General features: G+C 37.1%; 7 protein-coding genes, 2 long non-coding RNA genes and 1 other non-coding gene across 12 annotated transcripts; 5 read left to right on the forward strand and 5 right to left on the reverse strand.

Moving 5' to 3' along the window:
• The first annotated feature begins 6,388 nt into the window (after positions 1-6,388).
• On the forward strand, positions 6,389-9,687 carry LOC148916474 (uncharacterized). Its single transcript, XM_089055141.1, has one exon. The coding sequence runs from the start codon at positions 8,356-8,358 to the stop codon at positions 9,685-9,687; it is 1,332 nt and encodes a 443-aa protein (XP_088911267.1). The 5' UTR covers positions 6,389-8,355.
• Positions 8,917-9,023, reverse strand: LOC148916475 (small nucleolar RNA R71). Its single transcript, XR_016128363.1, has one exon. It is a non-coding gene; the product is annotated as a small nucleolar RNA R71 (small nucleolar RNA).
• An 11,130-nt stretch (positions 9,688-20,817) lies between the features above and the next one.
• On the forward strand, positions 20,818-30,260 carry LOC103335929 (CD2-binding protein-like protein). Of its 2 annotated transcripts, none has more exons than XM_008238963.2 (10): positions 20,818-20,985; positions 21,102-21,336; positions 22,032-22,157; positions 22,972-23,124; positions 24,250-24,379; positions 24,555-24,596; positions 26,632-26,970; positions 27,079-27,121; positions 28,991-29,068; positions 29,902-30,260. In XM_008238963.2, exons 1-10 carry the CDS (start codon positions 20,912-20,914, stop codon positions 29,966-29,968), a joined length of 1,287 nt encoding a protein of 428 aa, XP_008237185.2. In that variant the 5' UTR covers positions 20,818-20,911; the 3' UTR covers positions 29,969-30,260. The 2 variants fall into 2 exon arrangements, with proteins under 2 accessions (XP_008237185.2, XP_088910680.1); XM_089054554.1 differs by having other exon boundaries at positions 20,837-20,985; positions 21,938-22,157.
• Positions 30,261-31,606: 1,346 nt separating this feature from the next.
• On the reverse strand, positions 31,607-32,574 carry LOC148916476 (uncharacterized). The gene is made up of 2 exons (XM_089055142.1): positions 32,223-32,574; positions 31,607-31,930 (listed from the first exon to the last, which is right to left on the reverse strand). The coding sequence occupies exons 1-2, from the start codon at positions 32,427-32,429 to the stop codon at positions 31,754-31,756; spliced, it is 384 nt and encodes a 127-aa protein (XP_088911268.1). The 5' UTR covers positions 32,430-32,574; the 3' UTR covers positions 31,607-31,753.
• Positions 32,575-34,608: 2,034 nt separating this feature from the next.
• On the reverse strand, positions 34,609-36,432 carry LOC103335950 (uncharacterized). The gene is made up of 2 exons (XR_016127707.1): positions 35,817-36,432; positions 34,609-35,665 (listed from the first exon to the last, which is right to left on the reverse strand). It is a non-coding gene; the product is annotated as an uncharacterized LOC103335950 (long non-coding RNA).
• Positions 36,433-41,970: 5,538 nt separating this feature from the next.
• On the forward strand, positions 41,971-51,871 carry KUP7 (K+ uptake permease 7). Of its 2 annotated transcripts, none has more exons than XM_008239154.2 (10): positions 41,971-42,521; positions 45,303-45,531; positions 45,701-45,949; positions 46,146-46,196; positions 47,026-47,286; positions 48,544-48,596; positions 48,736-48,850; positions 49,051-49,305; positions 50,215-50,737; positions 50,890-51,871. In XM_008239154.2, exons 1-10 carry the CDS (start codon positions 42,300-42,302, stop codon positions 51,428-51,430), a joined length of 2,499 nt encoding a protein of 832 aa, XP_008237376.2. In that variant the 5' UTR covers positions 41,971-42,299; the 3' UTR covers positions 51,431-51,871. The 2 variants fall into 2 exon arrangements, 1 of the variants encoding a protein (XP_008237376.2); XR_016127810.1 differs by having other exon boundaries at positions 41,979-42,521; positions 50,286-50,737.
• Positions 51,872-54,524: 2,653 nt separating this feature from the next.
• PAA1 (P-type ATP-ase 1) lies at positions 54,525-71,648 on the reverse strand. The gene is made up of 17 exons (XM_008239155.3): positions 71,035-71,648; positions 70,909-70,962; positions 70,188-70,341; positions 67,412-67,486; positions 66,973-67,250; positions 66,054-66,287; positions 65,763-65,861; positions 65,480-65,629; positions 64,376-64,522; positions 64,057-64,107; positions 62,765-62,937; positions 61,655-61,787; positions 59,932-60,029; positions 58,877-59,117; positions 57,581-57,784; positions 56,088-56,168; positions 54,525-55,408 (listed from the first exon to the last, which is right to left on the reverse strand). Exons 1-17 carry the CDS (start codon positions 71,464-71,466, stop codon positions 55,151-55,153), a joined length of 2,862 nt encoding a protein of 953 aa, XP_008237377.2. The 5' UTR covers positions 71,467-71,648; the 3' UTR covers positions 54,525-55,150.
• A 1,918-nt stretch (positions 71,649-73,566) lies between these two features.
• Positions 73,567-74,910, forward strand: LOC148916477 (protein FAR1-RELATED SEQUENCE 5-like). The gene is made up of 3 exons (XM_089055143.1): positions 73,567-73,671; positions 73,765-74,320; positions 74,558-74,910. Exons 1-3 carry the CDS (start codon positions 73,567-73,569, stop codon positions 74,908-74,910), a joined length of 1,014 nt encoding a protein of 337 aa, XP_088911269.1.
• Positions 74,911-74,965: 55 nt separating this feature from the next.
• LOC148916478 (uncharacterized) lies at positions 74,966-75,735 on the forward strand. The gene is made up of 3 exons (XR_016128207.1): positions 74,966-75,183; positions 75,267-75,410; positions 75,699-75,735. It is a non-coding gene; the product is annotated as an uncharacterized LOC148916478 (long non-coding RNA).
• Positions 75,736-85,811: 10,076 nt separating this feature from the next.
• On the reverse strand, positions 85,812-87,246 carry LOC103343679 (uncharacterized). Its single transcript, XM_089054849.1, has 3 exons — positions 87,204-87,246; positions 86,313-86,719; positions 85,812-86,217 (listed from the first exon to the last, which is right to left on the reverse strand). Exons 1-3 carry the CDS (start codon positions 87,204-87,206, stop codon positions 86,073-86,075), a joined length of 555 nt encoding a protein of 184 aa, XP_088910975.1. The 5' UTR covers positions 87,207-87,246; the 3' UTR covers positions 85,812-86,072.
• Between the last annotated feature and the right edge of the window lie 31,464 nt (positions 87,247-118,710).

Raw genomic sequence — 118,710 nt, forward strand, 5'->3', positions numbered from 1 at the left:
TCAGTCTCGCAAGTGACTTGGAACCAAAAGAGGCAAATTCTCTTATTGTCCCTTATGTGCTGTAACTTTCCCAAGGTCAATAACCGAAGACAAAGAGAAAAAGAAATCCTCTTGCCTTTCACGTGGTATCCCACCCCATGAACTCCTTTTTCCTTTGTTTTTTTCTTTTGTCTGTTTCCATGCTTCTGACCTCTTGTCTTCTCTTTTGTATGTAGAGACTGTGCTGCCAGCTTGAAGGGTTTGGAGATTTCTTTATTTGGTGGAGAAAACCATCTGTCCTTTTGCTTCAAATATCAAAACTCAACCAAATTTGACGAAACCAATTTGTTTTTGTTCCTTGCCATGTCTAATTTAAAACTCAACAATTGACTTTCTCAAACACTCAAAGTATTGGGAGAAAACGAGAGCCAAAGTATTGAAAATTTCCCAAAATGGATTTGGATTCTAAGGTGGCATTTGGCGAGAGCCTTTAATAAAAATTTGGCATGAGTTGGGTGTTTGGTAAACCCAAAAAAACATGCTTATTTTAAAAACACCCATCATAAAAGCAAAAACTCTCAGGTATATGGTGCTTTGAAAAGCTACTTAAAAAAAGAGCCGGTTTTCTCATTAATGAAAGTTTCATTATCCCTATAATACCCCTAAGTATTTCACAAAATGACAACATTTGACCCTCTCACAAAATAGATCTCGCGACCTTCACACTCTCTGACCTTCACTCTCACAGACTGCTCTTCTCACTGTTCTTTTTCCTCCTCCCCCTGCATCTCAAAACTCCATCTCAATCAAGGAGTTAATTTCCGACAACAATCAGCTACTTATCAGTGAGTTCATATTCCCATTACATTTATGATTTTTGGGTTTATATATGTCATGAAATTAGGTTTTTTGTTTGGTTTCTATGAAATTGGGGGCTTTGTGTTCTTGGGGCTTTAGGGGGAAGACACAGGAGAGACATAGAGACAGAGAGACAGAGAGAGAGTTTTGCTCCTAGTTTTGTACTGGGTTTGTCTCTCCTTGCTTTTTGGCAAGGAGAGATTTCTCCCTAGCTTGGTTCAATTGGCCTTTGGGTGAGATACTTCTCTCTCTGCTTTCTCTGAAACATGTCTGTCCTAGATGCTTTTTTTCTCTAGATTACACAACCATCATTGTTCATAGATTTACTCATTGTATAGTTTGGTACAGTTCCAAAATCTCAAGAACAAAACCCGCTAGGCCAATCTGGTTCTTTATATACATAAATCTATATGTATATATATATATATATATATATATATATATATGATTGCAACCCAAGTACCCAAGTCAGGTCCGTGTTGATTTTTCCATTGTCCTAATCTTGTTGTCTTCAAGCTCAAACATAATTCCTTTGGACTTTAGTTTTAGTTCTATTTTAGTTAGAAGACAAGAAAAGAGTGAAGAAGCCATTAGCTCCAAATTTTGGGGCTTCTCTTTTCTCAAGAATGAAAAAAAAAAATTATAAAAAAAATCCTATTATGTGAAACTGTTGTTCCATCTAAGTTGTCGTCCATTATTGTGTTATAAGATTTTTGATAAACAAAGCTTTTATTTTTTAGTGGTCATAGTTTCAAGTTCTTCCTTATTATTATTTTTTAGTGTCGGTGGACTTTATTATTGTGTTAGAAGATTTTGGATTGGGTAATGGTTTGAAGTTCTTCCTTTTATTTATATTTTTTGTGTTGGTGGGCTTTATCAAAAGTGATTGTAGCATTCTGGTCATTGTGGTGGGGAACTCATAAACTGACATGTGGTTGAACTATAAAAAATTTGTAAATTGGTATGAAATTGCATTCTCAGTAAATTATGAGAATGCAATATCATCTTGCCTTAAAAGCTGGAAATATTGGCTAAGACTTTATGTTATCTTTGTCTCCTCTTGGAAGAATAGGCTTGCTAGTTCCTCAAAACGTTATGGCCGTATGTAACTTTGACATGCAATTTATATTTGCATGTGCCGGGTGGGAGGGCACTGCACATGATACAAGAGTGTTTCTTTCGGTTCTACGCAATGAAAATTTAAATTTCCCTAAGCCTTCAAGTGGTAAAAATTATGGTCAATTAACCTTTATCTTTTTCATTACTTACTTAGTCCAATTATATATACATATTAAGAAAAATTAATGTTGTATTTCACAGGGAAATATTATTTAGTAGATGCAGGGTACCCACAGATGAAAGGTTATTTGGGACCATATAAAGGCGAAAGGTATCATCTCCCGGATTTTCGTAGGGGAAGCCAACCAATAGGTTATAAAGAGGTATTCAATCATGTTCATTCTTCTCTTAGGAGCGTTATTGAAAGAACCTTTGGAGTATGGAAGAAAAGATGATTTTTTTAAGAGATATGCCTAATTATCCATTCAACAAGCAAGTGAAGATAGTCATTGCTACAATGACACTTCATAATTATATAAGGAGGCATATGCCCAACGTGATAGACATTTTTATGCTTCAAATGATATCTTAAGTGAAGAGATAAATGAGGATGTTGATGTACAACAAGAACTTCATAGTCTTAATGACAATGGAACATAAGAGATGGAAGCATTGAGAAATAGCATCGCTACAAGTTTAATGAATGCATCTAATCAGCTTCTTTTATATTGTAGTGATCTATTTGGGCATGTTAAAATTGAACAATTTTTGTATATTTTTTATGCCTCTGAAGCCCTCAAAACACATTGTTATTATTAATATAACAATATTTAGTACTACTTTTGTTACAATATTAATTTATAATTTATGGTAATATATGTGTGCTAATTGTAGATTACAAATTTTGATTTAAAAAAAAGTGTAAATTAAAAAAAGAAAAAAAAATTATGTAGTGAAGTTTGTTTTCTTTTTTGAAACTAGAAAAAGAATGAAGAAAAAAACAAACAGTTTCATCATCATGCCCTTTTCGGTGATTATATATACTAAAAGCACTTCTGATAAAAATTTACCAAACACTTTGACTACTCACAACAGTTTTTCATATATAGTTTACCAAACGCCAAGATACTTTTTTTCACAGCTAATTATTTTCACAGCACAGCAGAAGCAGTTTTTTTAAAAGCACAGCAATGTCAAACTAGCCCTAACACCCCCAAGTTGTTCCTAAGGCTTATAAAACTGTTCTAAACTTCATACCTATCAATCGAACTCATCAAAAACTCAAAATGGAACCAAAATCAACAACACCCATACTTGAAAAATTGCTTTATCCACCCAACCCGAAAATAGAAGTTCAAACTCTTCCAATTCAATTTCCGTAACACTCATGTGACTCAAATTACTCTTTAAGGGACTAAAATCACACAACCACAAAGTTAAAATCAAAATTTTCGAAATTGACTCACCTTAGAGATTTTTTTTTTTCCTTCTCTTCCTTCTCTTCCTCCATTTCTCCTTTCTCTTCCTCACCCAAATTCAGTCTCCTTCATCCCACAATCTTATCTTAGTTTATGAAATTAATACCCTTAGCCTAGACTAGGTGATTCATCTCTAATAGGTTTACAACTCAACCCAATTTGAGATCAACATCAGATTCTTGAAGAGAATGTATAAGGGAAGGGGGGAAGAATGAAGGGAAGAATAAGGTTTGGCTTACACGTTGCCTTTTAAAAAAAAAAAAAAAATTTAATAACTCATATTTAAAGTTAAATAAATATATTTTATAATTATCTTCTTTTTTTTTCCTTAGATGTTACACTCTGGAAATCACAATGTCTCACAAGATGTCAAGCCTAGTATTCAGAAAACTAAAACCTCCAGATGTTTTTATGCATGTGACAAGAATCATATAAGGAAAGCAATCAAGGAGATTGACGTCAATTCAGAATATTCTTAAGGAGGAGAGAATCAAGTGATCAGATTTGCAATCCGACGATCTCTATCAAATAAATTTCGCGGATTTAAGTTCTGGCCATTTAATAACCAGCCCATGTGTGGATGATCACCTTATAAATACCTCCAGATGAAGAACTAAAACTTTCAAATATCAGTTTTTATAAAAACTTTTAAATATAGCCAAAAACTCACTTGAATTATCTCAAATACGCTCAACACCAAAAACAAAATAAACAAAGGATTCCAATCAACGGCAGTTAGAAACCCTAGAGAGCGAGAGGAAAAAAAAGAGAACTTAGCCGTCACCCTTGGGCTTCGTGGCTTCCTGCTTCATCCCCTTATCCCCTTCCCTTCTCCTCTACCTCCTCCATCCATTTTCCTCTTCTTGTTGGTAATGCTTTAATGTCAGCGCTTGGTTGTTTAGTTATTTTTTTTTTAATTTTTAATTTTTTTTGGCATAGTTGAGATTCCTATTGTAGATCTACTTTAGATATGTGGTTCGTTTCTATTTGTGATTTGAAGACATATGAAGTGACCAAGCGGCTTGTGTTTGCAGTTATTTAAGTCGCAATAATTCCATCAACTCTTTGTGAGTTGGGTGTTTTTGTGTTTTAGTCTCTAATTGTATTTTACTTGTGAGAGTTAGTTGTAGTTGTATTTGTAATTTTGAGCACTGTATTTCATATATGATTTCCTTAAGCGTGTGACTATTACGTTGAAATTATTTGGTCTTCAAAGACTATTAGTGGAAATACTAGTTATTCTATATCGCCAGTGTATCCTTTGTTGAAGTTGGCTCGCCATTGATGCAAGATTGGAGTCGTGAGGCAGGTGCCAAGAAGAAGATCATGAGGAGCTATTGGAAACAACCGGCCACTTGGAAGCCAAGAGGAAGTCTGAAGTTTTTGCATAAAGAGATCAGTCGTCACGTGTTTTGGAGCTCGACGTGTTTCAGTTTTCCTACTAGTTTTAGGCATGTTTTGGGCTAGTTTGACTAGGGTTAAGTCTCCTACTCCTAATACAAGTGTACTAAATCCTATGGTCTATAAATAGGACTTTTAGGGGATTGATTAATAGTAAGAGAGGATAATTCAAGAGTGAATTTTCAAGGGAGAAACACAAGACATAATTCAAGGGTGAATTCTTGAGTGTTTACAAGGGCATCAAAGGGTTTTAGCAAAGGGTGAGGGAAAAAAGAGTTAGGGTTCTTGTGAGAGCTAAGGGGGTTTAAGTTGTAACCAAAGTTGTTCTTTTATACTAGTGAATTTCTCGGGTGAATCACCATGAGGACGTTGACATGAAGCCGAACCTCTATAAATCTTTGTGTTCTTTGTGTGTTTACTTCCTTTCTTTGGTGTGCATGTGTTTTATTCTCCAAAGGGTTTGTGTGTGTGTCATTGCATAGTCCATCAACGACAAGATCTTGAAGTGTTTTCGTATAACAAGTGGTATCAGAGCCAGGTTCATGGTGGGCTTTATAGTTTTAAGAGTGTTTACAATGGCGGGCGACAAGAATGAGGTTGGAGAAAGCTCCCATATGAAAACACCATAGACGAATATCATGAAACTCGAGGAGAAAACATTCACAAGGAATGAGAACTTCACGCTATGACAAAGGAGGATGAAACATGACCTAACCTAGCAAGGTCTAATCGTTATCTTGGCAGGTGAGGAGACAAGGCCAAAAATTATGACAACGAAAGATAGGGATGTGCTCTGGGTCCATCAAGGTAATGGAAGACACCACAAAGAAAACATGGGAAAAAGGATGTCCTTATCAAACAAACGCTTCATGAAGGAAAAGCTCCTAAATCTTCAGATGAATGAGAGTGGAAATTTCACGAAGTATCTTAACACATTTAATAGGTTTATTGTGGGCTTGCATAAGATAGACATGGTTTATAGCACGAAGGATGAGGCGTTGGTGTTGTTGGCATCGTTGCCTCCGTCCTATGAACGCTTTCGGAAGACATTCATGATTGACAATAGTACTCTCAATTTTGAGGTGGTGGTGCAAAACTTGGCACATCATGAGTTAGCTCATAATTCTAGAGATAGCTCTCAAGGTCGCGTCTATTAACAAGGATCGGAGAGCTGGGTCATTCAAGCAAGCCCAATGGTAAGAAAGGCAATTGGAGGAATCCTAAATTCAAGGACAATGAATGGTCCTTCAAGTGTGGGTCTACGAACAATTGGAAGCTGGATTGTCCGATATGGAAGGAGAAGCGGAACAAGATGAAGAATGCTGAAAGTTTAACCGTAGCCAATGATGAACTTTTGACAATTACAAATGAGGAGTATAACGGGGACGTCATGGCAATTTCTTTGGGTAAGGTTCCTACTTCAATTTGGATTTGAGATTCTGAATGCTCTAATCATGTGTATTCAAATATGAGTGTATTTTATACATATGAGAAAATGAATGGTAGCAAGATTCTATTGGGAGACAAAATAAGTTGTGATGTTTTAGGCATGGGAATAGTGAAGATCAAGATGCAAGATGGTGTTGTTAAGAGACTTAGTGAGGTAATGATAAGGTCATAATTTCACACATTTGCATGCCTTCTTTGCTTAGTAATTTTGTTTAGCTTCTCTTTATTTTGAGTCTCTTACCTATGTTTGTGTGTTTTGTAGGTTAAGACAGCAAGAGATCACATTTGATGCAATCCATGCTTGTTAAGGGCTGATTGGGATAAGAGGAATATGGGCTTAAAGACAAACCCAATTTGGGCCACACTCCTTGTCAGTCCAGTTTCGTAGGTCATCTTGCAGGCCTCATTTCAGCAACTTACACAGGTCGGATGAGGAGACATCCTTGATATAAGTTGTTCCAATGGGTGTCTATTATAACATATCCAAATTTCAGCCCAATTGGATAAATCTGGAGCCCTTAGCACGTCAAAGACTGAACCAAGGTCACAGAAATGTCATGATTGGCTGCCATCACATCTACATCCCTAGAGCCATGTGCTCAGCATGGGCAGCCATACATGGGAGTCAAATCAGCTCAGGAACTCAGAAAGATGAACAAAAGTCAAGCTTTCCATAAAGACACCATACCAAAGCATGGGCAGCTGGAGCAAGTGGCAAGCATGGGCAGAAGGGAGCAGTTGGGAGCAGCTAAGAGAGGTGTGCTTCACCAGCCAAAGGGGAGGACGAAATTTCTCTCTATAAATAGAGAGCTGCTCACTCATTCAAGGGATATAGGCAGACACACACATTCACTTCATCCATTACTCTCAAACACACATTCAGATTCACCACAAAGAGAGAAGAGAGCTGGAGCTGTCCTGGGAATTCCTTGCTGCCATCATCTAGTTCTTCTCCTCTCTTTATCCTATCTATGTATTTCTTATTTTCTGTACTCATAGTTATGTCTAACTAACCCATTTAGTTAGGGCTTAGGATGAAGCCCTAGTCATGAATATTCAATGTTATGGATGATTTTATAGTTAATTGATTTCCTTGCTTTCATTACCAAGTTGTTAATCTCTAGTTTATTATGTGCTTGATGTATGTTTTCTTGGAGTAGCTAACTAAGATTTTATGCATCTAGCACAGGTTGGGAAGGGGTTTAGATTCACCAATTCTACTCTCCTTTCACAAGCAACAAATGAATGGCCTAAGAATCATTCAAGGGGTTAATAACCATAGGTTGACTAGGACAGATACCATGTTCTAGGACTTGTGTGATTATCATATTCTCAAGGAGCTTAATGACTCTTGTATGCTTTATTCTAAGTAGATACCATGCTTAGGTTGCATATTAGAGATCACGTGTTGTGTAGATACCATGCATAATCACATGCCTTAGGAGAATCATGCATCCTGCACCTAGATACCATAGGCTTGTATGCGATAATCTATTGTTGATGAAGCTTGAGTCAATTTCTATGCATTCATAACTTGGATAGGAAGACTAGTGGTAGATTCCAAGGCTCTAACACCTCTCAATCTTTGTTTCACAACTTTTTGATTGCTGCCAGTGTTTACTTTCGAGCACTTTCATTTCACGTTCTTCTTTTCATTTCAACAACAAAACCCCCCATTTCGAGTGCGTGTGTGGTGCTAGGATTCTGTCCTAGACCTTGAGTAATTAGCAAGAGGCATTGTTGAATTTGACCTTGCCTTTAGCTAGTTAGTCAGTTTCTTTGTTCTATGTTTTTCTAGCATTCTAAGTAATTTAGCTTGGAACCAAGTTACCATTCTCTGTGGGATCGACCTCGTATTTACATAAGCTATACTATAAACGGTTCGTGCACTTGCGAGAATTAAAGTTGCTGTTTTTAATAACTCATTTTAGTTGTTAGGAATTGAATCAACAAGTTTTTGGCGCCGTTGCCGGGGAACCGGTAACGTTGGTGCTATAGTTAGATTACTTTGATTGTTTTGTTTTTGTTTGTTTCATTTGTTTCTTTTCGTTGGTTTTTCTTTTAGTATTCAGTTTTTGTATTTAGTTGTTATCTCCATTGAAAGCACTGAATTGAGTTCCTTGGTGTGTGCATGTCCGAATCTGACCAAGAGCAAAGTTCACCTGAGCCACTTTCACCAAGAACCGCTGCTGTACGTGCTGGTTTGAGGAGGAATTATAGTTCTTCAAGTGCTGATTCTAAAAGTTCCGAATCTGAAGGTTCAAGCACGATGGCAGAGATTCCAAACACCAACAATAATGTTGAAGGAGGTGGTGCGCTTGTTGTCCAACCTCGGAAACCCCTGCGTGAGTTTTCCATTCCCAAAGTCACCGATCAACCTTCGTGCATCGTCTATCCTCAACTCACAGTTGACAGGTTTGAGCTTAAAAGTGGTATGATTCATCTTCTTCCAACTTATTATGGTAATACCACTGAGGATCCTTACATGCATATTAAGCAATTCTTTGAAATATGTGCTACAATCAAAATTCATGGCCTTGATGATGAGCAGATTAAGATGAGGCTATTCCCATTCAGTTTAAAAGATAAGGCTAAGTCTTGGTTATACTCTTTGCCTAATGCTTCAATTCATACTTGGGAAGAGCTTTCTAATAAGTTTTTGCAGAAATTCTTTCCGGCTCAAAAGACTAACAAGATTAGAAAGGAAATCCTTGGTTTCACACAAAAGGAAGGAGAAGCTTTTCATGAATGTTGGGAGAGGTACAAGGAGATGATAAGTTCTTGCCCACACCACAACATAGAGAGTTGGATGCAAATGCAATCTTTCTATGAAGGTTTGCTTGATTCCGAAAGGATGATGGTAGATGCAACAAGTGGAGAAGGACTGATGAACAAAACAGCAGAGGAGGCTTTTACTCTCTTTGAATCCTTGAGTGCTAACTCTCAACAATGGAGCCACAATAAAGGAAGAGGAGCTCCTATGAAAGCTGTGGTCTCTGAGGTAAGTACTAATAATGAGATTGCTGCAAAACTTGATGTTATGTGTTCTTTGCTTCAACAGGCAGTGACTGGCCCTCTAGGAAACAAAGTGGAAGTTCAAGACCAATCTTTTGCAGAGCACATGCTAGAACAAGCAAATGCCCTTCAAGCAAGGAATCCTAATAATGATCCTTACTCAAACACGTACAATCCGGGGTGGAGAAATCATCCTAATTTCAAGTGGAGCAATAACTCAAATGTGCAACAATCTCAAGGACCTGCCCCAGGATTTCAAATACAACAAAGGCAATTCCAGCAAGCTCCCCAACAAGTGCAAGAGCAAAGGGGTGATCAAATGGGAGAATTGCAAGACATGTTCAAGAAATTAAATGGGGCAACAGATGCAAACCAATCAGAATCTTCAAAATGCAGTGAACAAACTAGAAGTGCAAGTTGGGCAGATTGCATCCTCCATGAGCAATAGGGCATCCGGAACATTTCCAAGCCAAACAGAGGTGAATCCAAGGCATCAAGAGCATGCTAAAGCAGTGCACATCTTGAGAAGTGGTAAACAAGTTGATAACAAGGTTGGAGATGTCAACGAAGAGCAAGAAGATGGAGAAAACGTGGAGATTATTCAGCCACCACATAAGCACCCACACTTGACAAACAGTCCCTCAATCCTTCTGGAAAGAGTACAAACCCTAAGGTATCGTCTAATGCTAATCAAGTTCCAATTTCAACTAATGCTTTTAGGCCTATTGCACCCTTTCCCAGCAGGTTATCAAAGTCAAAGAAAGATCAAGGCTTGGATGAGATAATGGAAACATTCAAGAAGGTGCAAATCAACATCCCATTGCTCAGATTCCAAAGTATGCAAAATTTTTGAAGGATCTATGCACTAACAAGAGGAGATTCAAAGAGCATGAACAAGTTGCATTGAGTGAAGAGGTAAGTGCAGTGTTACAAAGAAAGCTACCTCCAAAGCTAAAGGATCCAGGTTCATTTTCTATACCTTGTATAGTTGGTGATTTTAAGTTTCAAAAAGCTTTGCTTGATCTTGGTGCTTCTATAAACCTTATGCCATATCATGTTTATGAAAAACTTAACCTTGGTGAGTTGCAAGCCACATCTGTGAGCATTCAATTGGCAGATAGAACTATTAGGTACCCTAAGGGCATTCTAGAAGATGTTTTGGTGAAAGTGGAAGAGCTAATTTTGCCAGCAGATTTCTTGGTGTTGGAAATGGAAGAAGCACCAATTCATGACAATCAGTTACCACTCATTCTAGGTCGGCCATTCATGGCAACTGCCGGTGCTATTATTGATGTGAAGAAGGGTACATTGACTATGAACGTGTTTGATGAGACAATAGCATTCAAAGTGTTTGAAGCCTCCAAGTTTCCAAGTGATGAGCATGAACTTTTCCAGCTTGATGCAATTGATACTATGGTGAAAGAAGCACTGCCAATGAGTTATTTGGAGCCCATTGAAGCATGCATCACACAAAGCATAAGGAAAGAAGAAGCGGACAGCTTAGAGGCTGTGATCTCTCCTTTAGTTTTTGAGCTTGTTTGCAGCATGGATAGCTACATAGAAGTTGGAAAGAGGTATGCAAACCAATTTGAATCATTACCCCCACCTACTAATAAGGTTTTACCTTCTATTGTGCAGGCACCAGAGTTGGAATTAAAGCAATTGCCAAAACACCTTAAATATGCTTATTTAGGTGAAAATGAGACTCTACCTGTTATCATTGCCTCACACCTCGAACCAAATGATGAGAAGAAGCTTTTGAGAGTTCTAAAAGAGCACAAAACTGCAATTGGGTGGAGCATTGCAGATATCAAAGGCATAAGTCCAACACTATGCATGCACAAGATATTATTGGAAGACAACGCAATGCCTAAGAGGGATGCCCAAAGACGTCTCAATCCAAACATGAAGGAGGTGGTAAGGAAAGAGGTAATGAAGCTTTTAGATGTTGGTATTATTTACCCTATATCTGATAGTAAATGGGTGAGCCCAGTGCAAGTTGTCCCCAAAAAGTCAGGTATCACAGTGGTGAAGAATGAAGCAAATGAGCTTGTACCTACACGGGTGACCACGGGCTGGAGAGTTTGCATTGATTATAGGAAGCTCAACACAGCAACAAGCAAAGATCACTTCCTTCTTCCATTCATTGATCAGATGCTTGAGAGATTGGCTGGCCATAGCCACTATTACTTCCTTGATGGATATTCAGGCTACAACCAAATCGCCATAGCCCCAGAGGATCAAGAGAAGACGACCTTCACATGTCCCTTTGGCACTTTCGCTTATAGGAGGATGCCTTTTGGTCTCTGTAACGCCCCAGCCACTTTTCAAAGGTGCATGATGAGCATTTTTTCCGACATGGTAGAAAGGTTCATTGAGGTATTCATGGATGACTTCTCTGTCTTTGGTGATTCTTTTGATCAATGCTTGCATAACTTATCTAAGGTGTTGGCTAGATGTGAACAGACTAACCTTGTGCTTAATTGGGAAAAATGTCATTTTATGGTTAACCAAGGCATAGTTCTTGGTCATGTCATCTCTAGTAAAGGAATCGAGGTAGATAAAGTTAAGATTGATTTGATTGCCTCCATGCCTTCACCTACTTCTGTCAAAGAAGTACGTTCTTTCCTTGGCCATGCAGGTTTCTATAGGCGTTTCATTAAGGAATTTTCTAAGATTGCGAGGCCTTTGTGCAATCTCCTTGCCAAGGACATGGGTTTTGTCTTTGATCAAAACTGTGAGAATGCTTTCAATGCTTTGAAGAAGATGCTCACAACTGCCCCAATCATTATACCACCAGATTGGAGCTTGCCTTTTGAATTGATGTGTGACGCCTCTGACTATGCCGTTGGAGCTGTTTTGGGACAGCGAGTTGATAAGAAGCCACATGCCATCTACTATGCTAGTAGAACCCTCAACGATGCCCAACTCAACTATTCCACCACAGAGAAGGAGTTATTAGCTGTCATATTTGCTTTAGAGAAGTTCAGATCATATTTGATTACTAACAAGGTTATTGTTTACACTGATCATGCAGCATTAAAATACTTGTTAGCCAAGAAGGATGCCAAGCCACGACTCATTAGATGGATTCTCTTGTTGCAAGAGTTTGACTTGGAGATAAAAGATAAGAATGGAAGTGAGAATGTCGTGGCTGATCACTTGAGTAGATTGGTACATGTATCTAACGAAGAGGAGGATTCATTGCCATTGCGTGAAAGCTTCCCTGATGAGCAACTCTTCTCCATTTGTGCTTTGAATTCCCTCAATCCATTGCCTTGGTTTGCTGATATTGTTAACTATTTGTGCACTAATGAACTCCCTACGTTATCTACGTTCCAACGTGACAAGCTTAGGAAGCAAGCAAGATACTACTTTTGGGATGATCCATATCTATTCAAGCATTGCCCAGACCAAGTAATTCGAAGGTGTGTGCCTGAAGGTGATTTTAAGAGCATTCTAGAGTTTTGTCACTCCCATGCATGCGGAGGCCATTTTGGAGCAAAGAAGACTGCCAGCAAAGTGCTACAATCAGGTTTCTTTTGGCCTACCCTTTTTAAGGATGCTTATGCTTTTTGTGCTTCATGTGATAGATGCCAACGGATGGGTAATTTAAATGCTAGAAATCAGATGCCTCTCACTAATATCTTAATCATTGATATATTTGATGTTTGGGGAATTGATTTCATGGGCCCTTTTCCTACCTCTTAATGGATTTGAATATATATTAGTTGCTGTCGATTATGTTTCCAAATGGGTGGAAGCCATTGCCACTAGAACTAATGATGCTAAGGTTGTGATCAGTTTTCTCAAAGGAAATATTTTTACAAGGTTTGGCACACCTAGAGCAATCATTAGTGATGGTGGCTCCCACTTTGTTAACCAAGCTTTTGCAGCACTCTTGAAGAAATATGGAATCACGCATAAGGTGGCAACACCCTATCATCCTCAAACTAGTGGGCAGGTTGAGATAAGCAATAGGGAGATTAAGCACATACTTGAAAAGACAGTGAACACCACAAGGAAGGATTGGTCCATGCGTTTGGATGATGCACTGTGGGCTTATAGGACTGCTTATAAGACTCCTATAGGTATGTCTCCGTATAGGCTTGTTTTCGGTAAACCTTGTCACTTACCAGTGGAGCTTGAGCACAGAGCTTATTGGGCAATCAAGGCCTTCAATTTTGATATGAAAGCTGCTGGTGAGAAGAGGAGGCTTCAACTCAATGAGTTGGAGGAGTTGCGACATGAAGCTTATGAGAACGCTAAGCTTTACAAGGAGAAAACAAAGCAATATCATGACAAGAAAATGCTTAGGAAGACGTTTGAGAAAGGGCAGAAGGTTCTCCTATTCAATTCACGCCTTAAGCTCTTCCCAGGTAAGCTTCGTTCTCGGTGGATTGGCCCTTTTGTTATTACTAATGTGTTTGATCATGGCGCAGTGGAGATTCAAAATATTAAGGATGGCAGCACCTTCAAGGTGAACGGACATCGGTTGAAACCTTACTTTGATGCCAACTTTGATGCCAATATTGAGTCTCAAGCATTCAAGGAGCCTCCACCACTCTCTTGAAGCTCACCAGTGTTTGGACGTCTGGCTGAAGACATAAAACTTAGCGCTTCTTGGGAGGCAACCCAAGGTGAGGAGGAGAAGATAGAATATGCGAGGAAGCTTGCTTGAGTCCTAATTGCCTCAAAGGGGAGTTTTTCTGAACTCTAACCTTTGGTTATGTCTTTCCCTTATCTTCTTTCCTTTCATTTATGAGGCATTGCTTTTTCTTACACTCTAGACATTGAGGACAATGTTTCATTTAAGTTTGGGGGGAAGGATTTAGTTATGTTGTTTCAAATTGTCAAATTTTAAAAATTTTAAAATTTTGAGTGTGTCTAATGTCTAAAAACGCAGGATTTTGTGTCTTGTGTCTTGTCTTGTTATCCTTCCAAACACCTATGATAAGACTTGGATCTAATACTAATATGGTTTCTCAGAGATTGATAGTCATTGTTTAAGGACTTTGTGTGGTTCTGAGTTAACTCTGTCTTGCATGCCATCCTTGCATTTATTGAGCACTTTGCTGAGTTAGTCCAATTTCTTGTTACTTGGAGATGTTATGCAATTCTACTTATCTCATGATCTTGGTTTCGTACTCTAGAACTTATTTGAATATCTCTTGAGACATTTTGTTGCCATACAATGCTTAGGAAGTGATTTAGGCCATGTTTGAACCGTTTGAGCTTTTCTAACCATCCCTCTACACATATTCATCCCTACTCAACCCATTTGAGCCTGCGTTAAGCCTTTCTTTGTGTAAACCATTCCTACCATAATGAACCTCTGTTTTCTTATTCTTACTTATTCTATGAGCAATTAAAGTTATCTTCAAAAAAGAGTTATAAAGAATGCAAGGTTTTTGGAGCAAAAGTGAATCATTAGTGCCATAACCCAAGTATTGAAAAGAAATAAGTTTGGGGGTATTGGTAACTAATCAAAAGAGGTAATGAAGTGTGACCAATGTAGTCACGGCCCTAGGGTGTTATAAAAGAGAAGATCATGGTGATCTAGGGTAAAGAGCCACAAAATTAGGCCAAATAAACAGATATGAAGGTGTTGAAATTATGTTGAAAATCTGCTCATGTATGTGTTCCTTACTTGTTACAAAGTTCAGTAATCTCTTATGCTCTTACCTATGCTTTAATTATGCTCAAAATATTGTATATCTCATATCCCTTCTTTCGTTCAACCACTACCCTAAACCTCATTACTACCCTTGTAAAGTCCTTTTGATCCTTGGTGTTGCATGGTATTATGTGGAGAGAAGATTGGATAATGAGCTTATGGGGTTCGGAATTTTTGATTTTGCTCTAAGTGTGTGCGCATGTACTTATTTGAGTTGCAGGTGTTGTTCTGATTTGGCATTCACACACTACACTTAAGGATGTCATTGTGAGCCTTGGTTACCCTTGAATCATGTGTGGAACTTAGATTGTGATTGTTGTGTTTCTTTGGAACCATATATTTCGGTGATTCTTTGAGGATATTGTTTGGAAGGCTAGCAGCTTATTTCCTGTTTTCTAAATGGTATTTTTCCTTTGTTTTGCTTGAGGACTAGCAAAATCTAAGTTTGGGGGTATTTGATAAGGTCATAATTTCACACATTTGCATGCCTTCTTTGCTTAGTAATTTTGTTTAGCTTCTCTTTATTTTGAGTCTCTTACCTATGTTTGTGTGTTTTGTAGGTTAAGACAGCAAGAGATCACATTTGATGCAATCCATGCTTGTTAAGGGCTGATTGGGATAAGAGGAATATGGGCTTAAAGACAAACCCAATTTGGGCCACACTCCTTGTCAGTCCAGTTTCGTAGGTCATCTTGCAGGCCTCATTTCAGCAACTTACACAGGTCGGATGAGGAGACATCCTTGATAGAAGTTGTTCCAATGGGTGTCTATTATAACATATCCAAATTTCAGCCCAATTGGATAAATCTGGAGCCCTTAGCACGTCAAAGACTGAACCAAGGTCACAGAAATGTCATGATTGGCTGCCATCACATCTACATCCCTAGAGCCATGTGCTCAGCATGGGCAGCCATACATGGGAGTCAAATCAGCTCAGGAACTCAGAAAGATGAACAAAAGTCAAGCTTTCCATAAAGACACCATACCAAAGCATGGGCAGCTGGAGCAAGTGGCAAGCATGGGCAGAAGGGAGCAGTTGGGAGCAGCTAAGAGAGGTGTGCTTCACCAGCCAAAGGGGAGGACGAAATTTCTCTCTATAAATAGAGAGCTGCTCACTCATTCAAGGGATATAGGCAGACACACACATTCACTTCATCCATTACTCTCAAACACACATTCAGATTCACCACAAAGAGAGAAGAGAGTTGGAGCTGTCCTGGGAATTCCTTGCTGCCATCATCTAGTTCTTCTCCTCTCTTTATCCTATCTATGTATTTCTTATTTTCTGTACTCATAGTTATGTCTAACTAACCCATTTAGTTAGGGCTTAGGATGAAGCCCTAGTCATGAATATTCAATGTTATGGATGATTTTATAGTTAATTGATTTCCTTGCTTTCATTACCAAGTTGTTAATCTCTAGTTTATTATGTGCTTGATGTATGTTTTCTTGGAGTAGCTAACTAAGATTTTATGCATCTAGCACAGGTTGGGAAGGGGTTTAGATTCACCAATTCTACTCTCCTTTCACAAGCAACAAATGAATGGCCTAAGAATCATTCAAGGGGTTAATAACCATAGGTTGACTAGGACAGATACCATGTTCTAGGACTTGTGTGATTATCATATTCTCAAGGAGCTTAATGACTCTTGTATGCTTTATTCTAAGTAGATACCATGCTTAGGTTGCATATTAGAGATCACGTGTTGTGTAGATACCATGCATAATCACATGCCTTAGGAGAATCATGCATCCTGCACCTAGATACCATAGGCTTGTATGCGATAATCTATTGTTGATGAAGCTTGAGTCAATTTCTATGCATTCATAACTTGGATAGGAAGACTAGTGGTAGATTCCAAGGCTCTAACACCTCTCAATCTTTGTTTCACAACTTTTTGATTGCTGCCAGTGTTTACTTTCGAGCACTTTCATTTCACGTTCTTCTTTTCATTTCAACAACAAAACCCCCCATTTCGAGTGCGTGTGTGGTGCTAGGATTCTGTCCTAGACCTTGAGTAATTAGCAAGAGGCATTGTTGAATTTGACCTTGCCTTTAGCTAGTTAGTCAGTTTCTTTGTTCTATGTTTTTCTAGCATTCTAAGTAATTTAGCTTGGAACCAAGTTACCATTCTCTGTGGGATCGACCTCGTATTTACATAAGCTATACTATAAACGGTTCGTGCACTTGCGAGAATTAAAGTTGCTGTTTTTAATAACTCATTTTAGTTGTTAGGAATTGAATCAACAGGTAAGGCATGTATTGGCACTAAGAAGGAATCTTATTTCCCTTAGCGCTCTAGATAAAGAAGGGTATTTATATAAGGCTGAAAAAAGGAAGCTTTTAGTCACATAAGGTTCAGTGGTGATTATGAGGGGGGAGATTCAACCTAACAACGTTTATGAGCTTTTGCGGGGTACAATAGCATGTGGAGCATAAAATTTAACCACAGAGGCTTTTTGTATTAAGGAAAAGCGGGCAGGGGATCTTACTATCAATGAGTCGGTGCAACGAAATGAAGCTTTGTTTTCATGGTTTACTTCTTCCTAGTGAACTGACTAAAGGTACTTAATGGCTAGCAGGATTCTTCATTCAAAACACTCCCCCTTGTCCTTCGACTCTGCCACTTCTACACCTTTGAAATCAAGCACTTATTATAAAACACGAAATGTTTAGACTCTTATATGTAAGAGCAAAGGGTGAGAGAAAAAGGTTTGAGCACTTATCATTCAAAAGGTGTGAGCAAAGGGTGAGAGAAAAGAGAGCTAGGGTTCTTGTGAGAGTTAATGTAGTTTAAGTTGTAACCAAAGTTGTTCTTACATACTAATACTAGTGAATTTCTCGGGTGGATCACAAAGAAGACGTAGGCACGATGCCGAACCTCTATAAATCTTTGTGTTCTTATGTGTTTGCGTTCTTTCTTCTGCGTGCGTGTGTTTTATTCTTAAATGAGATTGTGTGTATGCCTTCGTATAGTCTATCAACAACAATGTCTTGGAGTGTTTCCACACAACATCCTCCTATATTGGATTTAACCCTTTGTTGTTGCTGTGGATCCATCTTTGTATTAACCCTACATGAGTATTTGGTCTTTTTGCCCAATTATTGAATACTATTATCACTAATTTTCAGAAAAAAGAAAAGAAAAAGAAAAAGGAATTCTAAACAGCACTAAGGAAGAATCATCCAAAATTTCGGACTTGCTTAATGCTACAATAATGAGAAAGAAGCGGTGTTGCCTTTTTATTAACTGAAGCTTGTTTTCTTAGTTGTTTTAGTAGTTTTAGTAGTTTCTTAGTTGTTTTAGTAGTCTCGCTGTTTTGGAGGCTGCGTTCTTGGCTTTGTAGTGCAGTGGGTTGTGCTACTCTCCCTCCTATTCTCTTTTTTTTTTTTTTTTTGGGGTATGGAATCCTATTCTCTTCCATAATAAAAGTGATTTCAACAAAAAAAAGCTTGATGCGATTGAACCCATCCCACACCGCATATATAGCCACAATACAATCCACCCCAAAATCTTGTTAGATAAAGTCGGAGAATTAGCAAAACCATATTAAGCCCTTGTTTGGGATTGCTGTCACTTTTTTAAAAAGTTGCTTCTACTACACTTTGAAAATAATTAGCTATAAAGTAAAGTATGTCCATGTTTGGTAAATAATATTTTTAAAGTGCTGTTAATACAAAAAGTAGTGTCAAAACTGTTTGGCAAATTTTAATATAAAACTGTTGTAACTGTGAATAATGACTAAAATAGACATGATGTTATGTGCTAATCATGTGGTAGTGGTGGAGTGAAGGTGATGGTGAAAGATATGGAGGTGAAGGTGGTGGTGGTGGCGTTGTCAGCATAGTGGTGGTAGTGGTATTGGTATTGGTTGTGGAGGTGGTGGTGGTGGTGACGATGGTTGTGGAGGTGATGAATGTGGTTGTGGAGGTGGTGGAGTTGGATGTGAAAGTGGAGGTGGTGTCATTTTTTAAAATGAATTATGGTATTTTGGGAATTAAAAAAATTCATTGAAGGCTCATCTTTGCTTCTTTTGAAAGCAGCTTTGAAGAGTAAGAAAGCTGCTTTTAAAGTTATTGTCTATCAAATGGCCACTGCTTTTAAAATAATCGGGATATTTAATTTTTGCCAAACACCTTAAACTGCTTAACTTTAAAGTAAAGTAGATTTTTGGCCAAAAAAAAAAAAACAATCCCAAACTTGGGCAAAACTACATACATCAAAAGCAATACACCAAGTCGTACAAGATGACAAGGATTCAAACACACTCCCATATATTTTCCCCTTATTTTTTGGGTCTGCAGTTTTGATATTTATTCACAAAAGATTAATGGAAGTCAAAGAAATAAAAGTTTGCAGCAAAACTAGTTTATCATAAAGGGAATTAAAAGAAAAATGGAGCTTGTGATGATATCAAGTTAACTGCACCAAAAAGGATCACAACCACAATGAGGAGATATGCATTGTGAACTACACTTAGAATAAAACCACCAGCTATGAACCCCATCACGATTAGCTCTCAAGAAAATAAAAATAGCAGATCATATGGATCTTCAATGGTGTCCACACGAAAACTTCCTGGCATGGACACCTTCATGCTTGAAGAAACCATGGACAGCCAATAGAAAAAATCTGGACGTATATAAAACCATGGATGTATAAAAAACCAATAGAAAATAGAAAAAAAAAAAAAACAAGAGCAGCACGTATATAAAAAGTTTGAGAGATTGAAGAGATTGAAGAATATACCTTGTGAAAGAGATTGAGAGAGATTGAGCGAATGGTTGTCTCCAAACTTCGGAGGCTACGTGAAGATGGACTTTGGTGTCTGCAGATTTGAGACAAATATGTGAGGATAGATTTCTAACCTAATAAGGGTATTTGTGGAATTGCAAAAATTTCATTAAAGGGAGCCTTTGCTTGATTGAAAGCAACTTTAAAAGCAACTCAAGGTTGCTTTTAAAAAAGCTTGTCAAAAAACCATTGCTTTAAAATAAGTAGGATATTTTATTTTTACCAAACACCTTAAATTACTTAACTTTAAAGTTAAGCAGGCTTTTGACGAAAAAAAGGCAATCCCAAATGGGGCCTAAATCAACCCCAATACAATCGGCATGTTTCTTTAATTTTGTTGCATAAAATTTGGGAATTTAATAATATTTCTTTTTCTTTTTTTTAAAAAAAAAACTTCTCAATTATTTATTAATTTAAGAATATTGACGATCAAAGTGAAGATATCACCAAGCAGTTCTCTTCACTTATGTCAAATACTTCAAGCTAAACTAAAATCTCAGATCGGTGAGCAACTCACAGATAGCTAACGAGCATCAGTTGCGAGGTCGATAAGAGCGCACTGGGGAGAAGAGTCTTGCTCTTGAGGACTTTCATCGGCGGTTTGAAGTCAAATTTCTCCCCTCTAATGGCGGATCCCGAGTTGCAGGGTCACTTGACCACCCTTGTTCCTCTATGGATCATCCCGAGAGCAATGTATATCTTATATTTTTTCTTGCAGGTGGCAGAGGGAAAAAAAAACAAAGAGAGAAGAGATGGAGAGCAAAGGGTGGAGAGCAAGGGCAGAGGGGAGAGAGACGGAGTAAGGAAGGGAATGAAAGGTTGCAGAAAAAAATGGAATTTTCATTAAAAATGTATTTAATTATTTTTTAATCCATATCACATGATGTGATTGGATATGTGGGAACCTTCCACATCACACTTAACGGAATTTATAATGGCGTAGATAATTTGTGATAAAAATTCAAACATTAAGGATTATTAGTGTCACAAAAAGGTTAAGAACAATTCGTGATAATTTCGTAAATGTTAATTACCATTTGTAATAAAAAGCCTTGTGAAAATGTGGGGTAAGTTAGGATTAAAATCTCGGGTTCAAACCCGAAGTCAGAAAACTTGTACCCAGTGATTCAAAGTGAATACTCATAAAATCGTTAAGAAGAAACCAAAAGCTGCTCTTCCATTTCGTCGATTGAATATCAATGGAATCCAATCCTTCACGCTCCAATCTGAAACGCCCTTTCTTTGAAGACGACGGCTCCGACAAACCCCCAGCGTAACAATTCTCAAAACCCTAATTGACAACCTATTATTTATTTCTTTATTTAGTTGTGGCTTCTGTTTGTTTCTCAGGAAACCATTTTACTGGAAATTTTTTGGGTTCATGTGCAGGCAAAAAAGGGTTAGGTTCCCCAAGGGGAAGAAGGCGAGGCCTGGAGATGAAGCCGTAAACAGAGGCAGACCTGAGGAGGCGGTTGGGGTTGGGATTGGCCCGACTCCGTTGACGGACCCTCGTTCTGCCGCCAAAGAACGGGCCAAGCGCCGAAGTCAAATCACAACTGAGCTCTTCAGTGAAGAGACTGCGGGCATTCTCAACGATGTCTCTGCTGCTGAAGTTACTTACAAGGTGTGTGTGATATTCTGTATTCGATTGATTCCTTTGCAATTTTCGACATTGCAATCAAAGTAATGCTTTCGTTGTTCCGTGCTTTTTCTGCTATCACTATCATTTTCCGTTGTTTGACTTCTGCTCTCTTATTGATGCCATGCTATGTTGCTTCAGCTGTGTGTGCATATGTAACATGTGCACATTTAACTTTTCATTCCTGACGTTTTGTTTCGGGGAATAAGCCTTTCGAACCTTTGAAGTTTGTAGCTGATATGAACTGCATTTGGTTGGTGTCCTAAGGAGTTTAGAATTTTACTTCTTTTTGGTGTTATATTTGTCATTTTGTAACAATGCGCTTCTTAGTTACAACTTACATGGTGTTGTTGAGGCTGTGTGCTTGTTGTTAATGCTTTCGATGAAAACTTCCCTGATACAGCATCTAGTCTGTGTCGTTGCTTTAAGATACAAATCATGTGATTTGACCATTATTATTATCTTCTTGTGGTGGAAACATTTGTTTTTACATGTCAGTAGTTCCACAATCATTAATAATGCCATGCATGTTTTTTGTTAAAGGAGTACATCTGTAATTTGGAATGGTTCTTTCCTGAATTGGCAGCATTTTTGTGAGTCGAGATGATTGCCAGATTCTTCTGTTAATTGGATTTGGATCAGTGGAAAGGATAGCCAATGATTGGGGTATCTTTTGGCAGGATTACGAGGACTTTGTTGAGGATGGGATTCAAATAGAACCTTTCAACTTGAACAAGGAGAGGGAAGAAGGTTATTTTGATGCAGATGGAAATTTTGTTGAATATGCCAATAAAAATGAAGTCGAGGTAAACATGTGTAGCATTTTTTAAGGATAAATAGTTATTCGTTTTGCTTCTAAAAGCCAATTTTTAGTTTTCTTTTGGGTGATTAAGTGTATCTAGTACAATTAGGTCCTGGAATTTACTGCTTTACTATGCTCGTAAAGCATTAATATATGTATACTGAGTTTTTTTTGTCTCTTTTTAATTAATACAATGACTTGATTCAGTTAAAAGAAAAACAAAGTCAAAGCAAAAATTCTCTGTACAAGTTTACTAAAATTGGAATTTATCTTTTTTGCCGTAGAATAGTTCAAGAACACGTGAAAATGCATAATGTTCTTGAAGTACACTGAGAATACCAACTAATTGGATTTGTTACACAAATATTTTCGAGACTGAGACATTTTATGTCAAGCACAAGAACAGTGAGGTGCAAACCTTTCAAGAATTCAATTCTATGATTAAAAAATGGAGATTAATATAATTGAAATAAAGTACTTATTGTCATCCAAGATAATAATCAACCCCCAAACTGCTTATTATCTATATTTCGTTCCTTTCTTCTGCCACTTTTCGCTTCATAATGTCATCATGGATATCACATCATCTTTGTCATTCTAATGCTTGTGCACGCATTTCACATAGATTAAAAAAAAAAAAAATTAATAAGCTGGGAGGTACGGAGCTACTTACATATAGTTAAAGCTAAATAACACAGCATAGCTGAGAGCTTATTACAAGCTGGAAAGTGCTCTTGAAGGCACACTTACGACTCGCCTTTTAAAACAATGGTTACAATTATGTGTTCAGTTTCTCAATTTAATGTGGAATTTTGTAGGATGCATGGCTTGATAGTGTTGAAGTTGATACAAAATATGCTGGAAAAGGGTTTGCAGTAACAAAAGATGATGATGATGTCCAAGATTTGTCTTCTGATGATGTTGGGAAGATTAAAAGACGTATTGCAGATGTGCTTGAGCCAGGGGAAACGGTATACTAGCATTGATCTTACTCAGTCTTCTTCTTTGAATTAATTGTTTTCATTTGAAATTTCAACTATGTGAAGTGCTAAATCTAACATTGTCTGTGTTGTATGAGAAGAAACCATTAAACACTATAAAATACTGCAAAAATGATATAACCTATGACATAGGCTAGAGTGTGCATTGATGACCTAGGATTGCAAAGGTATAAGAAAAGTGAAGCAGTGCCTACGAGTTTGTCCTCTATGTCTCAAATAGTGATCCTCTTCTTACTCTCGAGATGGCAATTCAACTAGAGTGGGAAAATGGCGGTGAAGCTCTTTGGTTGTTTGGGTTTGTTTGAAAATTGAATGCCCCTCTGGTACATTTGAGAAGGTTTGGCTTCTCCAATGGATCTTTCTTCCTCCTTGGTGGTGTCAATTTTGATCTAGCCAAACCAAATGAGGGCCTAGTTTTTATAATGGACAGTTTTCACTAGCTTTAGCAAAATAATTGGGCTAAGATAAAACGTACTAGTGGACCCCTCTTATCCTGAAGCAAAACCGTCCTAACAAATGAGTCTTTGTGGAGAAAATGCAAGTGGTCCATCAGAAGTACACTTAGGTAGTGAATCCTACAATTGGGTCTACTTACTGTATAAGGTTGGACCTTACAGATGTAAGTGTGTACCTCTCTAAGGTGGGCCACAGGACTAGACAGCCTCCTTGGACTTGAACCTTCAACTTTTGTTGCACTTGGGCCTGTCACGTAACACTCGGCAAATTTTAGATTTTCCTGGCATAATATTTAGCAAAGCAAGAACAGTAGAATATGGTCATATCGTGAAGATAAGAACAATAGAAAATGATCGTATGCAAGATTGGCATGCAACACAAGGAGCAGTATACAATGTGAAATTGATCCTGAAAATTAAGGGCCTTACGCTCCATCATATGTGGTTGTAGGAATTTTGGCACTTTGACTGCATGAATGCAGAAGGGCGCTTGTTTGGAACACAAAGGATTGTTGTAAATAATTCAAATGCAATATTGTTTTTGGCTACTTAAATTGCACTAAAGTAGCTGTTATGTTTTGGTTGATTGCCTACCACTTCCAACATCAATTGTATGAAGTAAAAATTTCTACTGTGGCAGGTTTTACAAGCTTTGAGGAGATTGAAGGGAACTTCAAATAACAAGAAGGAGAAGATGTCGGCTGAAACAAAGCGTGTATTTGACCAATTAACTGAAGATGCCACGAACCTGATGGATAATGGTGAATCCAGTTAAGTGTGTTATTGTTCTAGGAAAACCGCATTAGTTTTGTATAATCTGGCATAGTTGTTTTAGTCAGATCTAGTACAGGCACTTAGAAAATATGTTTTATTTCCGTAAACCTTTGGTAAGGAATTAGTTTCTGTTTTGGCAGAGTGCTTATTGGTTGAAGTTTTGTTTTGCAGATGTCTATCATGAAAAGAAAGAAATGTTTGAGCGTGAGGCAGGTCAGTGATATGGTTTATCTTTCACTTTTCTGAATTTTGGTATTTAATTTTCTTCTTTTACCAATCTTTTAATCCCTCTAGCTTAAGAGGAGAAGCTATAATCATGGTCTGTCTCTGTGAACTATTTTTTGTGTATGCATGGATAAACATAGTTATGATGCCTTGTCAGCTTCTTTGTGTTGTTTAGTTTTAGTAAGATTTACACTTTTAACTTAAAGAAAATTATGCCTTCCATTGGAGATCTGACTCTGGCAGGGCCCAGGCTATAGCATCCGTAGCCTGGTTTTTCCAGTTTATGGTGCGCACGGCCATGTCGGCTTTTTTTAATCTTTTTTTTTTTAAGGGCACTGCACCATGGTGGTGGTCATGGCCGACACCATCTGTACGTGGTAAAGAAAAGAAATTAGGGTAAGGGCAGTGGAAAAGCAAGGGTAGGGGTAGTTTGAGGATTTTTTGGTCGGTGGCATAGTAAAGTTTGAGTTATTATTTATTTTCTAAATTTTTTGAAAACTTCTGTGGAGATTGGAATAGTAGCTGGATGGGCTGAACATATTGGAGGTGTCAATAGCACCACTCTTTGCCATGTCTGTTTATTTTTTATGTGAGGTGTTTGGTGCCAAATGGTGTAGGAAAGCTTTGCTATTCAGAAATCATAAATCAAGGATGCTGTGATCAGTATAGGTTGCAAGGGCTTGAATTGCAAGGCCTGTGTTTGGGAGAAGTTGAAGGTTATGGATGCCAAAAGTGTGAATGCTCAACCTCCCAAAGAATTTGTTGGTTAAATTTGAAGAGAGAAGTTGATATCTGGAACAGAAGCAACAATACGGTTTTTGAGGAAACTAGGGTTATGATTTAATGAAACAAGAATTGGAAAAGTAAGTTGAGATGGACTGAGTTTGGCTTTGGAATTGAAATAGACAAGGGAGTTTGGAAATCTGAGTTATTTTTGCTGTTTTCAACAACCCGAGAATAATATTTTGGATCAATTATGATTTTGAGATAGTAATTGATGGTGGGTTGTGTTAGGACTTAGAAAACCATTGATTTTAGAATGTCTTTTAGGAAGAAGACTATTAAAAGAAATCAATCTTTGCTAGTACAGTTCATTAATTGAGGTTGTATGTTTTTCTCTTATGAATGTTTAGCTTATATAGAAGATAAATCCCAATGGAATGGGGAACTACCATTTGAAAGATGTCTCAAATAACATGAAAATAAACTATAATCACACATAATCATCCCAAAACCAGGTGCTCTCAAGTTTGAAATTTATGGGAAAACTGGTTACAAGAATATTACAAAAATAGCCATCTAATGTGTTTTAGTCAATCCAAGATTTAAGTAGTTTATTTGCTCTATATTCGTGCTAATTCACTTTTAGGGGATAATCTCCAATTCTCCAGGTATAGAGGTTTTCTTCTATAATTCGCTTTTCAATAAGTAATAGCTATCATTTAGAAAAGGCAAGAGTGAACAATCCAATTACATAAGAACGAGAGTTTTCAAAAATCAAATGAACAAAAATCATCAATGTGAAACCTGTCAAAAAACAATTAACACTTTCAGCAAGTTCACCTTAGTCTCAAAAGAAGATGCTCTTCTGTTTGAAAAGAAAAAAAAAAGAAAAAAAGAAAAAAAAGTTCCTCGACATCAGACTTAAAGGAATTGTTATCTGAATTGCACAAAAGGGCTCTGGAATAATAATCATTTTGGGGAAATCATTCTTTTCGTAATGAATATTCACATCTTTAAAAGAAAAGATAAATAGAGAGAAGAAAAGAAAAGGATTGGTGGGTGTTAATCATAAGTTTGCTCCTTATTTTATTTTATCATTATAAGAAACAAGCTTTCATTAATAAAAAGAAACATTTCAAAACATGGGCAAGTTGTCCACTGGACAAACTGGACTACACAACGACAACAGCAACACAGATCAAACAACCAAACATTACATGGGTGAAATCTAAAATACAGCATGACACCAATTAGAGCTAGCTATGCTCATATATAATTGTTTTTATCCTTTCTTTTTCAGAAGGATATGAGAGCTTAGCTCGGGCAAGAAGGGAAGGCACATCCACTGGTGCATACCAGGGGAAATCTGTTCTCAGTATGGAGTGGGGCACTTCCTCTGATGTAACCGGTCCTGGAGTACCCTCTTCAATACTGCCTGAAACTGCTGTTGGTACTTCCAATTCTAATGCACCCGCTGCAGAATCCACAAGTAATGGTGCTGATGCGTTTGATATATTTGCGGAAGATGATGAACATGTAATTGCTAAACCATCTTCTGAAGGAAGTGATGTGATCTGCGGCCCTAATTCTGATGGAATCAGCTCACTGCCTTTAAACAACTTAAACGCTTATTCTGAGAGTAAGCTTTTTTCTGTTGATTTTGATTAGAAAATTTAACATTTTGGGTGGGTTATTAGCAGTTGCTTGCTAACTTTTTTTTTTTTTTTTTTTTGGTGGTTTCTTTCAGATGGAGTTTTGCAAAATGATTATGTGTTTGATGAGTCTTCTGGGTACTCTCTCTATCTCTCTCTCCACCCAAATAAATAAATAAAATCCTTGATTGCTTGTACTTGTATAGCGTACTCATTGATTTTGTTTTGTTTTATTTATTTGGTACGATTGATTTTGACTTTTTACATAATAGTATTTAGTTGCTTCTTGTCTAGTCAGTAAATGCTAAACATCTATTCTTTAGACCTGGTGGAGAAATGCTCTTTGTGGGGAATGGAGTGGGACTAATTGAATTCATTTGCTTGCTGGCATTTGTTCTTTAGCCACTTTTAGATGGTTTGCTGTTATTGCTATTAAATGTTTGTGTGTATGTGTTTACAGCTTTTCTATTATAGGGTTAACCAATTTTTGCACTGCCGGGGAACCAGATTTAAATCCGATGTCCGAACCAGATTTTTGCACTGCCGGTCGACCGGCATGCACTGGCCAGGCGATCGGCAAGTCATCGTATTATAGAATATATATATATATATATATATATTTTCTGGATTTAAATCTCCAGATTTTGTAGGCTGCAAGGAGCAAGTTGCTTCGATTGGTGGGTCAATATATTTCATCTCCCTTTCTTTATATATTTTTTTATCCCATTCTTGACAGGGTTGACTACCTGAGGTGTTGAATCACCCTATGAGCTTAGAGTTTAGCTTTTAACTCTTGGGACCAAAACTCGACAGTTAAAAACTAAAATGTAAGCATGGAACCTGTGCCAGTTGACCGTTAGGAGGAAAAATTACAGTGCTGGTCATTTGGCGTCCTCATTGGATGAAACCTGAACATTTAAGTCCCAATATGGCTCTGACGTAACTGTTAGCTTTCATCCGTATGTGTACGTCTGTCAATTGGCACCATAGGTCATTTGACTTGGAGATTTTCAATCTTTTACTAGTACCAGGTGAGCCGCACAGGTTCTTCCCTTAGATTTTAAGCTTTATTTCTCGAAAACTCAAGATGTAATACTAAAATCTAATCTCATAGGGTGATTTTACACCCTCGAGTAATCAACTAAATCAGAAATGAGATTGAAAAAGAAGAAGGAAACATGATAAAAGATTGATGCCAATCAAAGCAACTTGCTCCGGCCTAAACCTTAAACTACATAGGGAAATGTTATCCTCTCTGAGAGTTTGGCAACATAACTATTTTACTTTTCCAGATTGTATGGAGAGAAGCAATGCCCTGTGTGTGTGTGTGTGTGTGTGTGTGTGTAAGGGGAGGGCTGCAACTGTGGAAGTTTTGTACTATTTTATGAAGGTCGAAATCTCATCCAAATGTATTGATTGAGTTTTATAGAAATCCATTCAAGAGCAGATGGTTCCCCATTAGAGTGATGCCTTGTCGTTTGAGCAGACTCTGTATCTTCCTTTTTTTAAGTGTTGTTTCCATCCCAATAGGGTTTATTAGTTTACAAGGACCCCATTTGTATATTTGAGTATTTTTATTCTAATAATTAATTTCAATATCTACTTTTAACACTAGCATTCGAATTGCTAGGGGTACTGTTCGTTGGTGCAGGGCATCCCCATTGTCTATGGATGCTACGGAAATGTTCTAATATATACATATACATGAATTAAATTTGTCAAAATACTACAAACATTGTATGCATAAATCAGTGCTTTAGAAAATCCTCTGGTTATGGAAATCGTATTCGTTATTCTTCATTTGTATATTTTGAGTAATTTTATTCCAATAATTAATTTCGAAATTTACCTTTAATATTTAATTACTTTCGAAATCCATTGGTCTGACTGGTGATCCTTGGTCCAGTTGCTTTTCCTTGATGCTAAATAGTGATCTGAACTTTCACTTATATTTGAGCAAATTTTTATGTGGCTATTTTGGACTAATATAACCTTTAATCCTTCTAGGTACTATTATAGCAGCAGTTTGGGATATTATTATGATCCGTCTACCGGATTCTATTGTTCTGCTGCGTCGGGGCTGTGGTAAAGAAAGCTTGTCCTTGTTTTTAGATTCCATTGCTTTTTGTTTTTTATGCAATGCTCTTTTTTGGGTGGATAAGTCTTTGTTTGCATGTTTTGAATTTTCATACTGGTTGGTTACTTGTTAGTTGGACAGGTCCTGGTTTATTCTCAGTTCTTTATATAGTCTAAGGGGCAGAAGTTTCTAGGCTTACGTCCTTTAAGTTCTTAAATTGCACATTAGTAGATCTAGCTGCACTTCACACTAAATTTCAAATACAGTTCTGTTATTAGCCCATTTGCTATCTGGGATTCTGGGCCTTTCATACCTTGTTTTCTTCATTGTAACTATGTGGTTAGTTTACTGCATAACCATGCATTGTTGAGCAATACTAGCACATAAATTACAACTAATTTCAATTACTTATTCTCCCATCCAGAAAAAAGGAAAACAAGAGTGGTTTAGATGGCAAATAAAGTCTGTTAGGGGTACTTGCAGTACTTACGGCTGTTGTGTTCGACTTCGAGTGTATTAGATTTGAAGTAGTTTCCATCTGAAGTTGTCATTATGTGTGGTCAGGAACATGGCTTACCAATTACAAGTCATGACAACACAAGGCATGGCAACTGAAAACTTTCTGGATATAATGATAATGTTGGGGACGATAATAGAAAGATGACACAGATTTAAATGAAAGTTTGGCTTGACCACCATAATCTACTGAGTTATTGGAATAGATTTGAAAGGAAGATTTACATTACTTTGTATTGTTAATGGGTTGGTCAGTTGGTTCATGTAATTGCCAAAGATGTGTCTTGCAACCTTATACATGTTTTTTCTTTCTTTCCAAATATAGGTACTCGTTCAATGAGGAGACGGGCGCATATGATGAAATTCACCAGGCTTCAACCAGTGTGAATTGAGTAGGAAAGAGTTTTGCTGCTTCACTGAGTTTGTACAGACCATAAAGCCAAAAGTTTAGGGTGAATTGTTGATGGGTCAGATTAGATATTTGATGCCCCCACAGTTTAATAGTACAACTTAGTATGGATTGTTACTCTCTCTCTCTCACACACACACCAATTTAGGCATAGTATGAAGTGAAAATCTCAGCGTTTAGCTGATCAGAATTATCTTGTTGGGGTAACACATCTTTGCAATCAACCAGATGGGGTTTTTTTAAAAAAAAAAATAATAAATTTCTTGTTTGTTGTCTTTTCGGTTTTGTAGGTTCAGAGCTGCTTTTTCCTTTTAGTATTATGCAATGATTACCGAGAAATTCGCTCCTGTCTGAGATTTGCAGCATCTCTCCCTACCTCTCTTATTTGGTCCAAATTACCAACTTGTGGACAACCTGCTCTATTAGGTTTAATTTTAAGGAAATACTTGCTTGGGTTTAATTTTTAAGCAAATCTACTTGGAATAAATTTTAGGTCTGTTTCTTTTCTTGAGATGAAAACAAAGTCACTTACAACAAAAAGCCCCTAATACAAGGGAGGCCAAAGAGATCAAAATAGAAATAATTAACAACAATAAGGGGGGTAGGCCATTCTCCCATAAACAAGGAGAAGAAAGTCTATGCCCAAAATTAGCTAGGGCATCTGCCAAAAAATTGGTTTCTCTATGAGTATGGCGAAAGTGCACTTCACAGGAGCTCAAATGGTAAATATCCTGCATGAGCAGCCAAGAAGTCCATGGAGCTTGGGCTTGGCGGAGAATGTAATCAATGACTAATTTAGAATCTCCTTCCACTCGGATTTTCTTACATCCTCTGTTAATGGCAAAAGGCAAAGACCATCCCGTACGTACAGCTTGACACTCAGTCACAACAATGTTAGCCAAACCAATCTTCTTAGCACCAGCAAGAAGAACATTACCACACTCTTTCGAAGAACAAAACCAATAGTTGCATCAAATTTTTGCACTGAGCCATCAAATTTAACTTAAAACGAGGAGGAAAGAACTTATGAAGAAGGCAGAATCAGGGCTAAGGTCCGGAAAGAACTTATGAAGACGGTTTCTTAGTTGGAGTCTGTTTCTAAGTAGGAACCACCTCTGGCTGAGGTGAACAATCCTGCATCTGAAGCTCATAAGCATTTTTTATAGTGAATTGAACCATTGGAACAGAGACCCAAAACAGCCTGGTCAGAAACCTGCAATAGCTTGCTTATGAGGTGAAGATCAAACCAGTGCTCTCCAGAATTACTAACCTAAAACCAAGCTAGCGCAACGTCTGTTGGAAGAAGATTCTAAATTAAGATGATCCAACTTGTACGGCTCTGAAGCCACCACTATCGACATCCAAAAGCACAACCATATTTTTAGATTTAAGATCCCTGAGAAAGATGCCATGTTCCGAGCACCTACAGAACCAGGCCCAACACCAAGGAAATGAGGAGGAGTCTCCCATCCCATGGTTTCATGCAACAAGGATCAAGGACGATTTTTACAGCGTACTTTTTTTCCCACGTAAAGTTTTTGTAACTTTTCATCACCCATATCTCAATTTGGTCATGGTCACTTTTTTGAGGTGGTGAAATTGCAGAAACATCAACAATGGAGAGACGTCCTCTAATATTAATCAGGTGAAGATCAATACGTTCGTCGAAGTCTGGCAAGTTGGTATGAGGAGTCCATTCGAACTCTTCCCTTTTGAAGTCAAAATAAAGTATTCTCAATTCAAGATCAGAAGAGAGAACATAAACTAGCTAGTGCATGTTTCCATATGCAGACACACTGGCTTTGCTGCTTAGACAACAAGGTAGCGGAGGAACCGAGGATATTTGTCTCCATGACGGTGAGGAGCTTGTGCCCAGGACATAAATTTGGGCCACCATGTGGTCCGGTCGCCGTGGGGTCCAAAAAGACGAACAATCTTGTGGGTGCTAGTCATGACATCGTATCCCATAGCATACAATTCATAGCCGCAGTGTGGCAGCGGTGGTGGGAGCTTTAGAACTTCTCCCCTGAGAGGATTGACTAGGAGGAGTTCATGATTTGCCTCTTTCTCCTTAAACAAAAGCAAGCCGTACGAAACAAACTCGAACTCTAGATTGAATCCGTTTCCAATGGAGTTGGAAATGTCAAAGGCAAATTCGTTAATGGGGGACAATGGATTTAGAGCTTGCAAGGTGATTAATTGGGAGTTGGTAAGAACCATAACATGAGGCGGGTCTAAATCTTCATAATTGGACGTAGCAATAGACTCTGAATGCTTGTGATCTTAGAGACACAAAGCAAAGAAAACAGTGATCTTGTGGGCAGCCTCAAAAGGATGTCCAGGAGGATCTCCAATGGGAGGTCCATCAACTGCGTCTGCGTTGTGCTCTCGTTGCATTGCTTCATCATTATTCTCTTCTTGCTCCTCCTCTGCATCTCCTCCATAGTCCTAGCCTAGCTAGCCTCCTCCACCCTTGCTTATTTACCTGCTATTAACCAAACAAATCAAAGATTCAATGAGGAAACTAAGCATCCACAATCAGAAACAAAACTTATTTCGATTAACAAAACAAGAGAAAGAGAGACAATGTGTCGTCTGATGGGTCATATATGTTGTGGAATTGAAGATTTGGATTTGTATATATAGAGGTTTGACGATCTCTTTTTCTCCAAGGAATCGGAGGAGGCTTCTATTCTATCCTTATTCAATATTGGTTGCGTTTAGTCGGTCTTCGCCTTTTTTTTGACCTTCTTTTATTTTTTTATTATTATTTTTTTCATAAAACTAATTGAGATGGCATTTGGTATCTTATTTAAGTATGGAATTCAAAAACTTTTTATTTTTCTTAAACACAATGAGTTCTAAAATTCATTTTTTCGATTTAAAAACTTGTTTTGTATTCTATTCAAGTAGGGAACTCAAAAAACTTAAAACAACAAGGACTTCTAAAATCTATGTTTTTAATATTCAAAAACTTGTGCATACATGGACTAAGTCAAGTTGATTAGAGCGGATGTGCTTCCTCACTCTACACCCGAGTTTGAATCCCCCTCCCGTAGTTTAGATTAGTTTAAAAGTATAATATCGCTTGTATATTTAAAATAAAATAAAAAAAGATTCAAAAACTTGTTTGGTATGCAACTTCAAAACAGTTTCTAGAAATTTAAAAAAAAAAGAAAAAAGGAAGTTTTTTTTTAGTTTTAGACTCAAATCCTATTTTCAAGTTTAAAAAGTTGAATTCAAATAGAATACCAAACATGCACTGAATCTTTATTAGGTGTTTTTGAAACTTATTATCAGGGAGTAATATAGACACATAATACAAATCTGCTTAATCAAAGTTGATGAAAAGAAACACATAATCAGGACGGATGCACAGAGGGACAAGAGGGGTCATGCAACCCTGTGGCGGCCAAAAAATTTGGCTATGGAGGTCCTCAGACGACCTCGTTGGTTGGATGGTGTGTGACCCCAAGGTCACCAAGAAACTCCCTAGCCCCCGTGGACCAGAAGAACGGGATTGGTGTATATATATCCTGCACACAGTATTATACCTAATTGTACAAGGGATACCTTCATCACTTCATCAAAACAGCTCCAGAAAATTGACCGGATCATCTGTTCCTCCTGCAGCACGCATGCCGCGGATTATCATTGACCTCTGGGAAATTGTTGAATAGAACATAGAGTATGTGATATGCAAGAGAAACATTTAAACAAATAACCAGAAAAGAGATTTCTTGAGCGAAAATTGACCAATGAATTTTAAGGATATGTCTTTTAGGACAATAACTTAATTTGGGGAGATTTTGAGCGGAATGCACTGTTTTGATTCAGATGAACATCTTGATGATATAAACAGAAAAATAAGTAGGCCTCTGTTACAGCATATGTAGAGGATTGATGATAAAATACCCACAGATTATACAGGGAAATCTCGGAAGAACATGAAAACTAGGGAAACTACTAATACTTTGATTGAAATAAAAAATAAAAAAAAAGCAAATAGCATTTCCTGCTGATTTGTCCTCTGGACTGGACCTATTCTGATTCTGAATTATCTGTTCGCTACGCTATTCCCTAAAAAAACCAAAAAGGTAATGCTTTACATATCCAAGGATATACATCTCATGAATTACATTTTCAAAATTGTAGACAAATGTTTTACATAAACAACATCCAATTTTCATTCGAGTAGACATTGGCCACTGAATTTGGGGTGTCAAATGAGAAACAATACAGCAGAGGATGTGAGTTAAGAACTTGTGTAGCATGAATGACACTTTGTTGAGCTTGGGTCTGTTTATTTAAGAGTTACACCAAAATGAATAGTATTAGGAGGATTTGAGTGCTGATCCTCTTCTTCTGAAAAACCAAGTGGGATTGTATATGTGGTTTGAAGTTAGCCCAAAATTGACATGGGGCCAATGTTTCATTGAAGCACCAATATGTATATGCTGATCCAGAGAAGAATTCGTCAAGTTATTTGAATGGAAGCTAACGAAAAACACACACATATGTACTTATGTAGTTATTTGAATGGGGCTTAACCACACCGTGGAGACAAACCACAGATGACTAGTGCTGCTCTAAAACAAGAAACTATCTTCAAACAACCAAAAATAAAAGGAAAGATTATTTTCGTAGTCAATTAGAAAAAAGAAAGACTGTGACAACAAGGAAATTTATAGAGTTAAAAGAAAGGGAAAAAAAAGAAGGTAATAGTGATCAATCTATACATTAGCTTAATTGGTAGCTAAGACGTTTGTGGTCTTCTATACTTTGACCAAAGCATTGCAGTTGTTTCCTGCAATCTCTACCCATGATCCATGAATACCGTATTTGTCGGCTATTTCTTGCACAATTTTCATTTTTTCGTCACATTGAGGATTTGTATCTGCAAGCTTCTTCATCATCATGATATCCACACCACAATTGGGTCGTATGTTCGTAGCCGCAGAGACAAAAGTCTTTCCATATTTCTTCTTGAAAATATTCTTAAGTGTCACCAGTTCTGGAATCTCATGAGAGCACTTTTTGGCTGCAAAGACTAGACTACTTATCCCTTCTTTCAAGTTCTCTGGACATTCCCTCACCTCTTTGATGGTCGACAGTCTGCCCCCAACCATATCGCAGAAGGCCTCGATGAATTCGTACGCAACGGAAACATTCTGCTCTCTTATAGCCCGTTTGATCAGGACATGAGCAGGGCTGGCAATCGGGTCTTCGCCTGCCCGAAGGCGACTTGCGATGTCACTCTTCATCTTCGCCACCTCATCTTGTTTCTTCTTTTGCAAGAATCGCGCTTTTACCACCACTGTCTCCACCGTCTCTTTGCATTCGGAGGAGTTGAAATCGCAGCAGAAGAGCTTCATGATGAGCTTCATCTTGGTTTGGAGGAGGAAGAGGAGGAGAAGAAAGCTTGGAACAAGCGACTTCAAACCACACCAATGAGAGCTTTGAGTGAAACTAGTCATGAGAGAGTGGAGTTATATAGAGGGAGCTGAATTAAGAAAAGGAAAGCCCAAACCAATTTCCTTTTAGGAATCCCTTTCTCTTTAGGATATTGGACCTTAATTAACAAGACAAATTCTACAGTAACCCATGTGCCCAAATTTCAGCCATTAGATCACTTCGAATCTACGGCTGTTAATAAACACTGAAACTCAATCCCACCAACCTGCACAAGGTGAAGGAAGAAAGAGAAAAAGCAAATCAAAAAAGCTGACACCCAACATGTGCTATATAAAAAAGACAAAAAGCATATGTTCATATATATTTTATTTAACATGGCTACATAAAAAAAGGACAAAAGGCGTGTTTATACATACGTTATTTATTTCTCTTTTGGGTTGATTTAGGTCGGAGTTCCGACCAGTTTACATCGCATCCTCCTGCTACGAAAAGAGAGAAACTCTTCACCGCAAGTAGACAAGTGTCCCCGACAGCTAACATTGGGAGCCGACCGCATACTCCAGGGTGGGCTCTCGTGTGTGGACAAGGATACAAGAAAACGTATCGTCAACCTTATCCTTGGCCAATTCACAGAAACCATTCAGACTTCCGCACAATAATATGTACTTTGCTTTGCTCTCCATATCACTAACGCATTCTATCTCGTACGGAATGCCCGTTGCCATAGGGAAACGCGTAAAATGAATCATACAGCCTTCATAACGGAAACGAAGATCGCCCACGATACTGCCCATCGATTCAATGCCAAAAGAGGGAGGACGCTGCTGCTGCTACTGGGGTTTTATTTTATGAGAGAGAGAGAGAGAGAGAGAGAGAGTACCGAGTACCACAGCCTTCCTCCTTCGCACCGCTCAAAGTTCCACAAAATTGTTTATTCTTTTGCTCTTTATTTCCCCCTGAGACGCCATGACCATGGCTGTTTTCTCATTCAATCCACTGGGTATTGTTTCAATAAATCCCACTTAAAATTTCTTAAACACGCACAACAACAACAAAAATTGTGATTTGTTAATTATTCAATAAATCCCACTTACAAATTGATCACCTATTGTTTGAACCTAAAATACCCATTTAACAACCCACGTTTAGTCCAAAACTCCCAAGCAATTAGAGAAAAAAATGGACTGACATTATTTGAAGCAAACATCCTCAAACTAATAATCCCCTTTTCTTTACTAGCACACAAGTAAAAATTGGGACAAGAATAATTTCAATTAAATTTAAAGAAAATAAAAATAAGAAAATGACAAAAAAAAATGTCCTTCACACAAGACAAAATGTTTAAATGGTTCAGCTTCAAAATTAGACAAATCGGTCCAGATTCTTGTCGGACATTGAGAGAGTTGTTCAATGTCACTTTTAGTGAGTGATTTCATGTCATTGTTGGACAGTGACTGAACCAATTTGTCCAATTTTAGAGGGACTAGACCTTTTTATCTTGGTGCCCTCATATTTGTCCTTATATGCCTAAGCCCCAAGGAAAACATACAAACATATTGTCAATTTTCCTTATCTAAACTTAACAAAGTCACTACAGGAGACCAATTTTTGGGTAAATTCTTCAGCAGCCATGTGAAGGAGAGCAATATGACTACTTCTCATCATAAGCTCAAATGGCAAAAGAATCTTGCAAAAATGGCAGTGGCTGTCGATGATGGTAAAAACAGATAAGGTAGGTATGATAAGTTTATACCAAAATGAACAACCTATAGGGGACGGACACATGGACAAGACTGAGCCAGGTCGTGGTAGCCTTCGACACCTTACCTGCCGATCCGGTAACTAGGGCAATTCCCATCCCTAAGACACGTGGTTTGCTCTCAATTGACGTCTACAGTCTCACATCGAAATTCTAAACAACATGCATGCCTCCCAATGCCTATAAAAGAGGACCACTATCCCAAAATGGAGGTAATTAGAACTTACGGCATATAGCCTATTGATCTGTCAGTCTAAGTTTACTAAATCCATACTTACTTAAGTATCGGAGAGCCTTAGGCCGGTACCACACCGGTGCCTAAGGTCTTACCGAACGTTTGTCATCTTGTAGATCATACGCTTCACAGGGACCCGAGGCATACCGAAGGCTTCACTAAGTTGAGCCCAAATAGTGCCGAGCCACTTTTTCGCATCAACATGACTACTTCTCATCATAAGCTCAAATGGCAAAAGAATCTTGCAAAAATGGAAGTGGTTGTCGATGATGGTAAAAACAGATAAGGTAGGTATGATAAGTTTCTCATATGGTAATGTTAACACTAATTAACGTTAGTTTCTCCTTCCATTGCAATTGTTGTCCATATGTCATCATTTCATTTGTCTGTACCACCACCTATACCAATGCCACGTGGTACTACTATAGTATTGTATAATTTATCCTATTGAAGGAATGCATCTTCCCCAACAAATAAATACGGGCTTTTCACAAGTAGGCCCATTCTAACATAACACAAGTTTCTAATTTGTTCTTAGTGTGCTACAATTTTTTCAAAGAAAGTACAACATTGAGTTTTTTTCAAATATTGGACTTGAATGGTTTTTTATATATTATAAAATGTCATGTTAAAATGGGCATATTTATGAAAAGTTAAATAAATAAAAGGTTTTATAAAAAAAAATGGAAATTTTCAGATAAATTATATGAAGTTCCGTGTAATTACAATCAGAACTTTTTTTGTTAATTAGTTGCTATTTACATAAATCTAAGTTTGACAAATGTAAACTAAGGGGATATGTAAAAGTATCAGATTAATCTTCAAAATGTAAAGTTAAAGAAAAACTCGAATTAAATAAACATTTTGAAAAACATGATCTTGTTATAAAAATAAAATAACAGATTTCATACCACTGAATATTGGGAGTATAATTGTATTTGCTCTTGTGATATTTATACTACGGGATAATTACTATGGGAATCAACAGACTATTCAGGGGATTGTAAGTCTTAATTTTTTAAATGAGTCACAGATTACAATAAAAAACTTTGGTATAAGATGAAAGTACAACAACATTTTCTTGGCTAATGCAGACGTGGATGAAAGCTATGGGTGGGCAAACTCTAAAAGTAACAATCACTGACCATGACAAATTGAAAAAATCAGTTATCTCAGAGGTGTTTCCAAATGCTTATCATTGTTTTTGTTTGTGACATATTTATCTGCTTATAATATAAACTTTGCATGATACCAAGATCAATTAAACCTAGGTGCTTTATGATTTCCATACGTTATTCTTCTTGGCATAAGACTTGGCGTTGGTTCTCATTGTGCTTGCTCTTGTAGTAGAAGAACTTGGGTTTGAGACTTATGCACTGGATTCATACATATTTCTTGCAGATTTTATTCCTCTTGGTACAAAGTGTGCTTGATTTGCTGAGATTTCACTTGTCTTATTTCCTCCATTTGTTTGTAATTGTTGTTTGCTTGGATTTGCTAAAGTTCGCCCTCTTGGATCACCTCCTCCATTCACCTATACCAAATCAAATTTCATTGCCAACTTCTCAACATTTAATATATAAACCAAAATTAAGGTCTTTTTGCTTGCTTCCTCCTTTCATAAGTAGTAGCATTATGACCTTCTTGGCCACACTTGTTGCTATTGATCTTGAGGGAGGTTGAATCTCATCTGGCTCCCTACATTTGAGCATCCTTGGTCTCCTAACTTGCTTGTGATTTTTTTGGGGTGGTCTATAAAGTGACCCCATGGTGAATTTTCATGGTAATTAAATCACAATCACCTACACAAACACACGAATTAACATTTATATAAAATGTAACAATTGCAGCTGACACATCTCCCATACAACAAAGTAATTTACTTGCAAAAGGACAATACATAGTAACCCAAAGCACAAAAACAAAGCAATAGCATATAAAGCAAAAGAAACTAAAGAAAGAAAAAAGGATCGCATGGATCAAATCTGTCATTGTCATATAAAAAACAAAAACTTCAGAGATTCCCATGTAGAAAGCAAAGCTTTACCGTAGTTTGGAGGGTAGTGGCATGGAGTCGCCATCAATGCCAATGTCCCTGGAACTGGACAACTTGCAGAGATCCCTAAAAAATAATTTGAAACCCTAAAGTTTGACTGTTGTTCATGCGCAAAAGTATTGCTCTTGTTTTCTCTGATTTTTTGTTCGAAAAAGGAGCTTCACAAAGGGTTTACATATTAGAATTACTAAAATACCCTTGAAAATTAGATGGCGTTAAAGTCAGATGATAAATCATGGATTTTGGAAAATTAAGGTGACATTTATCTTTATAAAAAAAAAAATTAATGACAAATTGAAACTTGTGTATAAGTTGATGTGACATTTCTACAACAAAAGCCTTTATTTATATATATGTAACATGCCTTCATTCATTGACATTATATATATATATATAGGGGGCGGATCCGTGGCACTATATTTTTGATACAAGTTTTCAACCATTAGATTGAAATGGATTGAATGGCTAAGATTAACTAAACTAATCATATATTTTTAAGAAAAATATATATTAAAAATAATTATTAATTGACTTTCTCTTTCTTATTTCTCTATTGTCAATCAATGTTTTATAAAATCTTCCTATTTCGTATCCTCTAGAATTCTTCAATTAATGACTTTCCCATCCTCCTCCTCTTTCTTCTAAAAGCTTTACAAGTTTCTGATTCTTTTTCTTTTCTATCCCTAACTTTGTTTTTTGCTTTTTTTTACTGCTTAGTTTTTGGGTTGTTACAGTTATACATAGATTACGACTCCCGAAGTAAAGGCTTGGGGAAAGCACCCCATCCACACACACACAATGAACTGCACAGCAAACTGTCTTTTGCCATATATTTTTTTTAATGTTATTATTAATCATAATGAATAAAAGCTTGTAAGCCATTAAGATGTTAGAAAAAAAAACAGAGAGAGAGAGAGATATATATATATATATATATATATAAACACAGAGTTAGATCAACCAAACGGTAGAGAAGAAATATTGCAACAAATTTGGGCTTTTTCTTTTTTGGTTAAATATTAATATCTTATTTTCTCTTCAATATTGGTAGCTTGAGATAGATTTTCTATGTCGTGGAAGAATGCTCGGTTGGTGTAGATGACAATGGCAAGGGGAAGGTAATGGTGAGGTTTTGCAGGTCATTAATTGAGAAGATCATGATAAGAAAACAAAAGGGGGAAAGATAATTAAGTGATTTTTTTCAAATGGGCCAATTGGATAGTGCTCTTAGTGCAAGAGAAAAAGGTGCATTGCCTACTCAAACTGAGGTGAATCTGAGAAATCAAGAACAAGTTAAAGCAATCACACTTAAGAATGGGAGGGAAATGGAATCGGCACCTGAGGCAAAAATTCCCAAAATTGCATAGAATTCCAAAACTGCTCCTAGTTCCGAGACCACTAAAATTTTAAAAGCTCCACCTATAGCTCCATCTAAGCTTTTTCCCAAGCTAGTGAAAGCTTATGTGCCACCTACTTCATTCCCTCAATGTCTCAAAAAGGATAAGAAGGATAATTAATTTTATGAAATTCTTGATTTGTTTAAGAAAGTTCATATTAATATTCCTTTGCTTGATGTAATGAAACAAATTCCAAGCTATGCTAAATTCCTAAAGGAAATATGCACCAACAAGAGACGGTTTTTTGAGCATGAAAAGGTGATGCTTTTTGAGGAATGCAGTGCGATGTTACAAAAGAACTGTCACTTAAGCTAAAAGATCTAGGGAATTTTCACTATTCCTTGCATTGTTGGAAAATTCTATTTTGATAAGTGAAACATTCAAAATACTAGAAAATGTCTTTGGTTAATGCAAACATAAGAATTGAAATTATGAATTAAATGAGAATAATATGGTAAATGCACACTTTTTCATATTAAAAAATTAAAATTAAATAATAGATCCTATTTTTATGAAACACAACTACTTATTATCTTTTTAAATTCTAAATAAAAATAAAAAATAAAAATAAAAAATAAAAAATAAAACCAATTGGCACATGCATGTGAGCATATGCCAAGGGACTAGTATAAAAATTAAACAAAACTATGAAAAAAAATACAGAAAATGTGCCAAGAGGCGTGTTTTATGATTTAAATGCAAAAAAAAAGTGAAAAAATGATCGAATTGATTGACCAGTGAGGTCACAAGCTGGTCTCTCTTGGGAGTCGACCATTTGATTTTGGGAGACTTTGAAAAAACACAAAGAAGAGAGAAATTTTGTAAAAGAAGCCAAAATGGACAAAATGAACAAAATTTATTTTTGGATTTTCTAAGGAATCCTTTACATTCGCATGTCTTTATTTGAAAGTTGAGAGATTTTTTTATCTTTTTTGAAAAAACTTTGACTTTTTTTCAAAAATGAAAGCTTTTTTGCGGTTAAAATCTAAATTTACTTTTGAGTGTCTAGCTCCTCTCTTTGGACGGTCTGACGTGTCGAAACAGAGAGCAAATTGTAACCAGTTCGGACCGGACCGGGCCGGATCGGACACACCAAGAGCAACAAAAGAGAGCTAGAGCGAGCAACACAGCGAGCGTGAGATGTTGAAGCTCAACCCCATATTTTGCCCGAAATAAACAAAATCTCCAACAATTTCCATTTCCATTTCCATTTACCAAATCCTAGAAAACTTTCTCCCTCTTTCTCCCATTTTCTTATGCCAAACCCTAAAATTTTCCTTCACTTTCCTCCCATCCAAACACCCACCCAGCCAAAATCCCACTCTAGTATTCTTAATACCAAAATTTAAAGGGAAGGCCAAAAAAAAAAAAAAAAAAAAAAATTTTACCGTTGTCGTCGATGGCTGAGGAGAAGGTCTCGAGAGGGGCGAGATCAATGGCGGACTAGCATCCATGGACTCCATCGATTCGCGGTGGGTTTTTCAGGACGAGGACGACTCCGAGGTCGACGATGAGGAGGCAGAGGACGATGTGCGGCATCGGACGGTTGTGGATTCGGAGGACGATGAAGACGACGACAATGCCGAGCAGCGCTTGATTCGCACTGGGCCTCGTATCGATTCCTTTGACGTCGAAGCGCTCGAGGTCCCCGGCGCTCTGCGAAACGAATATGAGGTGCTTCAAGCTTTACGATTTGCATTTTGGTTTCTGTGCCAGTAGCATCGCTTTTTTGGCATTGCTTTGCATGAACTAGAAATCAATGCTTGTCTTCTCTTACTTCTCTATAGTGTTTTATTGTATACATCGGTCTTTCTTTGCTTTTTGGTTGATTTATATTTTGGTTTGGACATCTGATGTGAATCTAGCTTGAACAATACCGATCCATGTACTTGTGAAGCTGCCCTTTTTTATTTTTTGGGTTTTAAAAATTATTTTAGTTCTGGTGAATGTTGCTTGAAATGTCTTAGCAATGTTTATGTTGAAGCGAGTATCCAATCCACTTTAAGATTTTGTCACTCTTCAGCTTGGAGTTTAACTCTTACTTGTGTGATTGATTTCCCCTTTTGGCTAGCTGTATTTCCGGAAGGATTTAGTACTAAGAAAATAAAATAAATAAATGAAATGCCTATTGTGTCATATACATTTTGGGGTTGTGAGGTTATTTTTTGCCCTTCTTCTTTTTTAACTAAGAGGTTATGAGGATGGCATGAGTGGCTTCTTTAAGGCAAACATTAGTAATGGATCTTCTAACGGTGGTAATATAGATAAAGTGTTTTTTTTTTTTTAGGGATTGTTAGGTGGGTGGGTGGGGGAAGAATTCATTAACATTGACAAGAACAATAGATTGAACATATATTGCGTCATCATAATTCCCGACTTGTTTACCATCTTTACTTTGGAATTTGTGATGCTTCTGCTAGAACCTTCCACATAAATAAAATAGAATGCTAATAACACATATACTGAAGTTAAAATGATAAACAAGTTCACAATCTATGCTCAATCCATTCTTCTCCTCAAAGTAATGATTTTAGATTAATTTAAAAGGAAGCATTTTTTAAACAATCCCAATTGTTTCGGAAGGTGAAGTTACCTAGTAAGGTACAATTAACTGGGTAGTTGGTCATGGGAGGGTCAATACTATTGATATTATCCAACGTAGGAGACCAAATTGGTTTTCTATTGGTGAGAAAAGAGTAGAAAATGTAGAAAATGTATTTCTACTTTGTCCAGTAGCTCTTGGATTGTGGCACAAGCTCTTAGGAGAGGCAAGACAAGCTCTTTGGAGAGGTAAAGTTGTGGTTGGTGTCCTGGTCTTTTTTATATCGTTTTATTTCCATTGGGGAGGGAGGTTGGGTCCGTTTGGGTGATTCCGAAAGGGTGCGCTGATTTCCTTTGTTCTGATTTTGAGGTGTGGGATTCAGGGAAGCGCGCCTCAACCTTGTGGGGCTGTCTGGTTCACTCTGTTTTCTGGAACATTTGGATGGAGCGTAATAGGAGAATTTTTGAAGACTACAAGGGAGTGGGAGTGAGTGATTTGTGGGATAGAGTTAAGTACTGGGCAGCTTTGTGGGCTTCTGTTACTGAAGATTTTAAAGATTATTGTGTTTCTACTATTTTGAGGGATATGGCAGCAGTGGTTATGTGAGGGTTGGGGGGTGTGTTGTCTCAGTGGTTTTTTGGCTTTGTTCCTCCCTGTTAGTTTGGGAGGGGTTGGTGTTGTTTGTTTCTTTTTGTGTTGGTGTTGTTCTCCAGTTGTGGTTGTCTTATCCACCTCTATGTTCTTTTGCTTTATAAATTTCGTTTCTTCTCCAAAAAAAAAAAAAATCATTTTATTTCCATAACATTATGCTTTCCGGGGAGAACGCTAAAGTTTGGTGGAAGTGCAGGTTTATGCCTGGGTTTTTGGTTGGTTTGTTCTGAAAGAAATTCTCGAATATTTGAGGAAAAGTTAGGGAAGGAGATGTAGGGTTGCTTTTGGTATTCCTTGCTGCCATCGGTAGTGGCTGCATTAGAGATTGTGCTTTCTTCATTATTCATTCAGATTGGCATGCTGCTGTCAGTTGATTTTGGGAGGATTAGCATTATAATATTTTAAGTCATATGTTAACTTGTGCATCTATGAAGGAGGTGGAGTTTTAGGTTTTCAGCAACTTAGCATTATCATGTTTGGAAGTTGGTAATATTTAAACTTAGATTGTAATTATAAACCAACCAGTATGATGAATTTGCATCTTGGACTATATATTCTATGATGGGAATTCTTCTGTACACTAGCTTTTGTTGGTCTGCTGCCATGCATCTTTGTTGCTTAGCTATGTTTTGCAGTCTTTGTTGCTTTGTTTAGCTTGTATCTTCTAGTCAGATGGACGACTTGTTCCATTCCTTTTTAATGAAATTATGTTCCTATGGAAAAAACAAAAGAAATTCACATTGGACAAGTACGTAGGCAACTGATGGTTACTTTCAATTGTGCTTCACAAAAACAGTTAATCCAGTTGCCTTATTTGTGGCCCCTGGAGAAAGTGTGCAGTTTTATCCAATATGGATTAATAGATTAGTATTCCTTATACTTCATCATCTGCCTTATGGTTCATCCTAGTTAAAGTATCCGGTTTCTTTAATATGACTTCATAGATAGATATGGTTCATCTAAATCGGACTTGAATTTTGTACTGAAAGAGGGAACCTTGATACAAGAGTTCTTTTCTTGGAACATGTATCTTCCTTTTTGTTTCTTTACCTGTGTTGCTTTTTTCCTTTTCTTTCTTTCTTTCTTCTTCTTTTCTTTTATGTTTAGAATTTGGTTTTTGCTAACCTTATTTTTCATTCAAGGGAAGGAGTTAATGATACTGAAAGCTAAACTGTTGAATTATGGAGATGTATACTTTCTTTGTGTAGGGCACAAATATTGTGATTGGAATTTCTTATAATAATAAGTATATTTAATTGCAGGATTTCAGTCTTGGGAGGAAAATAATAATTGCTTTTCAGACCCTTGGGGTTGTCTTTGGTGATGTTGGAACAAGTCCATTGTATGCCTTCAGTGTCATGTTTAAAAAGGCACCTATTAATGGAAATGAGGATGTTATTGGAGCAATGTCACTAGTCCTATACACCTTAATCTTGATCCCCCTGCTTAAGTATGTGCTGGTTGTTCTTTGGGCTAATGATGATGGTGAAGGTATGCCAGACGTCGTAAATCAAGCCTTCATTTTCTGTCATCTTCTCTCTCACTCTCTCTCTCTCTCTCTCTCTCTCTCAATACAAACCTACCTATTATGTATGTAGTACAAAAGAAAACGTTTGCCTGAATGTGTATTATCTATTTTATGGCTATTTAACTGTTCCAGGTGGTACATTTGCTTTGTATTCATTGATCTGTCGACATGCTAAGGTCAGTCTTCTTCCAAACCAGCTTCCGTCAGATGCCCGGATATCAAGCTTCAGGCTAAAGGTGCCATCTCCTGAACTCGAGAGATCTTTAAAAATCAAGGAAAGGCTTGAGGCTTCTCTGACTCTGAAAAAGCTTCTTCTGACATTAGTGCTTGCTGGTACTGCTATGGTGATAGCTGATGGGGTTGTTACACCAGCTATGTCAGGTATTTGCACAATCTGTTATTTTATTTGTTGTTGCAACTGATCAACCTACCATTGATGTAATGAAATGAAGAAGTACTGTAGCGGTTCTTCTGGATGTATCGCTCTAAATTGCAAAGAGTGGGTCTGCATAATTTTTTTTTATGTTTTGTATTACATTGTGATTGCTTTTTAATTTTCTTGTTCTTCTTAATGCAGTAGTGTCAGCTGTTAGTGGTCTAAAGATTGGAGTAGATGCAATTAAGCAAGGTATTGTTTACGCTGTTGAGCAAGTCTCACAAATTTGTCTTTGCTTTTGTGTTTACTATTTTTTGGGCGGGGGGTTGATAAATGACCATAGTTGCCAGTTTACATTCATGATTTTATTGGAGGGGCTACAGAGTCTCTCATTAAACCACAGTTGCTTTTAGCTTGATTTGTGGTGAGCACAAGGAAGTACTACCTTTTGTTTTTGTGTCTCAGCATTAAAAGTGTAATTAGTGTGCAACTCTGATGTGAAGCATAAATATGACCTCTTCTCTTTTCCTCATTGAACCGCAGTCACTTGTAGCTTTGTGCAGTTTGACTTGTGGTTAGCAAAAGGAAGTACTATCATTTTGTGTCTCTCAGCAGTAAAAGTGTAAATAGTGTGTCTGTACTACCATTTTAAATTTGTTCTAGGTAAGTCCTGCCTTGGTGTGCTTCTCTAACACGTGCATCAGGACATGCCTGAATGCTCTCAGTCTGATGGTTAAGTAATTACTGACGGTTATAAATTTGAGAATTTTGTTTATTATATCTTATTTATTTTTGGTTCATTTTACCTCTTATATCTGCCTTTAGGGCTTCCTCTGTTGTGTTGTATCGATTTCTCAAAGCTCATCATGCTCGTATATACACATGGTTCTAAGTTTTGACCAAATCATGCATGATTCATATCATGAAAGCAGTTTTTTGAAGTGGTTAACTGGGTAGAAAATCTTTGTTTCCTATTCTCCCCTCTCTCTCTCTCTCTCTCTCTCTCTCTAGCTGCTTATGCTGTTTTAATGTGACCTACTATTTAATATTTACTATCCTTTTTTCTTAAATTTGGGTGCAGATCAAGTGGTGATGATTTCAGTTGCCTTTCTTGTAATTTTATTCAGTGTACAGAAATTCGGGACAAGTAAAGTTGGACTGGCTGTAGGCCCTGCCTTATTCATATGGTTTTGTTCCCTTGGGGGCATTGGGATTTACAACCTTGTTAAATATGACAGCAGTGTGTTGAAGGCATTCAATCCTGTTCACATCTATTACTTCTTCAAGAGGAACTCGACTAAGGCTTGGTATTCTCTTGGGGGTTGTCTTCTGTGCGCTACAGGTAATCAATCTGGAAAACTTGGGCTTTGGGGATGCGTGAGAGTTGCTATATTTGTCCTTTGTAAATGTTTGCAACCTTGATTCCACTTGTAAATTTGGTCTACTGTTTTGTGTAATTTTTTTTTTTTTACCTTTTCTTTTATGAGTTTTATTGTTCTATTTTAGCATATGAGTGGATTACTTTCAACCCGAAATAATTTTCCTTAATAAAAAAATTTCCATTTCTTACAAAATAAAACATACAAATTATCTTAATGTCTGTATTCCCTCACAATGTGGCTCGGTCAGAAAACAAATCCATTAATGTTTTATGGTGAACTGAAAATTCTACCACCTTACCTAGATTGATTTTAGAGTGTTGGTGCCTTCGGTAGCAGAGTTATTGGCGTTCTTATAGAATGCTTTATTGGTCCAATCTAGGGCAGATAGAAAGGGTATGAACGTTGGAGTCTTTGGGAGTATTAAATCTTATGCCAAAAAAAATTATGGGTAACTCTTGTCTTTCTCCCTTTAGTGCAATTTGGAAGGCCAAAATACCTCGTGAGTTATGGGCGTTGGCCTGGATTATGGCTCATGGTAGGGTGAGTACTCATGATATGGTTCAGAGGAGATGGCCTTTATTGGTGTCTCTCTACCCACTGGTGTGTGATGTGTAAAAGTGCTGTTGAGAAGAGTTCAGGTCACCTGTTGCTCCATTGTCCTATTGCTTTGACCTTGTGGAGAAGAGTGTTTAGGGAGGCCCAGCTTTGTGTGTTGCATTATTGTGTGAGAGGTAGAAGTTTTTTAGTGGAAAAAGTTGGGTAGGTGTCGGTATCTTCAGAATTGAAAGGTAGTTCTTTTCGAGCTATATTGGAATTCTTCTGTAAACCAGTTTTTGTTGGTCTGCTGCAATATGTCTTTGTTGGTTAGCTATGCTTTGCAGTCTTTCTTTAATGCTTTAGCTAGCGTCTTCTACCTAGTAGACCAGTGGACAACTTGTCCGCTGAATGGTTTTGTTCCTTTTTAATGAAAGAAAAAATAAAATTCTGCTAACTCTATCCCTTAGCTTGCATTCTTGTGTTTCCTTTTGAAAAAAGAAAAAGAAGAAAAAGAGATGTTAAGCTTTTATATGCAAATGCGATTCTAATTTGTGTCTTTTATGATTTATGATGAACTGCGATTCTGATTTGTGTCTTTTATGAGGTGTTAAGCTTTTATATTCATTTTTGTCAACTACATATTTGTATGTTATGGTTATTGACGGCGTAGTATGTGTCAGGTTCTGAGGCAATGTTTGCGGATCTTTGCTACTTTTCTGTTCGATCAGTCCAGGTAAAGAATGTAGAAATAAGTGGTTTTTGGATCAAATTTTCTACATTTTTTTATGATACATCAAAGTGTCTCAGCCTATGGTGTTGGCCTTCGCATTACTTCAATTCTAATTAATTTACTGGGTACCTTGTGTTTGCAGCTTACGTTTGTGCTTCTTGTTTTGCCATGCCTTATGTTGGGTTATTTGGGTCAAGCTGCATACCTTATGGAGAACCCAGATGGAGCTGAGCAAGCTTTCTTTTCTTCTATTCCAAGTAAGCTTCAATGGTTTTTTCCCTTTAATTTGTCATCTGTTTGGACTTTCTGCGAATTTTTCAGGAGTCACACTTGTTCACTAATTCTTAGATATGTTATTTACTCATTTAATATCCCTTTGCATTTTGGAACATTGTATTTGAATAAGTTCTAGATGGAAGTTAATTCTGGAGAAATCATGCCATTTCTTTGTCTGCAGGTGGCGTTTTCTGGCCCGTGTTCCTCATTGCTAATATTGCTGCATTGATTGCTAGTCGTGCAATGACGACGGCCACATTTTCATGCATAAAACAATCAATGGCACTTGGTTGTTTCCCTCGCCTTAAAATCATACATACCTCCCGGAAATTCATGGGGCAAATTTATATCCCTGTCGTGAATTGGTTTTTGCTGGTGGTTTGCCTGGTGTCTGTCTGCACTATTTCAAGCATTGATGAGATTGGAAATGCATATGGTAATACTCATTATGTTCCAAAGTATTTAGTCTCATTTCTTGTTGAACTTTGTTCTTTGTTTGTTAATGAACTCTTAAGGTTTTAAATTTGAGTTACTTGTAGATGTCTTATAAACTGACTTGTTTTCCATTAACTGACTGTTAAGGTTTGTATAGGATCTGAAGAAATGTTTTGCACCTTGTAGTAGTCACCAATATTTACACACTTGCCTAGACAACTTAGTTTTCTTTCAACACTCTAGCCTCCTCTTCTTATTGCTTTTGTGTGTGTGCGCGCGCGCTGTTATTTTGTCTTAAAGCTATCCTTTCTCTGCTATTTATTTATTTTTATAAAAAAAGTTATCCTTTTTTCTTCTGTTGTTTACTCTAGTCCCTCAATTATATTATTTATATTTTTAATGCTGAAGAGCAAATGTCATGCGTTTCAAAATTTATCAAGTTCCTTAATTTAGAATGTTATTAAAGAAAATTATAGTGGATAATAAAATCAAATAATCCATTAAGATTGCAAATTTGCATCTGTTATAATATTTTAGTGTTTAAAATTCTTTATGTTTAACAACAATTGTACGGAGCCTTTGTTATTTTTTTGTTAGATGCATTGCATATTATATTTCATCTTTTATGGATAAACCATCTAAACTCCATGGAATATCCCTTTTTGTATTTGGTGAATTTCGGTTTTTTTACCTCATTTAAAAATTTATTCTCTCTAAATTGGAACCTTATAGGTCAGTCCTACTTAACTTCATAGGACATTCCAAATAACTTATATGCGTTCTCATGAATAATTTCAACAGTTACCATCAATTGTGTTTCTAGTATCCCCATGGATGAACTTAATTTTTGCATAAAATCAATTTATATACAGGTTTTTTATTTCTTGATAACGACCCTCTTTTACTACAGGCATTGCTGAGCTAGGAGTGATGATGATGACGACCATTTTAGTAACAATTGTTATGCTTCTTATATGGCAGATAAACATCATCATCGTGCTGAGTTTCATAGTAATTTTCCTGGGGTTGGAATTGACCTTTTTCTCGTCAGTTTTGTGGAGTGTGGGAGATGGAAGTTGGATAATTTTGGTCTTTGCCATAATTATGTTTTTTATAATGTTTATCTGGAACTATGGAAGCAAGCTTAAGTATGAAACTGAAGTCAAGCAAAAGCTGTCAATGGATTTGATGCGGGAATTGGGTTGCAATCTTGGGACAATCAGAGCACCGGGAATTGGCTTACTTTATAATGAGTTGGTGAAGGGAATACCAGCAATTTTTGGCCATTTTCTAACCACACTTCCGGCAATCCACTCGATGATCATATTTGTATGTATAAAGTATGTTCCAGTTCCTGTAGTGCCTCAAAGTGAAAGGTTTCTTTTCCGGCGTGTCTGCCCAAAAAACTACCACATATTTCGTTGCATTGCCAGGTAAGATGCTAAATACCTGTAATTTAGGAGAGTAGAGCATTGCCTTTGTTGAATCTAGTGCAAAATTTAGAGCTGAGTGTTTTTCCCTTAGTTTGCCTTTTCATCCTATCATGTCTAGTTGCCTTCCCTCTCTGATGTCATAACTTCAACAGGTACGGCTACAAGGATGTTCGTAAAGAAAGTCACCAGACGTTTGAACAGCTACTAATTGAGAGCCTTGAGAAATTCATTCGTCGGGAAGCTCAGGAGCGGTCACTAGAGAGCGATGGGGATGATGGTGATATAGACTCTGAGGATGTGACTTCGTGCTCAAGAGTTCTCATAGCTCCCAACGGAAGTGTCTACTCACTTGGTGTTCCTCTCCTGGCTGAGTACAAGGAGTCAAGCGAGCCTATATCAGAAGCAAGCACATCAGAGGAGGTGAAGCCAGGGCCTCCAGCAGACCAGACAGCTTATGATGCTGAGCAGAGTATTGAGAGGGAACTATCTTTTATACGCAAGGCCAAAGAATCGGGGGTTGTCTATCTTCTTGGTCACGGGGATATTAGGGCCCGGAAAGATTCCTGGTTTATTAAGAAGTTAATCATCAATTACTTCTATGCCTTCTTGAGAAAAAATTGCAGGAGGGGGATTGCCAATTTGAGCGTGCCCCATTCGCATCTAATGCAGGTTGGGATGACATATATGGTTTGAAGGGCGATTTTGCTACGGAAATAAGGCAAATCTGAACTTTTACACCAGAGTCGAGACACGAACACAGCTGGTGTTATGGAAGATTGATGTGGCACACGACTTGTTGCTGCAATTTAAAACCATGAGCTTCTGGAATTTCATTGCCCTCCTCCCTATTTGATTGTTGGCCATTTTGGTCCTCCAATCCTTGAGGACGTCACATCTCAGAAGTTTTGTACTCCATGGCTTGTCTTCCATGCATCGCATTGATTTTTGCGGTTATGCATTTGGAAGGTGTACTGTAATTACAATGTCAAAGTTATGTGAATGTGATTTATAATGCACATCCTTCCTTCCACATCTAATTGTTTTGACATTGAAGCGACTATTGTTGGATTGGCATTCATATAACTTGTATAGACATGATAGGAAATTGAAATTAAATTACGCATTTTATTACCATTCTCCTATTCATCTCTCTCTCTCTCTCTCTCTCTCTCTCTCTCTGGTATAGACTTAAAAAGGAAACTGAAATTAGCCCCAAAGAAAAAATAACATCTCCCATTAACCGTCATGCCAACCACCGTCATCAAATTCCTTCTGTGAAGACATTATATTGACCGCAATTGTTAATAAAAGAAAAACACAATAAAGGGAATACATGCAGGAATCATCCCTGTAGCTTCCAATTGGCTTTGAAACTGTTTATTAGCTTCCATCTCCATAAACCTCCTCCACATGGCAACAGGCAAAACCCAAGCTTTGAAACCAAACTCAAGCTTCTAGTACCCAAAACATATAGAAGACTTCAGGTGGATAGCTTGAAGTTGCGTGGCTGTTGGGGTTTTTTTAAAAAAAAATTATAGGGTTTTGTTTGGATTTTGTTTTAAATTTTCTTCAAAGTTCCACATTTAAATGGCAGTTGATGAAGGCTATTACATTTCATAAGGGTTGACATGGAAAATAAAAGTCAACTCTTTCTACGCATTAAAGACATTATTTGAAGTGTAAGGAGAATGACAAATGACATGAGGAGAAGGGAGAAAGTCTAACGTAGAATGTTAGAGATGGGATTGCAAAGTCTTATTTGGAGTCTTGAGTATTGATCATCTCTCTTGGTTTTGAACGTACAAGTTTTTTCCTTGCATCGTATGGTTAGGTTCTCCTCTATAAGTTTTCTAACAGCTTTATTGTCCGATCAAATCAGTGCATTTGGTGTGGTGAACTTGGAGATTGCATCCCTTGATGCACCAATATGGAGATAGCTCATCTAAGGGAGACAAGATTTGGAACTATATCCTCCTTGGCTTTAGAATTTGCTCCAAGGGTATGATTCTCTCATCTCTCTTTGTTTCATTTATGAAATGGTTAAGTCTAGGAGCACACCAATACTTTGAGTTTAAAGATCCATATAAAAAGGTTTAAGATTTAAGCCCCAATATGATCTCTTGCTTCTGTTGCTTCATTTGAAAATTTTGAGTTGTTAGTGGCTTATTGAACCTTGCAAAACTAGTTAATTCTTCACCGGCCAATATTGCTTATCCGTGTGTCGAGATTTTCAGCTTATATTTTTTCTAGCTTTACAGTCACAGTCTGATTTGTTAATCCTTTAGTATATTTATTCTTATTGTATCATTTCGCTGGTTTGACACTTAATCAGTTGATGCTTTGTGATTCATAGATCATGTTGAGATTTCACATTGTGATATGAGATACATATACATATTTTCCCCAATGCAGACGTTTATACATCATTACTGTGCGGACACCATGTATTTTCTACTATACCTCCTTCCTTTCCTCCCTATTTACAATGGCCTTCGATGTCCACATAAAATAATAATAGTGATAAGACATTATAACCATACTTTAACCTAATTGAGTTTAAACATACGAAGTAATTATGGGAGCAAATTTCCCCATGAGAATATTTGATTGGAAAGATTCCCTTCCTTCTCCACCGCCTCTTTCTCCCTGCAAAATAGAACAAATAAGAGGGCCACACCCGGGGGGTGTTGGCCAAAAGCCCTTCGATGCCTAAATTAGTTCAATAGTTTGTGAGAAAAACACTAGCTAACTAGGGTACGGAGATATATTTATGGTGTAAACCAGGTGGCCGAAGCCTTATGTAAAAGAGAGAGAAAGAGAGAGAGGAGGTGGCTAGGGTTTGAGATGAATTTTCTGCAGAGTTTCATTAGAGATTTCAGACGTACCTCAACCCTTGTGTGTGACCATCCTTTTATAGTGGTCTTGGAGGCTAGGGTTTCAGAGGAATAATTTCGTAGATGAAAAGGAATTATTCCTCCTCGATTTGGAATTTATTTGATTAATTAGAGATTTGATTTATTAGGGTAAATCAAATCCCTAATTGTGGTAGGTATCAAATCAATTCCTAATTTAATTAGGTAACTCCTTATCTATTTGAGAATTGTGGTAGAAATCAAATCAATTTTCAACCTAATTAGGTAACATTCCATTTAATTGGGTAATCCTCAATTAAATTGAGTAACTCCCAATTAGATTGAATAATTAGGTCAAATAATCCCCAAATGGAAGGAATTATTTGACCTAGGGTTTTGATTTAATTCGGTTCCCACAGTAATCTTATACCACATGGTTTTAACCCTAAAACCAAATTGAGGACACATTGAATTGCGAAGGAAGAAAATGTCAAAAATCAAGACATACACAACATATTCATAGAGCGGTAATTTTACATCCATATAATCCCACTCATAAAAGTTGAGAAATTTACCAGACCCACTTACAATTGGATCACAAAAACCATGGCTTTTAAAGTTCATAAATTACCTAACCTTTCAAGGACGCGAAACCGAACTTCTTTTTCGTGCGACCCACTACTTGTGTTTAGAGTTTGGTGGGCTGGCTTGGATTGGCAACTTTCACAATAGGGTATTATCAATTTATTTTCGTGATTTGCTGAAATGAAGTACTTATTAGAGAATTCTCCTTGTAGTGTGAGGACTAAATTGTCAAAAATTGATTTGACAAAATTAAAATAGGAATTATGTTTGCAGATGACAAATGAAGTCCAATTGCAAGAGTGACATGGTAGAAACAGAAGTCACACACCTCACACACCCAATCTTTCAACTTTTTCTAACAGAAGTCACTGTTTGAGCTGATTAAACACGCAAGAGTTTCTTGGGACCAAATTGGACAAGCCAAAATGTTCAGGGGACAGATTTTTCAGAAAACTAACCCTTAACTTTCATCCTACTAGTTGTTCGCGTCAATAGGTTAGAGATGAGCATTTGCGGATATATTGGAAGATTGTCTCTCAAATAATTTCCTCTAGCACTTGCTTTGTTGTTTTAATGTCTGCCATGCAAGGCCAAGTATTGGCAAAAATGTGTTTCAAATATTGCTGAGAATACAGCCCATAAGTCACACTCGGTACAACTTAAGACCGCAATACCCTGTTGAATTGAAGGATATTGTTGACGTAAAACTGGCAACACCAATGAACTGCCGCTCATCCTGGATTGAAAGATATGGTCCGAGAAGAATACCATCACAACTCAAATGTAAGCAACTTCAAAAATTTTATCCAGTTCTGCAGTAGATTCCTAAATTCACTTATACGGCAGTATGGTTTGGCAATCTTTCAGAATTCTTGGGATAACTGAATTGGTTAGGACCCCTATCTGCTGCCATGTTATCAGGCTGCTCCACATCTAGTGGTAGAACATGTAGAACCCTATCTTTTTGTTGGTGTTATCATCCTTTCCATTTACCATCAGAATGAGGATGTTCTTCTGCACCTTTGTCCATGAGAAGATTGGAACCCCCGTTAGTTTTCGTGTGTGCAGATCCGCTATATATTTCTCCCTGTTTTGATGAAAACTTGTATCTTAGAAACAATGAATTTGCCATAACCCCGACAGAACTCAAGCCCATGAGGGCTCCAGCAATTGACGGCGTCAGCATGGTCCCAGTTACCGGCAGCAACACTCCAGCAGCAATTGGAAGTCCTACCTGTAAAAAGCTAGTAGCATAAGACCAGGTATTGCTTCTGAGAAGAGAGCAAAGCATATACAGTACCTTGAAACAATCCTAAGGAAAGGGGGAAGAAAAATGAAAAGGGAGAAAAAGACAAGAAAAGAAACAATATGGTTTGTCCTTGTATTAAGCACCATATTAGAAGGGTAGTCAAAAAAACAAAAAGAAAAGGAAACCAACAAGACTAACCAAATCAACATAACCTGCACTTTGATATGGTTTACACATCTTGCAGTTTCAACTTAAGTCTGCCTGAGTTAAACAAGTATGGTATATAAAACAGTTCGATTACTGAAATTGTCAGCTACTGGAAGCAGCTAAGGACGGCACATTCTAATTTATTTCAGGCAACTGAAAGTACTTTGAATCACTTTGAGTAAACTAGTAAATCTGACACCCAAAAAAAGCCAGATAAAAATCACAATATTCGCTCCACCATTCCGTTCTTTTAAAATTTTATGTAGATGCTCAAGATTCAAAATCAACTTTCTAATAAGCTCGTGATATCTACAGGCTTTCATTCTTGTGTTTCCAGTGGCACGAAACTCCAGAAGATGGAATATGATCTCTTTCATTCTATTTCAGCTTCTAGTGCTGGAGAAAATTTCAAAAAGGAAATAGAACACTGGCTATTCCTATTCCATAAAGGACTTACAATGTTGTATGCAAAAGCCCACCAAAGATTTTGCTTCACAGTCTTCATGGTTAGCCTGCTCAGCTCCAAAGCATCAAGTACCTGGAGGACGTTATGAAGATCAAATGTACAATACAACAGTGCTTATTACATGAAAAGACGACTATGCTAACCCTTCCTCCAGCCCTCCAGTGATCAACATTATTCATATTTTCCAAATAATCATTTTCAGCTGTGCTGGTGAAAAGATTTGTGCTGCGTTCTTCAATTTGTAGTTGTGGACGACAGTGAAAGCAAATTTTCCTAACAGGCTTGTAAGCCTCTATCTATAGTTTGGTTTCCAGATATAGCAGACTATACAATCTGGTGCCAATTTATGCTTTCACAAACAACAAGGGAGGTGTTTGCATAAATAACCCTTTTAAGAATTTATACGTTAACACTGGATTGAGGCATGCACAGCTCCAGTAATGGATTTTCAGGGCTCCTCAAATTCCTAGAGTTTCTGAAAGCTAGGATTTCTTCGTTTCCATTGAGGAATTTTGTTGTTGAACTTCATAAGCTAGCCTTGTTTTAGTTCATTATTAATTTCCTTTGAGTTCTCTCTTGTACGCTTATTGTGTTGCACTCCTTTTGCACTTAGACACACATATCATGCATGTCATAAAAACTTCTATAAAATTATGATAACTTAAAAAGGAAAAGTAAGAAACCGCAACTGTTAATTGAATATGTCAGATCACATATATATGCACATTCCCATATGCCCTTTGCCAAAACGAAAAAGGCACTAGGCCAGCTGGTAAGTGGCCCCTTATTTTGCTCAAGAGAAAGCAAGTTGTGTGGTTGTACCAACATGCACTTTAATGACAGTTACATTTACATCTTCAATTGCTTTAAAAAAGTTATTATTAGATATTTCGCCCTAGCACCCTAACCCCCAATTAACTGGGAATTCACCGATTTTTGATCAACTATTTCTTTACTTCTCTTTTAAGAGAGAACTTTTATTAACAAAATATTAAACAGTACAACCAGTAGTTGCAAAATCCACTTCCATATAACAAACCAAAAAAAACAAGACCAGATCAAAACTAGCCACAGGAACAAACCAAAAGAGAACACTACTAATAGCTGCCTCCCAATCTAGCAATAAGGCAGACTAACTGACACCCTTGAAAACATTGGAAGCACAACCCCAAAGAGATGACAAAGAAACACCATATGCCACAAGTCTTCGACCACATCCCATTGGAGTCCTAAAAAATTCGTCTATTCCTCTCCATCCATAAGGCCCCAATGACAGCCAACACTGTGCAGTTCCATAAGAACTCAGCCCTCTACCCCACCCCACCACCAGCGCGAAAACCCTTAATCCTTAACTAAGGTAAGGAACAACATCCTTTCAACCCTTAGAAATGAAATGGATGGATGCAATTATACAGGTAAAATGGTTCATGATAGGAAGCAAATAGTTATGTTGTACTACAAAAGTTATATTTTTCTAGAAGTACCTGTGAAAGTCTGTTGCCCAGTAGCACAATAGAGGATACCTCACTAGCCGCTCCAACACCACCACCCATGGCAATTCCAACATGTGATGAAGCTAACGCTGCAGCATCATTAATTCCATCACCAACCATGGCTACAATGTTTTGATCCTTCTGAAGTTCCGTTATGAACTTCTTCTTTTCCCTTGGTTTAACACCAGATATCACCTGCAATCCACGGCATAGCTTTTACCTTTGAATACGATACAGGAAAAGCTTTTTATGTCTGCTTAAAGTTGTATAACACTTTAGATGTGGTACTTAAATTACTTGGGGAAAAATAATTCCTACTATAGGGATAATTATAAATATATATATAGTCAGATTGTGGAACACAGGTAAATCAAATGGGCCTAAGACTGATGAATCCAGTTTCCTTTTCCTCCTATCTGGACTATGTGCTGAAAAACCTGAGTACTCTCCAAAACTGTCCTCAGTTTCTTCTTCATGTAACTGTCTTCAAAAGCAAAGCTACACAAACCTCTGTCACAACAGCCACCCTATTATTTTAACCCCTAGACACCTGAAAAGTCGATGAAATCTTGAGCACAAAGGTATTTCCCGTACCCAACAACCTTCCCAATATCTAACCCTGCTCCCCCTTCTCACCATAAACTGGCAGCAACAATAAAAAACTTCCCATCTTTGGGATCTTTTCATGGACATGGACTCAAACCCCTCCAGACTAACTTCGCATCCCAACAATTCTTATGGAGGCCATATCTGCTTCTTATTTGTTAAAATAATCTTTACAGCTCGGCAGAAGTAATTCTCCATAGCCAAGCTTTATGAACGCTTATAACTTGAATTTCTCACATTCAGGAGTAGTTTCTTCCTACAATGCACTCACCATTTCTAACTAATTACATATCCCTGCAATTCATTCAGTTCTCATGTGTTGTTTTCCCATCAAAATAAGTTTCATTTGTCCACCCTCAGTTATGGAATCAGCAGTAACTATAACAGGTAAAGATTGAAATCAGAGTCTTATCTCAAAGATTCCAGTGTTTAACCTTAAAGACCAAGGAGCTGTCCTCTGTTATTTTATCAGATCGGAATGCATCTGTATGGCAGTCTTTTTGGCAATTTTTCTTGTTACTGTCTTGCTGCATCTCTCTTAGTGTAGAATTGATTTTTTGGTTTCATGAAGTATTGTTTTAAAAGTGCTCCTTGTTCACCATTTGTACCTTGTTTCCTAAGTAATGAAAATTTTGTTTCCCATAATAATAATAAAAAAAGAAATAATTGGAAACACCTTACCTTCTCTTTCGGAATACCAACAACAGATGCTACATACTCTGCGTTATTTCTTTTGTCCCCAGATAGCATGTATACATTTATCCCTTGCTTAGATAAAGATTTAACAACTTGTCCAGCATCTTCCCTTATCTGATCCTCAAAATAAATAAGACCAGCAAGAGTACTATCAATGCCAACATAAACAACAGACTGACTCTTATGGGCCTCTACTTCTAGAAATGGATTCTCATTAACTCCGTGCCTGCACATATGAGATAACACACAATCCAAGAGCAAATGATTAAAATCACAATAAGGAAAAACATATCCTCTATGGAAGCCAAAGCCAAAGACTAAGCCTTTTGGTCCAAAAATAAAATGTCTATGGCAAGCAAAACAGTCAGTCCATCTTCAGTAGTCATATCAATTTAAAAGTTAAGGTCAAGAGTCATATCAATTTAAAGTCATTTAAGGTCTAAGAATCTTCTATTCTTTAATATGTCTTTAAAAGTCTGCAACTCTTTAACAAATCTCTAGGATTTTCTTTTTAATTCCTTTATATGTCAAGCCCCTATATAAATAAGGCTCACTTTTGTAAGTCAAAGGCAACTTGGAGTTAAAGAAATGAGCATTTGTTCATGGCTTGGAGCCCTGAATGCATGTACCCTTTTCCTATTTAGATTTACCTTCTCTTTCATCCTCTCCAATTACAGCAGGTCCATATCTTCTTTTTCTCTCAAAGATTCTCCCGTTTCCTACAAATTATGCTACTTATAGACCTTTTTATTTTAGTAAGTCAAAGCACGCTTCTCCATTTAGATTGTTATTTGTAGCCGTAACAGTTCACCATGACCATAGGCATAACCCTCCTTTATGTTGTTCTACATCAATCTAAATCTTTCAATTTGAAGTAGGATTCTAAGTTCTTTTGAGTTACATAACCATAATCCATGACCAATGCCCATAAGCATTACACATTCACAAGCAGCAATTCATATGCAAATACGAAGCAATACAAACTATTATATTCCATTGAAACCTGTAAACCACAAAAGGGCCAGTGAGGAATTAATTACCTTTGAACCCAGTCCAAAGTTCCTATAGAAACCTTTTTGTTCTCAATAGTTGCTACAGCACCAGACCCAGGTTCTTCCAAAAATGTTCCATCTACAATCTGAAATAAAGGTTTACGGTAAATGATCTCAGCACCATGATTTTTAGTTCGAACCTTGAGTAGTTAATACATGCACTTGATAATATATCTATCCTAGAACGCGACATGTTCATTAAATGCTTTCTGTTTTTCTTTGTAAGAAATGAGATACTATATAATGGGAAAAGAAAAACAAAAGAAAAAAGAACAGAACTCCAGCCCAGTCAAGATGAAATCACACTAAAGGGAACATCCTTAAAGTGCTTAGACCAAGATGCCCACAAAGATACAAAAAATCTAAATCTGTCCTTAATAAAATCAATTAGAGGACATATAACTACGAAAGGAGACAACCTCAAACAACTCTTTACCCAGGCCAAAACACCAGAGAAGCCTAAGAAACTGCTGCTTAAATACTTAATGCACATTTTGAAACAATCAAAACCAAGGGTAAAATTATGCCTCATGATTACATTTTTCAAAAGGATCATTATTAAATTGTTTAAACATATTTTAGAACATGCAAATATTTGTGGGGGCTAGTAGCTCCAGTAGTAGTGAGCATTTATCCCCATACAAATGCCAGATTATTTTACATAGCTATGGAATGTAAGCTTTCATTTTACAGTTCAACCTAGTATTTTCTTTTCCATCAAACACTTTCTTACGGGCATTCTTCATACTTAGGGTAAAACTTCCTACCAGTAATTGGCAGTGAAACTCATCTCAAGTCATCTTCCAATTTGATTAAGCTTATTTATGCACAATAAGATGAGTCTCATCTAAGTTATCTCCTTTTCTTTTGCGATCCTATTTAGACTTTTGGCAATGCTTTCAGATAACCAAAAGCGCTTCTGGCGGCATTCGGCAGAAAAGGTTTCTTTTGAATTTTAAAACACTTAAAAATGATTTCTGGAGGAGGGCCTGCTAGCTTCTTCTTCATGAAGCATTTCGAAGTGCTTTTTCAGGCAGTACTCGCATTTTTTCACTTTCTAGAAAAAGCGTCTAAGTAGAAGTGCATCCTACAAAAGCACTCCCAAACAGGCCCTCAGTTTATTGAGTTATCAAAGTCTACTGTGTTTGTTTTCCATGTCAGTTGAGTGTAGTGGGCTTTAAAATAAATGTAGACTGACAAAACTTGCATACCGATCCAAGCCAAACCGAGGAATTAGAAGATTGGGTTATTGTGAGTCATAGATGGATAGTGAAAAGTTGAAATAACGACGAAGAATCCAGATATGAAATCATGAAGGAGAAAGAATCATATTTTCACTTATTAAAGTCTACTGTGTTTGTTTTCCATGTCAGTTGAGTTTCGTGGGCTTTAAAATAAATGTAGACTGACAAAACTTGCATACCGATCCAAGCCAAACTGAAGAATAGAAGATTGGGTTGTTGTGAGTCATAGATGGATAATGAAAAATTGAAACAATGACGACAAATCCAGATATGCAATCATGAAGGAGAAAGAATCATATGTTCACTTATTAAGAAACTTTGGTTCATATTAAATGCTGTAAGGAATGCACTCCATAAAATATTGTGATCAAAATCCACCTCAACAGTATGGAACAAGATGCATTTCAATAAGTTAAGGACGAAATGATCCATAAGAAGCACATTTACAAAGCTTGAGAAGAAGGAACCTTCATTTTCTGGCAATTAACAGCCTGAGCAGCTTCCACAATAGCTTTCCCAACAGGATGAACTGTATTTGATTCTACTCCAGCAGCAAACTTCAGAACATCAACTTCTGACCAAGTATGGTTAAACTTTTCTCTGTTAAAAGATTAAAAGAAAAATCACTCCATTTTTCATCTTAATGGTAAAAACCTAGTGATAAAAGCTCTGAATTGTAATCTTTCTTTAACTGATCTGATTTCTAGATAATAAATTACTTAACCAATATAACAGCTGAAAAATACAGATTGGAAAGACTCCGGACTGAGTTGATGATAAAGGTAAAAAGATCACTTCTATAGGGTTATGTGTACTCATCTTTGTAGTCATGTGTAAATTATAAAACAGCTAAAGTAACGCAATGTGTGTCCATGAAAAGGATGAGTTACTTGGTCGAGTTGCACCTCTGATAATCAAGTCATAAAAAATTTCATCCACTTCAAATGCATTTGGGTCCTAAAAACTGCATAAATTTGTCGCAACACCCAGAATTTATTCTAGTGGGTGGATTGTAAAACAGATCAAACAAATGCACTAGAGGAAACAATTGGTAATGCACATGTCACTAAACCACTTAAACACATTAATTACATCAACACATGCAGCTAGACAGCAATCCATAAGCAATATGTGATAAGATGCCATTCAATTAAGCAAGAGGAACAGTTTCAGTATCCTGCTTGTTGACCTTTGGTTTTGGTTCTCTATTCTGAACAATACTGAGTAAAGAGATCTTACTTTAGTATTGGTGAAGAACCTATTTTTAATTTCTTTATTTATTTAATAGATCATTGAACATAGCCTAATTTGGGGTGAACCACGTATATTTACACTTCTCTATTATTTTTCTTTCGGTTTGGGTTTGGATTGGGGCTAGGAAGTTAAGAGTTGTAAATTCCCTTGCAATTGTTGGCAAGGGTCGAAGAAGAGAGGAGATCATAGAAGCATGCTGAACTCTTATTGTTTCACAGAAAAATAAAGGAACCATTTTCTAATGTAATTAGAAAAGTTTCCGGCAAATTCAATTCCCTTAAATGTGACAGTCATGTGAGATTGAAAATTTGTCACCACTCAACTGTAAGTCAGTAACTTTTGAACGTTCAGGAGTCAAAATCTTTGTCACAACAGGTTTGCCCATTGTCAGAGTCCCTGTTTTATCAAACACTATAGTGTTCACCATTGAAAACTTCTCTAAAATATTTCCACCACGCAAAAGCAGTCCTCTTTTTGCTCCCAATGAAGTCCCAACCTAGAAAGCACTCAATACTGAAGATAAATTTGATATATCATACGCAAGTAAATTCAGATTTAGCACTTATCAAACAAATGAAACTTACAGAGGTAATGATTTTCTTTGCAGAGTGTGTGCCAACCTTACCTTGTGGTCGGTTGTTGGGAGTGGTTTCTCTAAAATGCAATTGCTTAAATACAAAGTAAGCTGAATTCAGAAATTAGCATATCCTCTTCGCGTTCTGTTTATCATTTTATGGCATCATATATAGCTTTTGATAGGCCGAAAGACTAAGCCAATCAAAGGGTCTGAGCCTTGAAGGCATTGCAATAAAAAACAAAGTATATACATTCTATTAACAAAAATATTAGAAATATTTATGGCATAACAAGTACAAGACCATTTCTAAGTAATAGCGTTTCCGCAAATTAAAGTTGGTAACATAGAAAGTGGGATTGTAAATTATGGATGGTTTTTAAACTATACAAAATTACAATAAAAGGAAAATAATTCTAGCAATTACATGAAATTACAACTAATTAAAAACTTTCCGACACTATTTAGTCAACTATACAACTCAGACTAACACATAGTAGGTTTATTAAGAGTAGTAAAGTGCGTGCATACGAACACCAATACTTACAAATGCTCTTGTACTAATTAAACCTTAAGTTTTTGTTTCAAATGATTTGTATAATGGTTTATATTTCAATAGTGTTTGTATGCACGCATTTTATCCACTCTAAACGAACCTACTACAGACTTAAGTTTCTCCCAAAAAAAAAATCTTAATAATAAATAATTGATTAAATATACTTCGTTTGCTTTTGAAGATTTTCAAGCTTATTCATAATTTCTCGTTTCCCTCAAGTTTTTTATGAGATCAAAATTTCCATCCGTACTTCCATGCATTCAAGCCTTTGATAATTTCGTGGAGACCGGTATTTAATATCTTGTTTAAAACACCATTTTGGTTGATACATTATGAATGTTCCCATTACCCTCATAACTTTTCAGATTAATATGCACCATGTAGGTTTCATGTTGGTCACAACCAAAACAAAAAAAATATTTTAATGAAGTAAAACAACAAAATATTCCTTGTATGGCAGTAAGTAGTGTTTGCAGAGAGATTACCAGCACAGCTGTAGGTGTGGCAAGCCCAAGGGCACATGGACAAGCAACAACCTGCAATCAGAAAACACAGATCAATGAAAACTGGATTTTTTTTTTTTTAAAAGTAAAAGCAAATGTCAATCAGACAATGCAGCTAGGAAGTTTTTCCTTCTTTTAAGTGACAGTTATTGTAAAACTCGTATCAAATCAATGATTAATTACCAGTTTCCAACTTTCCAAGAGGCAAACTAGAAGATAAGATATGAGCTTCCTTGATGGTATTGAAAAATTCTTATGGTTACTTTCAAGTTTATAAGTGTGATAGAAATCTAGGTCATACCAGAACACTGCAAGAGAGTTGCAATGCTAATGAAACTGAATTTCCTCCTTGAAAAGCAGCAGGTAAAATATGACCACCAATCAAGCTCCAGAATAAAAATGTGGCAGCAGAGAGTGTCATTACTCCATATGTAAAATGCCCAGCCACCTGGTGAAACCAAACCAATCAAAAGACGAACACCATTCAAGTAAGTGTGATCGACAAATTAAGTTATGGCAACTGCATACATGTAAGTTGCTTTGTTATACTTGATTAAAAGTTTTGGTCCAGAAACAAGAAAAAGAATACAATAAAAATAAACACAAGAACACAGAGTAATGCATAAAAGATTCTCACTAGTAAGCGATGCATTGAATTAGAAGTTAGAACAAGATAAAATTTATGGCAATACCAAATCATAAAAGTATCTAACCCATATCCAAGTCTCACAGGGTCACTTGTTCAAACAATACCGTGAAACTTCTGTGTACCTTCTACTTTGCACTTCAACCAAGATATCAGAAATATCCAAGGTTCGATAGTCGAAACATAGTGAAAGGCCTATTTTCTCGCATATCTCCAAAGTATTGGCAACATCTGATATTGTTGGAAATTAGTTTTTTTGTGGATTTTGCCAACCAAAACTACCAAACTTTAGGTGAGTATTATTCAATCCTAAGACCTGAGAAAGCATTCTATACTCTCACCAGGTGTGGAATCCATCGGGTTCTAGCTAGTTATCAGCATAAGGGATGCAGAATTGCACCCAATGTGCAACAGAACTTTGACGGCAGCAAAAGCCGCCAGAAAAGCCAAGATTTAGTGTTTCTTCGAACACTCAGAATGCAATCATTTGTACATAAGCCCCCTCACCCATGGGCAACTTCACCCTCTGTCAAGATTTAAGAGAAAGAACAAACACAATTTGGTTTCAAAAAATTGCAAACCCACAATGTCGGTTCAGGTCACTTTGAGACCAAAACCGACCTAATCCAGCCCATGTGCATGCCTACAAGTAATAAGCCACTATTATAAATTGAAAATCCTTTACTTTGGATATCACTACTGCAAAATAGCGACTATAGTATAATGTATGTCCAAATACTCTAAGAAAAAATGGATCACCTTGTCGGCCAAGCGCTGTACAGGAGCTTCCCTACTCTGTGCTTCTTCTACCAAACGAACAATATCTGCCATAGCAGTCTCGCCACCTGGTCTCTGCACTTCAACTGTAAGAGTTCCATTGAGATTTATGCTTCCGGCAGCAACTTGACTCTAGCACAAACATAAAATTCCCCAATATTATGATAAAGTCATATCAGAAATAGCTTCTAGAATGTGAATTAAAATGTGTAACATAGAAGAGATGGGGAAAATGCCCATGCTCAATATACAACAATAACCATACCCCAGGTAGTTTGGTCACTGGCAATGGCTCTCCTGTAAAACTTGATTCATCAATGATACTTCTACCAGCTTTAACAATTCCATCTACTGGAACACGTTCCTAAAGCAAAGCAAAAAAGGAAACTGTAATTGCATGCCACAAATCAGGATACTAGATAGGCTATATAATTCACCACTATGATATCTTTTGCACCAGAAATTGGGAGATTAACGATCCATAAAATAGTAGTGGCATCTAACAGAAAAGACTGAACATTGAATAATAAAAAAAGCAGGACTGTATCATACTTACTCCAGGTAGTACAACAATTTGATCTCCAACAGAGAGACTGTTAGACGGAACTTCAACTATTGATTCCAACTCTTTTGCACCGTCGTTGACCAAAAGACGAGCTTTTGACGGTATAATACTTAGAAGTTCGGTCATATCACTGGTTGCTTTGATTTTAGCTCTTTGTTCAAGATTCCTCCCTAACAAGACAAATGCTATCAACATAATTGGTTCCTCAAAGAAAGTCTTCCAGCCCTGCATCCACAACAAAGGCTACAGAGTTAGCAAGCACAACACATATACGTTACAATCAAATTTAACCAATTCTATCAAATTTCGAGATTCAAAAGAAGAGAGGGGGGTAGGGAAGGAGAGCAAGAGAGGGCCAAACTCTTTAGCTTTTCTTAAACGACAGAATAGGTCATACACAAAAAAAGGCCAAAAATAGTCTTAAACCAAAGTGTTTGGGCCAGGCCCTCCAAAATTTAACCTGTTGGACCAACATGATTTCAGATATTTATTTTCTAAAAGAAATAGTTGGAATTAGAGCCTGGTGGACTGTATGGCATGAAGATTTGAAGCATAAAATTACTCCTCAAGGATGCATGTGGAACAGAGTTTAACATATATCAGCCCCTTCTACGCATTCAGTTACCTTTTTAGGCAACGCCTTACAAAGATCAGCAATCAGCATTGATAATATGCAGTAACAAGCAAGCATGTTATGCAGCATGTTATATTTAAGTATGATGTTACCATTAGAAGATAACAGGCAATGCTAAACAAGTATCCAATTTCTTGGTATTGACATAAAACAGTATCAAGTATCAAATAACTAACTTATAACAGAGGACCCCTTTGTTCATCCCATGTACAAATTAAGACTTTGTAGACCAACAAGATCCAGAACCAAAAAAGAAAAAGAGAGATAAGCACTAACCAGCTTTGGTATAAACGCAGCTATTGAACTGACAGTGAATGAAGATAAAGCCCCAAGACCAACCAAAGTATTCATGTTTGGAGCCCCTTTAACAAGGCTCCTCAAACCATCAACGATAAGTCGGCGCCCAGGACCAAGCAATGTAAATAGACATAAGGACAGATGGAATCCTGTCGAATGAAGTGCATGGATCCATGACGCCTTAGCTCCAAAAAAATGGGAGAGATGGCCAACTAGGCAGACAGCACACAGAGCCCAAGAGAAAGCAAGCTCGTTGCCTAACAAAAAACAGTAAAGTAGAAATTAGCTGCACAGTGTAGTGCAGATAAATCATCAATGGTTAAAGACATAGAACTCTGAAGCAGTTTACAGAACAATTTAGACACCCTTTAAGAAAAAACAAGCATACTAGAGATGCTCACTACTTAAAGATGTCTACCACTTTCTTTCAGGCGTTTACGCTTTTCTTCCATTTTCCTTTCAAAAACTTTGAGAAAATTGTCTCTTCCTGAATCTGCACATAAAAAGTAACCAATTAGTTGAACCACTACAAAAATCAAATTAATTCATAAGGGGGAAAACCAAATTGAGTCTTGACTTTGGTAATTATGCAGTGTTTCCAATCAGAATAAAAATCAAGGAAAGAAAATACCATGTCTTCATCACACAAAGAAAAACATAACAGAATGTATTTTCCAAGGATAGATGGTGCTTAGTAAGACTAACTTGTGCACAACAAATAAGAAAAACAATCTCACATATTCAAAACATTGAAGAAAAGCACAAAAAAAAAAAAAAAAGTAATTGAACGACATTAAGTTTCCATTATAAATATCATTTTCAATTAGAAGTTCCATTTGTATAATTTCCTTTTATAGGAACCAAGAACCTCCATTTGTATAATTTGTATAATTTCTTTACCCACTTTATTCTCTTTTTGTTGTCGTTTTAAGGTGGGTGATGGGGAAAGAGTGAGGTTTTGGGAAGAGTGTTGGGTGGGAGAAACAGCTTTTTGTTCTCTTTATCCTCACCCTTATTGGGTATCTCAATATCATAATGTTACTATTGCAAATGTTTGTGTTGATTATTTTGATTTTTTTTCCTTTGAGCTGGGATTTTGGGTTCCGTAGGAACTTGAACGATTTAGAAATAGAAGAACTTTCAGCATTATTATCGAATTAGAATCTGTCAAGTTGGTTTCTCATGGAGCAGATAGGAGAATTTGGTGTTTGGAGTCCTCAGGATTGTTTTCTTGCAATTCATTCTAAAAGCACCTTCTGGACAATACCTCTATTTCTCTCTTCACACCTTCCCAGGTGATTTGGAAAGCTAAATTACCTCCTAAGGTAAGTATTAGCCTGGTTAATTGTTCCTTGGTTTGGAAGGATGCATTGTGTTAGCAAAAGGAAAAAAAAACTGAAAGAATTGTGTCTTAAAAAACTGAAAACTCTATCTAAACAACCAGTAAGGCATATAAAGAGCACATAACAATTTCAGTGCACATGATTGTGTCCTCGTAAATAGAAACACCTCAACTACAAAGCACATATACAAAACCTATGAAAGAAAAGAAGATATTGACTGCTTTCCACAATTGTGGATAAACATATACCAACAAACAAAAAAAAAAGCCCATATGGGAAAACAATTAGTCTAATTCTCAAATATCTTATGCATAGTATACAACCAACTTATAGAAAGATGAGTCCTTAATTTCCTAATGAGAACTAAGGAATTGCTAAGCTCAGAGAGTAGAAGGGGAACGGAAAAATCCTCCTCCATAGCAGAAATGCTCCTCAAACCAATCCACCACAATGAGCTGCTGGTTGGGACTACCTATAGAAGCAAGTAACTGTGAATCAATAACAACTTTCAAGCCTCTTCTGTTACATCTAATAAACTGAAGAGGAGATGTAAATCATTCTGTGCATATACATGTCACTGAAATTAAATCCAACGATTTGAGGACATACCATAAACAATTATGGTTGAGGCTGACAAAAAATCTTTTGCACTTTTATGGTGATATATCTTCTTCCATAGCTCCCTGACCTGCCACTAAACCCAGCAAGCTTCACATAAATCATTTGAAAACCCTAAACTCGTGATCATATCTACTCTTATTTTAAAAGTTTGGAGTTCTAATTTGACAAGTAGTGTTAGAGAAACAGCTCTCTGGAGGGACCTAAATAGATAATAATCTTTTTGCACTCGGTTGACCAGATTAACTGCTATCGTCATTTCTAAAGAAGCACAAAGTCTACCCCACTTAATTTCCGTCCATCTTAGCAGCTGAAATGATTTTGATCTTAAAAAACAAATTATAATAGCATCACGACAATACAACCCAAAATTTGAGAAGAACTTCAATCCTCAAATTCTCGAAACGATATAGAAAATTCCACAGCATCACAATTTTGATATGTAACAGAAGAGTGCTTGAGGACTGAGAAAAGAGAGCTCTATAGGGTTGAAATCAAGGGTAGAAAAAAAAAACACTTTCAAGCAAATGTCATGCTTCTCATGCACCATGACTGAATATGCAACTCTAGCTGTCCCGTAATTAAACAAGTAGAGACCAGCTGAGCAACTATTTTTGCAACTCAACAATCTAAGGATGAAGCCTATATCCTCGAACCCATGCAACTACTGTGCTAATAAAATCCTGACAGCCAAAATCAGAACAATCAGCACTGAACGTCTGCCAATATATAAAGTAATCTCAATCTCAATCACCACCGGTTCTTGAAATGTTTATTAAAGACCTATTTAGATCTTGTTCTTAATAAAGCAAAACAAGTTGATATTTCTATATGTGTGTGTGTAAATCGTATAATAAGAAACAGAGACTTTGTTAGAATAAAAAAATAAAATAAAATTATCCAGCAGCGAACAAGAAGTCCACAGCAAACTGAGAAAACTCTAACACAACACAATTTCATTCCACAGCAAACACACTCAAAAGAAATAATCTACAAACTGTTGGTCCCAAATCAGCATGAAGATTAAAGAACAAGTGATTAAAGGTTCAAATTTTATCCAGCAATAACTGTAAAGAAAAAGCAACGCCCTCGAAAAATATTAGCCATGAGTCCATGACAAAGATTAACCAAGCATACAACTTTTCAATAAATAAGAACCATGGAATCCATACTCAAATGCAAACAATAAATAACAATAACACAATGAAGGCGAAGAACTTGTGAAATGCTTACCACGAAGGTTAGACTTGAAACCACAATTAGTCAAATGCTTGGCAAGTGTCTCTCCTAACTGCTTCTGCCAGTTTGGAGTAACCTTGGCTTCAGACACAGGCCACACAACTGCTGTCTCTGTTGTGAGATTTACACTAGCAGATGACACCTGTGGCTGCCGTACAGAACAAAACAAAAGGAAGAAGATTGGTTTAGTTTACAGAACAGAACAAAAGTCATCAACAAAATCAACCTGCGCAACATTCTCAAATGCCTTTAAGTGATAAGGAAAGAGAACACCATATATTACTTGGCCTTTTCTTTTTCTTCTCCTTCTCATAAACATGAGAACAATACAAAATTCCAAAATGGAAAACAGGTATCTTAAACCTACTAGTTTCCCACTTGTGTTATCTTCAATAGCACAAGAAAAGAATGTGAGACACTAAGGAAGAAATGCTAATATATATTTCAATGTTTATACTCTACTATAAAATAGAAAGGTATTCTCGATTTGGTCCGGCAAATGAAGGCTAGAGTAGTGTTGTATATATTTGCTTCATATCCACATTCATAAGTTTGCAAATCCAACAACTGGAATTCCAAATGAAATTCAGTTCCTCACAACCAAATGCAACTTTCTTATCAGCAAAAACTGTGTCTTTGCCTATTTCCAGAGCATGAAATTTCACTTCCAACAGAAAATACATGAAAATTTGAGGCAGAAGAAGGAAAAACTTACTTGACTTTCTAGAATTCGCTTCACACTGGCTGCACATCCCCCACATGTCATTCCCTATAGGAAAACACCAAACAAATTGAGTAAGAGAGAGAGAGGAGGGATTTGTAATGTATAGTGTATGCTTACTCCAACATCAAGAACAACGACATCAGTCGAGACCGCCGAAATCTCATCGCACCCAGCAGCAACCACCTTCGACTTCGCATCACCGCCGCCGGCACCGCCATCACCGTCACCGCCACTGCCGCCACTCTCGCCGCCAAAGCCACCATTTCCACCGCCGGAAGCAAACGACGCAGCGGAGCTCCCAACGCACCCTAAACGGCACCGTCCCGCAGGATCAACGAGGTACAGGCTCCTCAGCGAGGACGAAGAGAAAGGACTATTAGGCCTCTGAAAGCCGTAGCTGCTGGGAAGGCAAGAAGTGAGCCTGCGAGTTAGCAGACGACTCGGGAGGCGTTGACTGAGAATGGTCTGGGAGAGGCGACTGTTGAGGGTTCTGGAGACGGCGAGGAGAGCTACCGTTGTCGGCGTCGCTGCAGACAATGTGGACTCCATAGGAGGGTTGGCGATTGAAGCAAGCAGCTAAGAGTTTGAATCACTGAATCTCTATCTGTGTTTTTTATCGTATGAAATATAAAATTACAAAGCCATGTGATAATCGCGGTGCTTCACAGCTGCCAAGTGGGACTGAGCCACAGTACAGCATCGAATATGGTTGGTGTGTGTTTTAAATGTGGGAATGTAGTGTGAGTGTGTGAATTTTTTTTTGGATTTTATGATCAGTATAATTTTTGTCACTTTGGTATAATCTAGTCGAGTGGAAATGAACCCTGACTTATATGTTAGTGGTTAGGTGTCAAATAGATTAAGTCGGCCTAGCTCATTTAGAGGAGTGCTTCTATAGTGAGTGGAAAGTTATAAGGGGTTTTTTTGAGGGGTATGTAAGAGCCGTTGGATTTCATCCAACGGTGAGTTTTAAAAGAGGGTGCATGTAGAACCGGGTTGAAATCTGACCCGTTTGGAAACCCAACTTTAGCTGAAGATTTTTCCCTCTCTGTGAAAAACTCAAGAACACAATCCTCTCTTTTTTAATGTAATGCAAATCCACAATTAGAAAGATCCAAAGCTCCCAAACTCTATAATCGCTCCATTATCATCAGCTCCTTGGGAGGCCTGCGATCTATGGTATCCTCGGTATGATGATTAATGGTTTTACCTAGTTATTGCCCTGTTTTGATTCTATGATTGAAGTGAAAACCCCTTCTCTTTTTCGTTCAACAGAAGAGATTCGGATGAAAGCAAAGTAGCATATCTCTTTTTCGTCTGCTGCAGATTGTTCCTGGATTTTGTTAGAGATGGAGTCTCCACTACGAAAGAATCCTCTCTAATGTCCACCACATTCTTTGAAGCTGTTGAGTTCGGAACTCCCGATTGACTTTGAGAGGTAAGTTCACTCTTGCTGGATTGATTTTGTTGGGTTTGATTTGTTTTTTGTGAGGGTGAGAAATTTGTCATTTGTGGCATCAATAATGCGTCATTTGCTCTGCTATCAATAATGCGTCATTTGACTTTGAGAGGTAAGTTCACTCTTGCTTTGGATTGATTTTGCTGGGTTTGATTTGTTTTTTGTGAGGGTGAGAAATTTGTCATTTGTGGCATCAATAATGCGTCATTTGCTCTGCTATCAATAATGCGTCATTTCCTTATGAATATTCAATATACTTAGTTGATTATTTTTGTTTGGAGGGGGATTGGAAATTTATGAAATGTAGGTAAAAGATCCTAAACTTAGGCTTAATGGCATTAGAAGTAAGCATTTGGAGAGGATATTGGGTGAAGTTCTGTAATTGCTGGTTTGAATTACATTTGAGTTCTTAGTTGAACATGTTGGTTCTAATGTTATTTTTTCCAGATTATTTCACAAGAGATGACGTAACTATTATTAAATTTTGCTTGTGTTTTGTGTAATCAGAATCCAACAAGCTAGGCTATGCGTGTATTGTGTCAATTTGGGCAATGTTTTGTGTAAGTGGAATGCATTGATAAGTTGTGATGCAGTAATGATTGATTAATGAATTAACATTTGCTATGCAGTAATATAGAAGTAGATCAATAATATACGTGGATAAAATGTCTGGGGGCTCATAGAGTGATGACTCTGTAACAGCTAATGGGAGGGTTTACATTCCTGAAGTAAGAAATGAGGAAACACCAGCAGTTGGGATGAAGTTCGACTCGCTTGACCTCGTTTATAATTTCTATAATAGATATGCATTCTTGGCTGGCTTTGGTATTCGACTTCATTCCAGCTTTTGGGGGAAAAATAAGAAAGAGATTCTGAGAAAAGAATTTGTATGTTGCAAACAAGGTGTATACCGGAATGATGAAACTCGGGAGAGAAAAAGACAGCGGGGAATAAGTAGATGCAATTGCAAAGCTAAGATTGTGGTTGTGAAGACACATGGGAGCAAGAAGTATACCATCTCTCTTTTTGCAGAGGGACACAATCATAAGATGACACCCTCAGGAAGAATGCATTTACTGAGATCACACCGTCGTATTTCAGATTCTACAAAAGTACTTACAAAACAGTTGGGTTCGGTTAATATTCCCATTAATCAGAAGGTAAGTATTTTCGAGGTGCAATCCGGAGGAATGGATAAAATCGGTTTTATCAAAAAGGATATGTACAATCTTGAATGTAGTGTGAATGGGAAGCTGAGGAACCACGATGTTGAACTAGTGACCGAGTATTTTATGGTGAACAGAAAAAAAATGAGGCTTTTATTTCAAGATTGAGGAGATGGCGATAACTGAGTTTAGTCGATGTTTTTGGGCAGATGCAACTTCTAGACAGCGTACGGGTTTTATGGAGATGTTGTTGTATTCGATACCACATTCAACACGAATAGATACGACTTGACATTTGCACCAATGTTGGGAGTTAATAACCATGGTCAAAGAATTGTCCTAGCATGCGCATTTTTGAGCAAGGAAACGACTGAGTCGTTTATTTGGATGTTTGAGGAGTTTAAGAAAGTCATGCCAGGTGGCGAACCTAAAACGATCATCACAGATCAAGATGCGGCAATGAGCAAAGCGATTTCAATAGCCTTCCCGACTACATTTCATCGACTTTGCATATGGCACATCACATCAAAGTTCTCTGTTAAGTTACCACATTCTTCTTATAATGAGTATTTGGGTGAATTCCAGAAAGCCATATGGGATACTGACAATAAGGATGAGGTTGATGCAAAATGGAATATTGTGGTTACAAAGGCTGGTTTGACTGACCATCCATGGCTAAGTTCAATGTTTGATTTAAGGGAATCTTGGGTTCCAGCCTACACACGACACTTTTTTGCCGCTGGAATGTCAAGCAGCCAAAGAGCTGAATGTTCTCATGGTTTCTTCAAGCAATACATATCAAGGAAAAATTCGTTGATGGATTTCATAATAAGATTTGAGAGGGCACTTTCTCATCAACGTCAAAAAGAGTTAGTTGCTGATCATGTAGATGCATTTGAAGTGGCTCAATGTATTCTACCGATGCCAATAAACAAACAAATGGCTACCTTGTACACAAGGACAATGTTTCAAAAGTTTGAGCAAGAACTAATACAAAGTACACCATGTTTCCTAGAGCTAAAAACAAAGGATGCTTCTAAAGTTGTCTTTAATGTGAGCGAAAGGAAAAATTGGGAAACAAGAGTGGCAGAAGTCGTATATGTCAAAGATTCTGACCACGCATCGTATAGCTGCAAAAGATTTGAATTTGTTGGAATTATTTACAAGCACATCCTAGCATTGTTCAGAAGGGACCAGATTGAATATATGCCCGATAAATACATTTTGAAGAGGTGGAAGAAAACTGCGAAATTTGGATTGGTGTCAGATGCAAATGGCAACGAAATTAAAGACTCTGCAGATCCTGGTCTTTTAATAAAGCGGAGTACAATGTCCCGACTTGCTTGGATGTGGTTGAGGATGCATTAATGTGTGAAGAAGGATGTGAGCTACTGTCAGAGACTCTAAAAAGTTTGCGGTGAAGTTGAAGTTGTTGAAGGATGGACCAAGTAATAACGAAGTTGGAGGGTCCAGCTCTCAAACACAATATATGAAAGACCCTAAGAGAGTAAGGTGCAATGGAGGGTCGAAACGAGTAACGGGAGCAAAGGAAAAGGCAATGAAGCGAGGGATTAGACACTGTCGGGAGTGTGGACACATTGGTCATGATAGAAGACAATGCCCAAGAAATTTGAACACACCGTAAGATGTTAACACTATTTATAATAAGACCTAAAATTTGAATAGGTAAAGTTCTTATGTGCTTCTGTTTGATGTTTATGCAGGACATCACCGTCGAACAATGACGAATCAACTCCAATAGATCTTAGTGACCCATTATTTGACGAATTTTACAGGATGCACGGACCAACTCAATGATTTAGGTTTCTATTATACGAAGCCCGGTTATTATGAAGACTAATGATCAGGTGAAGTTTTCTAGATGCAGTTTTATTATTATTATTTTTTTGTTCATGTCCACCGATGAGCTCTGACTATGTCCATTGATAATTGAAATGAAAATTTGCTTGGTTTCATTCTTGCATGAAATTTGGACACATGTTAATTTTACGTCTTCTCCCTATTTAGCAATTTTCATAGATATTAGATAAAGCATCAAATTTTGATTTATGTGAAGAAGTAATGACTTTTACCTTGTAAAATGGGTAGTTTATGGTGAATTATGTTTGAATAGAGATTTATTGATTATATGACAGGCTAATGCAGCATTTCCAGCAGCCGGCTATTGTTTCCATTACAGTAATGATTTCAGAAGACGCATCATTTGTAGCACCCACTTTTTGCGAATGTTATGTTCTAGTGTTTTACTGGTGATTAAGATCTGAGCTGGACTGGTTATTAGGTGCACGATTTTGCAAACATTCGTAGCTGAAGGATACTTGAAGCACTTTGTTGGAACAGAAAGATTAGAAAGCAACGTGTAAAAAAGTACATTGCAGCTAATCACATTTCGAATGGTTGGGTAATATGAAAGGGTACACTAACATTTGAACTACTCATAATTCCACACACAAAAGAAAATTTGATTGCAAAGCATTTTATGTGCTCCCTCTTAGCAATACCACGATCTCCCCAATAAACTGAACAACGGTAGCCACAATCACTAGGTCGTATTGGTCAGCTTCTTCTTAGCAGGTCTCGCATGCTTATGGTCACTCATGTCCCCAGTGATTTAGACAAAATACATATTCAGCAATATTTGGAATTTTATTATATATACATAAACCATAAACCATTCACTACACAATGTATAGCACATGGCATTTTACTTATGACTCACGTGTCATGATAATGGGGCTTTACTGATTACCAACGTGCTGTGATATTGACTGCTTATTGAATAATATTTCCATAGTTGCAAAATATAATGTTAGACAGAAGGAACAAATGATGACTTGCAAGGCATAGTCCCAATAATTATATATGAAGCAAATGAAACTGATATTTGTATTATTTTATATTAGATAATGAAATTAAGGGAAAGTTCTAATTTGTGCAATACCACGATCACCCCCAACCAACAGAACAGCTGTAGCCGCAATCACTTAGTCGTATCGGTCGGCTTCTTCCGAGCAACTTTGACGTGCTTATGCTCATTCATGTCACCACCATCGTCTAGTATCTCTCTCACAGCATCAGGGGACACATAGTCCCAATTATAACTTGTATGAGTAGTTGCCGCAAATGCTCGAATGTTTCGAATCCTTCGTTGAATGCCAACTCCAGTTCACTGTGGTGCTCTTCGCATCGCATATGGTTCATCAAACAACCTTTAATTTCATCATTCATTACTGCATCCAACTCCTCAGCTTTCAGCTTCCTTTTATGACTCAGCTTCAAGTACTTGTTCTTTTGGGAGAACGCTTTGTTCACTCTAATGTTAAGATCAGCCAAAATGGCCTCGTCTTCAACACATTTCTCGTGCCATGAATTGATCAGTCTGGAATTATAATCCAGCTTGGTACTGACTGCATCTATTGCCTCTAATGGATCATCGGAGTCCCCCTCACTCCCAAATGATGTTGAAAATGGAAGGGGTCGGCGAGTACAACGTGGAAACGGAACCTGCGACTCCAATTTTTCATCTTCGATTGTGTTGTTGGCGCCTGAAGAGGTTGACATACTTGAATAATCCTATTTGTTTTGGAGGATGAGGATTGCAGATGCAATTTCGTTTGAGAAATGGAACATAGCTTTATAGACCAACATACCAAAGCTTGCGTGTAGTCAACATATCTACTTTATTTCAATTTTAAAAAAAGAGGTGTCAGGTTTTGCTTTTCAAGCATGTCAACCTCACACTCTCCTTACACCACTGTTAGTGGTTGAAAGAAACTCAATGGAAGTGACATCTAGTTAGTGAACCCAACCAAACTAAACAAACTAGTTAGGATTAAACTTAGATTGTATGAGACCTTTTTTCATTTATACATTGTCAACCAAATGTTTTTTTTGGCGGGAACCCTTTTTTATTGGTATTACTATCACCCCCTTCATAAAAATTCTCCCTCCACAAAAAACTCACTCCTCCACCGAATCTGTCTCCATCTACTGACACTCTCTCCTCCACAGAAACTCTCTCCCCCCATTGAATGGATTTACTAACCAAGTTTGATGTGAGCGTAATAAACACCCCTCCAAACAAAGACCGCCTTCGAAACGCAAGTGAGTCACCAGACAAGCAATGTCACTTTCCTAGACAGAATGACCATTTTGTTGGAAGTTTTGAGTCTGAAAGAGTTCTTGCTTTCTGGAAGGAGAGGCATCTTCAACTTGGTGATGAAATCCAAAGGGCAAGGGTACGTTTGGAATTTGTTGAAGGCCAAATTGAAGATGACAAAAGGCAGGCCAATCTGGATAGGGCGAGTTGCAGCGCATGAAGCGTAGACACAAACGACTTCGGAGTGTAGCTGTTCAAAAATACAAGAACTCATCTAATGCAAAGGAGTCAAAGAAGCGTGTGATGCAAGCTGGATTCGACTACTTCCGGTCCTATGCAAAACTCGTCGTACCCGGGTTTGATTGGTCATCTATTACCGTTTCCGACGTTAACAAATATACTCAGCAAGGGAAGTAACCATTTTGGTTATCGTGTTTGAGTAGAGGCAAATCAGAGGAACCGGAATTTTCGTTAAGCTCTGCTTCAAACCTATTTTGATGCTTACTACTATAGAATATTTCAACCTTCATATTTTCATGTCTTTAATTACGATAACACGATGCAAAGTGCGCATCTACTTCAATCATATGTTGCTGCCATGTCCATTTTTTTGTGATCACGTATCAGATTTGGACATGGTTGCATCATATGCAATGTTGCCTTTATGTATTATATGTTAGGGTAAGGTTTATGGAAAAGCATGTGTGACTGGTTTTGTGACAAAGTTATGGCATTATTTTGTACCAGTTATATATTGTTTTTTGTACTGGTTCATCTCCTACTATTGCTTTATTTCTTTATATTATATGTTTATGCGATTGGACATGATAGAAAATATATTACTGATTCCCAATGCGGCGTCAGAAGGACAACTTATTGAATACCGCCGACGTGTTGAAAACTCTAGGTGCAGGTGCATATGGACAACTTATTGACTATCTCTGACGTCTTCAAAGCTCTAGGCGCATGCGCAGTTCCAATTATGGCTTCGAAGTAGTGGTGCATTTATTATATATGTACATTATTATAACCAAAACAGATAGTTTTACATCCTTATATATGAAAGGAAACTAATTCTTGTATTAGTACAAATTATATAACGAATATTAAGGAAATATACTTGTTAAAGTGAACAACATATATACTTAGGGTTAAGAGGAAAGTGAGTTATGTAAATCATTTTTGAATTTTTAATTGCGAAATGGATGATCTATGGGTTCCCCTCGTTTTATAACGTCACATGGAGGCCGGAGTATTTTTCGGGGCATTTTTAGGATTTTTCTACTATTTATTGCATTTTTTCAAAGATTTTTGCACTAAAAAAGCCAAAATAATTGCCAAATGGACACCTGGCGCGATCTCAGCCCCTCACCTTTCACCCCTTGACAAGTGTGCGTCAGTCAATATGGCCACATCCTTACCTTTTACCCTAAATTATTATTTTATGACTTTTTCTTAGAAAATTCATAACTAAATACACAAAAATCACAATAATGATCCGAAAATTGCTACGACCTCATTGACACTCCATCTCCCTTGCTGAATTCCCCGATTAGTGGTTACGCATTTTAAAAAATAATTCCGAACACTAACGGGAGATGCTTGTTGAAGTAGGTTATTGAAGTTAAAGTGAACAACATATATACTTAGGGTTAAGAGGAAAGTGAGTTATGTAAATCATTTTTGAATTTTTAATTGCGAAATGGATGATCTATGGGTCCCCTCGTTTTATAACGTCACACGGAGGCCGGAGTATTTTTCGGGGCATTTTTAGGATTTTTCTACTATTTATTGCATTTTTTCAAAGATTTTTGCACTAAAAAAGCCAAAATAATTGCCAAATGGACACCTGGCGCGATCTCAGCCCCTCACCTTTCACCCCTTGACAAGTGTGCGTCACCAACATGGCCACATCCTTACCTTTTACCATAAATTATTATTTTATGATTTTTTCTTAGAAAATTCATAACTAAATACACAAAAATCACAATAATGATCCGAAAATTGCTACGACCTCATTGACACTCCATCTCCCTTGCTGAATTCCCCGATTAGTGGTTACGCATTTTAAAAAACAATTCCGAACATTAACGGAAGATGCTTGTTGAAGTAGGTTATTGAAGTTAAAGTGAACAACATATATACTTAGGGTTAAGAGGAAAGTGAGTTATGTAAATCATTTTTGAATTTTTAATTGCGAAATGGATGATCTATGAGTTCCCCTCGTTTTATAACGTCACATGGAGGCCGGAGTATTTTCGGGGCATTTTTAGGATTTTTCTACTATTTATTGCATTTTTTCAAAGATTTTTGCACTAAAAAAGCCAAAATAATTGCCAAATTGACACTGGCGCGATCTCACTCACATTTCACCCTTGACAAGTGTACCAATATGGCCACATCCTTACCTTTTACCCTAAATTATTATTTTATGACTTTTCTTAGAAAATTCATAACTAAATACACAAAAAGCACAATAATGATCCGAAAATTGCTACGACCTCATTGACACACCATCTCCTTGTTGAATTCCCCGATTAGTGGTTACGCATTTTAAAAAATAATTCGAACACTAACGGGAGATGCTTGTTGAAGTAGGTTATTGAAGTTAAAGTGAACAACATATATACTTAGGGTTAAGAGGAAAGTGAGTTATGTAAATCATTTTTGAATTTTTAATTGCGAAATGGATGATCTATGGGTCCCCTCGTTTTATAACGTCACACGGAGGCCGGAGTATTTTTCGGGCATTTTTAGGATTTTTCTACTATTTATTGCATTTTTCAAAGATTTTTGCACTAAAAAGCCAAAATAATTGCCAAATGGACACTGGCGCGATCTCACTCACCTTTCACCCTTGACAAGTGTGCGTCAGTCAACATGGCCACATCCTTACCTTTTACCATAAATTATTATTTTATGATTTTTCTTAGAAAATTCATAACTAAATACACAAAAATCACAATAATGATCCGAAAATTGCTACGACCTCATTGACACTCCATCTCCCTTGCTGAATTCCCGATTAGTGGTTACGCATTTTAAAAAACAATTCGAACATTAACGGAAGATGCTTGTTGAAGTAGGTTATTGAAGTTAAAGTGAACAACATATATACTTAGGGTTAAGAGGAAAGTGAGTTATGTAAATCATTTTTGAATTTTTAATTACGAAATGGATGATCTATGGGTTCCCCTCGTTTTATAACGTCACACGGAGGCCGGAGTATTTTTCGGGGCATTTTTAGGATTTTTCTACTATTTATTGCATTTTTTCAAAGATTTTTGCACTAAAAAGCCAAAATAATTGCCAAATGGACACTGCACGATCTCACCCTCACCTTTCACCCTTGACAAGTGTCGTCCAACATGGCCACATCCTTACCTTTTACCCTAAATTATTATTTTATGACTTTTTCTTAGAAAATTCATAACTAAATACACAAAAATCACAATAATGATCCGAAAATTGCTACGACCTCATTGACACTCCATCTCCCTTGCTGAATTCCCGATTAGTGGTTACGTATTTTAAAAACAATTCCGAACATTAACGGGAGATGCTTGTTGAAGTAGGTTATTGAAGTTAAAGTGAACAACATATATACTTAGGGTTAAGAGGAAAGTGAGTTATGTAAATCATTTTTGAATTTTTAATTGCGAAATGGATGATCTATGGGTTCCCCTCGTTTTATAACGTCACACGGAGGCCGGAGTATTTTTCGGGGCATTTTTAGGATTTTTCTACTATTTATTGCATTTTTTCAAAGATTTTTGCACTAAAAAAGCCAAAATAATTGCCAAATGGACACTGCACGATCTCACCTCACCTTTCACCCTTGACAAGTGTGCGTCACCAACATGGCCACATCCTTACCTTTTACCCTAAATTATTATTTTATGACTTTTTCTTAGAAAATTCATAACTAAATACACAAAAATCACAATAATGTTCCGAAAATTGCTACGACCTCATTAAGACTTCATCTTCCTCCTGAATTCCCTGTTTCATGGTTACGCTACATTAGTATTTTATTATTATTTATCCAAAATTATTTTTATTATTATTGTTATATTACTTGTTAGCTTGTACATTTGTTAATTATATTTACTCCAAATTTTTATTTTTATTTTTATTTTCCGTGTGAATAGACCATTTCTGGTGCTAATCAGTTTCTCTCTTCTTCAATTTGTTAATGTTTTTCATTTTTTAGGTTTAAGGGATGTTTTCAAACATAACATGGAAATATACAAGCCATCCATTCTACAACATCAGGAAATAATTATTCAAAGTCTTTCACTGTTCAAGTTTTGCTTAAGAAACGTGTAACCCAATCATTTGGGATATGCTAAGTGGGAAAATGTCATTCCCAATAACCGGTGAAAAGACACATACTCACTTCATGCATGCTGCCTAAATATTAAGATTGCAGTTGTGCAAAATATCTGTGTCAGTAAAATGTCATTCTTAGCCGTCAATTATGTCAGTAATAATTCCACTATATAGCAAATATTATACATTTATATATAAAACGGGCTAGGACAGACAAACACCAGACAAAATAGATTAAAACATGAAATAGAAAACAACATTTGTAGAACATAGACACGCATAAAAACCGTAGAAACATACTCCAACTAATTATAAGGGTATGGATTCCCTGGCACAACATAGACACGCATCACCTTGAACCAAAAAACACTCTCACGGTGCCATTTGCATCGATTGCAACAAGTCCAGAAGGCAGGATTGATCTTTTCTTCACTAGGCCAGCCTGGAATAACAAAACACCAGTCGTTGTTGTTACAAGCGCTGCACTGATTGAACTTAATCTTCCCATAGTGAAACATATCTACGATATGTCTTCCAACAGAGAAAATTCCGCTTAATCGTCGTCTCAAAGCATCCCTGGTTCCTTTCATATCAATGTTGTTACGTTGATTCAAAGAACACAAGAATTCTAATGCATCCTCTTTTGACTGACCAATTTCGGACATGCCAAGTAGTCCAACTATATATGACGCTTCCATATGGCCTGCCGTGGCTGCAACGCGCATCCTAGACAATGCTTCCACATTACCCTGCCTGAAAAACATGTCGAACGCTTCTCTAAATATCGCTCAGGGTTCGCAAGCCTCGCATTGGTCCACGAAATGCCGGACTTGCGTTGCGGCATAGTACCAGTTAGGATGGTCTTGGTACTTTTCCATTGAAATTGTGTTCCACACTTGTGGAGTGTTTGCCAACGTATTGAACAATGGGCACACACATGCCATACGAAAGAGATCTTCCGAGGAGTTGGTTGCCACGTATAACATCACTTTAAACCAAGCTAATTCCGGGATGAAGGCTTGAGGCACATCCAGATGGAGATGCTTCCTTCTCTTTCCTCCGACTGTAGTGTAATGTTTGGAATTCATTGAAATATTTTTGGAATGGAACGATTTGAGGACTGCAAGAGGGGAGAAATGAGAATATACGGGGTTTTGGGTTTGTTTTAGCCTCTGGTTGCACTGTTCTGAAAAGGTGTTTCCTTAAAGAAACTGAACTCAACACCCAAAACATAAGACAGGCGAAGGGAAAACGTCATCAAAATGCAAAGGGAGTCAGACCGTCCAAAAGTCAATTAATAACCTATTTCCATAGCCATTGTTAGGCTTTTCCCGCCATTAAATTCATTGATACAAATGTGATGGATTACTGACTAGTGACAGAAGGTCCCATCAGATACTTTTTCATTTTCCCACACTACACTACCCCTATTAAATGACGGATTCTTATCCAACTAGTTGCCTTAATGAAATATAAAGAAAATAATATATTTAAAGCAGTGTCCCCTCAATTGTAAGATTAATTGGTAGTGAAATAGTATATCGCTTATCGGAGTAAAATGTGTCACAATTCTGACGGTGTTCAGATCGTGACCAACCCACCCACACACAGAAAAGAATGATATAATTGATTTGGGCAGAGATGAGAGAGAGCCTGAGTGAGAAGTTTAGGGTTATGACTTATGAGTGAAGGGGTATAACTGAGAAGGTATGAGTCCGAAGAGGTTTTAGTGAGAAGATCTGAGTGAGAAGAGGTACAAGTGATAAGATTCAACATGTCTTCGTCTTCATCTCCCGCTCAAACAAAGAGGTGTCAGTATTGTGGAGCTGCAATGGTGCTTCGGGTTTCAAAATCAGATAAAAATCGAGGGAAGCCATTTTGGAAGTGTCTAACCTCCTATGTAAGTTCTCATTTCCAGAATATGTATGTGGGTGAAAAAAAAATCCTAGGTCTAACTCTGACAGAATTATTTTGCATATATGATGCCTGCAATTAGGGAGCCACCAGTTGCAATGGATTCAATGGGTTGATGTAACCTCCGCTGAAGGATCAGACAAGTCGACACGTATGATGCTACAGTGCTTAATATGCTGAAGTCCATTAAGGACTTGGTATTAGTTTTATTAGTTGTATCAATTGTCATATTATTTGTTCTTTTAATGACCAATTAAGTGCACGGTTTCAAGGATTGTAAAAGTTCTCCCCAAAAACACATGTTGCACGCACCACCAATGACTTTTCAAACCCAATTTGTAATTTTTGTTATTGAAATAGGTGGATTAGCATTGAGTTTAAATTATTGTTTGAAACAAAAGCATTTACTTGTCAGAAACCCAGTAAAAACTTTCCTAGACTTACTTTACAAAAATAAAGTCATACGAAGACGATAAAATGACAATACAGGGCCAATACGATGCAATAATAAGACAATACCTTTTTTTTAAGATTGCATAATTATTCAGTGTATATAGATTGTTTATTGATTGTTTACTGCATGTAAATCGCATGATATTGACTGTTTATTGAAGGTTCATTAACTGCATGTATTTCGCATGTTATTACTCCGATATTGAGTGTTTATTGAAGGTTTATTGATTGTTTACATGTTTCGTGAAGGTTTCATGATTGTTAACTGCATGTATTTCACATGTTATTGAACCGATATTGAAAGTTTATTGAAAGTTGATTGAGTGTTTACTGCATGTATATCGCATGTTATTGCTCTAATATTGCATGTTTATTGGGGGCAAAAGTAGGACTCCAGTTAGATTTAAGGGGGGAAACGGTCCTTATTCTTTGTTTTCGTAGGAAGAACAACTATAGTAGAATTTCCTATTCAATACGACTTCCTTATGGTTTATGTAATTGGGGACTGATGTATATTGCATGTCTATTGCGTGTATATTTCATATCTATTGCGTGTATATTGCTTGTCTGTTGCCTGTGTATTGTTATTTATTTCCGTCGTAAGCAATACAAATCAATACAGACGCAATAAATGTAAAGATATGCACGCAATAGACAAGCAATATAGACCCAACAGACATGCAATATAGACGCACCAATATACATTACTGTTATGTTACTCAGCTGCCCAAAACCAATAAAATAAAGAAAATCAACCAATTTATTAACCGATTATAAAGGAGAGAGGGATTCAAACCCGAGGGGCAGTGCGGAACCAATAGGGAGTTTTTAGAGCATTGCACCTGGGGACATTTTTTCATGTGTTTCTATAAGGAGGGCATGGTTGAATAAAATATTGGAGGCGAGGCCATAGCAGCCTATTCCCCTTACAGAATTACCTTATTAAGATGCAACCCATTGCGATTAAGTCAAGGCATGTTGAACGGCTTAAAGATTGGGATCTGATATTTGGAATGGTGGCTTGGATAAATGATGACATATCACTTTGCAATGATGTAATACACTTAAAAAGCCATTAGTCCCTATGTGAATATGCATTCTTCAAATCCAAATTCACATATGCAGTCTTCAAATCCCAATTCAATGCAGTTTGGTTGAGGTTAGGTAAATGTCGTCAAGGAGTTAGGCCAATATTACACCGATGTTTGTTTCATTACATCAAAAAAAACTTTACACTCCATATGCACATTCTATGTATGGGAATGGCATGTGTCTAACTTCAAAAACGCATCTGCCTATCCATTTAGATTGCCCACGTGCAATAGATTTACAGATCCAGTTACTTTTCTCCTCTCCAACCTCAAGATCTCCATTTCAGAGTCTTCATTTTTCTATGCTTTGCAACCACTCCATATACATTTCGCACAATATGAGAATAAACATAGCGTAATATCACACTAATCAAAATGAAAGCATGCATCCGCTATAATATTTGCCACTATTTTGGTTCTAATTGTTATTGTCCAGTAACTTAAATCTAAATTTCTGTACACAAATACACTAAGATTGAGAAAGACGAAGAAGAATTCAGGAGCAGAGGTGGAATTCGAAAAGGACCCATGGGTCTCTATTGTGTATTTACATGACTTTGAAATTTGACATTCCCAAAACCTATTTCATCATCATGTGCCTAAACCAAGTTCAACCGATATCATGGCATGTAAGCATCTCCCCGTGCAATTTCTGCAGCCAACTTCAACCGAAAAAATGGCATGTTCTGCGAGGTGCAAGTAGCTAAGGAAATCTCAGCACTCAACAGCTCAATGTACTTCAACACGAACATACCACAATCGCCTCTGAAGCAAAACAAGAACTCGATCAATTCAACTAATGACATTCTAACATAATTGACAAATTAAAGTAATAAAATTAAATAAAAAGTTGTGCTCACTCATTAGCCTGTTGTGGAACATCCACACGATGTATTGGCCATGGACACCACCAATCTCGGGTGCACTCGTTCGCGTAAACACCTTCTTCATAAAAGTCGAGGGTGTGCAGAAGATTTGGAATCGTAATTGACAGGGGGCCGAGTTCTTCCTTTAAGCTCTGATCTGGAATGAGTGAAACCATTGAATCGTAGACTTTGATTTCACACTGAATCAGATCAATCTCTAGAGCCACCCAATGCTTATATTTTTGCAACATACAAGGTACATACACCTTATACGTGTTCTGCCATTCCAATCCACAAGCCGGAACCTTGCCATTTACAACGTTCACTAAACTGGTTCTAATTTTCCACCCAACTTGCTCTTTTTTCCTTTTATTATCCGCAAAGCAAGTATGGATGTGATTCTGTGAAATAGAAAACAATCAATGGTTAAACAACTCCACAAAGCAAGTATGGATAATTTGTAATTATTAACTGCACTTGGTCAAGGCCTATGCCATACTGATGTAGCACAGCCCTGGGTGTGTTAGTTTAAACACTTAGAGCAATAAGACATAACAGATAAGAAAAGCTGAAGGGAAGAAAAGGTAGAAGGCAGGCAGAAATCAGAGAGTTTAAAGGAATGTTTAATCAATATTCAAATCTGAATTGTAAAGAACTACATAGGGGTATTTATAGCAAACTAAAACCTAGAGAGAATAGAATTAAAATCCCCAGGTAAAACAGAAATCCTATTCCTAATAAAATAGGAAACTTAGAAATCCTAATAAGATTTGGAAAACTAACTTAGAAATCCTACTAGGATTTGGAAAACTAAAGAATATAGGAAACTAACAAATCAATTAGGAAACTAAACAATTTAGGTCCTATGCATCCTGCATCACATACCATAAAAAATACATCGGTCGTTGTCCAATCCGATATTTCTACTTCCTCCAATTGTTGTTGTCACTTCCGGATGAGATACAAGCCCAAATCAATGTGCTGCACATGTTTTCCTTGTCAATCTCATAATCTATGCACATTCAAACAAATGCATAATCAATTAAACTTACATCTCCTTTCAGCCAACCGTCAGCTTTGACGAGGGAAGCGAAGAATTCAATCTCAGCTTCCACGTTGCCAAATTGCATCACCACACTATGAATATACAAAAGTTTTAGAACACAACAATTAAAAAATATATACACTCATTGTTGAAATATAATCCTGTTATGCCTGATTTCTTAGAGCAGAAGTCATTTTCTATTTTCTGTTCTGTCTATTTTAAATGATGTAATGAGAACCATTAGATCATAGTCTAGGTGGATTCTCTAACTTAGATTTAGTATGACACGTGTAAGCACCTAATAGGGTGACAGTTGTAATTCATAGAAGAGAATCACATTTCTCTCTCTCGGACACACTATGTAAGCTGCAATTGTAAGAATTCAATAGAACAGTGCCTTCCTCATTTTCTCTTCATGCTCTCTAGCTAAAATCTCCAGAAAATACTTCTCTTCCTAATATGAAAATACATATACTAACGGCGAATTCTAACACTCATGCCTTCTATCTCAAAAAACAAAGGACTTACTTTGGGTTATGGCGCCATTCCGAACAAAGTTTCAGCAATTTCACCATATCATCATGCGGAATCGCCTTCATTGGGTCTAACGTCCGAAGTCCGGTTGTCTTTGGCAAATTTTTTTTAACCACTTCACTAGCTTCAACGATCTTCCACATAGGAATAATCCTCTTCCTCTTCCTCTTCCGTAATTGGACCCCTCGTTCCACACCTTGACCTTCATCATTCAACCAAACGTTCAACTGAGATAACACAGCTGTAGGTTGATCCAAATCAATTTCCCCGACAGTAACCTCAACCTTTGTCCCCTCCGTGCTCTCGCCAATGTCATCGCCAACCAACATAACTTCATCATCCTCTTCCTCACATTGGTTTCTTTGCACTTCCTTTTCCTCACTTCTCTGTCTTTTCACTTCCTTGCCCTTCCTTTTTTTTTCGGATCCTCTCCTCACCGCTTTTTCTTTGCAGTTCTTCCTCTCCCTCAATGCTCTTTCTTTGCGCTTCCTCTCCTTTGCTGCTTTTATTTTCACTTGCTCTCCCTCACTTCTTTTCCTTTGAGCTTCCTCTACCTCCCTTGGTTTTCTTTGCACTTCACCTCCTTCAATCCCCTCTCTTCCTTTTCCTCTCCCTCATTTCTCTTACTTGGCACTTCACCCCTTCAATCCCCTCCTCTTCCTTTTCCTCTCCCTCATTTGTCTTACTTGCCCCTTCACCCCTTTCAATCCCCTCCTCTTCCTTTTCCTCTCCTCATTTGTCTTACTTGCCCCTTCACCCCTTTCAATCCCCTCCTCTTCCTTGTCCTCTCCCTCATTTCTGTTATTTGGCCCTTCACCCCCTTCAATGTCCTCCTCTTCATTTTCCTCTCCTTCATTTCTATTACTTGGCCCTTCATCCCATTGCATGCCATCCACTTCCTCATATCCCTTAAATAGATGTGACACGACACAACGATTCGTCCTCTCTTTCAGTAAAGCTATGTCCCTTCTCACTTCCTGCTCAAAATGAGGACCTAAACAGTGGCCCAAAATTTTTTCCATCCGTATGACCTTTAACTCAAGGACGTCCTTTTCCCGCTTTACTTGAAACAACTCGGACCTCAACAAGCTTACCGCCTTGTTCAACTCATCAAGGTCAGCACATGAAGAAGGAATTGACTCTGCCGAGACAACAGCAGGGCGACCCTGTGACCAACTCCAATATGGTTGTCTCATTTCCTCTTCACTTGGACATAGCACCCAGAATCAATCGACTGTTTGAAAACAGACAAGAGTCATATGCAATCATTCTACTTCATAATTTCATTGAATCTTATAAATAGTTCCAAGGGCTGCAAACCAAACCTCTTTGCTCTGGAAAAAATAATTGTTCAACTTTCTCATCTCGGGAACAGACGTAGTAGTTCTCCATCGCAAAATACGCGGGAGAGCTGTCGGATCAACAACCTTGCAGTAATTCAGGTCCACCATTCTAGGAATTAATTCATATACCCAAATCTACACAATTCACAGGACACAAGTTATTATTTAAGTTTTAAAGTCAACAAAACATAACGACATGAACATTATTACCATGTACCTGGAAAGCATACGTGAAACCTTTAAAACTCCAGCCACCCCTTTGCACTTCACCATGGTTATCCTTCTTGCCCTTCTCATTTCTTCCGGCTTGTTCCGGTTACCTTACATTTCCCCTTCCCTCTTCCCTCTTCATTTTCAAAGCTTTTCACATACTTTGTTGGTGCAGAAAACAGACTGTCTTGGGTTTTGTCAAACGACACCGAACCCCATGGAAACCTGTTGAACGCATCCAAGTCCTCTACAAGGGTCAGGTAATTTAGATTGATGTTCAAATGTTTGTCCCTTCCCAAAACCACTAACTCAGCAAAGTAAACAAGAGCTAGCTTGTAGACGTCATCTTCCTCTGTGCACCTCACAAATGCTTCTTCTAAAGCATTACATGTAATTCCTTCGTCTATAAAATATCTTTTCTGAAGTCTAATTTCATCACTTTCTCCACTGGAAACTTCAGGCACTTCCCAAAACGAAGCCTGAGATCAAACAGAAATCCTGACGAGTGAACTGAGCAACGTCACACCCTATTAAGAAACTCAGTCCATTCAAGTCTTTCACACCCTGCCCCGCTACTCTACGCAACACAACCCCATGCACAATCTGCCCGCTAAACTGAATCTTATCTATATTCAGAAGATGGCCAAAGCATGATGTCTTGAATTGTTCTAATTGTTCGGCACTCAACTTCGCCGAATTACAGCTAGGGATGAATTTGCATGTGAGCAGTTGTTCACCCGTGAGGAATATGCCTCTGACTCTGGCCATACCACCAACGTTGATCCCATTTCAAATACAAGATGAAATAACGTGAACACATATACTACCACGTATTTGCACAATCACATTGGTATTTACACAACTAGTCAACCAGCACATTACAAATTTTACAAAGTACATGCGCATAGGGATTACTGATCACAGGCTTTAACATCATCAAAGCAATATGACATATTTTGTGCAAATACCTGTTAATGCAATGATTCTGTGAATTACAAGCACTAGTATGTGTTTTATTTATGGATCCAAACTCCAATCAATGGTTGATGCATGAGTGAGTGTGAGTGCAATCTAGGCAAGTTCTCAGCACTTCACACACATGACAATTATTGTCATTTCATACACAACACAAAATAAATAAATAAATAAATGAGAAAGATGGTGGAAGGAAGCAAAGCAAAGCATCTGCTCTGCTATCTGCTCGCTAAGCCATTGCCACATCCTTCTTTCTTTCTAGCTTTTTCTTCAGTCAGCCATAATCGTCATAGATCAACCTTTTTTCAAATGCTTTGCACTTTTATTCATGAGTTTATTATTATCTGTTCTCATTTTTAACAGGCAAATTTAGTAACAACGGAAATAATATTTATTTCAAAAATTATATATATTCTAGCTCCAGAGAGATAATCTGCACTCTGCACTGCTTCAAATGTGGAAGGTTTTGAGGGCCTCCTCCAATTCAACACCATTACCTTATTCATATCATTATTGACATGTTATTGACTTTATATTCATTCGTTTTTTAACATATACCCAAGCAAAAATTAACATGCAAGTGAAGCACAAAGAAGAGATGCCAAATCTAACAACATTCATGGTACAAATTGGGGAAAACGGTTACTCTAACCCTAAACTCAAATTCCATAAATTACTCACCAAATGCTGGTTATTGAACAATCGCAAGGTGTCTGTGTTGGGTCTTTGTGCGGCTTTGCTCCACAAATGGAACCTATCACTTCCAACGAATACGGCTTCTCTCCTTCCCTTCCACGCTTCGTCTTTTTACTGTTTCAGAATCCACGCCTTTGCTCCTTCCACTCAAAATAAATACTTTTTCACGGTTTAGATAGTGGAGTTGCGTTCAACCGTCTGTTCGCTGCCTTCAACCGTCGTTGCGTTGCCTTCAACCGCTTCTCAGAGCTTAGCGGTTTCTCTCAGCTATGAGTTTGAGATCAATGGGTTTTTTCTGTTCAAACTTCGAACTTGCCTCTCTTTTTTTTTTGTTGGGACCAACTTCATTGCTGGATATTAAATTCGGGTTTGGGTTCCTCACCTACCCGATTGTACAACTTTATCCCAATTCTCCCCAGCCCTTGGATTGATCCAATGACTATAAAGTGAACCCCTTATAACTTACCCCTCATTATAGTCTGGCCGCATTTAGAGACGGTCCATTTAATAAATGAGCTCACTCATTTATGAAAATCATAAATCTTGGTCCAAGCCTACAGCCCCAACCTATATGAGTTTGGGTCATGCTTGTGTTGGGCCACTAAATAGGCCAATATGAATCCACTCCAAATTTGACTTATGTATTGTATATTTTTGTAATTTTTTTTACAACTTCATTTAAATCTTTTTACAATTTGTATATACTAACAAGCTGTATTATTTGTTGAAAAAAGAGGCTAATAACTTAATTTAAGGTAATTTTAAATAGAAAATTGCTAGATTATTGTTTGGGTTTTAAAATTGAAACTTCAAAAACAAAATCATTATTTTATATATATATAAAATTAATTTTTAATATATATTATTAGAGAAAATAAATAAACTTGAATTTAAAATATAAATATAATAATATTATTTGTTATTTTTCTCTAAAACAAATATAATTTAATGAATTAACTTTAAACGGGCATACATGTTATGTTTCAAGCTGGAACAACCCATGATGGGCTACTGATTGGCCCAGCCATGGGGACTAATTACCCAAGTGTTAATTTAATATGAACAACTCGGCTAACAAGACCCGCCTCGGATTTTCTCGGAAACCGGGACGAATCCCGTCGTAATACCGACATCACCCCGATGCCAAACCCACTTACTAAAGACCGAGACCTTCTAACAAAAATTTGGCAGAGTCTCCCCTGTAAATTCAACATTACCCAAGGTTTCAACCTACTCAAGATTCACAAATTAATACCTCTCAACCAGCAGCATGCTTTAAAACGAATAAACAGTTTACAACAAAGGCATCCGGGCTCATAAATCAAACCCTAACACGAGCGATAACAGAGCGTATCTAAGAAATTCGATTACATGTTCAAAGTGAATTAAAAGATGAAAGAGTCCTGCGAAGGCTCAAGATTCGGAAGCACACGATCCGGCTCGGCTGCGGAGCTCAGTCAACTACTAGCTAGGGGGCGCAAAATAGAAAAGTGTGAGTGGACAAAAATACAGTTCAGTTCAGTGTAAACCAACATAATATAACCCCCACCGTTTAGAAAACCATGTAAGAAGTCCAAATGTATTCCAAAACCATCATAATCAAGTACATATGTATCAAGTTAAATCAATACCGGAGCCAAGTCCGAAATACATAAGGAAACTTTACCAATCCACCATGTAAACTTTATCTTATAAGTCCCAAAACTAAACTATCGAAACACGTGCGTTGTACGGCAAGCTTAGGAAGTATCCTCACTGAGAAACAAGAACGAATGAATAGATATAAATATATATATGTATAAATATATAATATAAGAGATATATATAACAATCTAACCGGGGGATTGTTTGACTAGTCCACATAGATGAGTCCACATGAAAGAGTCCTCAATAGACCATGTGGCTAGGGAACGAGTCGTCCAACTGGGACTAACTCTCAACCAGCACGCATACCGAGACCCTCAAAACTAGTACACTTGTGACCAATCCTACTGCAGACTATCCTGTTAAGGGTCCACGAACCCCTGTCAAGGGCGTCCGAAAGTGCCAACACATTCCAAAGTATCTTCCATATCAATTCCAAAGTCCCAAATCCGAGGAGGTACATAGGGTAGTGCGTATAGCACTCCAAACTGACATTCTATACTCAATTCTTTCCACAACCTCATTTCCAAGTACCCGGCACATAACCACACCAATTTAGAAATACTCAAATATTTCAAACCCAAAATATATTGTCAATGCATCATGCATACTTTTTTCATCATAAAACCAGACATTATTATTTGAAAACAAAATCCACTCACAAGTAGTCCCATGCTGCTTGACCCTGAGAGGGTCCCGCCTACTGCGTATGCATGGTCGAAGTACCTACTTCAAAATATGAATACCCTAGCTGCTTATAGCGTGGTCGAAGTACCCCACGCTGCTTATAGCACTCCAAACCGCCATTCACCCTTCCTACCCTAGTTGCCACTCGAGGCGAGGATCATTTTATTCAATTACAAGGAGGTCCAATTTGGACGGCAACCGACCAGAATCTCACTTTGAAATCCGGCCAATACCTAGGTTGAAAATTGAATTCCAAAACGCCACAATCGTTCCAATCCTACACAACAGGCAGCTAGAGCTCGAAAAATAGGTGAGAAACCATACCTTATACGTCCAAATTGGTGGAGAAAAGAGAGAGAATGAGCTTGAGAAAAATTTGTCACAAATGGTCAAACTGGCGAAAAATCAACTCAAAAGGGTTAAAATTTGGCGTTGGAGTTTGCCAAAATAGTCGCCACGTGCCGTCACTCATTGGTGGCGTGTGTGCTTGGTTGCAGTTAATATTCATCTTCTTCTCCAAAATTTTGGTATTCCTCTATTTAACCATCAAACGTTAACAAAATTGGACAAAATTTTAAAGGTTTTGACCAAACTAAGTTCCAAAAAAGACTCAAATTTCTTATATTTAAAGTTAGTCATTGTCATTTTGTATCCTATTTACCAAAAAGATGATACGGTTGCTAGCTTTGGTATCTCTATACGAATTCTTGTTTGGTCATGTGCAACGTCGATTGTGATTATTGGTAGAAATAATGCGAGGGTTTTGAGCATTGGAAGTCAAAGTTGCAGACATTATCAAAGTTGAACTACCATTGACCATACGAAACCACAAGAAGTTTATCTCAATGGGCTTTTTCATTTGATTGGTGTTGGATCTCATGAGAATAATAATGTCATATCCTATTTTGATGTAGGTGCATAGCATTTTCAATAGTAGCAAAGTGTAAGTTTTCTTCCATGGAAATGAGATGAAAAAACTATCTACACCTTATTATTTAACCTTTAAGGAACTGATGTATTGATGTTATCATCCTCTATGGATAATAGTTTTTACTAGGTTACACAAATGTTGTGCCTAAAAAAATAGTCGTTTTTATCAATTTCATTTATCATCGCATTCTATAAGTTCTAGCATCTCATCCCTCAAATGTGTCATAATTATAATTGACGTTGTTATAGTTTAGTAGCAAAATGTAATTTTTTATCTGAGGAGTACCACTTCATTAAATCTGATGGTCATCTCCCAATCTTTAAAATGACTAGGAACGTTCCATGGGTGTCTTCGGAAATACATGGCTACCTATATTGAATAGGGTCCACTCATTATTTATATTTTCTAGTCAAGAGAATAGCAGGGTTACTTTGAGAGGTCATTACAAGAATTGTTTCCTTGGCTATAATGCTTAAGGACAATCGTTTTTTTTTTTTTGCCAATGGGCCGCTAATGGGAAGACAATATTGTTCCTAGCTTTGAACCCATATAAAGAGGAACTTTTGTATCTCCATATGAATGCTCATTTGATCATGTGCGACCTTGTTACAAGAACAATCACTACAAAAATAAAACTAAAAAGGGTTATCGCCAACTAACATTTTCCAAGGGCCCCGAAATTCCCTCGGCAAAAGTGTTTTTTTCAACAAAAAAATGTTGTCCGTTGGAAATATGTCACGGGCCTTAAATTTATTTCCGACAAAGGAAATACCCTCGGAAAAAGTCTCTATTGTCGTTGGAAATGTAATTTATTTGGTGGGAAGACTTGGTGCCAACTTTATTAACGTCCAAAAGTACGTTTGACGAAAATAGGATGATTATTTTCGAGGGGTTTCTCATCTTGTCAGAACTATTTGACTATTTCCAAGGGGCTTCTTATTCCGTCGGAATTGTTTGACTATTTCCGAGAGGCTTCTCCTTTCGTCTAAATTGTTTGACTATTTTCGAGGAGAAATATGTCCTCTCGGAAAACATTTGAAAATCAATTTCTCATTACAATAAGTAAAAATAATTTGATTGATAATAAACGATCACACTCCAAAATAGGTAACTAAAAATAGCCAATTCAAAAAAAATATATATATATATATATATATATATAGACAATCACAATTACATGACAACTCATCTGCAACATGTACATGAGGTCCTTACTGCGATGTTCTTGTTGGAAATATGCCCTAAAAGCCAATCATATGATGTAATCTTTTAAGGATATTTCATGTATTAGACCTATGTTTAATTCTCTTAAAGGGAAAGTTTTTTGTTTATCAATAAATGTCTCATTAATAGTTACACATGCTTAAACAATAAGTCCAATGGATGTGAGATAGAGAGAGTAATTTAAGGAAATTCGATTTAGGAGACTTTTCCTCTATTATCCTCATACCCTAAATGTTCCTAGTCATAGGATTGTCAAATGGGCATTGACAATCCAAAAAGATCAACACATGTTATGTCTTCTCGATTTAGAGGATGATTGGTCTCAAGTCATTTGTATGGCGACACTAAGACAAGTATGTAGATGCTCAATAAAGAATGCGTTTACTGAACGCCATCAAATGAGAGTTTTCTTGTATGGAAATTTTACTTATATGTCAAACAAGAAACTCCAAGTTGCAATAATGCAAATTAGTCTTAGCCCTGAGGCACCATGGTTGTCTTGTGGGAAGGTTGTGGATCTTCGATGATGTTATAAAGACATATCCTAATTACAGACATGGTACAAGCATTGTTGGGGTTCTCGATTGACTCATGGAGACATGTGAGTGTACAACATGGAATCTCTATCCTTTAGTAATAGAAGGAGAATGCTCAGAAGATAGCAAATCTATTATCAGAGTATTCGGTATGACCTAGAAAGATGTTCTAGTCCTACTAATACAAATCATATAAGACGTGAAAATCTCATTAGGGGCTTGACATGCACCATGCCCTAGTAATGAGATTAAGAGTATTGTAATAGGGAAGGACCGTATTGCATTGTAATTCCAACTGAATAGGTTCTCTACTTATTCTACTTAGCTTGGATATCCATGACATACTGCTAGGTGTCACTCATGGATGGTGGAAGCCCTAAGGACTAATGATCCTAATTAATAGGGAGAATTAAAAATGGGTTTTTAATTCAAAATCAATTACGAAGAGTTTAAATTGCCCACGACCTTACTAATTAGAACCTAATGGATCGCACATCATTAAAATTGAGTTATTTGAGAAACTGTTATGGAGATGATGAATTAAAGAGATCAACTAAGCTTAGTTAATTAGTTAAGGCAAAATTAATTACGGAATTAATTTAAACAACACGTAATGTCGGAATAGGCTTTAAATGAAAATTTTGAATTCTAGGCTCATTGAGCTTTATCCTATTGGACATGGAGATTGGGTTGTATGACAACTTAAATGAAATTGAGCCCAAGAGACCCAATTTCAAGGGATGGGAGTTCATATGGGCTTTTGGTTGCTAGAGTCAACTTGTTGACTCAAGTAAAAGATGACTATCATCTTTTTGAAGCCTAAGGGGTCATAAATGAAAAACAAGAGGGAGAAAGAAAGCTCTAGTCTTCCAAAAACTTTCTCTACTCTTTCATACTATCTTAGTGAGGGATTACTAGCATCATCTTCTCACTAAACTCATCATCTTCTTTTTAAGTTCTAGTTTGTGAAGAGACTTAGAGGTTACCTACTTTGGCGACTTTTTGGAGAACCTCTCAAGGTGGAGATTTTGAAGGAACCATTCAAGTTTCAACAACTTTGGTGGAATTCGATCATAGGGTTGAAAGCACGCACCAAGGGTAACTCCTTCTTCCAATCTTCTTAGAAGTATGTTCTAGGAAAATAGAATAACTATCACTTGGCTTAAAAGATTCATGGGAAAAGTTTTTGTTTTTGAACTCATAGCTTGAGCATTGTAAAATTTCTATGTTGATAGCCATTTTTATCTCTAAGAAATTTGACACTTGAAAATATGATTTATGTGTTTTGTGTGTTCTTGAGTTCATATGAATGTTCTAGTGAGTTCATAGGATGAATGCAAGTGGTCTAGTTTTTGATCCATTTTGGTGGGATTAATTAAATTTTTTGAAATTATGTTGGTATTGATTTAAATGGGGACATTGACCTTGGTTATCCAAGATTCATTTTCCCCTTGTCCGCCTAGTCAAAGGATGCTCCTCTAGTTTTTAGAAAATTAGAATATCAAGACATAGGCATGCCTAGTGTGCCATTGGTCTTTGGGACTGTTTCCTTGGTTGAAGAAATATTCCTTTGTCCTCTCTTCTTTTCCTAGGAACATGTTTGCATGGGAGACCACACTCTTGGTTGAAGAAATATTCTCTGTCCCCTCTTTCTTTTCCTAGGAACTTGTTAGCTTGGGAGACCACACTCTTGGTCTTAGAAATGTTTCCTTGAAACTTGATAAGGCGTGCTTAACCCTTTTATGGGACAAACCAACACTCACATGCATGTCACACACTTCACATGGTCGGCTCCATCTTGGAATCCTCTTGGGTTCCTCATGCAATTATATTATATATTTTGGACTTCTATGCAATTACTTTACTTTGTGATTTGGTCCTCTAGAACAAACGCGAACTGAGACCCAATTGACCAAGACGATGACATTGGTCTACTAATCCACAAGGAAAGAAGGGGCTAGCAATGTGGACGAAACCAATCAATTGTGGTTAGCAGCGGGACGATAAGAGAAGACGATGACGACGACAACCAGGGCAGAGAAAGAGCGACGATAATGGAGCGCGAGACGACGGTGGCAAAACACAAGACGAAACCCTAGATATGACGCACGGCTCTCCTCACATAGCTAGAGAGCGACCCAAAAAACCAATCGGGCAGTGGCCATGCAAGCTGTTATGTGATTGACTAAAACAAGCTTTATAATAATATAATAACAACGAAGGAAAAAAAAATTTCTTAAATTTGACATAGATCCAAAAACATAACTGAAAGTTGGATTTAGCCCACTTATTTGTTGTTATAGATCCAAATTCTTTGACTTTTCTGACACAAAGGATTACATTCTTTTTGTGATTTTTTGACACCGTTATATATATAGCTAGACAACTCGATGACTAGTGAGTAAAGGAAACTTGACAAAAAACCTTCAAACTAACAACTCTTCTAGGGACTTTAGGCTCGATACTGTAATCGACTCGGCCTCTTGAGGCCGGGCCAAGATTTATGTCTCTACACTACCTACGTCTTAAGAGAAAATTTTTAACCGATTTTTTGCTTTACTTTACGCCTGAAGGTAGTGTAGAGATGTAGAGGCCGGGCCAGACTGCATCGAGCCTAAAGTCCCTAGAAGAGTTCTTAGCTTGAAGATTTTTTGTCAAGTTTCCTTTACTTACTTGTCATTGAGTTGTCTAGCTGTCGGATAGGCTCGTTGGTCATTGCCAGAGAGGAGTAAGGCGTTGAAGAGACCTAGGCAGGGACTAGCAACCTTGAATTAGGAGGAGAACAGAAGGAAAGCATAAAACCCAGAATTTTAAAATGGAAAGCCTTAGAAGAATCTTGTCTACTCGTTCTTCTGGAGATGCAGGCGCTAGTAGCAGTTCTAGCCATAGAACCCCAAGGGTGAAAAACTCTCAAGAAATAATCATGCGGGACGTAGAAAAGGAGTTGTCCAACTGGGATATACCCAGAGTACCTACCACTGATATCCACTATAAAGGGTCTTTCAAATTTAGATTTGATTATGCAATAAAAATTGTTAAGAAAACCATACTTGTCATTGATAAAAATGACAGTTTTCAACTATTTACTCAACGTCAAATCGACCAGCATCTGGATAGAAAATATAACTATTTGCACATAGGCTTAGTGCAGGTAGCGGTGAAACCAATTACCAGAACAGGATTGCCCAGTTCAATCTTGCTATGTGTAAGAGATGGAAGATATAGAAAGTTCATAGATTCCTTGTTAGGAATAGTCGAGTCAACCTTAAGGGAAGACCCAATATATTTTAATTGTTTTCCTAACTTTTCTGTTGCACTTTCTGATATAAATGTCTTAAAGGCTTTAATGTTGAATATTCAAACTCAGGGTTATGATATGGACCCAGGATCCTAAAATCTAGCAATTATTTACAGGGTTTCATTTAAGGTTATGAACATTGTCTGTCCCACAGCTAAAGAATTAGACAGTAAAGGTGAAACTACCTTGTTCCAAACCAATCTTGAAAAGTCAAATGTGGCAGCCCCAAAAATGATAAAGTGGAGTGATATAACTCTGCCAGAAAAATGGATCTCGGATGAAGTAGCTCCAAAAAGGCCCCTTGAAAATCAAGAGCCTACACGGATCTCGCAATTGGCTGATGGAGAGGTAGAAATACAATTTTCTAGTGCTAGAAGAACTAGAATTGATTTGGCGCCCTCTAGATCTAACATAGAACCACACAGATCGAGCACCTCCTCTAATAGAGCTTATGACCTAGAACATGAAAGAATGGTTCTAGCAAGACTTAGGAGAACTCAAGAACAAATATAGAGGCCAGCCTATAGGTTTCCTAAAACAACCTGACCCAATTTTCACTTTGGAATCCAGGTCGAAACACTTTAAAATCGACACTGTAACTATGGGTCGAATGACCAAAATGCCCTCAAAACAGAACACAAACCCTAAGGTCCTAACTCGTGGCTGTGCCTGATAACTGTAGGCTGCCTACATACCCTTACTAAGGGATCAAGCCACATGTAGTTCTTTCCTCTATTCCTGACTTGCAACTGGTTTGATTCATCTGTAAACCTCACCCTAGGGCTGACATTTCTGGAGTATCCGAGACTCCATTTTACGATCCGTCAAATGCTATACGATCCTGAAATTACCTAGGTCAATATACTGGAATATGAATACGATCAAACGGATCAAACCTGCTGAACCCGGGAATCACCCACTAGGCGAGATCCGTTCGGGGTTCAAACGTTATCCGAATTGATATCCGCGAATTCCTACGAGCTCGTGACAACAAGAGGATCATATTGGGACACAATGCCTCACTGCCACAGTGCCCACGCGCCGCCACACATGCTGGCGGCGTGGTTGCCCGGCGATAACGCTTCCCCGGAAAATCTCAACATCTCGGGTCAAGACTCCTATCCTGGGTAAAGCACCCTATTTGGAACCACTTTTGTTCTTGGACCTACCCCAAAAACTGGCAAGAAGTGGCCGAAACAGTGACCCGAAAGTCTGCTAAAACCTAACTTAAAAATCGAACGATCTACACTTGAAATCTCTAAAATCCTACCTAACCAGCATCTAGAGCATGGAAAATAGCTAGAAAACCATACCTCACTCGTCCGATTTGGTGGCCGGAGGTGTCCGAACGAGCTCCGTGAAATTCCATCAAAACTGTCCAAACCGCCTGCTTTGTGGCGGCGCCACCACGACGGCGGATCGAGGTTGGGATGGGCTGAGACTGAAAGAGGGGAGTGAGGTGGTTTGTTTGGCATCGGTCTTGCTCGAATTGGTGCTCAGAGCTGAGAGAAATCCTCTCCTAAAGTCGGCTGGTCGAGTTGCCGACATAGGAGAAATCGGGGTTTTTTAAGAACTCAACTTCAAATTTTTACGGTTATGCCATGAACTTCTTTTGATCGTAACTCCTTCGTTACAACTCTGATTTGAACCCACTATATGTCCACGGACTCATCTCGCTGCGCTCTACGCAACGGTATAACTGAAATCTCTAAATTCCTTTCCATTCAAAAAGTCAACTTTTAAACTATTAAAATATTCTAGGGATATAATGGTCTTTTACTGGAATAAATTAATAATTAAATATTAATTAAAGACCGGGTTGTTACAATCTACCCCCTTATAAAAATTTCATCCTCGAAATTTACTTATCCTTCACTAGATGGGGTGGAGGTGCTGGGCCTACGACTGCTACTCGGGTGCTTAAGTACGCTCTTCTAGTATCTGCACTCACCACTTGCATATCAGTAACTGTATCTATAAGACAATCAATAAAATCTGAAAGCAACTTATTTATATCTGGATACCTGAGGTGGCTTAAGAAAATATAAAACTCTGAAAATGTATGATAAATAACTGAATTTATGATAAATTTAAAACTCTACTGCCATTAATATGATATGTAGCTAAAATTCTCTTTTTCCTATGAGTGTCTGACACCTGGCTAATGCTGGGCATAAAAGACTAATTGCTCTTTTTGACTGAAATTAAATGAAATTCAAGTGCGACTTCTACCGAAAATTCTGCAGAATTTCCCCTATAAACTGAACATTCCCAAAAACATTCTACGTGTAAAATAAGCATGTATATTTATATAATTCATCTGCCAGCATGCATTAAATCATATTCAAGTAATTAAACATCATAATATTCAGGTCTCAGGTTGTAACAAACCAAATAAATCAATCTACTAATCAATCTCATTTTCCTATATCCGAACAGGATATCATACTCGACAGCATATAGATCAAATATTTAAAAGCACTTATCAATTTATAAATCACTAATATGTGAATAAAACTTATTCAAAATCAAATACTGCAACTGAATTTCATAAATTCATTTATGAAAACAAACTCTCCTGCCATTAATCTAATATTTAGCTAGAATTTCCTTTTTCTGTATCCATAAAGGATATCCCACTCGACAGCAGAGAATTTAAACGAAGAAATAAAAGCATTTATATCAAGTAATCGTGCTTTCAAAACCATAACCATCAATTCCTCGTGACACCAAAGGTGATACGTCCTGACTTGAAATCATCGCTAGACTCAGGAGACATCTGGTCAACCTGATCCACAATCCTCGCTCCCACGGTTTGGATAACTCTGAGACTCGTGGGGCAAAATATGCTAGAAAACTTAAGATATTTAATACTATATAAAACAATGAAAGATAAAGATGAATAAACATACTAAAGTAAAATGGGATGAAGTAAAATAAGTTAAAGATCTATAAGTTCCGAAAACCCTTAAACTTTTGCATCGAAATTTACCTAAAACATATATATAAATATATATCCAACTTTCTCTTGTGACATAAGTATATCGATTAAGAAAATAATAGTACTGTATAAAATCCTCAATTTAGTTTTAAAAACATATCAGAACTTAAATCCTCTCCACCAAGGCGTACCCCTATATCTGATCCCACATTCCTTATATCCGTCAATTTCTTATATTCCGTCAAATTCCTGATATCCGTCAATTCCATCCTCGCAAGCCTCGAAACACAAAGTTAACCAAGCCGCGCCCTTGCGGTCTCAAACACAAAGTTAACCGAGCGCGTCCTTGCGTGTCTCGAAACACAAAGTTAACCGAGTCCTGCCCTGCGTGTCTCGAGGTAACACTTCAACTGAGCCGCAATCCTCGCAGATCTCTGAGACACCAAGTCCATCCAAGCCGCGTCCTCGCAGGTCTCGAAACACAAAGTTAACTGAGCCGCGTCCTGCAGTCTCGGGGACCATTAGTCACCTGAGCCGCAATCCTCGCACCACACGGTTCAGCGCCCCGAACTTGTGGGGCAAAATAACCAACTGTCTCAAGGCAACTGGGGGGTACCCTGTGGTGGGTTTGAAAACCATACTCTGTTATTTATATAAACTTTCAATAAACTGATTCTCAACTGAACTTAAAATATATCCATACAAATATATATATATACCAAAATCTGATAAAAACCAAAAGTTATGTTTCTTCCTTTTCAACCACTGAATATATGCATCAACTACTTAGTTAGTTGGTTAATCACCTTGCTCTCTGCTTAGCATATCATTCCAATATTAAATTTATACCCTTACAACACAATTAATCATATGAACAAATATAAATAGGTGATGAATAAACCGATAATTAAATGCTCAACTTGCTAAATCTCAGTTCTCGACATACAAGTATATATATATTAACATGCATAACAAGTTTTTCAAATGAAAACTTCAACAAATTTTTCACCCATAAGAAATGTCCAGCAATTCTTAAAATAAGGATGCACATGTGATTCTGTGTCTACAGGAAGTTAACTTAATGCTCTGATACCAATTGAAATGACCCGATCTAAATTCCACTTTGAAATCCGGGCCGAATCCTCGCTTGAAAGCGACACATGGTAATCGTGGGTCGTAAATGACCAAAATACCAAACAAGAACATAAACCCCGAGCCCTAACTCGTGGCTGCGCGCCAAAATTGGCGCCTACGCACTTTCTCGAGGGATCGGGCCACACGTAGTTCTTTTTTTGTTCCCGACCTATAATCGAATCGCTTACTGAAACCGCCTAGGGTGACTATTCTCGAGTATCCGACTCGCTTTACGATTCACAAATACTATACGATTATGGGAAAGTCTAGATTAACATACTTGGAATTAACTACGATCCAACGGTACAAGTGTATTGAACCCGAAAATCGCACAGAGGCGAGATCCGTTCGGGGTTCAAACGGTATCCGAATTAAGATCCGCGAAATCCTACGTGCTCTTGAGGACTAGGAGATCATTCTATGACTGACTGTGGCCCCCACGCTGCTGCCCACACGCTGGCAGCGCGTGGTGCCTAAAGCGATAACCTAGGTATAATACCCCATTTGGAGCCACTTTTGTTCTTGGACCTGCCCCAAAAACTGGCCGGAAGTGGTCGAAATAGTGACCCAAAAATCGGTTGAAACCTAACTCGTAAATCGAGCTATCTACGCTAGAAATTTCTGAAATCCTACCCAACTACCAGCTGGAGCATGAAAAATAGCTAGAAAACCATACATCACTCGTCCGATTTGGTGGCCGGACGACGGAGAACGAACGGTTGGAAGTTCTATCAAAAACTGACCAACACCGCCTGTTTTGTGGCTGTTTCCGGCGACTATGGCGGTGGATCAAGGAGGGGATGGGCTGAGACTGAAAGAGGAGAGTGAGGTGGTTCGTTTGGCACCGGTCTTGCTCGAATTGGTGCTCGGAGTTGAGAGAAATCCTCTCCTAAAGTCGACTGGTCCAGTTCTCTAACTGCAGAAAAATCTGAGTTTATAAAAGCTGAAGTTCGAGATATTTACGGTTATGCCACCGAACTTCTTTTGATCGTAACTCCTTCGTTACAACTCTGATTTGAGTCCACTACGTGTCTACGAACTCGTTTCGTCGCGCTCTACGCAACGGTACAACTGAAATCCCCAAATTCCTTCCCGGTCAAAAAGTCAACTTTTATACTATTAAAATATTCTAGGGTATAGTGGTCATTTATTGGAATAATTAATAATTAAATATTAATTAAGGACCGGGTTGTTACACTTCCAGACTTAGGTTTCAGAAGAAATCCTCTTCAACCTGAACCGACATTTTCAGATGTAGAATTTGAAACAAATATGATAAAATATTTTGAAATAGAACACGAAAATATTAAAAGAGATTATCTGAGTATTGAAAATGTTGATAAAAGAATTTGGTTTGAAACAACCTTTAGGAAGGAAAGGCAAGACCATCTCTGGAAAGCCCACACCGCTTTCATAAAAGAAAAGAAATTCAATTGTTTTTTCTTTGCGTGGTTAGATTGGTGTGCTAAAAAGTATGACATTCCTGAATATAGGAAAAATATAGAAGTGATAGAAAGCCCCTTCTCAACTTATACTTCCAAAGATGGGAAGTCAGTCAAAGCCATACATCCACCCGAAATGGTGATTCAACAAAAGGATGCAATTGCAGCTCCCTACAAAGAAACCACTTTCCTTGAAGATAGTGCCAATAATTTTCGCACAGCTAGTAAAGAAGATGTAGGTGCTGTCATTCAACAGAATAACTACACCAACCTGTTTCTACAATCTTTAGGAAAGCAAGTTACCACGATTGAAACATCTATTCCAACAAAGGAACAGAAATACAAACTAGGACCCTCAGAAACCAAAAGGAATAGGGAAGTGAGTCAAACGTTCTTTAAACCGCCTCCTCCCTTAGATAATAAAAACTTTAAGATGGGAATGACCTTATCTGAAGACGAAAACTTTGTTGATGTCTTGGCCAAAAAATTATCAGGGTTAAATTTTTCAGATAAAAGAAATGGTCCTCAAGTGTCGACTCTCACTGAAAGAGAAATAGATAACCTGGAAACAATGTTTAAGGAAGAACAACATGAAATTAATAGGTCAATGACTGAAAAGAGGTTTACTCAAATTGCTAAGACTAAAAACTATTACCCTAGACCCAAACCAATTGATTTACAATTTGAGGAAGACGGAATGTGGAATTCCGCTCAATATGATGGAAGCTCTATAGTTGAATGGAATATTGATGGTCTGACAGAATATCAGATCATTAATATAATGAAACATATGATGATGTACACTATAGCCTCTAAGATAAACGGAAATGGAGATAGAAGGGTGGTTGAAGCTATTATTGCAGGTTTTGTCAGTCAGTTGAAAGGATGATGGGATTTCCACCTAAGCGATTCAGCTAAAACCCAGATCTTAAATGCTCAAGTGGCCATTGGCCAGCAGAGTGTACAAGACCCAGCAATCTGGAGTCATTAAGAGTGAAAACGTTTACCAGGAAGATGCGGTAAATTCACTGATTTACACAATCACTCTACATTTTGTAGGAACAACATAATTTCAGCATCATAGGTCTAGAGAACTCCTAATGAATCTTAAATGTCCGACCCTGTCCGATTTTAGATGGTATAAGGATGTATTTTATTCTGAGGTGTTTACAAGACAAGACTGTAATGCTGATTTTTGGAAAGAGAAATTTCTTTTTGGATTACCAATTTTATTCGCTGAAAAAGTTAGGAATAGAATTAAAGACAAAAATGGTGGTGTCATTCATATACCTATGGGGAATTATCCTCTGAGATCTGCACAGAAGGATTAGCTCTTTGCACGGACATGAAATTAAAGAAAACAGCTTGATAAGCAGAAAACCATAAGAAGAAAAGAATTAGGAGACTTCTGTGAACAATTTGGTTTTGAACAAATGAAATCCTATTCACATAAATCACATAAAAAGGGAAAGAAATTTGGGGGGTGTAGGACTAAGAAATATGAAAAATACGAGTCTAAGTCTGAGCCTAAGAAACCACATAGGACCTTTAAGAAGAAGACATACGCAGGGGAACTAGTAAGAGGGCTAGTAAAGGAAAGAAAGGTGCGGTCCCAACATACTACAAGTGTGGAAAAGTCGGACACTATAAATCCGAATGTAAAATGAAGGATAAAATCAATAACTTGAGCATTAGCGAAGAACTTAAGCAACAACTTTGCCAAATAATGCTTAATTCCTCTGATTCTGAGCAAGATAGTGATAATGAATTAGCTCAGTTCAAAAATGAAGAATTATTTGAATCTGATACTGAAACTAGTTCAGATAGTGAAAATGAGTACGCCTGTCAAGTCAAGGATCTCAAAATATGTGTCTTAACCAAAGAAGAAAGTTTGATAATAGACTTAATTGACAAAATAGAGGATCCAGATAAAAAGAAAGAAGCGCTAAAAAGCTACATCTCATTAGCTAGAGTAGGACCAAGTAACCCGCAGCCAGTTGTAACTAATGTAAGGCAACCAGTTGAAAACTACAGCTTTAAAATTATAGTAAACAGGATGAATGATAAAATTCACAAGAAAGAAACTACTCTCAATGATCTTGAGTACGAAGTTCATGATGTGAAAGAAGAACTTAGAGAGTTAAAAAATACGGTTAGAATTCTAGAACTTTATCGCCCTTTTTCGGAGAAAGATACATAAGAAAAATCAGAGCAATTAGAATTTGAAACTCTAATGGAAGATTTTCAAGAAAAAATAGAACCTGTGAGAAAAGAATCCCTAAAAGAAGAACAGGTTAATACCATGAAATTTGTTAATAGCATAGATAGAGTGATAGCTAAAAAATGGTATGCGATGATAATTGTTGAAGGGCTAATAGATACAGGAGCCGATCTTAACTATATAAATAAGGGAGTGGTACCTACTAGGTATTTTAAGAAAACTACCCAGGTTCTACATACAGTCGTGAATAGTCAAAAAATGGGAATTCAATTTAAGTTGTCTAACGCTGCTGTGCTCAATTAGGGTATTTGTTTTGAAACTCCTTTTATTATGGTGAAAGGTTCAAACCAGCCTCTTATATTAGGAACACCATTCATTCATTTGTTGTATCCTTTTTCTGTTTCTGAAGAGGGAATTAGAACTGAGGTAGAAGGTCAACCTATAATCTTTAGGTTTTCTCAACCTCCCAAGCATAAGTATATTAATGAAATTCAAGAAAAAATAAAAAGGAAAGAAAGCTATTTATATCATTTGAAAGAAGAAATGCAGCATAAGAGAATAGAAGAGCAGCTGCAAAATAGCAAGATAAAAGAAAAAATTGATGAAATCCAAAAGATGTTCAAAAGTCCAGTTTGTGCTAAAATACCCAATGCCTTCTGGAATAGAAAAAGGCACATAATTGAATTGCCCTATGAGTCTGATTTTGATGAGAAGAAAATCCCAACTAAAGCTAGGCCAATTCAAATGAATGCTAGGCTAATGGAAATTTGTAAATCTGAAATACAAGATTTATTAAATAAGAAGTTAATAAGTAAAAGCTCATCTCCTTGGAGTTGTTCTGCTTTTTACATAGAAAACGTAGCCGAATTAGAGAGAGGAGTACCAAGATTGGTGATAAATTACAAACCTCTAAATAAAGCCATGAAATGGGTTAGATATCCGATCCCTAATAAGAAGGATCTTTTAGATAGACTAAATAAGGCAGTCATCTTTTCAAAATTCGACATGAAATCAGGATATTGGAAAATCCAGATCTCCGAAAAAGGATAGGTATAAAATAGCTTTTAATGTCCCCCTTGGACATTACGAATGGAACGTTCTACCTTTTGGATTGAAAAATGCTTCTTTTGAATTTCAAAATATTATGAATGATATATTTAATCCTTACACTGCTTTCACCATTGTTTATATTCATGATGTTTTAGTCTACTCTAATTCTTTGGAACAACACTTTAAACGTCTGAATATTTTCTTAAAAGTTGTGAAACATGCAGGATTAGTAGTGTCGGCAAAGAAAATGAATTTTTTTCTTCTAAAGTTCGCTTTTTGGGGCATAATATAAAGGGACATTTTGGAAAAAGCAAAAGGAGAGAGAAAAATTTTAAAAGAAGCAAAAATGGACAAAAATGCCCTTATTTATTTTTAGATTTCCTAAAGAATCCAATACATTTGCATGTCTTTGATTTGAAAGTTGAGCGGTTTTTTTGTCTTTTTGGAAAAAGCTTTGGCTTTTTCCAAAAGTGAAATTTTTTTTATGTCTAAAACCTAAAAAACCTAAATATAAATAAGGGACTAATAGTTCTGATTGATTGAGCAATATCCTTTGCTGATAAGTTCCCTGATGAAATTAGGGACAAGCAACAATTATAAAGATTTTTAGGAAGCCTTAATTACATAAAGGATTTTTGTAAAGATTTAGCTTAGGACTCAAAATTATTATATCAAAGGTTGAAAAAGAACCTGGTTCCCTGGTCTGATGAACACACTAAAGCTATTAGGAGACTGAAAGTTAAAGTCAAAGAACTTCCTTGTTTAGCTTTAGCCAACCCAGAACAAAAAGTTGATAACTCAGAACAATTGTTCAGGTTCACCTATGGAGTCTGGAAACTAGCTCAAAAGAACTATTCTACTGTTAAGAAAGAAATGCTAGCCATCGTCCATGCTGTCTCCAAATTTGAAAGTGATCTTTTAAATAAGAAATTTTTGATAAGAGTAGATTGCAAAGCTGTCAAAGACATTTTGTTTAAGGATGTTAAAAATCTAGCATCTAAACAAATTTTTGCAAGATGGCAAGGAATTCTTTCTGCTTTCGATTTTGATATTGAATTTATAAAAGGTGAGACTAATGCACTCCCGGAATTTTTAACTCGAGAATTTTTGCAGGGTGAGAACAAGAAGTTCAGGACAGATGACCCCAAGTAAGAGCTCCTCAGCTCTTGTTAAGTCATCCCTAAATGATCCAGAGCCTCTGATGTCTTCATCTCCATACAATAAGGGTAAGGAGAAGCAGATCGTTGAAAATCCTTTTCGTGAATACATGAATATGCCGATGGCAATCATTGAAATGAATGATTTAGTTAAACACCCTAATTTTCTGGCTGAAAAACATTTAGGGATAATCTTCCTCCCTTGAATAAGCCTCAAATTTTCTATGAAACTCCTCTACTTGAAACTAAGTCTGTTAACATCGTCCATCGTCATAGGGGTGAAAATGCTAACACCACAGCATTTTCTAAAATTCAAATTTTAAATGTCATTTCCTTAGAAGAATGGGGCCCTAGCCCTGAAAGGGCCAAAAGATTTATTCATCTTGAAATTAGGCCATATTCTTATAATTTTTGGGATTATAAAAAGGCATGGGAATATGTGTTATGTTTCCAAAATCAAAGTTATTCCCATACTTGGTTTATCCAGTTTAAGCTTAGAGCTTTGAAAGAACTCCCTAATTGGTTCAAGAGCTTTTTTCTGATTTGGGGTCCTACTATGGAATACCTTCCTCCTGAAATGAAGGAATCCTTTCAAATGAAATTTTGTAAATGGTATAAAAATCATCCTTATCAAAGGACCTTATTCATGTTGTTCATGATAATGTATGAACTACCATGGATATTAAAATGGGAATATGTTATTTTGGAAAATGTTGATGAAGAATGGACTTATATTCCTAATCTAGTCCGAAGTATCTTAATCAGATGGTGGGATAAATTCACTAGGGATCACCTGGCTCCCACAAAGATCGTCCCAGCTCTTATCCCATCTCCCGATTCTGCTGCTGCTTAGCCTTTGGTCACTTCTTCTAATTTAAGTGTTTCCCAAAGGCTACAACTGTTGATAGACCAGGGAAGATCATCATCCTCTAAAGAAGATTTGAAAAAGAAAGTCCTCGAGATTCTTGATTTGGACGACGAATCTATGGCATCAGCATCTGCCACCCAGCCTGAAGATGAGGTAGACCCCTTTGCTAATGAAGACATGCTAGACCATTTCCATCCAGAGCTTTATGGTGGGCCTCAGTAATATTTGTCTGATAGAAGACAACTTGTAAAATTGTAATTTTATGCTTTCCTGTAGTTTTATTTTTCTTTATTCAGTTGAAGTAAGATTCTCCTGCTTTAACTCAAATTTCTCTTTTGTAAAAGTGTGCTTTTTCCTTTTCGGCTGTTTGCAGGAAAATTCAGCCAAGATTCTCAAAGTGAAGATGCCAATCTCTTGTAGGCTACTTTGTGATTTCTTATCTTTATTTGATACGACAACAGCCCCAAGGCTTTAAAAGGAGGACCTCTGCTCAGTTGCACGATACCGAAAAAATAATCGCCTCCAGAATTAAAATTTGTATTTTGAGTGTTTTGAGTGCTTGAGTGTCTGAGTGTTTTTTATTCCAAGTGCTGCTTTTGCGAAGCTTCTGTTAAGCACTACTACTCTTCTGCCTTCTTATACGTTTGCTAAATATTAATGTTATCGTTTATATCGTTTTTAGTTTCATTATATTCTTATCCCTAGTTTTATTATCTTGTTTATACTCTACGTCTCTACACCTTCCGCGCATAAATTAAAGCAAAAAATCGATTAAAAATTTGCTCTTTTATATATATATGGGGGCGGATCCATGGCACTACATTTTTAACACAAGTTTTGGCACAATTTTTAAACCATTAGATTACTCCACTTCCAATGGTTGAGAATAAATATTACATGGCAAGTAGTTTTAATTTTTTCAAATAGACAATCATTAATTTTATTTTCTCTCTCATAAAAATAAAAGAAATTTTTTCTCTCTCCAACCTTTTTACTAGAAGACGTAATCTCTTTTGCCTATTTAATCTCAAATATTTATTAAGGTCTGTTAATGTATTTATAGGATGTTGTGTGATAGTGCAGGTTTGACTTTGTATTTAATTGCCATTGATATACCGTCAGTCCTGCAGGAAGATAAGAACAAACTTATTACATTTGTAATAGAAGTTCCTCTCTTCAAAGCATTACCCATATGGTTCAAAAGAAACTTGCTTGTTATTCTATGAATGCATGCTCTTGTCCATTAACAATTATCAGAGGCCAACATCTTGTTAGGCATATCAGGCATTTCACAGTGGTTATTGTTCACTACTTGGCCAAGTATTAGGGCAGCAAATTCAACAAATGAACGCAATGACTTGTAAGCATTGTGTCTCAAGATCAATTCTTCAGATGACATGTCATAGACACAATGAGACAAAATGACCAATGCATGATCCTCTCGAATTGTATAGAATATATTAACACTGATCTTTTCATAAGCATTGACAACATTGTCATAATCCAGGCTACCAAATTCTGTATTAGAGGTGGCATTCAAGTCCTGGACAAGTTTTGCCTGCATTCCTTTGAAGAGTTACGAGAAAATAATGACAAAATTTAAAATTACAAGACCAATGAAATTCTAATAAAAGAGAGATAAAGAGGGGTTCACACAGTACCACAAAGTGAATAGAAGGGTCTACTCGGACAACAGCATCCAGAATATCATAGATAAAAACACGTTTATCAAGATCAGTGGAAGTAAGTAGGGGAGATACTGCATTAAGAATTTTATTTGTAATATCACTCCACAGTATTGGAACAATATCACGAACTACTTGCAACACTTAAAAACAAAAATCTGCAAGGTAAACAAAAGACTTTAGGTATCTTGGCACAAAGGTTGGAGACAAAGAGGCGCGTGAAGATGGGATTGTGGTTTGGGCATTTAGTTTTTAGTGAGATTCTTTATTTATTAGACCTTAATAAATATTTGAGATTAAAGAGGCAAGAGAGATTACGCCTTCCAGCAAAAAGGTTGGAGAGGGAAAAATTTTCTTTTATTTTAATGAGAGAGAAAATAAAATTAATGATTGTTTATTTAAAAAAAAAATTAGAACTACTTGCCATGCAATATTTAATCTCAACCATTGAAAGTAGAGTAATCTAATGGCCCAAAAATTGTGTCAAAACTTGTGTAAAAAACATAATGCCATGGATCCGCCCCTTCTACGTCTCTACACTACCTTCCGCGCATAAATTAAAGCAAAAAATCGATTAAAATTTTGCTCCTAAGAGGCCGGTCCAGTAGGGCGTAAGGCATAAGGCGTTGAAGAGACCTAGGCAGGGACTAGCAACCTTGAATTAGGAGGAGAACAGAAGGAAAGCATAAAACCTAGACTTTTAAAATGGCAAGCCTTAGAAGAATCTTGTCTACCCGTTCTTCTGGAGATGCAGGCGCTAGTAGCAGTTCTAGCCATAGAACCCTAAGGGTGAAAAACTCTCAAGAAATAACCACGCGGGACGTAGAAAAGGAGTTGTCCAACTGGGATATACCCAGAGTACCTATCACTGGTATCTATTATAAAGGGTTTTTCAAATTTAGATATGATTATGCAATAAAAACTATTGAGAAAACCATATTTGTCATTGATAAAAATGATAGTTTCTAGCTATTTACTCAGCGTCAAATTGACCAGCATCTGGATAGAAAATATAACTATTTGCACATAGGCTTGGTGCAAGTAGCGGTGAAACCACTTACCAGAACAGGATTGCCCAGTTCAATCTTGCTATGTGTAAGAGATGGAAGACATAGAAAGTTCACAGATTCCTTGTTAGGAATAGTTGAGTCAACCTTAGGGGAAGGCCCAATATATTTTAATTGTTTTCCCAATTTTTCTGTTGCAATTTCTGATATAAATGTCTTAAAAGCTTTAACGTTGAATATTCAAACTCAGGGTTATGATATGGACCCAGGATCCCAAAATCTAGCAATTATTTATAGGGTTTCATATAAGGTTATGAACACTGTCTGTCATAAAGCTAAAGAATTAGACAGTAAAGGTGCAACTACCTTGTTCCAAACCAATCTTGAAAAGTCGAACATGACAATCCCAAAAATGATAAAGTGGAGGGATATAACTCTGCCAGAAAAATGGATCTTGGATGAAGTAGCTCCAAAAAGGCACCTTGAAAATCAGGGGCCTACACGGATCTCGCAATTTGCTGATGGAGAGGTAGAAATACAATTTTCTATTGCTAGAAGAGCTAGAATTGATTTGGCACCCTCTAGATCTAACATAGAACCACAAAGATCGAGCTCCTCCTCTGATAGAGCTTATGACCTAGAACATGAAAGAATGGTTCTAGCAGGACTTAGGAGAACTTAAGAACAAATACAGAGGCTAGCCTATAGGTTCGAACAAACCATTCCAGACTTAGGTTTCAGAAGAAATCCTCCTCAACCTGAACCGACATTTTCAGACGTAGAATTTGAAATAAATATGATAAAATCTTTTGAAATAGAACTTGAAAAGATTAAAAGAGATTATCTGAGTATTGAAAATGTTGATAAAAGAATTTGGTTTGAAACAACCTTTAGGAAGGAAAGGCAAGACCATCTCTGGAAAGCCCACACCGCTTTCATAAAAGAAAGGAAATTCAACTGTTTTTTATTTGCGTGGTTAGATTGGTGTGCTAAAAAGTATGACATCCTAGAAATAAATAGGTTAATGACTGAAAAGAGGTTTACTCAAATTGCTAAGACTAAAAACTACTACCCAAGACCCACACCAGTTGATTTACAGTTTGAGGAAGACGGAATGTGGAATTCCGCTCAATATGACAGAAGCTCTATAGTTGAATGGAATATTGATGGTTTGATAGAATATTAGATCATTAATGCCATGAAACATATGATGATGTACGCTACAACCTCTAAGATAAAAGGAAACAGAGATAGAAGGGTGGTTGAAGCTATTATAGCAGGTTTTTTCGGTCAGTTGAAAGGATGGTGGGATTTCCACCTGAGCGATTCGGCTAGAACCCAGATCTTAAATGCTCAAGTGGCCATTGGCCAGCAGAGTGTACAAGATCCAGCAACTGGAGTCATTAAGAGTGAAAACATTTACCAGGAAGATGCGGTAAATTCACTGATTTACACCATCACTCTACAGTTTGTAGGAACTACAGAATTGCAGTATGATCGGTCTAGAGAACTCCTAATGAATCTTAAATGTCCGACGTTGTCCCATTTCAGATGGTATAAGGATGTATTTTATTCTAAGGTGTTTACAAGACAAGACTGTAATGCTAATTTTTGGAAAGAGAAATTTCTTTCTAGATTACCAATTCTATTCGCTGAAAAGGTTAGGAATATAATTAAAGATAAAAATGGTGGTGTCATTCCGTATGGGTCATATACCTATGGGGAATTATCCTTTGAGATATGCGCAGAAGGATTAGGTTTTTGCATGGACATGAAATTAAAGAAACAGCTTGATAAGCAGAAAACCCTAGGCAGAAAAGAATTAGGAGACTTCTGTGAACAATTTGGTTTTGAACAAATGAAATCCTATTCACATAAACCACATAAAAAGGGAAAGAAATTTGGGGGGCGTAGGACTAAGAAATTTGAAAAATGCGAGTCTAATTCTGAGCCTAAGAAACCGTATAGAACCTTTAAGAAGAAGAAATACGTAGGGGAAACTAGTAAGAAGGCTAGTAAAGGAAAGAAAGTTGCAGTCCCAACATGCTACAAGTGTGGAAACGTCGGACACTATAAATCTGAATGTGAAATGAAGGATAAAATCAATAACTTGAGCATTAGCGAAGAACTTAAGCAACAACTTTGCCAAATAATGCTTAATTCCTCTGATTCTGAGCAAGATAGCGATAACAAACTAGCTCAGCTTGAAAATGAAGTATTATTTGAATATGATACTGAAACTAGTTCAGAAAGTGAAAATGAGTGCGCCTGTCAAGTTAACGATCTCAAAATATGTGTCTTAACCAAAGAAGAAAGTCTGATAATAGACTTAATTGACAAAATAGAGGATCCAGATAAAAAGAAAGAAGCGCTAGAAAGCTACATCTCATTAGCTAGAGTAGGACCCAATAACCCGCAGCCAGTTGTAACTAATGTAAGGCAACCAAATGAAAACTATAGCTTTAAAACTATAATAAACAGGATGAATGATAAAATTCACAAGAAAGAACCTAGTCTCAATGATCTTCAGTGCGAAGTTCATGATGTGAAAGAAGACCTTAGAGAGTTAAAAAAAATAGGGTTAGAATTCTCGAACTTTATCGCCCTTTTTCGGAGAAAGATACAGAAGAAAAATCAGAGCAATTAGAATTTGAAACTCTAATGGAAGATTTTCAAGAAAAAATAGAACCTGTGAGAAAAGAATCCCTACAAGAAGAACAGGTCAATACCATGAAATTTGTTAATAGCATAGATAGAGTGATAGCTCAAAAATGGTATGCAATGATTACTGTTGTGATTGATAGAACCTATACATTTACAGCTCAAGGGCTAATAGATACAGGAGCCGATCTTGACTATATAAATGAGGGAGTGGTACCTACTAGGTATTTTAAGAAAACTACTCATGTTCTACATACAGCCGTGAATAGCCAAAAAATGGGAATTCAATTTAAGTTGTCTAACGTTGCCGTGCTCCATCAGGGTATTTGTTTTGAAACTCCTTTTGTTCTGGTGAAAGGTTTAAACCAGCCTCTTATATTAGGAACACCATTCAACAATATGCTTTATCCTTTTTCTATTTCTAAAGAGGGAAATAGAGCAGAGGTAGAAGGTCAACCTATAATCTTTAGGTTTTCTCAACCACCCAAGCTTAATATTAATGAAATTCAAGAAAAAATAAAAAGGAAAGAAAGCTATTTATATCATTTGAAAGAAGAAATGCAGCATAAGAGAATAGAAGAGAAGCTGCAAGATAGCAAGATAAAAGAGAAAATTGATGAGATCCAAAAGATGTTCAAAAGTCAAGTTTGTGCTGAAATACCCAATGCCTTCTAGAATAGAAAAAGGCACATAATTGAATTGCCCTATGAGTCTGATTTTGATGAGAAGAAAATTCTAACTAAATCTAGGCCAATTCAAATGAATGCTAGGCTAATGGAAATGTGTAAATCTGAAAAATTAAATAAGAAGTTAATTAGGAAAAGCTCATCTCCTTGGAGCTGTTCCACTTTTTATGTAGAAAACACAGTTGAATTAGAGAGAGGAGTACCAAGATTGGTGATAAATTACAAACCTCTGAATAAAGTCTTGAAATGGGTTAGATATCAGATACTGAATAAGAAGGATCTTTTGGATAGACTAAATAAGGCAGTCATCTTTCCAAAATTTGACATGAAATCAAGATATTGGCAAATCCATATCGCCGAAAAGGATAGGTATAAAATAGCTTTTAATGTCCCCTTTGGACATTACGAAAGGAACGTTCTACCTTTTGGATTGAAAAATGCTCCTTTTGAATTTCAAAATATTATGAATGATATATTTAATCCTTACACTGCTTTCACCATTGTTTATATTCATGATGTTTTAGTCTATTCTAATTCTTTGGAACAACACTTTAAACATCTGAATATTTTCTTGAAAGTTGTGAAACATGCAGGATTAGTAGTGTCGACAAAGAAAATGAAATTATTTTCTTCTGAAGTTCGCTTTAGTCCTTTATTTATATTATGCCCCAAAAAGCTGTTAGTAGTGGCTAAAGCTATTAGTCCTTTATTTTCTTCTAGGATTAGTACTGGCTAAAGCTATTAGTCCTTTATTTATATTATGCCCCAAAAAAGCGAACTTCAGAAGAAAATAATTTCATTTTCTTTGTCGACACTACTAATCCTGCATGTTTCACAACTTTCAAGAAAATATTCAAAGAGGCCTTTAAAATCATAGAAACTGATGCTTCAGAAATAGGATATGGGGGAATCTTAAAATAGAAAGTTGATAACTCAGAACAATTGGTCGTTCACTCTGAGTGTGGAAACCAGCTCAAAAGAACTATTCGACTGCTAAGAAAGAAATGCTAGCCATCGTCCATGCTGTCTCTAAATTTGAAAGTGATCTTTTAAATAAGAAATTTTTGATAAGAGTAGATTGCAAGGCTGCCAAAGAAATTTTGTTTAAGGATATTAAAAATCTAGCACCTAAACAAGGAATTCTTTCTGCTTTCGATTTTGATATTGAATTTATAAAAGGTGAGACTAATGCACTCCCGGACTTTTTAACTCAAGAATTTTTGCAGGATGAGAACAAGAAGATCAGGATAGGTGACCCCAAGTAAGAGCTCCTCAGGTCTTGTTAAGTCATCCCCAAATGATCCAAAGCCTCTGATGTCTTCTTCTCCATACAATAAGGGTAAGGAGAAGCAGATCGCTGAAAATCCTTTTCGTGAATACATGAATATGCTGGTGGCAATCATTGAAATGAATGATTTAGATAAACACCCTAATTTTCTGGCTAAAAAATATTTAAGGGATAATCTTCCTCCCTTGAATAAGCCTTGAATTTTTTATGAAACTCTTCTACTTGAAACTAAGTATGTTAACATCGTCCATCGTCATAGGGGTGAGAATGCTAACACCATAGCATTTTCTAAAATTCAAATTTTAAATGAATGGGGCCCTAGCCCTGAAAGGGCCAAAAGATTTATTCATCCTGAAATTAGGTCATATTCTTATAATTTTTGTGATTATAAAAAGGCATGGGAATATGTGTTATGTTTCCAAAATCAAAGTTATTCCCATACTTGGTTTATCCAGTTTAAGCTTATTTCTAAAAGAACTCCCTAATTGGTTCAAGAGCTTTTTTCTGATTTGGGGTCATACTATGGAACCTTCCCCCTGAAATTAAGGAATCTTTTCAAATGAAATTTTGCAAATGGAATAAAAATCATCCCGATCAAAGGACCTTATTCATGTGGTTCATGATAAGGTATGAACTACCATGGATATTAAAATGGGAATATGTTATTTCGGAAGATGTTGGTGAAGAATGGACTTATATTCCTAATCTAGTCCGAAGTATCTTAATCAGATGGTGGGATAAATTCACTAGGGATCACCTGGCCCCCACTAAGATCTTCCCAGCTCTTATCCCATCTCCCGATTCTGCTGCTGCTCAGCCATTGGTCACTTCTTCTAATTTAAGTGTTTCCCAAAGGCTACAACTGTTGATAGACCAACCAGGATCATCATCCTCTAAAGAAGACTTGAAAAAGAAAGTCCTCGAGATTCTTGATTTGGACAACGAATCTATGGCTTCAGCATTTGACACTCAGCCTAAAGATGAGGTGGACCCCTTGCTAATGAAGACATGCTAGACAATTTCCATCCAGAGCTTTATGGTGGTGCTCAGTAATATTCTGTCTGATAGAAGACAACTTGTAAAACTGTAATTTTATGCTTTCCTGTAGTTTTACTTTTCTTTATCTGGT

The sequence above is a fragment of the Prunus mume genome, linkage group LG6 (assembly GCF_029339155.1).
Source record: "Prunus mume cultivar Tortuosa linkage group LG6, ASM2933915v1, whole genome shotgun sequence".
NCBI classification, from domain to species: Eukaryota; Viridiplantae; Streptophyta; class Magnoliopsida; order Rosales; family Rosaceae; genus Prunus; species Prunus mume.

Excerpts from the sequence above, each read along its gene's own strand:
- KUP7 (XM_008239154.2), top strand. The coding sequence starts at position 42,300 with ATGGACTCCATCGATTCGCGGTGGGTTTTTCAGGACGAGGACGACTCC. Across the intron at positions 45,532-45,700 it reads GGCTAATGATGATGGTGAAG|GTGGTACATTTGCTTTGTAT; the intron begins GTATGCCAGACG and ends TAACTGTTCCAG. Across the intron at positions 46,197-47,025 it reads AGTAGATGCAATTAAGCAAG|ATCAAGTGGTGATGATTTCA; the intron begins GTATTGTTTACG and ends ATTTGGGTGCAG.
- LOC148916476 (XM_089055142.1), bottom strand. The coding sequence starts at position 32,429 with ATGGAGGAGATGCAGAGGAGGAGCAAGAAGAGAATAATGATGAAGCAA. Across the intron at positions 31,931-32,222 it reads TACGTCCAATTATGAAGATT|CACCCACAAGATTGTTCGTC; the intron begins TAGACCCGCCTC and ends TGTCATGACTAG.
- LOC148916474 (XM_089055141.1), top strand. The coding sequence starts at position 8,356 with ATGTCCGAATCTGACCAAGAGCAAAGTTCACCTGAGCCACTTTCACCA.
- LOC103343679 (XM_089054849.1), bottom strand. Across the intron at positions 86,218-86,312 it reads GTTCCACAACAGGCTAATGA|AGGCGATTGTGGTATGTTCG; the intron begins GTGAGCACAACT and ends GTTTTGCTTCAG.
- LOC103335929 (XM_008238963.2), top strand. The coding sequence starts at position 20,912 with ATGGAATCCAATCCTTCACGCTCCAATCTGAAACGCCCTTTCTTTGAA. Across the intron at positions 20,986-21,101 it reads GGCTCCGACAAACCCCCAGC|GCAAAAAAGGGTTAGGTTCC; the intron begins GTAACAATTCTC and ends GTTCATGTGCAG. Across the intron at positions 21,337-22,031 it reads CTGCTGAAGTTACTTACAAG|GATTACGAGGACTTTGTTGA; the intron begins GTGTGTGTGATA and ends ATCTTTTGGCAG.
- LOC148916477 (XM_089055143.1), top strand. The coding sequence starts at position 73,567 with ATGGATAAAATCGGTTTTATCAAAAAGGATATGTACAATCTTGAATGT. Across the intron at positions 73,672-73,764 it reads TAGTGACCGAGTATTTTATG|ACAGCGTACGGGTTTTATGG; the intron begins GTGAACAGAAAA and ends TGCAACTTCTAG. Across the intron at positions 74,321-74,557 it reads AAGAGCTGAATGTTCTCATG|AGCTAAAAACAAAGGATGCT; the intron begins GTTTCTTCAAGC and ends CATGTTTCCTAG.
- PAA1 (XM_008239155.3), bottom strand. The coding sequence starts at position 71,466 with ATGGAGTCCACATTGTCTGCAGCGACGCCGACAACGGTAGCTCTCCTC. Across the intron at positions 65,630-65,762 it reads CAGTGACCAAACTACCTGGG|AGTCAAGTTGCTGCCGGAAG; the intron begins GTATGGTTATTG and ends TGTTTGTGCTAG. Across the intron at positions 57,785-58,876 it reads TTGGTATTCCGAAAGAGAAG|GTGATATCTGGTGTTAAACC; the intron begins GTAAGGTGTTTC and ends CGTGGATTGCAG.